We start from the raw sequence: 124,119 nt of genomic DNA on the forward strand, positions 1-124,119 counted from the left end.
AAGATGGCGTCGCTGCGATTAAATTTTAAACTGAACTTGTCTCACTCAATTATTCAGCTTCGACACAGTTCATACTGGTATTTGATTAATTAAGCCTGTTTAAATATCTGCTTTTTTCTCCCTATGGGTGATATCATTAGATACGAAGGGAGTAGTGGTGTTTGTTTTAATTAATTGATTACTCTAATGCACCTGAAATTTGTGATTGGCAGCACTATAAGGTCGGGCTATGACTGACCCTTTGAATACATCCGCCTCTTGAGAAAGCCGCCAGGTGCGGAGAATCGCGTTGAGGACACGGTTGTGTTATCCGGTGGCGTGACTCCATCCTTTACTGCATGCTGCAGTGCGAGACTCTTGCCTGTCCTTCCTCCCCCCCCCCCAGCGGCTGACACGCTGGTTGATATACAGCGGCTTGCCGGGATCCATGTGAGCAACGCAGGTGATCTGTATCATGGGATCAGTGCCTAGGAGGGGTCAGTCCCTGCTCCATTCACCTCTCAAGGAAGCCTTTACGGCTACGGACGCCGCAGACTGCTGACCGCCAGAGCGGTTAAGAGAGAGGGAGACCCTGTCGGACACTCGGTCCGGTTTTCCCTGGGCACTGGTGGTGGCCACGGAGGCTGCTTATCATTCATCACTACCGGAGTGGCCTGTTCTATTGGAGGAGTGTGAGTACTGTTGAGCCCTTATATACATCTATTACTGCTCCAGTACTGCTCGACCATCAGCATATACTCCACTTTGAAGTTTAGCTCACCCGCACTGTGCTTTGATACCAATGTTGCTATAATTATCAGTCTGTGGCCCGTTTGTTACACAGTGTCACAATTACTGGGAACATTATTTCTACCACTGGATGTGGAGTCAATACTGTGCACAGTTTTGTTATTTGATCTGGAAAGGGACTTTGGCACCCTGTACTACAGGGGATTGGAGATCATTATCCACCGGCTGCTATATTTATATTTCATTGTTATTTTGTGTATAATACATGTTTCTTATAATATATGTTTTTTAGGATTGTTCCTTTTAGTAATCCCATTTAGGGATCATTCACATATCATATGTGCATATTAATAAATATAAATTTTTTATATTGCATATCTTTTCTATCTGCTGTGATAAATTAGCGCCGTCTATCTATTGTTTTTAGGTTTATACTGGTATTTGTACCTATGCAGTTCATACTGGTATGTGTACCTATGCAGTTCATACTGGTATTTGTACCTATGGTTCATACTGGTATTTGTACCTATGCAGTTCATACTGGTATTTGTAACTATGCAGTTCATACTGGTATTTGTACCTATGCAGTTCATACTGGTATTTGTACCCATGCAGTTCATACTGGTATTTGTACCCATGCAGTTCATACTGGTATTTGTACCCATGCAGTTCATACTGGTATTTGTACCCATGCAGTTCATACTGGTATTTGTACCCATGCAGTTCATACTGGTATTTGTACCTATGCAGTTCATACTGGTATTTGTAGTACCCATGCAGTTCATACTGGTATTTGTAGTACCCATGCAGTTCATACTGGTATTTGTACCCATGCAGTTCAAACTGGTATTTGTACCTATGCAGTTCATACTGGTATTTGTACCTATGCAGTTCATACTGGTATTTGTACCTATGCAGTTCATACTGGTATTTGTACCTATGCAGTTCATACTGGTATTTGTACCTATGCAGTTCATACTGGTATTTGTACCTATGCAGTTCATACTTGTATTTGTTCCTCACATTAGTTTTGGAGGATACGGTCTATTTATTAAATGTGAATATTAGCAATGTTGGGGCTGGTAATTTATTACTTGCAATACTATGCATTTAATGTCACTGCAGGTTGGCTGTAAATAATTGTATTTATTACATGTGGATGTTAATAATTCGGGGCTGGTTGCACAGAGAATGGTCTAATTATTAAACGCTATAGATTTAATGTTGTGGCAAGCTGAGGCTTTTTTGGGGGGGACAGGGCTGGGTAGCACCGGATGTGTATGGCTTTTTGTGGGGAGCACAGGCTGGTGTAAGGCTTTTTGTGGGGAGCACAGGCTGGTGTAAGGATTTTTGTGGGGAGCACAGGCTGGTGTAAGGCTTTTTGTGGGGAGCACAGGCTGGTGTAAGGATTTTTGTGGGGAGCACAGGCTGGTGTAAGGATTTTTCTGGGGAGCACAGGCTGGTGTAAGGATTTTTGTAGGGGGCATAGGCTGGTGTAAGGCTTTTTTTGGGGAGCACAGGCTGGTGTAAGGCATTTTGTGGGGAGCACAGGTTGGTGTAAGGCTTTTTTTGGGGAGCACAGGCTGGTGTAAGGCTTTTTGTGGGGAGCACAGGCTGGTGTAAGGCTTTTTGTGGAGAGCACAGGCTGGTGTAAGGATTTTGTAGGGAGCACAGGCTGGTGTAAGGCTTTTTGTGGGGAGCACAGGATGTGTAAGGCTTTTTGTGGGGAGCACAGGCTGGTGTGAGGCTTTTTTTATGTGGAGGGCAGGCTGGTGTAAGGATTTTTTGTGGGGAGCACAGGCTGGTGTAAGGATTTTTGTGGGGAGCACAGGCTGGTGTAAGGCTTTTTTTATGTGGAGCACAGGCTGGTGTAAGGATTTTTTGTGGGGAGCACAGGCTGGTGTAAGGATTTTTTGTGGGGAGCACAGGCTGGTGTAAGGATTTTTGTGGGGAGCACAGGCTGGTGCAAGGATTTTTTTGGGGAGCACAGGCTGGTGTAAAACAAATCTTATTTATTACCTCGTAAAATTATCAAATGGGTTTAGCCCTTTTTGTTTATGTAAACAAATTAATGCAGTAACAGTTGTAATGGCTCCAACTCCCCTACTCACTGCGGGGGGTCAGTTTCTCCTTTAGGGATGACTCTCTGTATGATTTGTGCTCTTGGCAGCTATCATAAATGCCCCAGGAAAAACTGTTATACAGCCATCAGTGAGTGGTAAATTGGGGAGAAGGGAAAAGAGCAAGAATGTGGTTGCCCCTATTTTTACTTAACTGCAGGGTTCACGACTGATGGTTGTATTTACCAGGAACAGTCCAGTATATGGTTTTCTTCTGACCAATGATTTTCCTTTATTAGTTTTTGTAGCCAAACCTCATTTTCACTCTTCCATAGAATTCCCTTGGTTTACTCTGTTAAAAACCAAAGTTACCCCTTCTTTTGTCACATAATTCTTTAATGGTTAAAAACAAAGGCAACATATGGTAGGTTGCTTTAGGTGTTGGACACAGTGAATAGAATGGTAACTATATATATATATATATATATGGGATGTGCGCCAACCCTTGGGTTTTTGGTTTTGGATCTTCTTCGTGGTTTGAATCTGGATTTGGTTTTGACAAAACTGCCCTTGCGCGTTTTGGTTTGGATCTGTATTTTTATTTTTTTTAAATCATAAAAACAGCTAAAATCACACAATTTGGGCCTATTTTTGTTCCTACAGTATTATTAACCTCAATAACATTTATTTCCAGTCAATTTTGACCACCTCATAGCTCACAATATTGATCTCATCCAGTTTAGGCCAAAAGGTTGCATCAAGCTAGCTGGCTGACTAAGCTAAGCAACAGCAGTGGGCGGCACTAACATGTGGCAGTTCAGCTTCCAACATGGCAGAGTGGCACTACAGTGGTAGACAGGATGACAGTGTAATAAACTATACGACCCCATAGGAAGTTTAAAAAACAAGAATGTTTTCATTAATCAAGAACTAGGTCAGAGGCCCATGGGAGTTGGCATATGTTATGGACTCCTCCCTTTTGCCTCCAAACTCCTTGAGCGTATTGTTTACAACCGCCTCACCACATTTCTTTCCTCCCACTCCCTCCTTGATCCTTTTCAGTCTGGCTTCCGTTCTCTCCACTCCACTGAAACTGCCCTCACAAAAGTCAGCAACGACCTCCTTGCTGCCAAATCCAAGGGCCACTACTCCCTGCTCATTCTCCTTGATCTCTCTGCTGCTTTTGACACTGTGGACCACCCTCTACTACTGCATATACTTCACTCCCTTGGTCTACGTGACACTGCTCTCTCCTGGCTGTCCTCCTACCTCTCTGACCGTTCCTTCTCTGTTTCCTCTCATGGCGACTCCTCCCCCCCACAGCCTCTTACAGTAGGTGTTCCCCAAGGTTCTGTTCTTGGACCTCTCCTATTCTCTCTCTATACGTCTTCTCTAGGTAAACTGATCAGCTCTTTTGACCTCCATTATCATCTCTATGCTGATGATACTCAGATCTACCTTTCCTCACCTGACCTTTCCCCCTCTCTATAGACTCGTATCTCTAACTGTCTCTCTGCTATCTCTTCCTGGATGTCCCAGCGATTTCTCAAACTTAATATGTCTAAGACTGAGCTGATAGTCTTCCCACCCTCCCACATAACATCATGTCCCTCTCACAGTCCTGCCGTTTCCGTCTCAAGAATATTTCCAAGATCAGACCCTTTCTCACCCAAAATGCTACCAAAACCTTTGTACATTCACTGGTCATGTCCAGACTGGACTACTGTAACCTTCTCCTAGCTGGCCTCCCCAAATCCCATCTCTCTCCTCTCCAGACTGTACTCAATGCTGCTGCTCAGCTCATCTTCCTCTCCAAACGCCTCCCCTCTTTTGCAAGCCCTCCACTGGCTCCCATTCCCTTTCAGAACCCAATTCAAGGCTCTTACACTCACTTACAAAGCCCTCACCCATTCCTCTCCCATTTACATCTCTGATCTCATCTCCCTTCACTCTTCTGTCCGCCCTCTTCGTTCACTTAATACACGCCGCCTTTCATGCCAATTGATTACTTCCTCCCACTCCCGCCTCCAAGACTTTGCCCATGCTGCTCCTCACCTTTGGAACTCCCTCCCTCTCCCTATCAGACTCTGCACCTCTCTACCATCTTTCAAACGAGTTCTTAAGACCCACTACTTCATTAAAGCCTTCCAGCTCTCATCCTAACTTGCTGCTACATCTTCCTTTCTCCCGGCCCACCCCATTCTGTGTCACTCCTGTTTGTCTTCCCCTCCCTTAAAGAATGTAAGCTCTTTCGAGCAGGGCCCTCTACCCTCTTGTGCTTCTCCCTACTGTAATTTAATTTATCTCTTACTAGCCACTAGGGCAACTAACACTTGGCTGCTTATGCGGGCGTTAATGTCACTAATATAGCAATGTTTATCCATGTCCTGTATTGTATTGTATTATATTGTAAGTCAATGGTTACTCTTTTGTCTATGTACTTTGTAAGGCGCTGCGGAACACTTTTGGCGCCATATAAATAAATGATAATAATAATAATAATAATAATAATAATAATAATAATAATAGACTGAAGACAGGGAAAGGACGAAAGGATTGATTCGTTTTTCATTTATTTATTTTAATGTTTTGATTCTTAAGAAAATCTATGAGGGAAGATCAATGTAGGATCAAGTTCTTCAGTTCCTGAAAGACATCTTTGATCTGGAGGAGGTTTTTTATACATCTAATAGAAATGCGGTGGCCTTGCTTGCGGAGGTGCTGCTAAATAGTACACACTGTAAATAGACATTTACTTTGTGCTCAGGGAAGTTGTTAGGGGTAATGGGACCAAGTCTTGCTGTTTACATTAGAGGAAAACAGCCTGTAGCTCTCTGGCTGAACTACAATTCCCAGCATCCGCTCTGTTTGCCTCAGGTTACCTCAACCTGCTTTACGCACTGTATGTAACATGTTAATATGTATGTAATGTGACTAATACACACAAGTAATTTTTGTATTAAACGTATTTGCACTTTATTGCACACATCTTGGCAGGAATATGCTCTGTGCTGCTGCTCATATTTCTGGTCTCTCTCATGACACCCACCATCTACATTATCCAGTTATTCCGCTTAGAGTTACCTACATACAAAGGAGGCAGGTGTTTATTGAGCTGAACCGTTATTTATAATAGCCTATCAATTCACCAGGGTTCTGAGGCAACCAGTTGGGGTTGGGAGCAATTAAAAAATTCGGGTACATTTTAAAATCAACCATGTTTTACCCACCCCATCAATTTGGTGGTTCAGAATTTTTTTTTAAAATGAGAGGGGCATACAGGGGTTGCTGTCTGTGGCCATAAAAAATGTTGGTATTCAGCAACCGCATGTAGAAGATTTCAGCGACTGTGGCAGTTCAACTTCCAACATGGCACATCAGGAAACAAATGTTTTTTAATAATCAAGACTGAGGCTTGAGGGAGTTGGAGTATGTATGTAGTTGAAGGCAGGAAAAGGAAGGTTGATTCAGAGTAAATTTAATTTATGTTTTGGATTCCAAAGCAAATTTATGAGGGAGAGAGGAAGAGAGTAATTTACAAAGAAATTTGATTTATTCACATCAGTCCTTGCCCCAGTTGAGCTCTTTGCTGGTTCCGCATTTTTTTTTTTGCACCAAGCCTCATGATTTGGGGGCCACAGCCAAGGACCATTTGAGAGGTCATCTTGTGTTGTATATAGTAAACAGGACATGCACAGTTTAACAAACCAATCATTTCAGCGACAGGGACTGCCAATTGTGGCTGAAGCGATTGGTTTGTTTGGGACCCCACACAACAAGCTACCAACGGGCAGCTGACATTGCTGGCAATGATCTCTCCGTGCACAAACTGGCTTTACAGAGGCAAGATGTTGTCTCCATCATCATCTGATTCCTCACCCTCATCAATGTGTATATCATCTTCACACAATATTAATTCATCCCCGCTGGAATCCACCATTACAGCCTCAGGTGCCTCTGTAATTTTTGGCCGTAATTAGTGGTAAAAGTGTTCTTTGTGGAATTTGTAGTTCAATTTGATGAACATCATCCTTTCCAAATTTTGAGGAAATAGCCTCCTACGCCGATCGCTGACAAGGTTCCCAGCTGTGCTGAAAACTCTTTCTCAGTTTGTGCAAGGGTCTCCAGATTGCCTAATTTTCCTGCCAGTAGTCAAACACACTGTCTGACAAGCCTATGTTGGACGCTATCATTAAAATAGTCCTCATATGGAGTCATGATAGAGATCTGATTAATTGTAGTCAATTCTTTTAGACCTGACAAGATGTCAAAACTTGGTTGTGTTGACTCATCTGCATCACCAGTGGGTCTTTTTTGGGGAAAGTTTAGTTTTTTTTTGGAAGCCGCACTTGCTGGAGAAACTGAAGGAGGAGCCATCGCTGCATCACGTTCCACTTGAGATGACAATTTGATTACCAACAGCTCTTTGCATCTCTTCAGATCTGTGTCCGCTGTGAAGAAAGACTTAACCCTAGGATCGAGTATGGTCGCCAAAATTTATTGATCCGATTGTAAGATCCTGACAGCCCTTGGATTTTGGCAAAGCAAATAACGACTTGATCTACAAGTCCAACATACTTAGTGGAATTGCTTTGTTTAAGCTCCTCCTTCAGTTTCTCAAGCTGCTTTTCAAACAGTCTAATAAGGGGAATGACCTGACTCAAGCTGGCAGTATTTGAACTCACTTCACAAGTGGTTTCAGCACTTTGCACAACACAAAGTATTTTCCACTGAGCTTGAGTAAGGTACATTCCCTCTCTTCTTCCTATGTCATAGTTCATTGTGTAGCTTTGGATGGCTTTTTGCTGTTCCTCTATCCACTGAAGCATGTAACTACCTCTTGTTTCAGCTGGTGGCAGGGCAAATTCAACATTTCTTGCAGGTGCTGCAATCTTCTCCATGCACCTGCTGAATGGCGAAAATGTCCAGAAATTTCTCGGGCCACAGAGAGCATCTCCTGCACGGCCCTGTCATTTTAAAAAAAATTGATTGTGTGAGCAATCAACCAAGTTCATTGTGTGAGGAAAACATGGGACGTGTTGGAATTCATGCAGCTGTAATGCTCTCACAATATTGGTGGCATTGTCAGAAATCACAAATCCCAAGGAGATTCTAAGCGGGGTATGCCATTTTACAATGACTTCCTTTTTTTAAGAGGTTGCCAGCGGTATACCTCTTAGTGAAACTGGTGATACACAGAGTTGCCTATCTCTGAATGAGCTGCTGTTTCTTTGATGCTGCTGTTGCTGGTGCCACTGAAGGCAAAACACCCACCCAGTTGGCTGCTGTTACAGTCATGTAATCTTGCATTTGCCCTATTTCACTTGTTCACATATCTGTGGTTAAGTGAACAGTGGGTACAACGGCATTTTGGAGTACACTAGTTAAGTTGTTTTTAACGTCCCTGTACAGGCTGGGAATTGCTTTTCTAGTGAAGTAAAATCTAGATGGGATTTGGTAGCGGGGACACTGAACCTCAATTAACTGTCTAAAACCCACTGCACTAATGGCGGATATTGGAGGCACATCTAATACCAGCATAGATGTTATGACGTCAGTGATTCGCTGTGCAACTGGGTGACTGCTGTCATACTTGCTCCCCTTTGCAAAGAATTTTTTAACAGTCAGTTGTTTTTTTAACTATTCCTAGTAGTCTTCCTGGTTCTCTTCTGGGATGCAGATCCACTCCCAGCAGCAGCAGGTCTAGCGTTCAAGGATTCTTCTGAGGAATCCTAGTTAGGGGAGGACAGCGTTAGCCTTATCAAATTGGACGCAGGACTACTTCCGATCATGATTGAGGATATTGTTGATGAAGGTGTTGGTGGTGAAGTTGGCAGATTCTTTGGATCTAGCAGAGAGAATGGAGCTAGCTGACGCTGAACTGCTTGTTGTTACTTTTTACGCCAAATTTTTCTGAATTTTGCAAACACTTTTGATGGATGCGCTGCAGATGATGTAACAGGGAGGAGGTTCCTAGATGGTTATGGCCCCTACCTCTACTTACCCTGGCTTTACAATGGGTACAGATGGTTTGACAATTGTTGTCCGGATTTGGGTAGAAATGATTACACACATAAGTGGATTTTTTCGTCTTATGCACAGGCATGAGAATGGGCTTTTCCTTATCATGGGCAACAACTGTTTCTTCCACTGGTGCCTGTTTTGTACAAAAAACATTCTCATCAACAACATCCTCATCAGCAACATCCTTATTAGCGTCAGTTACACAAATATCCTTCTCATCCTGGTGCACTTCCACAGCAGCATACTCGATTTCTATGTTAGCATGTTCACTTGTGCTGCTCAACCCCACATTTGCAGAGGATGCACAAGTGGTGGAAGGAGGCTCCTCTTCGAGTACAGTATTGGAAAGGTCAGGCTCACAAATGGCACCCGCTGACACACTTAGACTCTCTTCAAGGATTTGTGACATTTCTGAGCACACAGTTGGTTCCTGTGCCTTAACGATTTAAATTTTTTAAAAAAATTCTACAGAGAGAAGGGCTTACATAATAATAAGAGGCAGAAGCACTAGTCATACATAAAAGCCAAGGCCTTAGCCTTTCCTTGCAAATTCTTGTGGTGAAAGGAATATTGCCAATTTTGTCTTTCTGCAGCTAACTTTCCCTTTGATGTCTTTTTCTTTACCACTGTAAAAGATTGCTTTTTTGATGTTAGATACCGTGACTTAAGCCCTGTATACCTTTGGGCATCGGCTTTAGTAGATGACGTAGGTGGACTAGTATCGTCATGAATGGTGGCACTGGCAGCAGCTCCAGCACTAGTATGTGGTTCCTGCTCTCCTCTCAACTGATCATTCTCCATATCAACAAACACGAACGAAGCGGCACAATATTTTTATGAATATTACACTGCAGTATTACTGGCCAGCAGTGTCACAATACTTGTATGAATAATATTACAGTGCGGTACCTCCTATAGTGTCACAATACGTGTATGGATATTACACTGCAGTACCACTTACAGTGTCACAATACTTGGATAACCACCTACAATGTCACAATGTGTATGACTCTTACACTGCGATACCACCTACAGTGTCACAATACGTGTATGAATATTACACTGCGGTACCACTTACAGTGTCACAATACTTGGATGAAATTGGAGAACCACCTACAGTGTCACAATACATGCAAGAATATTACATATGAATATTACACAGCATCACCGTAAAAAAATATTAAAAAATTATATATATATATACACACAGTATATATAGAACACTGGGGTACAGCACAATTTTTTTTTTTTTTAATTATATTAGCTTTTATTTTTTTTACACTGTGCACCCTTGGACGGACAGAGCACCCCTGGAGGACACAGCCACTTGATGGACGGACAGAGCACCCTTGATGGACGGACAGAGCACCCCTAGACTGACAGAACACCCCTGGAGGACACAGCAGCCCCTTGATGGATGGACAGAGCACCCCTAGACAGACAGAGCACCCCTGGAGGACACAGCAGCCCCTTGATGTATGGACAGAGCACCCCTGGTGAATAAAGGGTACTGCTGTGTCATAATGTGCAATAAGGGTACTGCTGTGTGGCATAATGTGAATAAAGTGTACTACTGTGTGGCATAATGTTCAATAAGGGTATTTCTGTGTAACATAATGTGAATAATGGGCATTATTGTGTGGCATAATGTGTATAAGGGGCCCTACTATGTGACGTAATGTGAAGAAGGGGCATTACTGTGTGGCATTGTGGGCACTACTGTGTGTAGTTATGTGGCATAATGTGAATAAGGGGTACTAATATGTGGCGTAATGTGAGTTGGGGCACTATTGTGGAGTGTCATGATGACACGCCTGCATTTCAAGTGACTACGCTCTTTGTGACGCGTAGCCACACCTACTTTTTGGCCGGGCGCATACACTGCCTCTTAAAAAAAAATTCTATTTGCAACACTGAAGGTGACATAAGTTCTGGTGAGGGGTTGGAACTGGGACCACCCATTACCAAATGTCTAGTTTTGCCTATGCCGGTAAGGGGTGGGAAGAGAGGTGCTTTGGGCCCGCGGTCATTTGAATAGGATAGGCTGCATAGCTGTCTGTGCAATGGGCACACAGTGACATTGGTGTGAGTGCTGGGTGAAGATGCTGCTGCCACCAGTCTGTATAGCGTTGCTGGGTCACGTGGTTCACTCCTGCGACAGGGCCCCTATGCAAAGCAATACAACTGGAACACCTCAAATAAAAAAAATGTTGGCAAAAGAGATTTCATCGTGGGCGAAGCCACAGGCAACAGCTAGTATAGTTGTATAATCCTATGTGATGGGACGCGTTAGGTGGCCTTCCACGCTCCGTCCTATGGTCACTGCCTTACTGAGAATTGTGTCGGTCTGATGTTGGAGATCCGTTTGGATTGATGCAGTATTTTACTGTTAAATGCTTATTTATTGTTATTATAATACGAGCAGTTTTAATTTGGCTTCATATTAAAAAGTGTTTTAGTAAGATTCATTGCACTATGGAAGCGATTTTATTATAGTAAATTTTTCAAAGTAGGGCAAGATAACACTACATGCCTGGCACCTGTCAGGAGATCCTAAAACATATATCAGATAAGAATACTGAACAGTAATTAAAGTTATGTATCCATTTGGCTGTGATATATTTCCACATTTCTATGTTGATATGGTGCACTATAGGTGCCTACCTGTCTCGTTTCTTTATGCTGATGATAGTTCTTAATGACATTGGCTGTATGTTTGGGGTCATTGTCCTGCTGCAGAATAAATTTGGAGCCAATCAGATGCCTCCCTGATGGTATTGCATGATGGATAGGTACCTGGCTGTATTTCTCAGCATTGAGGACACCATTAATCCTCACTATTAATCCTGACCAAATCTCCAACTTCATTTGCTGAAATGCAGCCCCAAACTTGCAAGGAACCTCCACCATGCTTCACTGTAGCCTGCAGACACTTATTATTGTACTACTCTCCAGCCTTTCGGGAAACAAACTGCCTTCTGTTACAGCCAAATATTTAAAATGTTGATTCATCAGTCCAGAGCACCTGCTGCCATTTTTCTGCACCCCATTTCCTAGGTTTTGTGCATAGTTGAGTCGCTTGGCCTGGTTTCCACGTCAAAGGTATGGCTTTTTAGCCGCAATTCTTCCATGAACACCACTTCTGGCCAAACTTTGACGAACAGTAGATGGATGTACCTGGGTCCCACTGGTTTCTGCCAGGTCTGAGCTGATGGCACTGCTGGATATCTTCCGATTTTGAAGCGAAGTAAGCATGATGTGTCTTTCATCTGATGTACTACGTTTCCTTGGCCGACCACTGCGTCTATGGTCTTTAACGTGGCACATTTTTGTTGTGCTTGTTCAAAAGAGCTGAACGGCACATCTTGATTCCCCAGTCTGCTTTACAATCTTTGCCTTGGGAGACCTTGCTGATGCAGTATAACTACCTTGTGTCTTGTTGCTGTGCTCAGTCTTGCCATGGTGTATGACCTGTGACATGAGACTCTTCTACAACCTCACCTTTGTAGTACAGTTTGGCTGTTCCTCAAGCCACATACACAGCTGTTTCTGTTTCAGTTAATGACTGTGTTTCAACTACATATGAAAATGACGATCATTATCACATGTTTGGTGTGTTCGGGTAATCATACACCTGGCTATAATCCTACAAAATCCCTGACTTTGTGCAAGTGTACCTAGAAGAATTGATGCTGTTTTGAAGGCAAACGGTGGTCACACCAAATATTACTTTGATTTAGATTTCTCTTCTGTTCATTCACTTTGCATTTTGGGTCTGATTCAGCTTCGGATAGAATTGCAAAGCTACTCGCAAGCAGCTTTGCAATTTCATCTGTGCACATATGCTAAAGCAGCAGGGGGCATCACGCCTCCTGCTGCATTACTTATCAGAGCTGTGTTATCCAACGCAGCATCGGATAATCTGTGAAACATTGGTCGGCTAAGGTAACCCATGGGGTCATACAGCTGGCCGCCGCAAATGAGAGGAAACCAGGATCTCTGGTGGCTGACAGAGATCCTGGCTTCTTCCCTCCCCCCCCCCCCCCCAACGGCGGCGACACGCCTCCATTTCAGAGAACTGAGGCCATCGCCGCCCCCTCCCCCCCCCACAAACGGCAGCAGACTGTCAATCACTGAGAGTTTGCTGCCAGTCTCCGTGCGGGATCACAGACCTGTTCTTCACATGCGCAGACCAGGTCAGGCGCCTGTGCAGATTCCCACTCCGACTGCAAGGATATAGCTGGGCATATCTGTATGTTCGCGATAAATTAGTGAACTACTGAGCCGAGATCCTCCGAGTAACATTGGCCCCGAGTTACTTTGAGTGACAGCAGCCAGGCGGCTCGTGCTTTGTCTCCCATCCCACCTTCTCATTGGCTGGCTGTAGCGCTGAAATGTCTGACCATTAATATAGGTACCAAATCATCTGGAACCTCTCCCCTTGCATTTGCATATGATTGGTAAATGTAGACAGAAACTCCACACAAGTGTTTGAGGGTTATTGTTTATACTATTTGCATGCAGCTGGGTGCCTTCATGTTTGTACAGTATGCAGCACAATTTTTTTTTATTCGGACACTAGGAGGGTAATGTAAATTTGTGTAATCTCAGAAAATAAGACAGTTTTAGAACTTGGTAAAGACTTTTTTTTCAATGGATCGTGGCTTTATTTACAAGCCATATGTTCAGTTTCCTTCCAAGCTTTCTAAAAAAGCCGGGCTGCCCAAGCCTACCTTTTGTTAATTTAACAGACGACAAATGGTGTATCCTTCAGACAGCTATCAAAACAGATGTGATATTTGTAGTTGATTATCAAAGCGTCTTGCAATGTGCATATTTTGCTCATCAAATAACAAGCCTTGAGTTATTTTAGCAGGGTAGTTTAAGTGATTATATGAAAGATGTTTTGCAGGGAGAAGGCTGCATCCCCCTGAGTGAGGACAGCTTTGTTCTCGGGAGCCTGTTACGTATGAGAAGAAGCAGGGGTCACCTCTTATTATACGTGCATGTCATTCATTATTGTGTGCTTGCTAAAGGAGTACTAAAAATTATGGTAAATTATATATATATATATTATTGTGTATATATATATATATATGTATACATACAGTGCTATTTTTCAGCAGGAGCCTCTCATTAACTATGACGTAATGTCCTGGGCCAAAAATGTAGTTTCCATGACATACATTTTATTTTAAAGGCTCTTTTGAGTGCCTTATTTTTTTAAATATATATATATATGCATACATAATATTTCTAAGTATATTTTATTTATATATATATATATATATATACACATACTATATATTATTGATTTTCTATAGCTCCACTCCCAGTAGCTCCACCCACAGTTCCTGAACCTATTTTTCCCGAAAAATATCCCTGGAGATAAATAGATAGATAGAAGATAAAACAGTTAGGGCCTGATTCAGAGCCGTTCGTAAGCGGCCGCTCGTTTGCTCCGAGCGATGTCCGCACATCTGCGCATGCGTATGGGTCGTAATGCGCATGCGCCAACCAGTCAGTGCGGTCGGAAATTGTGTGCTCACAAAATAGCGAATGCCTGCTAATTTGAGTGACAGGATGAGGCGTTTGTGGGTGGTAACAGGGGAAGGTGCTTGAAAACGGGGAGTGGAGATCCGAACGCAGGCGTGCCAAACGGTCAAAACGGGCGTTTTAAGGGTGTGCATAATTAACAAAGCAGCGTCATCGACCACGTCACTTGGTTGTCTTTTAGCCTGAACTGCTCGCATGATTGCGGTAGGAAAATGCTACCACAAGAATAGCGAGCAGTTCATATGCCTTTCGATGTACTCAATTAGTCTAATAAATAGCGGAGATGATGTATGATGCGAGCGGCCAGGGGGCGTCTTTACAAAACAGCGAGCGCATGTTTTGTTCGCTTGTTCAGACATAGAGGCGTCAACAGACCGCAAAGAGCGAGCGCTCTATTTAAATATCCGGCCCCTTTTTCAGAACGACCGTCCGCAAATAGCGTCCGGCTCTGAATCAGGCCCTTAGTGCGCTAATCAGGTTCTTTACCAAAGTCCCATGAGACCGAACTCCTATACGATTGCTATAATAATACAAACATAAGTCCCTAAGTTCCAATGAGACCATCCAATAAACGGGCCAAGTAAGGTTAATAGCCGGCGTCTTCTAAAAGGGGGCGCCACATCGTGCTTCAAACAGAATAACAGTTTATTGCAATCTGTACAACAACTCCAAATCAGCATGTGTACCAACACGGGCGGTAAGAACCACCGCAAGTATTACAAGTGTAAAACAGAACACTCCGGTTAGTCACCCAAACGTCTTCAGGTTTCTTCCTGTTAAATGGATCATCTGAGGAAGCAGTAGCGGCTCCAGGCACGGGCAAGCCGGTCCGTCGCCCAGAGCGCTACTGTTTCCGGAGGGCGCAGGAAACGCCCACCCCCCCCCCTCCCGGCGCTATAGCACATATGTAAGCTTAAAGGGAGGGAGCGGAGGAGGGAAGGGGCGGCAACACGGGACGGCGCTGGGCGCAGCACAGCCTAGCGCCGGCCCTGTGAGGAAGGTAACGCCAAGCCATGTCACAACACGTTTCGTCATCGGACTTCGTCTGGAAGCTGGCCGGCGTTGTCCATAGTACTCTTAAATAGCAGTGGTGAGCCAATCCACTGGTTCCTTCGCAGGTGTTACAACTATTGCAATTAGCTAATCCATGCAATATATCTCAGCGGATCTCACAGTTACATGTATTAATGCTGCAATTCACTTGATACAATGAATGTAAACATGCCACAGTGTTGCAAATTAGAAATAACAATTATACCAGTGTTAAAAACCATGGGACATATAAACACATGAAATCATGTATAAAATCATATTATTTGCCTGAACGGGCTTCCATTCAAGCCGTTGTAAAGAAACAATGAAGAGCGCTGGACATGGGGTAAATAATTTATTAATCACTATCACAAAACATATAATAAAATCTCAATATCATAAAATGACATGTGCAAAAAATGAATAAATAATGCCCAGACTAGATGAACGGGCTTCCATTCAAGCCACATTTTAAAACAGCTGTAAAAAAAACAAACAGATCTCATAATACGTAGCTCAACATACAAATACAGCTCTCAACATAATAAAAAAAAATATATATATATATATATAAGTGTCCAGGGTGTGCTGTCATGTAACAAGACAGGCCACAGCGCGTCACTCCAGGATTTAGAAGAAGAAACTGTTTAATCAACGTTTCAAGGCTCTACCGGCCCCGTCGTCAGGAATACAAACACAGAAATATACAAACCAGACACTTACCTAAATACCCCACCCAATCAGGAAAAAAGAGTGACGAGCTTCTCCACAGTCGCGTTCTCGTGTCCGGAGGGCGCGGGTCGCCCGGTGATGACATCACCCGTCTCACCTCGGGCGGTTGTCAAGGCAACCTAAGACGCTACTGCGGCCGGGCGCTGACAGTAGCGTCTTAGGTTGCCTTGACAACCGCCCGAGGTGAGACGGGTGATGTCATCACCGGGCGACCCGCGCCCTCCGGACACGAGAACGCGACTGTGGAGAAGCTCGTCACTCTTTTTTCCTGATTGGGTGGGGTATTTAGGTAAGTGTCTGGTTTGTATATTTCTGTGTTTGTATTCCTGACGACGGGGCCGGTAGAGCCTTGAAACGTTGATTAAACAGTTTCTTCTTCTAAATCCTGGAGTGACGCGCTGTGGCCTGTCTTGTTACATGACAGCACACCCTGGACACTTATACCCTTCTTTGTGCGAGCACCCAGGTGACATATCTTTTTTTGAAGAATATTGAGTGCCGAACCATACCCCATATATATATATATATATATATATATATATATATATATATATATATATATATATGGAAAGAAAAAACAAAAAACAATTCTAATCAAGCCTATGTATAACATCACATACTTAGTCATATCGATGTATTCCCTTAAAAAGAAAAAGACAATTTTACTGGTCGTAATATCGCAATCATGCTTAAATAAGCAAAAAAGATATCATCTTCAAAAAAATAAATCTCTCCCTTCTCTGTGAATAGACCTATTCACCGTCGGTGATCGCTACACCACAGTTTTCTCCACCCGCGGGTGGGGACAGCACCCGCAGGCTGTTTTAGTGGGGCACCTTCAAACAGGACAGGGTGCATTCTGCCCTTTTAAAAAATCAGGCAGGGAGTGGCGCCCCGCTAAAACAGCCTAGCGGGAACGCTATACATATTGTGACACAGTCAGATTAGGGGTTCCCTCTCCTGGGTAGAAGGACTCCTTTCTTACACACACCCACAGCAGCAGGGAAGCAGCACACCAGTCTGGATGCAAGTACAAGCTGGTCGGCGCCAGTCTTTATTGTACAATGTCAGAAATAACATAAAGAAAACATAAACATAAATCCTAGCCCTGTCGGGGCACTAACTTCACAGGTAGTTCCCTCACTACCAGAACCTGGCAGGGCCTAATGCCCTCACCAGCAACCAAGGCACAGCACAACACTTACAGATAGGTTTTCAAGTGTCTCTGAGCAAACTCCCTGCCTGCTCTCCCAGGTGAGACAATCAGCCCTCAACACACTAGGCTTATATTGGCCACTCTCAGGTGGAAACCCTAACAAGCCTGTTACCAGGCTGCGAGAACCAAAACCTGGAGTGGCCGTGGGTGGAGCCCTCCCTCTCTTCTCACCCACAACCCCCAGGTCCCAAACCGGCTTTTCAAAAAGCCGAGACTCAAGCCTGCTACACTGCAGACTTTCTCCTGGGGATTTAAAACACATAAGACAGGAATCTGGGATAAATGTCCCTGTCACAGACCACTTTACAGTGATCCTATCACATATCTCCCCCCTTTGTTTCGACCTATGGGGCGGAACAACTGAAGCCCCCAAACAATGAACGCGTGACAACGCGTCTGCATTAAACAACAGGCCCCCTGGCCTGTGTTCCACTGAAAATTTAAAAGTTTGTAACGCCAAGAACCATCTCGTAATTCTCGCCTTACTGTCCTTATTTTCGGACATCCACTTCAAAGTGGCATGGTCAGTGATCAATTTGAACTTTCTTCCAACCAAGTAGTACCTGAGAGCCTCTAACGCCAACTTTATGGCCAACGCCTCCTTCTCCACTGTGGCATCGGGTAGGCATCGAATTTTGAAACACTGTTCAACTTTCGGAAGTCATTGCAGAAACGCACACTCCCGTCGGGCTTTGGAATCAACCCAATGGGACTTGACCATTCACTATGTGATTCTTCAATAACCCCTAACTCTAGCATATTTTTAATTTCTTTCGACATCGATTCTCTTTGTGCTACTGGCAACCTATAGGGCTTTAGATTTACTGGAGGGGCTCGGTCGGCCGACAGTACCGTTCTATCTTTCCAGGGCTTTAACAGATTTATATGGTATATCTGTTCCGGCTTTCTTTTCCACGGCGGGTAAACTTTGTAATTGACCTGTCCCAGGTTTATTTTCCACAGTGGGAACCAACACTAACACTCTGTCCCCAGGAGCAAAGCTGCGTAACCGAGCATTGCGGTTGTATACCCTCTGCTGTGCCTGTTGAGCCTGTTCCAGGTGCTCTCTCACTATCGGCACCTCTATAATAGGCAATGGAACTAGTGGACCCTTAAAATGTGGTCTGGGAGCATGATACTGACACTCAGGGCAGGATGCACAAAAGTCAGATACCTCTTTATGAAGCCCGGGCCAGAAAAACCTCTGCATTATTCGCTCAGTGGTTTTCTCTACCCCTAGATGGCCTGCCGTTATATGACCATGGGCCAGATCCAACACTGTTCTTCTGTAGACTTTGGGAACTATTAGTTGTTCCACAACATCTTCCCCCTTCTTAGTCACCTGATATAACAAATCCTGACACATTGCCATGTGGGGATAGGACAAAGGACTATCAGGGTCTACGGGTTTACCATCAACTACTTTTACATTCTCCCTGGCTTTTACCAAAGTAGGGTCATTCAACTGCTCCACGGCAAAGACCTCTCTTCTGACCTCTAAATCAGGCAGACGATCCACTGGCCCAACAACACTTCCCACCTCAATGGGAGGCACATCAGTTGGCGGGCCACCGTCACGCTCCGCATTCTCTAGTTCGCCAATCATAGTAGAAAAAGGGAATAACTCTGACTCAGAAGAAACTCCCTCCTCCACTACATCGACAACCTTCTCAAATGGATCGGGGTTGTTCACTTCTGGAACAAAACGGCTTTCCCACAACTTCCAGAAGTAAGCAAAGTCTCTCCCCAATATTGCATCGCACATCAGTCCATGCACCAAACCCACAGAAACTATAGCCGAACCACATGGTGTCTCGATGTTCACCTCGGCAGTAACATAATATCGAGTATCCCCATGTATGCAGGTCACACCAACAGTTTTCCCCTTACACTTCAAGGGGTTCACCAGCTCAGCTTTCATAAGTGTCACCAAGCTACCAGAGTCTAACAGTGCCTCTACTCGGTTGCCATCTACAGTGAGTACACACATGTGCTTATCAGTCTCAGCCTGCCGGTCAGCCGTACAGGCTGTCTGTGCAAAGAAAGACGCCCTGCGGTAGACATGAGCAGTATCACATTGCATAGGTTCAGTTGTAAGTGAACAATTAGCGGAAATATGGCCGAAGTCACCACACCGGAAACACTGAATCATATTAATGTCTAGTCGTTTACGGGGCAAGAAACTTCCCGGCCTCGCAGGCCTGTCTCCAGGTTCTACACCCTCAGTCTTAGGTACATTCCACCACCCCGCACCCTTCTCCCCTGGAACAGTCTTATCAGTGTCTGTGGGAGTTCGCCGGTGCGCCATCGGGGCTCGGTGGGGCATACTCCTCAGCTCCTCAGCCGCCACGTACCTCTCCACCAGCTCGATCAACTGGTCCGCGGACTTAGGGTCTGCATGGCTCACCCACTTGCGCAGAGTCACAGGTAATGATCGCAGGTACCGGTCCATCACGACCCTTTCCACGATCTGTGGTCCCGTCAGCGTCTCGGGCTGTAGCCATTTTGAGGACAGATGGACGAGGTCATGCATCTGTGAACGTGGAGGCTTGTCCATATGGAATTCCCAGCGGTGGACCCGTTGGGCACGAACAAAGGTGGTGACTCCCAAGCGAGTTAGGATCTCCTGTTTTAGTTTTTTATAGTCCTTGGCATCAGCCAGGCATAAGTCGAAATAGGCCTTTTCTGGCTCCCCAGACAGAAAAGGTGCCACCAGACTTGCCCACTGCTCCTTGGGCCAACTCTCCCTTTCGGCCGTTCTTTCAAATGCGGCGAGATAGGCCTCCACATCATCGCCCGAAGTCATCTTTTGGAGGAAGTGACTGGCTCGTACGGAGTGAGTGGTGGGAGGACCAGTATTAACATCTCTGGGCTGGGCGACTAGGTGCTGTATCACCTCTTTTATGGCCTGGCTGTTTTCCGCTAAGGCCTGGCGGGTTTCCTCGATGGCGACCTGTTGTTGCCTCTGGGCTGTCTCCAAGGCCAACAGTTGCACCCTGGTGGGTTCCTGCTGAGCCCTGGTAGATTCCTGCTGAGCTGCTGTAGCTTCCTGCTGGGCCCTGGTAGATTCCTGCTGAGCTTTGTTCGTCTCCTGCTGAACTCCTGTAGCTTGGAGCAAGGCCTTAATAATTTCCTCCATTTTCTCCTGTGGGGTAGGTTGGAAGCTGAACCTTGCCTCTCTGAGCATTGGCTGACGCCTCCTCTATGGGACTCCAAGGACACAGCGTTATTTCCACACTCACAAATTGGGTGTCTGTCCCTTTAATTTTTAAACAGAAAGTTTTCCTCTCACTGCAACTTCGGTGTGTGTGGGTGCCCGCATTCTCCACCATATTGTGACACAGTCAGATTAGGGGTTCCCTCTCCTGGGTAGAAGAACTCCTTTCTTACACACACCCACAGCAGCAGGGAAGCAGCACACCAGTCTGGATGCAAGTACAAGCTGGTCGGCGCCAGTCTTTATTGTACAATGTAAGAAATAACATAAAGAAAACATAAACATAAATCCTAGCCCTGTCGGGGCACTAACTTCACAGGTAGTTCCCTCACTACCAGAGCCTGGCAGGGCCTAATGCCCTCACCAGCAACCAAGGCACAGCACAACACTTACAGATAGGTTTTCAAGTGTCTCTGACCAAACTCCCTGCCTGCTCTCCCAGGTGAGACAATCAGCCCTCAACACACTAGGCTTATATTGGCCACTCTCAGGTGGAAACCCTAACAAGCCTGTTACCAGGCTGCGAGAACCAAAACCTGGAGTGGCCGTGGGTGGAGCCCTCCCTCTCCTCTCACCCACAACCCCCAGGTCCCAAACCAGCTTTTCAAAAAGCCGAGACTCAAGCCTGCTACACTGCAGACTTTCTCCTGGGGATTTAAAACACATAAGACAGGAATCTGGGATAAATGTCCCTGTCACAGACCACTTTACCAGTGATCATATCACAATATATATATATATATATATATATATATTTATATTAAGTTGGTAACACACTTTTCATAAGAAGTAACAGTGACGCTCTTGGAGCCTTTAATCATGTTTTGGTTGCATTCTCCATACTCTTACATACCTGTGTGATGGTTGGCGTATAACAGCGTATATATGGAATTATAATTGTCCACCAGCTAGTGATTTTATTAGGCATCGCATAACGCTCAGCCTGTACGATTGTTGAGTTTGTGTAGAAATGGTGATATTTAGACTGTGCCATAGACAACCAAATGTATTCCTACTGTACAGTATGACACCTGAGACATAGCACACTTTTCAAATATTTATTTCATCCTATAAGGCACACTGGTACATGGGATACAGAGTCCCCTTTAGGAATCTTGCACTTTAAAAATATTCAACTTTACTGTGCTCTTCTTACCTAACAATTAACGAGACCAGCCAATTATGGCAGTGTTCATATTAGGGTGGAAAACTGGGAGATCATATATCTCAGGAGTGGTATGTCAACTGGGACCTCTCTCAGCAGAATGAGGACAGAAGGGGTCAGACAGACATCAACATAATGTCATGCCGGTTGATTCATAAGGTAGAATGTTTCTGCTCAAGGACATGGGATCTGCAGATTTTTCATGCAGGCTCCATGACAGGCCCAAGGATTTTCATCTGTTCCCACCGTTGGCAATGCTGCCTCGCGTTCCTATAAAGCTAAAAAGACGGTGTCCAGGTGCTCTTAAGTCAAAATTCTTGTAGTACACAGACATTCTCAAGATGTTGGTGGGTCTGTCATGGCTTCTTCTTCTAAGGAAGGATCTGCTAACCCTGGGGAAGCTTTATCATTCATGATTAGCATGGATGACTTTCTCTACAAGGGATTATCACGGATTCTGGAAGTCTTATGTTTCTTGGTGTGAAGATATGAAGTACCCAACTACTACTTTCTGTTGGAATTGGTTACTCCTCTATGGTTTGGATAAAGGATAAAACTGAGTTCCTTGAAGGTTCAGATCTTTGATTTTTCTGTCTTTATCTAGAAGAGGTTGATGTTCAGATGTTTCTATAAGTGTCATATATTTAGGGCCATCATACGGTAACCCGACTAGTACCATGGTGTTGGTGATGAAGGCTTTACAGCAACATCCCTTTGAACCACTTGATTCAACTGTTTCCACAGCCCAGATGGAGTCAGAACTGGAAGCGGTCTCTTGCATTATCTTATTTTTTAATGAGGGCTGCGGAAACCAAGTTTCCAGCCAAAGGTGGTTGCTACATTACACTTATATCTGGACTTTGTGATTAATTGTTTGGGTCAGAATCACTCTACGGAGGAAGTGCGGTGGCAGGGCATTGAAGCTGAATGTTAATAGGACACGTGTCAGGGAAACAGTCAATCTTTTGATTCTTTATGATGCCTACAAAAAAGTTGTAATGCCTCTAAGCAGACAATAGCAAGATGGATTAGTTTGGTGATTAAACAAGCTTTCATAGGAATGGGGAAACCTGTTACTTGCAATGTCTGGGCACATTCTACCAGACCAGTAAGCACTTGTGGGTATCAAAACACTGTGCTTCGTCTGAGCTGCTGTGCCAGGCAGCTATTTGGTATCCTGTGCTTTTACAAAGTTATACAAGTTTTAATGTTTTTGCAGACATGGATGCCAGTTTTTGTTGGAATGTGCTGTTTTTTCTGAATCCATTGGGGGACATTGGGATTCTGTTTATGCTCTTGAGCAATAAGAAGCTTTTGGTTTATAACAGTATGGTGGAAGACATAAATGGTTTTGCGCTGTTTTCAAGCTGCATTTAATTCCACCGCAGCTAGCTTTATTTCCAGATGCCATTTTTAAAAACCCAATAACATCCAAAATTGAAAGATTATATCAAAGCGCTTTGTTAATGAAAGTCAGTCAGTGTCTTTCATTCAGACGCCAAAATAACGAATCATACCATCATTTTAACACTGGTTCCAATTTTTCCTATTTCAATAAAAACGAAAAATCCAGGTCTATTTTTCACATGATACAACGTGGTTGTTATGCGAGGAGCTAAAAATTGCACCCGGAGGCGCCACGTGGGCAGGATGTGAACCGAAGTTATTTCTCTTGGAGTTCCACTAAACCTTTACGTTTTCGGACACGTTAGTGATTGTTAGCCGCCATTTGCCAAACCTGCCTACTTTATAAGCCCTGAGGGGAAGGTGTCACGTTCCCAAAGTGACAACTCAACACAACTTCAATAACAAACAGAAGCAGAGTGGAGGACTGAATAGCTGCAGAGCTTCACAGCCCAATAAGGAAGGACTCCTAATGAAGACAGGTCAGGACCCTACCTTAGATAGGCTGTTCAATAAAACGAAGACATCCTTTCAAGCACATGGTAGACACCATGTAACTTTGACTAAGGAAGTTAATACACTCGAAACGAAACGAAAAACATGTTGCTGGGACGAGTACAGTTGCTGCACAAATCAGATCTTACGGTGGAACAGGCTGTTTTGCGTAGTTAAACATTTCCCGCTGATATCATTGGGTTCCGCCTTCTCCATCCTGCGGAACGATCGTTCTAAGCAGTTTTTTTGCAAACTGCATATTTTACTGAATTTATAGTTTAAAGAAAGTTGCAAGAACAACGGTGTCAATGCATTATGCTGTGTTGTGTGGTTTGGGCTAATAGTGGGCATTCCAGGCAATACAAAAATGGTAGATTGAATTACATGCCCAACACTTAAGGCCAAATTCCATGCTCAAATAGGGCAAATGTTTTATAGGACACTTTTGAAAATGTAATTCATCTGTAACGAGCTTCGAGATCAGAATAGTGAAGTCAATAGGCGGTGCCGCTTGAGAACCTAAAAAAAATTATTTTGACCAAATACTTTGCAAAATATCCCTGAGGGCATTCAAGAGTTCCTGCTGAGGCTATTTTACCAGTAAGTGACAGAGACGCCTGGCTCAGTTCGATGTTATTTGGGCTCATTGGGTGCTACTCCCTAAACCTGTCCAAAATGAAAGGCCCAGACAAGTAATCACATGTTAACATCATTATTCTACCAAGGAACATATTCTGCAGGCTGCAAGTGCTTTGAAGCAATTCAAGTTGATAACAATGAAACGGTGGGGTTTTTTGCAGTTACGCTCCTGCCTCGTTACAAAGGCAAAAGCAATATAAAACCTGTTACAGAGGCCGTAAAAGCAGCAGGCCCCAGTACTTCGCTGTAAGTTTTCATTATGTTTTATGGTAATGAAAAATGGCATGCATTCCAAAAAGAATTACCTTGCAAATTGGGCATTGCTGTGAAGGGTGAGGATGTGGTACTATCTGGAGCTAAGATCTAACAGCCTGGTTCCATGAGCCTGCCGCCAGAAGAATCTTATATGGAGACAAAGCTCATCTTTATCCAGGAAGATTCACAGAGCGATGTCACCTGAGCGATAAAGGTTTTCACTTACATTTGGATCCAAATTCTACTTTACAGCTTGCTTTCCACTATGTATGGCGCCTCATTTTAGTTTTCTACTGTAACCCAAAATGAGCTGTTCCCCATGTCCTGCTTTTTTCTGGTATGCCATGTCTAAAATCATTCAGATTGTGAAGGGGAATTCAATTAGCTGCGGTAAATTGCTGCACACCATTTGATCCCCAGGGCTATCCAATTAGCCCCGAATCGAGGTCGCCTGCAGGACTTTTCAGGGATTTTTTTTGGGGGGGGGACCTCGGCAGGGTCAGAAAAAAAATCCCAGATAATCAGCCTGTTTTCGGGAACTCGCCAGCGAAAACACATAGGCCCCGATTCAAAGGAGCTCACAAAAAGATTTTTTTTTTCTAATCCGGCCTCCTGGACACTCGCTAAGCTGTGGGTGACCACCCACAGCTTTTGCGAGCGGCCAGGTGATGGTCGCGACCATCGGGCTTGCGACGAGACCCTTGTGGTAGGGTCTCGTTCCCGCAAGCCCCAATGAGCTTCCTGCTCACGAATGATGTCAGTAGTGCCGCCCTCAAACAGCAGGCGTTCCTTCGGGAACGCCTCCGTTTTTGGCCAGCCACCCCCCTCCCCGCCTACAAAATGGGGCGAGCTGTCGATCAACATTGATAGCCACCCTGTTTGTAGCGAGCCCTGGAGCGTGCGCAGTGCCCCACCATCGACCCGCTTGCGAGCGGGTCTGAATCAGGCCCATAGTCCCGTGAATTTAGCACGGATACTATGTGTATTCGCCTGAAAAACAGATCATTTTTCGGGGGCAAAAAGAAAGGGTCTCTAATTGAATTGCCCAAGGTAAATAAAAAAAATAAAAAATATGGGAAAATGTCCAGTTTTTCACCCCCAAAAAATTATCGGGGCTAATTGAATTCCCCCCTGTATTTCTTAATATGGTCATTAGGATTATTTTTGGGACTGAGATATAATGCCACCCATGTTCCTTTTATTAGTTATTGCTTAGTTACCCCGTATTAGAGGTATATTTGCTAATGGTCGATTGTGATCGATTTAAAATCTATAAAAATGTATCAACTTTGATGTTGTGTTTCTGGGACTCAATCACAACTAATAAATAATTTCTGATTATTTAATTTTTTTTTTTAGTATTATTAAAATGTGTGATATCTTATAGCCCCAGAGTCACAACATCAATGTTGATCGATTTTAAATTGATCAATATTGATTAAAATCGACCATTTGTAATTATACCCCTTCGTGTGAATTTGAGCTACAAGCGTGAAATTCACATTAAAATATCAACATTTTATTTTATTTTTATTACCCAAGAAAATGTGGACTAGACATGAAGTAATTGAAGTAAATGAATGGATTTCTCCTTATACTGATCAAAGGTGATCTAAGGCCCTACTTACTAGTTACAATGCAAAGCAGACAAGCGTGGGCGTCATCTTCAGAAATAAATGACCATTCAATGGCCCTGATTCAGCAAAGGAGGCAGTAGCTACAGTCTCTGCGTCTTTGTACTTAGCGGCTGTGTTAAAACTATGCAAAAGCCGCAGGAGGTGTCAAGTGAAAAGCCCCGCCCTGCGGGCTTCTCTGATTCGCTGCTGCGTCTGGAGACGCAGCCATAATAATCACCTGCGTGACCCTCAGAAATGAGAGTAACCCTCAAGTTACTCGGGATGTCCTGTGAAATCACGCTGCTGGTGAAGCTGGCTCCAGCACGCCCAGAAAATGGGGCAGACACGCCCCCCCACCTTTTATGGAGCACTGCCGTTGCCGCCCCCACACACCAACAGCATGCCAATCATGCAGCGGCTTTTAGGGCACTGCAAGCGACAACGCAGCCTCAGATCTGAACATGTGTGAAACGACTCAAAAAAGTATCTATCTCTGAATAAGCCGCTATGTTCAAAAGTGACCTGTCACCCTGACAGTAGGCGTATCTGCCTTTCAGGACAGAGTATAATAGTCACAACATTTCAGGGCCAACTCCAGAGGGAGACGCGCCCTGTGCAGATCAACTCTAGGCCGGGGGTGCGACCTAATTGCTATAGGCCACCCCCCCAAATGTCGTTATTTGGGTGCGTGCCCATACGCCAGCCTCCAGCGAACGTCAGGCTGGGGGCAAGCCCAGCACTACATCAGTAGCTGGGCTGCCCCCAGCCCTCTTCCTGCACTGAATGTATGCTGTGCACATGCGTGCGTCATCCATTCCTCTTTTCCGTGGCCCTCCTGACCGCACGCGGGACACTTTGCCCCGCGGGTGGAGCAACAGGGCAGTGCCCGAAAAATGGGACTGTCCCGCTGAAATCGGGAATGGTTGGGAGGGGTGCGCCCTATATGGGGTGGCGCCCCTGTTCGACTGTACTGGTCGAACGTGCCTCTAGCCGGCCCTGTAACATTTGTAAATATATAAAGTGTATAGGGAAGCCAATCCTGGGGCTTTTTTTTAACCCCAGGATTCCGGATTGAAAAAAACTCAATCCCAGGATTCTTGGGATACAAGGGATTGGCCTGGTTAAAAAAAAAAAAATGCCGGGATCAGGATTGGAGGCTTCCAATACCAGGATTTATTCCCGGCCATTTTTAGGCCAAAATCCCTGGATCCTGCCGATCCCGATCTCGGGATTGGCCTCCCTAAAAGTGTATATGCTTCTTACACTGGCCAAATGTATTTATTTTTTGCTCAAAGATTATAGCGTATCCTATAGGTCACTTTATATTATTAGGTGATTTTCATCATGGACCTCATTATGGGCAGATCTAACAAATTCTTGATACCCCTATGGCCATGAGTGCTATAAATGTCCTTTTATTACTTGGCAATACAACTTCTGCAAAGGTTGGAGAGTACACATGACATTTTATTTATCTGCAGCAATGCTCATCTAGAATATATTATATCTTTCTTCAAAACACATTAAAACTTAAGCTTGCTTTCTTCAAAATTCATTCTATTTTCCAATACCCCATGTGGTGGTCACACTACATCTAGCTGATGGGGAATCAGAAGATTACACCCGGAGACTCAATTATCAATGACCTCAAGTTGATCTTCTCATTCTATTATTAATCTTTTAGAGGATTACATTCTTGAAAATGTAACAGTAGATTTATCATTATCTATTGTCTGAGCCGCCTGTAAGGCAGCTAACATAGATGATTTCAGTGAAATTAACTGTAATAATAAAATATATTCTTACATCATATAATGGAGTTATCAGCAAGTTGTTTGAAATGAAGAAAGCTCCTAAACAGAAGACTTAATTCAGGACCTTTGTTGCAGGAGAGATGGACTATTAAGACTTATGGTTGCTCTTCATTGCAATTTAGAGTTGAACAAGCTATGTACAAAAGATGTAAACGATACTACAGATTATTTACGGATGCGCCTAGTGCTTTATTGGCCTATAAATGAAATCAGTACAACAGAGGCCCTACTGTTCGCAGAGTTAAACAGCAAACCAGGGATTTAAAGGCCTATCATCCAGAGACTTTGTTAGAGTATTGGTTGGGGGAGCACCCATTGTCCATCCCTGTTCTAAGCTATATTCTAGAAGTTATAATGCTATGTGTGATCATTCTGATTGCTCTTTCTCTTACCTCTAGATGTCCATGTTTGGCCACATAGGACTTAGATGTTCTTTTTGCAGAGGTTACCAGTGAGGAGGTAATGCAAGCGATTAAAAATTAAATTAAGCTGGGTACACAGCGCACCTTACAGATATATCTGCAGATGATGGTTGTTCAACCATCATCTGTCTTCTGGGCAGGGGGCGTGTTGCGTCCCCCCCCCCACCCCTGCGGCCTCTGCTGCAAGTGTATGGGCGGTTGGCAGATCTCCCGTACACACAGCAATATATCTGCAGATATATTGGGCATTGGCTGTGCAGCACAGTTAACGCATTATGTCTGTGATAGACGCCGTTCACAGACATACAGTATATCGCTGGTACACACTGGCCGGAGCACACAGGATATATTGGCCAATCAATTGATCAGCCAATATATCTGCCAGTGTGTACCCAGGTCAGCTTTAAAATCCATATGATAAAATACATTTTCAGTTTGCACCAGGCTTCATCCCCAATCTGGTATGCCTGCTTAATGACTTTTCAAAGGCACACGCCCTTCTCTCTGAAATGCCTGCCAAAAAACATTACTGCAAACCCTAAATGCAGAAAAGACAGTCCATTAGCCAATAATTATAGACCGATTTCAGCTATTAATACAGATATAAAATTACAGTAAAATATCTTGGCATCTTGCCTTACCCCACATCTCTCCTGGCTGATTCATCCAAACCATAAAGGCTTCATCTCAGGCTGTCCAACGTCTGATGGCATTAGATCGCTGCTAGCAATATAATTGATGCTTCATATTCACAGGCCTGACAAACTGCATTTCTCTGTATTTTACAACAGAAAAGTGTTACTATGCCTTCAAGGTGTTGGCCTACCAGGTGACCTCCATGTAGATAAAATAGAAATCTAAGGGAGCACTAATAACTTTTATAAATTAATATGTTTATTACTATAAATCACAGTCTAGAACTAATAATAATAGTAATGATAATAAAAATATATTATTGGTTTCTGAGCTGACAGTAGATGGATAGTAATAGCAATACTCAATACACTGCGACAACAGTTTAATATATCATAGTCAGTATAAAGCCATAGGAGGACAATTCAGTTGCAGGTGATGTGCCTTCCACATATCGCGTTGGGCGAATAGATAACTCAAAGGAGAAAAGAACAGAAAAAAATGCAATATTGCCAGGAAAATGGATTAAAATGTATTAATACATCACACTCACATATGAACAGAAAATATAAACAAAGACATATCACCACAACACATGGTTAATTGGGGTCCATCTATCCTCCCGTTCTTATCGATTACCCAGATGGTATTGGGACCAAGTTCCACGGGATCCTCAATCTCCAGAAGCTGGATATACGGAAAGCAGACAGCACCAATAAAATCAATGATTTGTGAGTGTGATGTATTAATCATTTTTATCCATTTTCCTTGCAATATTGCAGTATTTTTTCTGTTCTTTTCCCCCTTTGAGTGATCTACAGGAGTGATTTCTTAAATGAAAGAAAAGAACTAAAACAGCTGGGGACTTTTGGAAAGTGATTGACTTCATTACAAAAAGAAAGTACCTTTCATTTGCCTGACCAATCTCTATTAGACTGTTTGTAGTGCCAAATATGGGACAATCTCTGTATTTTGTATAATTGTTTTGCTGTGGAGCTGAAGCCTCCATTTTGTGTCCTGTTGGAAGCACCTTACAGTGTGGTCCGCAGTGTGTGATTCCTTTTATATTGTGTAACACCCCACGGAGGCAGGAGCAGTTTAAGAGAGGAGGGGGCCAGCACAGAGCCTGCAGCGCAGAAGACTCTGGCATCCGCGTCGTGTTCACGATCACTTCTCTACTGGGCATGTGCAAATCTCCGGGAAAATGGCCGCCACGCCATTTTCCCAGTGACTTCTGCTGCAAAGATAAAAATGGAAGAAGCGCTAACCAACAATTAGTATCCAATTTTTAATCAATGTAAAACACATTTTAAAATTTTTTATAAATGAAATAAATTAAACATAAAAAGGGTTTCAGCTGATTCTAATGGATAAAATTGACATGAGTACTTAAAACAATATTTGAGGTACCAATAGACAATAATACATTCTTTCTCCCATTCAAATAATCAATTCTGAGACCAATGAGTTTGAAGAAAATCTGCCACAATTCTTGGAAATTTAATGGGGGGTATCCACTTAGCGATATACAAACGAGAGCGCGATTGCGACATTGCAGTCGTGCTGTCGTCTGTATAGCTAGTGATGTGGCTAGACTGAATGTTCACTCGTTCAGTCCCGGCACATCCCTCATCCCCGCACATGCAGAACCTGACGAGATCGTCAGGTTGACCTGCATGTACGGGCGATGTCGGAAGCGACCCGCGGGCACGCGCATCGCGGGTCACTTCCGTCCAAAACATGCCCGCTGCATGCACGATTTGCAAACGATTGCACAATAACGACATCGTTATTGTGCAATTGCTTGTTTAAGTTGCTAAGTGGATAACCCCCATAAGTCCTCCAAATACTAGAGTGATAACAAAAATCCCTTAATATAGAAAAATAATATGTGTGCACACAATTGCTTTATTATTTGTAGATACTTCTCATGAAGGATAATTTTGTGCAGTTTCCTTTTTCTTAATGAGGTCTTGCAGCGCTGTGTTTGTAACAATGTAGTTATAATTAAGAAACAAGACATCTACTGTGTTTCCCCGATAATAAGCCCTACCCTTACTTTTGAAAAACAGTCCAAAATAAGCCCTAACAATAAAAAAAAAAAAAAGTAAAGAATTATAAAGCAGGACTGAAGCCATGATGGGTGTAAAAGCAGGACTTGAGGGCATGATGCTGTCAATGTTAATTAAAATAAGCCCTACCCCAAAAATAAGCCCTATGGAGTTTTTTTGACCCAAATAAAAAATAAGACAGTGTCTTATTATCGGGGAAACACGGTATAATGTTTCACTTCTGCTGCATCGGTGTGCAGTGTGAGCCGCCCTTTGGCCCCCGTGCATTGCACACCCTGCGACCATTATCGATACGTCAATGCATAGAGGTGTCAGAGGTACCATAACTGGCTGATATATGCACAGCTGAGCATTGCAGATAGGATTTATAAGAGTTTATATATACATCACTAGTGTACTATACTGTGGGCGCTGAGCCTGAGTAACCAGAGTGCCTCAGGGCTACATGGTGTCCTTGTAATTGTAAACAGAGAAATTGGCCTTTTATGTAGTGATTCTAATGTCATAGATTGAGCACCGCATTCCCCATTTGCATGTTGATGTCTCATCAGATTACCTAATGCAGTGGTTAGCATTGCTGCCTCAGAGCATTAGGGCCATGGGTTCAATCCCATCTAAGATTGTAAGCTTGCGAGCAGGGCCTTCCTACCTATATATCTGTCTGTTATTACCCGGTTTTGTTCTATGAGTGTTTCCAATTGTAAAGCACAACGGAATATGCTAATAAATAAATAATAAGGGGATGTAGCGGCTGCCGGGCTCAATCCCGACGCTGGAATCCCGACAAGGGAGTTAACATAGGCATCGAAATACCAACGCCTATCTTAATCCCGACGCCGGAATCCAGGAGGACGCATGCCCGCACTAAGGTAAGCCAGGGCACCCTTAGCGTTAGCCGCGGGGGAGGGGGGGGTTAGGTTTAGGTAAATTAGCGGGGTTAGCGTTAGGTTTTTTTTGGGGGAAGGTTAGGGTTAGGCACCCTTAGGGGGGAGGGTTAGGCACCCTTAGGGGGGAGGGTTAGGGTCAGGCACCATGGGGGGGGGGGTTTGGTTTAGGGGGGAAACTTCGGTTTAGGCACTAACGGGGAGGTTTAGGGTGCAGGGTGGGGAGAATTATGGTTAGGCTTCGAGAAGGGAGGGTTAGGAGAAGGGGGAGTGTAAGTGGGATACCAACCATCGGGATGCCGCTGTCGGTATTGTAACAGGAGGCATCCCAACAAACGGCATTACATAACCATTCCCATCCAAGGACTTATCTGTGCAGAGTTTGTACGTTCTCCCCATGTTTGTATGGGTTTTCTCCGAATACTCCTTTTAATACCAATGACCAAAAGCATACTGGTAGGGCAACTGGCTGCTGATGAAAAAAGACCCTAGTGTATATTTGTGTATGTGATGGGGAATTTAGATTGTAAGCTCCAGTGGAGCAGGAACTGATGGGGATGATGATATATTTTTTGTACAACACTACATAATATGGTGGCGCTATATTAATATACAGTAAATAAGAACCTGAAGCTTCAGCGATGAAAACTTCATGATGGTGTTCTGATCTGATCATTACATATAACCACCCAAATAAAGTCCCATCATTCCGTTACTGGCATAAAGGGGAAACGCTCCGTATTAGGGGGTATTTGATTTTCCTTTTTTTTTGCATTATTTTTATGTGTTTGTCCTTTTACCTGCGTTTTTTACTAGTGTAAATAAGATCATTGTAATCATACCCGATGCTTTTACCTGTGCTATATGCAAAAAAAAAATGCAACACAAATGTAATGCAAGTAGTAACATGGGTAAAAGCTCAAATTAAAGGCAAACCCATAAATAAATGGCGACACTAGTAAAAGTGATGTTTATTGACATGGGGTTTTACATGGGGAGCATTATCTGGTCTGCAAATGCTCACCATCGGCCTGTGTGTCCAGTCATTTGCCAACTGCATACCAATCACATCCCCTTGTCACTCGTATGTGGCTAGCATAGCGTGAGATTACTGCCTCACAGCACTAAGGTCGTGGGTTCGTTTCCCACTCTGGCCGTAATTGTGTGGAGTTTGTATGTTCTCCCTGTGCTTGCATGAGCTTCCTCTGGGTACTCTAGTTTCCTCCCACACTCCAAAAATATACAGGCAGGTTAATTGGCTCCTGTGTGTGAGCATGTGTTGGGGAATATAGAGTGTAAGCTCCACTGGGGCAGAGACTGATGTGAATGGCCAAATATTCTCTCTGTAAAGCTCTGCAGAACAGGTGTCCGCTATATAAATAACTGGTAATAAATAACTTAAATAATTTAACATGTCCGATTATTGTATGTGTGAGGGCTGCCTTGATTTTCCGATATGTGGTTAAGCACTACAGGTCACATGTTTAGGAAACATTCACTTAGAAACAATCAGAGTGTTATGTACTAAGGCAGCCTTAGCACAGACATAGAGTCAGCCTTGTATTAACATCCTGATTCCGCTTTCTTCTCCTGAAGTCCTAGTAATCTGCTGCTTTCCAGACCCTATTCAGTGAAATGGAACTTTAGGAAAACACTGAACAATTTGCTTCACTGGCGCTCGCCGTATTCCCACATTGTTTATCCCTTACTATCTTAGTGCTTGGTAAGTGTGAGTCACTGAAAACAGCTGTCTCAGCCTCTCCCATCTCCCTGGCGTCCGTAACTCTCCCATTGCTAGTGGATTCTGCAGTGCCAGAGATGGTGAGGGATGCTGAGAGCTGGAGGTGCGCTCATTTGCGCCTCGTGCCGTTCACCACAGAATAAACTTATGGAAGCTGGCCCCATCCTGGCACCCCTCAAAGCTGGGTACAATATACAGCTGTGTCTGGCCCTGATCGAGTTAACTGACTAAATATTACCAGCCAGGGTGATATCATCTGAACATTGTGGTAATGGCAAGACCTGGACATTGTTCTGGATAACATCTGAAATCTTTGTTTTTCCCTTTTAAATTTAAATAGCAGGATGTTAACACTTTACGGGCCCAGGGGTATTCAACATGCAGCCCCAGCTGTTGTGGAACTATACAAGCCAGCATGCCCTGCCACAGATTTAGTTTATCAAAACTGTAGCTGGGGCTGCTGGGTTGTGTAATGCCACAGCTGCTTGAGGGCTGCATGCAGATTACTGGCTGCGACTTTTCACGTCTAAAAGTAACTTTAGTGCATCATAGTTCAATGGTGACTTGTTTTTTTTTTTTCTGTAGATCATATATGTCACTTGCATGTTTATAACGTTTCACGGTTACCTGTGAGGATTGGGAAAGCTCGGTTTGCTGCACACTTGGAAAATGGTTTGATGACTAGATGAAACTGTTAGACCCACTATGGGGCCCATTTTTCATCGTATATTTGCGGCTTAATCCCCGAAAACAACCATTTTCGGGGGTTAACCGCAAATATTAAGTTGCCCTCAGATATATGAAGGAGGGACCGCAGCATATATATCCGATACCTTCTGCGATCCATCCATTCCCTCTGGCAGCCACTGGCAGCCCCCGCAGCTATCACCATCTGAGGAGGGCGTTAGCCGCTGTAGCCTACGGGCTACACCGCACATAATTAGCCAGGAGAAGGTTCCCCCAGAATCCTCCCCGGCAATGGCAGCCGGACCCGTGCATTCAAAGGGACTGCTCATACACAGTAACCCCGGCAACACTCCGGGCACAACGCAGGGACGGACTCCCTTCAGACACCCAGTCCCTGCGTGTGTCGGATGATACATCCCGATCATTCATAAATATAAGTTTGGGCAGCACAGACGGTGTAATGGTTAGCGTTACTGCCTCACAGCACTGAGGTCATAGGTTCAATTCCCACCACGGCCCTACCTGTGTGGAGTTTGTATATTCTCCCTGTGCTTGCGTGGGTTTCCTCCGGGTACTCCGGTTTCCTCCCACACTCCAAAAATATACAGCTAGGTTAATTGGCTCCCAACACAAATTAAACCTAGTGTGTATGTGTGTGTGTACATGTGATAGGGAGCATAGGGAAGGGAAGTCCCACTGGGGAAGGGACTTATGTGAATGGCCAAATATTCTCTGTAAAGCGCTACGGAATATGTGTGCGCTATATAAATAACTGATAATAAAAATAACTGATAATAAGTTATTGCGGTGGAACTGTTACGGCAACCTGCAGTGATTCTTTGCTTTTGTTAAAAAAAAAAAAAAAACAACAAAAAACAAACAAACAGTGTAAACTTAGATATTATAGACTGACTGGACCGGTATTATTCCCGGCATGGTTTACGTTCTTTAGAGAATAAAACGCATTGTACATCTAAATATTGTGGTCCGATGTGGGCCGGTTTCCGTCCCTGTCTGATTTACCGCACACACTGTGTGCGACCATTGGTGATGATGTTGAAAGATCTTAAGCAACATTTTGAGTTCAGCAACAAAGGGCCACAGTTCAAGGCAGGACGCTTTTAACGCACCCCAGGGAACAGGACGCCCTGTTATTGTGATATTGCTGATCTCCAGACAGGTGGCGGTCGTTGTATTACAAATACATTCCCTACTACAGGGTCACCCCAAGAATACAGGGGACCAGGAGCAGGGATGTGACCTTGAACAGAGCAGAGTCTGTAATGGGCACAGCTGCAGACCCCTCTCCCCCCTCCACACACAGCATACACCCCCCCCCTACACCCCTGTGATTCCCCCTCCCACCCCTCACAGTGGAGTAAAGTTACAGTTCACAACACTTGTGCTGTCAGTCACACAGGGAGAGGGACTGCGTGACACAGCCAGGAGCACACAGAACCTTATCCTTCTCCCACAGAGAGAACATCACTGCCGAGAGAATGGGGACCTGGACACCACTGGCCATGTGCTTTCTGATGCCTTTCTGCTGGCAGGTATGGGGCATCTTTTTGCCAATCCCCGATTAGGCTAATAGTCTGTTACCATGCGCCCCTTTCCGGGACAGTTCTGATATTTGTGAAACTTTGTTAGGAAGTCACTAAGTAATGGGGAAAAATCATTCTTTTTTAGTTCCCTATGACAATGCCGTTAATAATTTTCCACTTAGAAGTAGTGGATTCAAGGAACACAATCTAAGTATAGGATGTACAGGTGATACAGTAAATTGATGTTGCAGAGTTGAGTACCGTCGGGCATTATGAAACTTTCAAAGGATATGCCATGCGCTCCCAGTCATATGTAGTTGTTTGGATATCCGGCCAATGTTACTTACATAGCCCAGCATTTCTATGAATACATGACCCGCTTCGCCTTCTCCTTTAAATTGCTCCAAAAATTTACTTTATCTATTTCCAGTAATTGATAATACCATTGATACATTTTTCCGTTGCTCTGTGGTGAAATACAGGTTGATTCTCCCATATCCAAATATTCAGAATTACGGAATACTCCGAAACATGGGATTTTTTGAGCATGACTGAGATGGTGACCCCTTTACTTTCTGATGGCTCAATGTACACAAACTCTGTTTAAGGCACAAAATGATTACAAATATTGTACAAAATTACCTGCAGGCTGTGTGTATAAGGTGTATATGAAACATAAATGCATTGTGTGTGTATATTTGGGTCCCAATCCCAAGATATCTCATTATGATATGCAAATATTCCAAAATGCGGAAAAATCCGATATACAAAATACATCTGGTCCCAGGCATTTTGGATATGGGAGACTCAACCTGTAATAAGCATATAATATACTAGTGATGTAATATATGTGTAAATTTCTGCATAGAATAACTGTATAATAATCTTTCATACTCATTGTCATCTCCTATAATCAGTGATGTCATCACATATCCTTTGTGATGCCATTTGTTCAGTGTTCGTTAGGAAAACTTGTGTATTATAAGGAACAATACACTGCCTACTGCAAATCATTATACAACGTATTACAAGTGACCTCAGATTTCTATGATCTATGATAAAAGTACTTGGCCTCTAGCCTTATGCTGTTATATGGTCACAGGACTCCTCAGTGACTTCTATTATTCAGATCATTTACAGCAGGGTGTGCATTATCTTTATCCCGTATACAGGGGCGTTTCTAGAGAGGAGGGGCCCCATGTGCAGTCTCCGACACGAGCCCCCTCCTCTCCGCCCGGCAGCGCACTGAGCTGTGCACGGCCAGCGCCGGAGTTATAGACTCTGGACACTAGAGTGTGCCCAGAGTCAATAATATATGCATAGGTTACCGGAAAAATGGCTGCCGCGGCCATTTTCCAGTCGTTTTACAGTGCCGGACCCCCGCGCCGACATCAGACTCTGGAGAGGTAAGTAATATTATGGGTGCAGGGTGTGCGGTGCGGGGCCCCCCTGGACCCAGGGGCCCATGTTCCCTGCACACCCTGCACCCATTATAGATATGCCCCTGCTCATATATATATTAAAATGGCTTATAACAAATCTACTTTTTAGCTGGAGATTTCTGCTGACAGGCTTCAGTTCAGTAAGAAAAGATAGTTTGGATCCCTCTCCGTCGGCCCCTGGTGACGCATGTGACGGACAACGGCTGCACATGTGCACTACCCGCGGGGGACCCCAACCAGGAAGCAGAGTGGTAGCGTCAGTTATTGCTTTGCTTCCATCTTGTCACCAGGACGGGCTCTTCTCGGAGCCTGTCTCCCGGCAATAGGACAATGCTAAATTTGTGTCAAAATTCTAATTTCCACAATGCAAATTTAGACGAAAAAATGTATCACATCCGCATAAAAAATGCGGATTGTGATAAATACAGACCGTTGGCCCCCATTTATTAATGATCGCTATTGCAATGGCATCTGGGCATGACATTACCGCCCATGATCATGATCATAGTAGTGCCCGGATGTATCCGAAAGGAGCCCGTTCCTGCAATGTGCCCGGAGAGCTGCTGCGCATGTGCACATACACAGCCGCCATTGCTGGGGAGGGTTCCAGAGGAACCCTCTGCCGGCTAATTATGCGCAGTGTAGCCCATAGACTACAGCGGCAGATGGCGTTAGCTGTGGGAGCCAACATCCGGTATGCATCGCATTCCAAATGTTGGTAAATTTGGCAGCATCGCATCCCCCATAGATACCTATAAGGGATATGGCTATGGCAGCCGGGGGGGAAACTTAACATTCGCGGTTAACCTCCAAAAACAGGGGTGTTTACGGGGATTATACCTCAAATATACAATGATAAATGGGCCCCTTAGTGTTGTCAATCAACATCTTTCCCCCATAAGACAACAGAAAAGCTATTGCAGTGTTTGCAAATCCTCTTCTTCAGTTGGGGAATATTAGTCACTAAAAAATGAGTGGACTCTTCTTTTAATTAGTGGTCATGATGTGGAGGTATTGCAGTGTCTGATAGAGATACAATGACCCCCTCCCCCTGGAAGTGTGTATTACAGCTAGTCTCCTATAGAGGTGGTCAGTGTGTACCTGGGGCAGCTGGACATAGGGGTGAGTACGCTATGCACCATAAGGAATCAGGGTCATGCAGCGTATTGTACCATTTCCTCTGCCTCTTTTCCCACATAAATTATATCACATGGACATCTCGGCTGATTTACTACTGCAGTGGACTTAAAGTTAATAAATTCCCAAACTCCTACACTTACCCAGGGGAAAGGATATTTTTCCATAATCAGGCTGATCATACAACGTAGTTATGTACTAATTGATATCTAATGCTAGTGCTTCACCTGACCGTTGCAAATAGTCGTTTTATCTACTATATCAGATAGAGCCTGATACGACTGTCACCTGGGACTTTTTAACGTGTGCGGAGACATTAATAGAGGTTTAAGTAATAATGGCCCCGTGGAAGGCTAACTTACTGACATACATCTTATACTTGAGTCGGTAAATATGTAATTACCTATCTCCAGCCGTTCTGATTCTTCTTTATGGTAACGTTATTAGGGGCCTATTTATACAGGCGTAAAATGTCTTTGCATCATTTGCCCGTCGATATATTAACACATCTCTTATGGTTATTAAGACTACAGGGTGCATGTCATCAAGACTTCCCTAAGTCCCATCCATGGAATCCATCAGCCTATTCTCTCATCCTTCCCCTTATGCCTGCCATACATACCAGTGTCTCCACAGAAGCCCAGACCATCCTAGCCTGACCCTCTCTCTCTAATCCACAGTGCCGGATTAACAATAGGGCGGCAAGGGGCAGTCACCATGGGACCCACACACATGAGGAGGCTCCCACACATAGCTACATCACCAGCGTAAGGGGGCACTGTGTGGCAAATGTGAACTGGGGCTACTGTGTTACATAATGTGAACTGGGGGCACTACAGTGTATTCATCACATTTGAGGTGCTGGGGGAGTATTTACAGAGTACACTTTTTAATAACATCCCCAGTATATCATATTGACAATTTTATTGGTAGGGGCCCCCACAAGTTAAAAATAGGAAATAACAGTATTTACGTTCAGGCGCTAGCTGCGTTTTCCCAGCAGCTGTTTGTTACCAGGGGTAGTCAATCCCCAAAACACAATTAATACAATAGACACAGCGCTTTTGTGGAAAGAATGATTGTACACATATACCAGATGGAATAGATTTTCAACACCCGGATTTAATATATAAATTCATAGATTAAAAAGCAATTGCATGACAAAAGTAATTATAGAAATAAAAATGTATAAAAACAATTACATGAACACAAACGCCTTTCCAAACAATTCTCAGTTTTTCATCTTAATGGAGTTGCAGCGTATAGTCTAAAGTCCAGTCCCTATAGCAACCTCTAAGTTTTGTATAAAATGTTCTTTTAGGAAGTAACAATGTCCAGCAAGATCATATTTACCAAACTCAGGGTAGATGAGGGTCCTTAAAATTAGCGGACGGATTTTGCGCACAGATATCTGGGTCCCTTGGAGGAGGTGTAAGGTGGCTGCATACTCCTGGATGTCAGTGATTTCAGAAGTCTGCTTGTCGTAAAAGCTGCGAGGGACTAAGCGAAACGCGTTTGTGTGTCCACACCCCGAATCCCTCTGATCCATTGGGTTGTGCAGTGGATCTACCAAAGCCTGAACCAGACCTCCAACTGCTATTATTATGACAACCGCACTTCTGAAATCATTGTGACATCCCCATTAAGATGAAAACCTGAGAATATTGAGGAAAAGGGTTTGTGTTCATGTAATTGTTTTTATACAGTGTTTATACATTTTTATTCTGTGCCAGCCCTTACTGTGTACATGTCTATTCTTCTTACCTCCCTCCGGGGAGATGCGTGGGGCTGATGTAGAGAAAGCAGAGGTGGGTGGGGCATAATGACACAAATTGAGCCATTGGATGAGCGTGGCAATCATCAAGCACCTAAGTAAACACTGAGTGGCAGTAACATGGTGACTCCTCGGCCAGCTTGCAGGCAGGTAACCACTCTCCGCCTGATTTTGTGAGTCTCCCGGACATTCCACCAGCGTACTCAAATATGAGTAGAAGCAAATGTGCTGAATTGAGTACTTGTGCTGTTTGGTTACAGACATTTCATGGGCATTAGAGCTCATTTACTAACATTTAGCATTAAGGTGCATATTGTGCACTGTACCACAGCAGCCAATCAGCAATTGTCTTTTGCCTGTGCTAGAAGTTAGATATTGGAAGCAAGAGTCTGATTGGTTGTACGTTTTTGCATCTAAATGTTAGTAAATAGCTCTGATTACTGTTATTTGCTAAAATTGCACAAAGCTAGATGTCTGGTCTAAAACCATAGCCACCAATCAGACATTACCTTTCATTGTCTAACTGGTACTAGACAGATAAATGCTAGCTGGCTGCTGTTAGAGATAAATGTTCTGTAATGCTGATGCTATATAACCAGTTTGCTACCTCAGCTGAGTATGTCCAGATGTGCACCATAGTAAGTCGCCAGACTACATGTATTTATAATACGCCTTTAAAGAGACAGCAGCAGAGGTCTAAGTAACCCTCCCGGAAGTATCCGTTTGATCAATGGGAATATATATGATAATACTGGTGTATCTCACAGTGGCTTCAGAACTGAAACATGTGTGTGTCCCTGCTTTTATCTAGTAGATTAATGGTATCTCTTTATTATTGTTAAACCAACAGACCAAAAGGAAATTATAGAGGTGAAACGTTAAAATCGCTTTGCTGGTTAAAGGGCCACATAGCATTTATCATCATGATTAAATGCATATTATCTGAAAAAAATAGATCTATGTAAACTGAGCTCTGTGAATATGCAGAACCCAGACACACTGTACAGGCGGGGATTGCAGTACGTGCACCAGATACAGCAATCCCTGGGCCCAAGTTCTCTCCAAACATACAGTTGTGGAGACCTAAGTGCCTGAGCCATAGCTAATAGTCACATTAGACATCTATCCAACTTAAGTAATGGGCCAGACCGTGCCCAAGTCTGATCTTGCACTTTCCAAGACATTCCTGGGAATCCGAAAGCTGCATTGTTTTTGTAATTAATATCAGGTCATGTTTTAATTTATAAATAATCAATTTTAGAGGTTTAGTAAATCTGAAATATACAGTACATTATATAAAAGAACTACAACTAACATTCACAGTTCTATATTCCCAATTTCTTGGCAGAACTTAACATGTTTAGTTTCTGTTTACAGGTGCAATGCAGGCTACTATTTCATTAACGTAGAACCTGAAAAAGAACTCTCTTATTCCAAAGCTACTATATCAGCCATTACCTGCTAAATGATGGCTAAAGCTGGCCACACACTAGACCAACTTGCATCCAACCAGCCAACTAGTTGATTGGTTGGAATGAAAATCTGGTAAGGGATGAAAGCAAATGACAATCAGCAATATCCTCCCAAACACAGGAAAATGGACAAAAACTGTTGTTTGAACAAATTGTTTAGATCAAACATTTAACAAACTTGTCTGAACCACCATTTTCATCTGTTTTCTGGCATTTAGGAGCAAATTGCTGATCATCAGTTACTCCCATACATTACCAGATTTTCATTCCAACCAATCAACTAGTTGGCTGGTTGGATGTAAGTTGGTCTAGTGTGTGGCCAGCTTAAGAGATGCCTTGAGGACCCAGTTCAAGAACCTCTGCCTTAGTTAGAACTACTGTATATCAGACCACTGCACACCAATGAGATCATCACTGCACATTACATACAGCCACCAGTGCTGCTGCTTGATATGCTTCATGTAGGTTACTGCATTCCAGCATATAGTCATCAATAGTGCATGACAATGCTGTCAGATCACTACCTTATTTCACCTCATTGTACTTCGTTTGTATTATGATCCCCTCCATGTACAGCTCTGCATAATGTGTCAGCACTTTATGTATTAAAGATAATAATATAGATAACAGCACTATCGATTTTGCCCTTATAATGACACATTATTTTATGCATTGCTGTACATGGAGGGGGTCATAACTCATTATTTTACTCCCTGATAACAACACATCATTGTATACTTGTTTAAATTGTCAGGTCTCTGTCCCCATACTGTGTAAAGCTGTTCTGATAATGACTATTTAATATTTCCTATCACCGAGCACTGAGCAATAATGGCACATTATTATATGTCATATAACATCAGCCAGCTCTATGTAATATTATTCTAATAATGACACATTATGGTCTATATAGTATCAGCAAGCTTTGTTTAATATTGTACTAATAACAACTAATTAATGACATATGGAAGTACCCAGCGATGTGTGATACTGTCCTGATGTTGACAAATGATTGTATATATTTGGTATTACCCAGCATTGTAGTATATTATCCTGGTAATGACACATTATTGTATATTTGGTATGACCCAGCACTGTAGTATATTATCCTGGTAATAACACATTATTGTATATTTGGTATGACCCAGCACTGTAGTATATTATCCTGGTAATGACACATTATAGTATATTTGGTATGACCCAGCACTGTAGTATATTATCCTGGTAATAACACATTATTGTATATTTGGTATGACCCAGCACTGTACAATGTTATACTGGAAATGACACATTATAGTATGTTTGGTATGACCCAGCACTGTAGTATATTATCCTGGCAATAACACATTATTGTATATTTGGTATGACCCAGCACTGTAGTATGTTATCCTGGTAATGACACATTATAGTATGTTTGGTATGACCCAGCACTTTAGTATATTATCCTGGTAATAACACATTATTGTATGCTTGGTATGGACACAGCACTGTAGTATATTATACTGGTAATAACACATTATTGTATATTTGGTATGACCCAGCACTGTAGGGTATTGTGCTGGTAATAATAACACATTATTGTATATCAGTTTCACCCTCTACTGTGTAATATTATGCTGAGATTGCCTCTTAGAAGATGAAAGCATCCTCCCCACCATTGTGAGGCCTCTATGAAGCCATGGCAGACAATGCACAGGTGTAGCAGGTTCGGGTGTCTTATAGGACAGTACGACACAGTCTCCATTATAGCAGTCTATGTTCTGTAAGTAAGACACTAGTGGAATGGGATATACATATCCTCATTAACATTTGCGGGCAGGATGCAGGGCACAGTACAGCCATAGTATTGGCACCATATCTGGGTTATTTTGTATGCGTCATGTGTTTCGCTCCATCCCTCATGTTAGTGCTGAAAATCTAATGTCAGCAGCTGCATCCGTGTTGAAATTAAAGGTTGTCAGTAGGAACGAACGGTATTTTATGTATAAGGAACCAATGTGTAACAGGATATCATAATATGTGTTGTTTAGTTTAATTTAGTGATTGTCAGTCACTTTTACATATTGCTGCAAAGTGTATTTCAACTAATGTTCCCAAATAACATAGAGGTTAATGGCACAGCGTTGTAACAAGGTTACAGTATTATAGCGTCCTGCAACAAAGAGGAGTCTGGGAGCAGAAAGCTGGGTGATGTACCTGGTTGCTCTCCCAGGACAGCAGCCCTGTAACCCCCCACGGTATGGCACTGTAATTACAGTACATCACTTAGAAGATGTACTAATCTCTGGAAAGTGATAAAGTGGAGAGTGATAAACTGCCAGCCACTCAGCTCCTAACTGTCATGTTACAGGCTGTGTGTGAAAAATGACAGTTGGGAGCTGATTGGTTGGTGGTTTATCACTCTCTACTTTATCACTTTTCAGAGCTTAGTACACCTGCCCCAATGAGGCAGCAACTAAATGTGTCCCTTTTTTATCTATTATACAAACTATAGGTTTATTGGCTTCTGACAAAAAAAATGAACCCTAGTGTTTAAGTATGTGCGTGTACATTTAGTAAGGAATATAGATTGTAGGATCAACCAGGACTGATGTGAATGAACAAATAATCTCTGTAAAGTGCTGCTGAATATGTGTACACTATATAAATCACTGGTCATCAATGGCGTATGTAGAATGGGTTCAGCGTGTGTGGCGGACATGGGCCCCTGGGTTCAGGGGTCCCAATTAGTCCCAATTAGACAATTGTACCAAAGTGCATATATCCGCTGCAAGGTGGCAGGGACATGATGCACAGAAGTGAGGCACAAAAGCTAGTGCCCACTGTCGTAACGGCCTGAAATGTGCGCATGTGCGGGATCGCTATCAGGACTGTTCTGCTTGCATTGGGACCCGTTATCTGCTAGCTTAGCTAATATCTTAATGACTGGAAAGTAATTTTCTGCAACAGTTATCTATTGAAGTTTTCCAGTGGATGTGGCCACTAAGTTGTGAGAATGCAGACTATCATCTCACAATAAATGAATACCATCACTGAGGCCTAGAGTGCATTAGGGTTTAGTGATGTCATTACCTTAGTGCAGTCTTTCTTATATCCTGTCCCCATCGTCTCATGTTTCAGATATCTGTAATCATGCACCAATGGCTTAATCTCCTTAGCCAGGTCAGTCATTAATCTGTTTCCTAATATGGAAATCCACAACACATGAGCAGTCCAGGGTGCGTTAGGGATGGAGTTAAGAAACACTGTCCTAGTGAATTGATTTACTATGAGGCACATTTCAAAGCTGTCGTGCCTTTGTAGGTTTCCGACATTGGAGTTAAAAGGGCAATAATATTAAATGCAAAACCAGGCGTGTTTTATATATAATATTATTGCCCCATTAAATCCAGTAGCCAAAATCACCAAACATGTAGTGACTTTGAAAAGTGGCCCATACTACCATTACACTTTTGTGCCTCATGCCTCAGTGATATCCTGCATGTTATACCCCTTTTACACCAGAGCAAAAACCTGGGTTTTTGCTGGGTATACCCGGGTCGCAGCTCAGTGTAAAAGGGTCCCTGAAAAATAACCTGGGTCAAGTGACCAGCGTCGTAGCTAGACGGCAGTGCGCCCTGTGCAGCACTGCCGTCCCTCTCCGCCCCCTCCTCCCCCCCCCCCGGAGCTCTTACCCTAACTTCCGAGGGGAGGAGGGAGGGCGGGATCTTGCGCCGGACAGGCGCGCACCACTGCCGGAGGTCTCTATCTGCAGACCTCCGGCACAAAGAAGTATGTGGCCGGTGCCGCTGGAGGATGGCGCCCGGTGCACATGACCCCTCAGCCCCCCCCTAGTTACGGCCCTGAAGTGACCCTGCAATCCAACCCAGGTAGCTACCAGGGTTGGACCCAGGATGGACCCAGGTAATGGTGCAGTGTAAACGGCGCAACCCGGGTTATCTGACCTGGGTCATGCATAAAATGAGCGGATTGGTGGTTGTGGAGCATTCACCTCCCACTTTTTATGACCTCACAGGTTTAGCAGGGCAGACCTGAGTTCAGTGTGAACAGGGATGACCTGGGAGTAACCCAGATCAAAGGTGCAGTGTAAATGGGTCTGACCTGGGTCTGACCAGGGTTGGAACCATGGGCCTCATTCAGAGCCGCTCATAAGCGGCCGCTCGTTCGTTCCGAGAGATGTTTGCACAACTGCGCATGCGTACGGATCATAATACGCATGCGCGAACCAGTCAGTGCGGCCGAAAATCGTTTGTTCGCTAAATAGCGAATGCCTGCTATTTTGAGTGACAGGAGGAGGCGTATGTGGGTGGTAACAGGGGAAGGTGCTTGAAAACGGGGAGTGGAGATCCGAACGCAGGCGTGCTTAAAGGACAAAACGGGCGTTTTATGGGTGTGCATAATTAATACAGCAGCGTCATTGACCACGTCACTGGGTTATTTTATAGTCAGAACTGCTCGCAAGATTGCGGTAGAAAAAACCAACCACAAGAATAGCGAGCAGTTCATACGCTGGTCGATGTACTCGATTAATCTAATAAATAGCGGACATGGCGTAGGATGCGAGCGGCCAGGGGGGGTAGTTTTCCAAAAAACGACCGCAAGTTTTGTTCGCTGGTTCAGACAAAGAGGCGTGAACAAACCGCAAAGAGTGAACGGTTCATTTGAATAGCCACCCCTTTTTTCTGAACGAGCGAGCGCAAATAGCGTCCGGCTCTGAATCAGGCCCCATGTCCAAAAACCCAGGTCGGACCTGGGTTTTTGGTGGAACAGAGGTATAAGTGAGTTGATGGGGTGTATACACCTGTATTTTGGTTTATCCCACAAATTGACAGCCTGTAATGTGGGAGGGACACTTCAAAGTTGGGGTTTGTATAAAACCTTTGTCCACAACTTACTGAATACATGTATTGCAGCTCAAAAACTGGTGTAATAGGGAAGAGGGTTGGATCGCAGGGTCGAGTGACCCGGCAATCCAACCCAGGTAAATAGCAGGGTTTAACACTGGCTGAGCCCGTGAAACCCTGCTGTGAGAACAGCGCACTCCGGGTCACGATGACCCGATTGGTCTGGCTTCAGTGGCGCTTGGAGATGACATCACCTCCAAGCGTCCACTTTCACGCAGGGAAAGCTGGGTCTATGCAGACCCGACTGCGGCTAAATTCCGGGTCTGATCCGGATAGAAACTCTGTTCCAACTCTGGGTCAGATCCGGAATTTTGGTGGAAAAGGGGTATGAGATAATATTGCCTGGTGGTCTTTATACACTGAATTAATAAATGAGTTGTACGCCAGACAATCAGACTGTGAGTGAATACAATTTATGTAGATGGACAATTGTCTTATCACGCTACTGCGAGAACTATTATCATATAGGCCTTACATTAGGTGCTGATAGATCTCTGGATGAGTAGTACTCCTATTCAGCTCCCCCTGCTGTCCTTCTCCTGCCCCCCACAATTTGGGCAGAGAGGAATCCGTGACAGCCATGAAATGTCAGGAATGTTTTGTATTTGTGACTCAGCAAGGACAAAATGTGTCTCCATTTAGCCATGGTAATGGTATGGTACATCTGAGTCCAGTCTCTCTCACTCAGAGGTACAGTCTCCTGGGAGAGTTTATGGCTGGACAGTGTATAGGAAAACTGCTGAAATGTACCTTTACTGAGAGCAAAGTCTGTTCACCGTAACTTCTCACCTTCTGCACTATGTGTGACTGTGTTCTGTATTTTATCCAATTGCAATGCTTATATCACTAGAGCTATAGAAGGTGTGCATTTCAGGGTCCAGGCACACTACTAAGGGCTAATTTCTTTCTGTCTGGTTATCTGTACAACAAGAACAACAAATAAAGGCCATACTAGTAACTCCTAACTGCCTCAGTCCTAAATAGAACAAAACACCCTACAAATAAAACACTTATTATATTTTATTTTTGACATTAACCAAAGTTGCTTGATTAAACTAATACCCCTTTTCCACTGCCCAAAATACCCGGGTTATTGCCATGTCAACCTGGGTAGTGGTTTAGTGGAAAAGGCTCCTAGGAAAAAATCCCGGGTATCGAGCAGGGTTTTTAGCGTGTACAACCCTGGTCAAGCTCAGTGGAAATGGGTTACCCGGGTCTTCCGACCAGAGACCCGTTTCCAGCACGGTGATTGGGTGGTATTTGGAAGCTGTCTGTGTGACAGCTGTCACCGGGGCGGGAGAGATTACAGCCTCCCCATATGGTCCGGACCGTTCTGGTTTTTACCCCAGCCCCGCTTCATACGGATAGGCTGTAATCTCTCCCTTCACATCTCCTCGGTGACAGCTGTGACATCCCAGCCTCCCGAAAGGTTCGCTCCGGTCTGGCGTCCAGGGCAGAACTGGAGTTTTGGCGCTTGGTGATGACATCATCTCAAAGTGCTGGCACTGAACGCCGCCAATCCGGGATATTCCTGGGTCAGTGCCGCAGTGGAAAAGGGGTAAATCCTGGGTCTGACCGGCTTGGACCGGCTTTCAGACCCGGTCGCAAGGCTGCGTTCACATGCAGCCTGCCGATGTTTGCAAGCTGAGCACGCGTACAAGATGCAGTGCGCGTGCGCGAACCAGTCACTGCGATCAGACGCTCCCCAAGCATGAGTGACAGGACATGCCGTTTGTGGGTGGTGACAGGGTGTGGTCGATGGTAACGGGGGAGTGAAGCGAACGCAGGCTTGTCTGTGCTTCCGAACGCCATTTCAGTGGCGTGCATAATTAAGATGCATCGTCAGCATACACGTCACATGGCTGAATTAAACACAGCAGCACTCGTAGTGCTTGCGGTAGGGTATGGTCAGCCACAAGTGCTGCGTATAGGTCCGATGTCAGCCGATGTTACCGATTGTTTAATACACGTATGTTACTAAGGGAAAGTGGGCGTCTTGTGTCAGGCTGGTGGGCGTCTAATTTCATACTGCGATCGCAAGGCAAAACGTAGTGGGCGTGCTAATGTCTTGCTAGCGATCGCGGGATTTGCATACTTTTACTGCCGACGGCTGCGTGCGAACGCAACCTTGCGACCGGGTCTGAATCTGGCCCCGTGTTTCAAATCCCGGGTCAGACCAGGAATTTTGTTTTAAAAGGGGTATTAGATTATTCACATAAACTTTATTTAGATATATTTCCAAATAACATTTTATGTTCTGAAGAGCCTGATTACAAAGATGAGTGCATAATGTTTTTTGCCAAACAATCGGCTATTCTGAGCACCCACTGTATTTGCCATATGTACTGTATCAGTATGCCCCCCCCCAATCTGTACTAGTGTTCTATAGTGTATTGATATATAGCAGCCATAAAACAAACCACACCATTACAAGGATCACCTTATATAACCACATACATTACTTGTACATCTGAGCGCCCAAATCCAGTTTAAACCACAAACCTATGACCTGAAGTATTATACAGTGGTCAAGGGTCACCATATTACACAGGTTCTAGGCGATTTAAATGGGGTTCTTCATCTTAAATGCATGTCTGATGAACGGGCATTGAGCAGTGCTTTGGATCACCCCCACTTCTCCACATTCTTCCCACTCCCAGTTCTCGAACCCTCTGCCATCCATCCTACAAGGCGCTGTAAATATGTTAGGCAGACAGCTGGACATACTTGGAATAACCCAGGCGAGGGGGAGCTGGGAACCACATCCTCTGTCATATCAACAATGATGAAAGATCACTTCCATCTAATTCTCAGACAACGTCAATGTGCCATCACAGCTAGCCGGGCAGGCCAGACAATGTGCCATCACAGCTAGCCGGGCAGGCCAGACAATATGACAGCTAGCCAGGCAGGCCATGCAAAACCGAACAGCTAAAACACATTTATATAGTAGTAAAAGTGCAAAGTGCAATACTGTTTTCCCACATCAACCAATCAGATATCAGCTTGTGTTGTAAGACTAATAAAAGCTACTAACTAATCGGCTATATAAAATGATAGCTATGTATGAGCTGATTGGTTGCTATGGGTAACACATCCACTTGTCCTCTTTAGAAAGTTTGATACATCTCCCCCTTAATGTCAGGTTCTTTAAATGATCTGTATAATGTTAACACGCTGAACACATTCCCAGACACAGCACATAACACCATGAGCGGTGTATATCAGAAGTGACACTGTGCTGGGCCTGGACTCCTTGGCACCGGCCCTGGGAAAAATGTATTTAGCAGCTAATCAGATCACCAGTCCCGCCTCACTGTCCTGCCATGTGTGCCCCGGCTGGGGACAGTACAGGGGTGGGGGGATGTAATAATATTAGAATATGATGCAAATATTAAACAGATATAGTTTTCCCGTTGTCTAAACGCACAGCATGTGTGCCACTTCCGTGTAAGGAGTTGTGTATATTCCATATACACATTCCATTTACACAACTCGTCTCTCTCTTACTTAACTAAAACGGAACTTGTAAGAGGCTAAACTGTTCCCATGTCAAACTCGTGTACCCTCACCTGATACCTACATTGCCTTACCATCACACTCAAATCATAAGGGTCATCATAACCGTCATCTTGGATTTTGCCTCATCTTACACTGCAGACCTTTGAACATTGGAATGCACAGAAGTCCGCACAGTGGACCTCATTCAGAGCCGCTTGCAAAAACCGAGCGCTCACTCTGAATGAGGGCGGCCGCTTTTTTTTTTTAGCCGGCCTCCTGGCCGCTCACTAAACTGTGGGTGACCACCCACAGCTTTTGCGAGCGGCCAGGTGATGGTCGCGATGGTCGCGACCATCGGGCTTGCAACGAGACCCTTGTGGTAGGGTCTCATCTGCCTCAAGCCCCAGTGAGCTTCCTGCTCTAATAGAGCAGGAAGCTCACTACTGACATCAAGAGTGATGTCAGTAGGGCCACCCACAAACGGAACACCTCCGTTTGTCCAACCACCCCCCCTCCCCGCCTACAAAATGGGGCAAGCTGTCCATCAACATCGACAGCTGCCCCGTTTGTAGCAAGCCCCGGAGCGAGTTAATTTCTCACTCGCTCCGGGGCTTGCGTGTGCAGTGCCCCACCATCGACCGGGCCTGAATGAGGGCAAGTGGGTGCTGCATGCGACCTCCTTCCCACCTCCCTGCTAGGTCATGGAAAATCCCCTCCCTCAAGGACATAGACTACTCCCATTGTGGTACCCCCTGTGCTGGCACCTGCGCACGCCTATGCCTTTGAACACTGTCAGTCCCCTGTTGTCATCAGAATCAGCTATCATACTTCACGAAAGGATTCACAGGCTTCCTTTTGTTGGAGCAAATAACTCCATATGTAAGGCAAAGTGTGAGGTGATGGGTTCGAGTCCTGTGTATGACAGTAATTTGAAATGTGTTAAATTAAGGAGAATGTGACTATACAGTTAGAATTCACAGGCATCTGTTGCAGGAGCAAATAGCTCCATGTGTAATGTGTCTGACTGCAAAGTGTGAGGTGATGGGTTAGAGTCCTGGGTAAGACAGTATGTTTTATATACTGTAGTGCAACTTTGGTTCATTTTTGGGGCGTGGGTCCCCCTGGATTGCCTTTGTTGATCTGTTTCAGGGCACCGCATTATAACACCTTTTTCTTTTATAACACATTTTAACCCTTCACTTTATTTTCATTCTTTATATGCAGCAGTAGCTGCTCCAAACTATCTCTTTCACACTGCACTTTCTTACTATGGCGGTGCCCTGGGGCAGCTTAGCTGGGCTAGTTTGGGGGGGTCCTGGGCTACGGATTTGAACCCTAGTATGTTAGGGACCTACCCTACAGAGGTTACTTGGATATGGTGGGTAGGCCCATAACCTTGGCCATGATTATGCTAAAAACCTCTATTGATTGCAAAATTTTATTGCATTTATATATATTATCAATAATTTGGAGTTATGCACCTGAGATTTGTCTGTTTCTGTGCCTGCAATTAGTCTCATCAGGTAGCACCTCCCATTATATATATTCAGGGTGTGCAGTCCAGAAATCTTTCCCATATAAGACAGTATGTTGAAATGTGTTAAATTAAGGAGACAGGACATAGTATCTCTCTGTTGATGGCTATTTCTGCAAGTGGGAAAAAAGATAGTCAAATTTTGAGAAGCTCCAATTTTTATCAGCCAACTCCCTACAAAGAAAGGCTACACAGTAATAGATGAAGGAGCGCTTATGCACTTGACTAGATGCTACCGGTATAACAGTTTAGACCACCATAAGTTTGATATTATAAGTAGCAGATTTTTCCTGAATAAATCATATATATAAAATTGACATAAAATCCAACCTAAGACTCCTGGGGGTAGATTTCCTAAAGATTCTAAAACAAACAAGCAACCAATCAGAATGTAGCTATCATTTCTCTATTGCATCCTAGAAAATATTAGTCAGAATCTGGTTGCTATAGGCAACATCACCACTTGTCTGTTTTAATAAATCAACCCCCTGTGGTCAATAGGAAAATAACAGCACAAAATATATATATATTACATATAAATGCACTAGTTGGATTAATCTCTAATGTATAGTGGGTTATCCTTTTAGTTGTGTGAGTCTAGATTAAGTTCATACCATCTAAAAGCTACAATAATAGAACTTTTAATATCTGGAAGAGACATCAAATCCAATTTATAAAGTCAGTTTAACATTCTACACTCTGTTAATTAGCAACCCCTAAGCTCCATGCCAATCCACATGACATAACTCCTGATACAGAGTAACCGGCTGAATATATTGAAGCAGTTAATGAGCAAAGTGTGCATGAATGATATCCCCCCCCATAGGAGCACAGGGTCTCCCTGCACGTTGATTTCACTGAGCGGTGGTCAAATGGACTGGTCTGGGATCCACACACTAAAAATCAGTTGTGTCCAATTCACCTGATGATGAAATCTGTTCTATACGGAAGATGTGATGTGGCCAAGATCATCGGTGCCAGTACGCCCCTGCTGTACCCCTCCGATGGTGGCCTTGATGACAGCGGGACACTGATGCCCCAGGGGCCCTGGTTTGATGCACCTGCTGCATCACCAGTAGTTCCACCACTGACTTTAATGTGACTTTCATACAGGTCCCAGGCTGGGAGATAGTCATGGGGCTCAATTTATGGGGTCATCCCAAAACCACACACCCATAGATCACAGTCATAAGCTGGCTTTCTACATCATTGATCAAGATCTAGCCAATCCCAATATGATATTGATGTGAATTGGTGGCTATTTTGTGCCCACACAAAAGGTGCCTGGGAATATTTTAAACAGGGAATGTAATGAATAATTAATATATAACACACAGAACAAATGTGAAATGTATATCATGCAACTGCCTGCAAAATAAAAAAAAAGAAATCACATTGCACTGCAACGTAAAGTCAGTGCTGGAAATTGTAGTGCACCAGATTTATATTCATGTTTTCAAAACCCAACGGAGAAGCCTCTACCAGCGGAGAGCAGCTCATACTATTCCTGGGCACTGCACCTGCTATCTGCTGCCGGGTCCCAGCTGGTCTGGCAGGAGAGATGCACACTTATAGTGTTTGTGTAATGGTGCATACACGTGTAGCGATTTAAAAGGACAATTTGTATGATATCGATATCATTACCGTTATCTATCAAATCATCCTTTTAAATGGTCCCTACCAAATTACCTTCGACGAGCGATGCGCGGGCACGTATGGGCGATAGCGATATCGCCCATCGTCCCTGCATGCTGTACGCTGATCGTGGGTCGCTATAATTCCTGGCAAGTTGGTGGTGTGTTGGATTATCTATATAGATCATCCAACACACCAGGTGTGCAGTAGAATCTGCCAGCGATATCGTATCGCTGGCAGATCGCTACGTGCGTATGCACCATTACAGTTTTTCTCTATTGGCCGGGAGTCATTAGTAACTGTTACAGAAGACCCCCTGTACAAGTGTACCGCAAATGAATGAAGGGGGGATAAAAAGGATACAAAACCTTGTTATATGACTGGCATTTATTCACTGTGTATGTTGGTCACCTGCCATCTTACAAGTAAATGATAGTATTTGTACTCGCCATTAGAGACCATTTTTGGAAATTCTACTATTTTTAGTATTGTTTTGGAATGTCTGAGTAATGTCTGTACTGTAAATGTCAGAGGATTATAGATGTGTGTAAGGGAAATCATATATATTATTATTCCATCTTTGTCCCCTGCCCCATTCCTCCTTCATTTTATCCTCAGTCTACAGACAAGTAGATATAAGTTTCCCAGAGAGAGTTATTTATTTGATTTGTTGGCTTCTATATTACTTTTTCCACCATTTACTGAATAGCTTTCATTCAGCTGCTGTGTTTTTCAGCCTTGTCTACTTATCATCATTATAATCGTTTAGCTCTGTAGACATTTGAAATGACACTTGGGATACAACAGAGAAAAGAGCTGGGCTGTGGTGTATCTAAGGGCAGCACAAATTGCAGAACCCAGCCTGATGCTGTGCAGACATGACTGGAAAACAGGCGGAATAAACAAAAAAATACAACAAACATAATGTTGTGTGTGTGTATTTATATATATATATATATATATATATATATATATATATATAGCAAAAGCTGCAGGAGGCCATGTACTGTACAAGCCAATAAATATGTTTTCTGAAGATGAAGAATCCCTCACAAAGATAGCGCAACATTATAAGGGGGCGTTTCAATTCCGTGCGATGGCCGCAATGTGCGTTCTGGAATGGCGGACTGCAACCACCAACATCGCTGATTTTGCCTGGCACCCCATAGAAGTGCGCAGAAATATTGGTGATGTTTAGCTTCTGTGATATTTGGTAATGCACTCATATGTGTATTGAAATCTAAAGATGCGCGCCGACCCCGTGTTTTGGTTTTGGATCTTGATCTCCCCTGGTTTTGGATCTGGATTGGTTTTACCAAAACCTCACCTCCGTGTTTTGTTTTGGATATGGATTTTTTTCTTAAAAAACCATAAAAACAGCTAAAATCACATAAAATTGGCCTGTTTTTGTTCCTACAGTATAATTAACCTCAATAACATTTATTTCCAGGAATTTCCAATCAATTTTGACCACCTCACAATATTATTTGCTTCTTCTAGTTAAGGCCAAAAGGTTGCATCCAGCTAGCTGGCTGACTAAACCAAGTGACACAGTGAGCGGCACTAACATGTGGCAGTTCAGCTTCTAATTTCCAACCCATACAGTGTGGGTTGGATACACCAATACTGCACTTACTGTGACAGCAGTGTCGGCAGAGTGGGGTTGCTGACGGTGTCCTCAGTAAATGGAATGGCAGTGCTGCGGTGCTGGCAGAGTCCTCAGTGAAGGGTACCGGTGATGTCGGCAGTGCGGGGGTGCCAGCGGTGTCTTTAATGCAGGTTTGCTGGCTGTGTCGGGAGTGCGGGGGGTTCTGGCGCAGCGGTGTCCTCAGTACAGGTTTGCAGACTGTGTCGGCAGTGCAGGAGTGTTCTCAATGCAGGGTGTCCTCAGTGCATGTGTGCTGACAGTGTCGGAAGTGCAGGGGTGCTAGGTGTCCTTAGTGTGGGAGTGTCGGCAGTGTGCTGGTCGCTGAGGGTGTCCTCAGTACGTGGGGCGGGAGTGTCAGCAGCTGTGGTGTCGGCAGCGGGGGATGCTGCAAGTGGGGGTGCCGGCGGTGTCAGGCGGCGGGGATGGCGGTCGCCATCTTCTTTTTCTCTCTGTGCATTTTCAATGGGCTTAGCGCTTATTGCCAATCAGCGTTAAGCCCGCTCAAAACAAAACCTTGCAAACCGAAAGCGGGGTTGCAAGGTTTTGCCTCGGGTGAGGAATCCGGGGCAGGCAGGGAGATCCGAACGTCGCGAGGATCGCCCCGGATCCCCGAAATTTGGGTGGGTTTGGATTTCTGAGATCTGAACCCGCTCATCTCTAATTGAAACCAAACACTGCGGTGAATTGAATCTCATCTTAAACTCTTAATAAAATGGCTCTATCACCCCTTCTGTAGCATTTCAGCAGGGGGGGTGGGGGGTCGGGGGGGTTGTCTGATCTGCAGAACATGTTGGATTTCCTCTCCTGCAGAATGTGCTGAACATTCAATCATGGATTATGGCTGGGCAATTTGCAACCCAGGCAATTGCCAGAAAAATTTGAATTATTGGTGATATTGTAAAACGCCTCATTATTCTCTATAACAGCCTAATAACTAAGCATGCATGCATGCCAGCATTTTATCACAGGGCTCCTGGTCTGGTTTACAAGCCACCAGGCCACACCAGTTTATAAGCTGTAAGCATTTTAGGTGAGTTTATGTATAAATCCGTACAAATAAATGTCTCGGGAGACGGTGGGTGCAGTACATGCCCAAGACCTTGGGTCTTGTTTAGGAATGAGGTAAATTCCTTGGACGCCTGTAACATGATCATACCCAGAACAGCGATATTTTGGGGGGGAGGTCAGGGTGAGGAGGCAGCAACTGGTACATTTTGGTCCACTGGGGCCTGCTAAATTCAAATTAATCCCACACTCCTTTCCCCTCCCCCTCTGGGCAGCTGGACAATCAGTTACTGCACTCAGCAGGGATAAATGAAAGCTTTAACACCTGCCCATAACCACAGGCTGCTCTTTCCATGAAGAGTTAAATCAGATGCTGCACTGTAAAGCAGTAAAATGGTCTGATCTGTATTTTACTGCATAGGATATAAGTTACCTCTTCTCCACAATAGCAAATGATTCAAATGAAGACCATTATCCATAGATGTCCATATACAAATGACACATTTTCAGCTGTACTGACCTCTTGAGTATTACAGTATAATCCTTAGGTATGTAGTCATTATATGGAATCCAGAATGTCGTCATTCAGAAATGTCAACATGAACGTAGTGCTGACATAGTCATTATGTTTGCATTGTGAATGCTGACAGTCACAATGTCGACAGCACATTCCAGTGTTATGTTTAGAGTTAGGCGGCGGTTAGAATAAGGATAGAGCGCTTAACTACCGTAAAACAGCTATGTCGGCATGCCGACTGTCGGAAAGCAATGTCAACATGATGATCATGTTAACAATTTAAATGTTGACATTTTGTAACACACACTTCTTATTCTGTATATATATTCTGTTTATACCGAGCCCATGGTGTGCACGCAGCTTACAATGATGGAGTAGGTATTAAAGAATACAGATTGTGTTATTTAAAGTACTTTCCATAATTGCTCAGTGAAAAATATGTTACATGTTGTATGCGCTTTCTTTTAATACGTGTACAGTATGTACCGCCATATCGTCTGCATTGCCAGCAAAATATAATCGCTGTCATGGACAAGGCATAAAATAGCACAATTTGTTTGAATAAAATTCAAAATGAATAATATTAGCACCCCTGTCCCACTCTCTGCTTTATTCCATGGTGACTAAACTACAGGATTGATGGGTATTTACAATATTGCTGGTAGCTGTAAATGTGCACTCAACCCTAGGGACTACTATGCATTTGCTTTAATTGTCTAGACCAGAGGTTCCCAAACTCTGTCATCAAGGCACCCTAACAGCCCAAGTTTTAAGGATATCCATGCTTGACCATAGGTGACTTAACTAGCACCCAAGTCACCTGTGCTCAACCATGAATATCTCTAAAACCTGAACTGTTGAGGTGCCTTGAGGACTGAGTTTGGGAACCTCTGGTCTAGACAATGATATTTTTTGCTTTATATTTGGTAGCACTATACAATCAAGCAGGTTTATTCATGCTCATCAGTCGTTGAGCCAGTGGAGCTTACAAGCTTATATACCTACCACCACCAAATGCATTCATGCCCAACTGTACGTGGGCCTGTTGCTGATTCTAAGTCTAACACAATGCGGCAGCGCTTGTGTGATGTCCCGGAAGCTAGATTTACTACCTTGCGAGCTTGCGCAGTGCTAATGCGAGGATCCATGCGGCTTCAAGCAGGAAGGTGCACCACCCACTGTTTTCCCGTCCAGAGCCGCAATCATCATTAATATCAGCACGTGCACCAGCCCCATGCTAGGAATAAGAGATCTGTCTGACACAGGCTTCCCTTCTGTGTCCGCACCACCCATAATAGAATAGCACGGAACTTATAAGCTACACGCCATGACACTAACTAAAGACAGAACATACGCCATTTCATGCAAAAGCAGATTTAGCCGATGAGCCGTCCAACTCAGAATAGGTTGGAGAGATGTAATAACATGTAAATTTGCATCTGCACATACACTGCACACTAAAACTCCCTATTTGTGTCCATGCAGAATCAGCCCCTCTATGTGTTTGGACCACGGCAGGAAGACCATGCATTTACAAGAACACAAATTCAGTATAGATAGCAAATTGCTAATAGTGAATCTATGGTGGCAGCACTGTTAGGCAGCATTGAAAACTGTGCCATCAGCTGGACCCTTTTTTTTTGTATGTTTTTGAAACATGCTTTTATTATTTTTTTGTAACAGCCATTTACCGTGTTTCCCCGATAATAAGACACTGTCTTATTTTTTTTTTTGTTCAAAAAAACACCATAGGGCTTATTTTCGGGGTAGGTCTTATATTAATTAACATTGACAGCAGTGCCCCTTATGCAGGCCCCCTTGTAGAAGTGCCCCTTATGCAGGCCACCCCCTTGCAGGCCCCCTTGTAGAAGTGCCCCTTATGCAGGCCCCCTTGTAGAAGTGCCCCTTATGCAGGCCCCCTTGTAGAAGTGCCGCTAATGCAGGCTCCCCCCTGTAGCAGTGTCCCTTATTGCAGTGCACTTACCTGACTCGCCGCCGTCCGGGATGTCGCTCTCACTTGCGCTCTGACTGGATCTAACGTGATCCAGCAGGCGCGGCCGCACAGGATCCTCAGTGCGCGGGTGACGTCATGACGTCACCCGCGCACTGCATGACTGGGAACGCTGGTCTCTGCAGCATTCCCAGCTCAAAATGAGTTTCAGGTAGGTCTTATTTTCGGGGTAGGGCTTAATTTGGACCGAGTTACAAAATTAAGGGTAGGGCTTATTTTCGGGGTAGGTCTTATTATCGGGGAAACACGGTAGTAAATAAGAGAGAGCATCAAACATAGTATCTGTCTAAATCTAAATAAGCAGAAACGTAAGTGAGTATGGAGGCAAATACATATAAATGACAACATACAAATAACGGGAGTGAGCATCTGGACACTTACTTGTGAAACAGCAATCAGAAAAAAACAAAAACTAAACAAAACAAAACAAAAAACACTAGACCAGAGGCAGAAATATTGGTGCCCTGAGCATGACAACTGGTACATACACTTCTATTTTGGTGAGTGGAAGAAAGTAAATACAAAGCAGCACTTTACTTTTGCCAGGAAGTGAACTAACCAATAGCCCCCTGAGGTAGAGAGAGAAGGCTGCCAGGAAGCTGGGGTTTGTATTGTATTAACACAATCAAGATTTTAAAAAGACCAGAAATGTAGGTATATGTTTTATAGTGGTCACTAATATATTCAATTAGTCTCTGGAATAGTGTAGCTAAAATATTCACTGTATTGTATAATGGTCACTAACATGCTCTCTATATTGTATAGTGGTCACTACCATGCTCTCTATATTGTATAGTGGTCATAAGATAATCTATGTATTATATAGTGGTCAATATGATCTCTGTACAGTGGTCACTATTATGCTCTCTGCATTGTATGGTGGTCACTGAGATGCTATCTGTATTGCATAGTGGTCTAAAAGATGTTATCTCTTTTGTATGATGGTCACTAAGATGCTCTCTGTAATGTATAATGGTCAATAAGATGCTCTCTGTAATGTATAGTGACCACTAAAATGCTGACCGTATTGTATGGTGGTCACCAAATTGCCCTTTGTATTGTATAGTGGTCACTAAAATGTTTTCTGTATTGTAGGGTTGTCAATAAAATGCTCTCTATTGTATGGTGGACACTAAGATACTCTTTTTTTTTCTAATCAAGTATATTTGATTGATTTTCAATATAACAAAAAAAAAAAATTACAGACCAAAAACACATAATGAAAATTCAATCAGACAGAAAATGGACAATACAGATAAAACTCTGTAAAAGAAATATACAGAAGAACACAAAAAGTGTGAAGTAAACAACAGTTACAGAGGTGCAACATGTGCAGAAAGACATTGCATCAAAAACAAATAGATCGTGTGCTAGTGCACGGGCAGCCCCCCTAAAATTACACGGCTCTGAATGATGGAAGAGCTCTACTTCTCCGACCATAGTGAGACGTGTACCATGGATACCATGGTTTATGGAATTTGGGCTAAGCCCCCTTAGCCGTATACAAGTATCTCTCATGGTTGACCGTATTATACCCAATCATGAAAATCAGGTGGATCAACCCCCAACCTCTTCCATGCTATAATAACCTTAGCTAAGGACAGCAACTGGAAAACATAAAACATAAAATATTGAATGTTTCCTCGAGGGAAAAAACAAATAGGCATATAAGTGGATCTAGAGCAGGTAATACAAGTATAGTAGGATGGGCACAATCCACTAAGATACTGACAACTATGATGCTTTTGTATTGTGGTAACTATGATGCTAGCTGTAATATTTATTGGTCATTAAGATTATGGCCCTGATTCAGAGCCGGACGCTCTGACCAGAGCGCTCGCTCTGAATCAGGGCCCACCTCCATAATTATGGAGCGTCCTCCTGGACGCTCGTATAGCTGTGGGTCACCACCCACAGCATATACGAGCGTGCCGGATGATGGTCGCGATGGTCTTGACCATCGCGACCATCGCCACTGCGAGCCGAAGCCTGCGGTTGAGTTTCTCAACCGCAAGGCCCGGAGTGATTTTGGCTCTATCAGAGCCAAAATCACTCCCACTGACATCACTAGTGATGTCAGTGGGGCCGGCTTCTGACGGTAGGCGTTCCCTTGGGAACGCCCCCGTCTGGGAGGCACGCCCCCGGCACGCCCACCAAAGGGGGCGTGCTGTCAATCAACATCGACAGCATGCCCCCTTTGATCAGACACAACGAGCGAAGGAAAGTCCTTTGCTTGTCGCGTCTCGCGCTTGCGCACGACGGAGCTCCCTCCGTCGTGCGCATGCACAGTGCAGACCATCGACCCACTTGCGAGCGGACAGCCGCTCACGAGTGGGTCTGAATCAGGCCCTATGTCTGTATTACATATTGGTCATTAAGATGCTCTCTGTATTGTATGGTAGTTACTAAGATACACTCTGTACTATATATTGGCAATTAGAAAGCAACCCTAGCACTAGTGTTCTAGTAAGGCATATACAGTTATACAACCAGGGACATAACTAGATATAGGGGGGCCCCATAGCAAGATGTTCATGGCCCCCCTTGGTCCATGCCCCCCCCCCCCCGCACTCTCCTCACCCCTGCTCACCCTCCTCATTCCCCTCTCCTCAACTTACCTGCTCCATGGTTGCGCTGCGCAGGGCAGGCACACCTCCTCTCTGGGTCGGCTTCATCTCACCTCACTGACTGATGCTGGGAGATTGCGGCTATGCCTCCTTTCAGTATCTGTCAATGAGGGGAGGCAGAGCCGGCTGGATGCGACCATTAGAGGGAGAGGACACGAAGCAGGTGAGTCGAGGAGAGGGGAGTTAGGAGGTTGGGGGGGGGGTGTTGAGCGGGGTGCACGGACTGAGGCCTGGCGCCGTAGGTGCAGGATGAGGGCCGTGCCTCGGGTTGGTCAGGGCCCCATAGCAGCTGCACCTACGGTAGTTACGCCACTGTATACAGTACAACAATACACTTGTGTTACGTTTTGGTACAAGTGATACAAGGAAAGCTATGAGGCAGAGCAAGGCTCACGGCCCTGCTGCGCCATTTCCACCCGAACCTGTGGCGTCAGGGTGACAGCAGACAGCGAGAGGGTGACAGCAGGAGAAAGCGTACAGCTACCGGATGCTCCGGACAGCTCTACACAATGCAGGCTACGTGCCTGGAGCGTCATTTGGATGCTCTGAGCAGCACCGAAGCAGAGCTACTGACCATAGGGTGCCGTTCTAGGCAAACTGCTAGCCAGATGCAGGTACCATGGGGCAGTGATGGTGCAGCCCCCCGGGGCCCTGCATCCTGGCTGACGGCATCTCCGCTCGCACACCCTGCTGTTAGAGTCTTGTAGTATTATTAATAGTTACATGATTGTGCGTCTCTTATCTTCTACTGCCACTGATTTGGATTTTGGCACTGGCGCCCTCTATTCCTGGGCCTGCCAGGCATACATTATATTACAGTGTACATTACATAACACTGTAATGTAATGTATGTCTTAGGCAACCTAGTATGCTTTTGCTTTCCCGTGCAGCACCAAATGTATTTTAATCTCAAAACTTGTGCAATGAACAAACTCTTGAACACTGATTGATTTAAATAAATAATTAGCTTTTGGTGATGTTATTGAGTGACCATTGACAATTAGGGTGGATAACCTCAGCAGATGTTTTTGTCATGCATTACTGACCTGCTGCCAGACACCATTTGGCTTTAATGGCAGACAGCAGCTAGAGGACAACTTGAATAGTTCTAAATGAGGGACAAATAACTTTTTCTGCCACTGTCATTTAAAATAGTTATCTGTTATCTATCTAGTTCAGGTTACATAATGGTAGCAAACATCTGATTGGTTGCTATGGGATTAGTGCAGATCTGCATCTTCATTATCATCATCATTGCCTCTATGTAGGGGGCCGGAAAAGTGCAGAGCTGGGCAGTGGGTATAACTAATCGTGCATGTAATGAACCATAGGTAATATCAGAATATGCACATCTGAGGCTGACCATGAAGGGGCGACATGAGGGTGTAGACTGTAGAGGGTCAGTTCATCCGCTGACGATATTGTCCATCAGACTTGCATGCAGGTCCAACGGGCGATGTCACTGACGACACGCGGGAGTGCGTATCGTCAGCGACATAGCAGGTACACACTGGCCGATGTGCCCGATATGTTGTCCGAACCACCGGATCGGATCGTCTAGTGTGTAGACGGCATTAGGCTGTGGGATGTGGGAAGGTTAGGGTTAGGCAATAGAGAGAGGATAGGGTTAGGCTACAGGGGGAAGTTAGGGTTAGGCTAAGGGGGGTAGTTAGGGTTAGGTTACGGGGGGAGGTTAGGGTTAGGCTACGGGAGGGAGATTAGGGTTAGGCTACAGTGGGGAAGGTTAGGGTTAGGCTACAGTGGATAAGGTTAGAGTTAGGCTACAAGTGGGTAAGGTTAGGGTTAGGCTATGGGAGGAAGTTAGGGTTAGGCTACAGTGGGGAAGGTTAAGGTTAAATTACATTGGGTAAGATTAGGGTTAGGCTACAGTGGGGAAGGTTAGGGTTAGGCTACAGTGGGGAAGGTTAGGGTTAGGATTTGGTGGGAAAGGTAAGGCATAGGCTACGGTGGGGAATGTTAGAGATATGCTTCAGAGGGGGAGGTTAGTGTTAGTCTGTAGAAGGAGATTAAGGGGAAGGGAATAGGGATGGGCCAGTGTATTCACCAAAACTCACACTGCCGGGACCCAGAAGATGCTGCTGCATCCGCCGGAAGCAGGTAAGTCACCACTGGGCCAACAGGGATGATATGTTGACATTTCAACAGTGTCTACATGATGAATGTCAATATGGTCAATGTCGACGTCTCATACCCCCCCATCCTTACCGCTGCTTATATGAACTTACTGCTTAAACCCTCTGCCCACATGTGTGACATTGCTTATTTTGAAAGTGATCACCAGTAGACTGGTCCAAGGCTCATCTCCATTACATTAGAGGACTAAGGGGCCTATTTATCAAACAATATTTGCGGAATATTCCCTGAAAACACCAGTATTTCGGGGATATCCGCAAATATTAAGGATCCCCCAAATGTACCATGGAGGGACTACAGCAGATATCTCCGATTTGCGGTGCCTCCATTTTCATCCACAAATGCAGTGCCATAGGTTTCCATGGGGGCTGCTGTGCTTCCAAATTCCGGGGCTTGGCCTCCATAGGATGACGCCCTCTTTAGATGACATTACCCTATAGTAGCCTTTGGGCTACTAATATGCAAATTTTTCCGGAGAGGGAGAGGTGATGCATGGGCCAGGCCAACGGCTGCTCTAGCGCATTGGCTGCTGGGACCTGAAGCAGGAAGAAGTGAGATAGGGTTACACTAATACACTGCTCCTAGCTCTTAGCCAGGATGGGTTCTTATCACAGCCCATCTCCCGGCAAGGGGATTTTAGTACATTTTCATGATTTTTTTTTTTAAATTGGAGATATTTATCACATATGCATTAAAAATGTGGATTGTGGTAGATATGCCCCTGAGAAACAAAATCCTACTGAAAATGCAGAAATACCCGATAAATGGGCCACTAAGGCGTCTCTGGATGATAAGGGGTATATTTACTAAAGTGCGGGTTTTTAGAAGTGGAGATGTTGCCTGTAACAACCAATCAGACTCTAGCTATTATTTTCCAGAAGGAGCTAGATAAATGATAAGGAGAATCTGATCTACACTTCTAAAAACCTGCACTTTAGTAAATACACCCCTAAGAGTGCTGTTGATCAGAGGTCACCTTCTGTTTTACTCATCTACTATATTACAATTATAATGAGCGTGAATGGACCCCAGAAAGACACATTTATATAAGGATAGTGTGCTGATCTGGTTTTTCAACTACTTCTCCGATTTCTGGAAGCAGAGATTAATGTGGTCATTATTTGATGTAACTCACATTACTGCAACAGAGTAAATGGGAAAGGGTGAAAATGAACCAAATAAATATACAGTATGTACTGAGTACCTAATAGCCTGCATAGGCCATTTATAGGGCAGTAAGTATTGGGGAGGGGGCGCAGACAGAATACCTGCAGGTTATGGAGTTTCATTTAGCATTTAGCATTTTTAGGCGGCAGGTTTAGGCACCCACTGACCGGTCAGCTTGGTCTTCCACCTGATGGCTAGTATGTCATGCTGGGATTTGTAGTTCCATAACAGCTGGCAAGCCACAGGTTGCCTTAGCTTTAGAGTAAAGGTGCCCATCCACTAGCCGATTACACTGTACGATTGCACGATTACAACATCGTAATCGTGCAGTCGCTCAGTAATCGGCCGCAAATCGTGCATCCGAATGTGGGAAACGACCAGCGATGCGCGCTCCCGCTGGTCGTTTCCGACATCAATCATCGGCCGAACATGCATGCCAATCTGCCAATAACGACAGATTGGCCATGTTCGGGGATGATTGATGAACCTACACTGATCGATCAATCGTCCAGTGTAGGCACTGCACCCCCTAGTGGATGGGCACCTTTAGATGTTGAGGTTAGAGAATCTATCAGTACGTATTGTGCTCTCTTGTATATCAGAGCTGTTGGACAAATCCTATCACCGTGCAATCACTAGTGTAGTAATAGTATAGCTGATAAGGTCCATTTCACGTCAGTCTGAAGACTAGCAGTCTGCACCTGTTCATTGCCAGTTGTCTTTGTTAGGATTATAGGAAATCAGCCCTGCTCTGTATACCTCTAGGGACACGGCCTGTAAACACCTGGTAAGGAGCTCACGTACAGGCTCCTTGGTACCAATGTTTGTGCAGCTGTCGCACCTGCCAGGTCCTGCCAGCTGGTCTCTAAGCCAGATTAGAGTGGCAGTGACTCTGTTCATGTGTTCAGGTAACCCAAGATGGGGTCTTTCTAAAACTCAGAGACATATTGACACATTCCAGTCACGTGGTGATGGACAAACATATTCTGTTCCTGGTAAGGAGGAACAGTAATAATAACAACTCACATTTCATTTACACTTTAATTGAGGACAATGAATCTATTGTCATTTGTAGGACTATTTTAAATATCTTGAACTGTTTAGACCAATGACAAAGAGATACTGTACATATGATCTAGTCACCAAACCAATGTCCTCCAGAATGTGTAGCCGATAGTCCTGTGTCCACTGCCGGGACACAGAAATAGCCTCAAACTGAATATGGTGCTTCAAAGAATTCGGGAGAACAGATAGATAGGTCATAAATATACTATGCATATATAATTGGATTCAGTATGATTAACCGGTGGCCGGCGGTTGAAATTCCGACAGCGGCATCCCGGCTGCACTGAAATTTCCAATCGTCCCCAGGTAAGTATTCTCTAACCTATTCTACTCCCTAACCCTAACCTCCCCCTTCCCCTAGCCTAAACGTAACCTCCCGGGGGGGGTGCCTAACCCTAAATCCCCCCCCCGGGAACCCTAAACCCCCCCCGCATCTGTCTGCAGCTGTCGCCCGGCTTACTTTCAATCCGTAAGCCGGGTGTCGGGCTCCCGGCATAGGGAAAATGACAGGCATCGGGATTTCGACATCTGTCATTTAACCCTTGCCAGGATTATACAGTCGGGAAGCCGGCAGTCGGGATTCCGTCCATCGGCTTCCCGACTGTTTCCCATATATATATCTATACCAGGATGTAGTCAGCATCCCAGCGTGCGCGATGCCGACGGTCTGAATACCGGCGCCGAAATCGCAACAGGACGGGATCCCAGCACCAGTATCCCGACCGCCGGAATCCTGAAGGTAAGTATTGGGGTGTTAGGGGGAGATTAGGTTTTCGGTGCGGGATTAGTGTTAGGCACTAGGGGGAGGGTTAGGCATTGGGGAGGGAGTGTTAGGTTTAGGGTGCATGGAGGGGGAGGTTAGGTTTAGGATCTAGGCGGGGAGGTTAGGTTTAGGCACCGGGGAGGGGGGGTTAGGGTAGGGGTTAGAAAAACACCTGTCTTCCCTATGGGTGTCGCGATTCTGGCATGTCGCTACGCCGCTGTCGGTATTCTGACCAGCGGCATCCCCGACAGCCGGGATTTCATACCCAATCCATCTGTACCATGTAACATTCAAACACAGTGAAAGTGACGTTTTAGAAAACGTATGTACAACAGGTGCTCACATCACATGACAGTATATGATGACGTTCCTATATGATGTGTTTTGTCCAATATGTACTGTACGCAATAATAATGATAAAAAGAGAAACAGAACCAAATACATTTATGTACATAATAACTCAAGTTCTGCCTCTAAATAAATCCTACTCATCAGATAAAGGTGAAAAGCTTTCAATGTGTCCTTTGTGATTTCCCAATTTCCCCGATCATGGAGCCATTGGACAAGATGTGCTCAGAAAGAAATAGTGTAAATTACATAATGGAAAAAGTATGTGCAAGTGAGATAAAGGGATTATACCCACCTAAAACAGATTCTGAAATGCCCTTCTAATAAAAGAAATTCCATTATCCATTGCTTACCAAACATGGTTCTTTATTTTACAGTAGACAATAACGTCCTGGTAATGTAACTTATTACAATATACAGTAGATTACTAAGGAAGACTTCACTCACATTCTGTAAGATAAAATATGATGTGGGTTTAGGAAAAGTTTATCAACCTATAGAAATGATCCTTTTAATTCCAGAAACAGCTGAATTCTTACAAACGCTACATCAACGCGTTTCGCAGGATCTTCACCTGCTTCATCAGGAAGTAAAACTTTGCAAGAATTTGTTTATAGCTATTAATTAAAACTGCAGAGAGGATGTTCACAATAAATAAAACATCCTGTACTCAGTTACACTTTCCTATCTCCTCACTCCCCTCCCCTGCTCAGCCTCTGCAGGTATAAGGAGGATCAACTTAGAGATGTAGAAAATGTTAATATGGTGCAGGTATGTATATTTTTGGTGTGTATGTGTTTACAAAGTTTGTTGTTACTACAAGTTTCTGAATTTTAGGTGTATTTTGTATAACAACTGACCTTTGTTAAAAAAATTGTGGGTCCCAAAGACCCCTCACTTTAAAAATGGGGGTCCTACTCCACCACTCTTAGGGCCTCATCACTTATTATGGGAGGGGGAGGGCAGGCAGCAGTTGGGACAGTGGTGGGGGCAGGTAGCAGTTGGGATAGAGGGAGTTAATGGCAAGCAGCTGTTGGTGTAGAGCTGGGGGGAAGGCTGGGAGAAGTTGGGGTAGAGCTTGGGGGTAGAGGGGAGTAGAGCTTGGGATAGAGGAGAGGAAGGGTAGGCAGTGCTGGGGTAGGAAGGAGGTAAGGGTAGATAGCAGCTGGGTCAGTACTTGGGGCAAGAAGGATTAGGGGCAGGCTGTGCTGGGGGTAGGGAGGGGGCAAGGTGGAGTTTAGAGGCTGGCAGTGCTGGGGGTAGGGAGGGGAAAGGGTAGATAGCAGCTTAAAGTAGTAATAGTAGCAACTGTAATAGTAGCAGCTTTTATTTATTTCAAATACTCCAGGACAGCCATGTCATATGGGGATAACTCCCTTGTACCAACACATGTTTTGTATGATGTATGTTGTTTTGCCAAGTGACTTTTAGCTATGCTTCCATGATATCTGAGATATTATACATTCAGGGTAATCTTTGGTATCTGCAATATAAAGGTTTATACGGTCTTCTAACCCCAAGTGGGCACTACGTCCCCGATCATATGTAAACATGCTGCTATGTGAGGGTACACGTGCTCTAATGATGACAGCTGGTGACAGCTGGTGAGAGCTGAGAGCACCAGGCTGCAGATAGCGCCATCTCTGGTGAAATGTGATTCAAACTATATTACAAAAAGCTTATTACTGGAAAATGATTGGGCTTTGATGGACATACAGTAGCGATAACATTGATCGTGCTCCAATTCCTAATGTTTAGGCCAAACATTATTCCTTGGTAATGTTACACTAGTGTTCTGCCAAGTTATATTTTTTTTAATGATAAATTGGCCTCTTGATGGCACTATACCATGTCTGCGGATTACAGTAGGTTCCTTATTGTTATTCTAGCAGAGCTTCCACTTATATAGCCAAATACATGTATTTAGAAATGTAATTGTCTTGAATAAGTCATGCCCATAGGATTTACGGAGTATTTATTAAAGTATACGCCAACACCTGCTGTAGATGTTTCATGGATGATTATACGGGAGTATATAAATTGTACAGAAAACCGGCTATGTTACTGAGTGCAGTGTTCCACGCCTCAGTTGTTTACTCCAATAAAATGACTTCCCTCCTATTTTCCCCACAGGTCATCAGTGTGACATCACAGGACGAGCTTGCACAAGATGTCCGCACGTTGTATCCTTGGCGACCACGGGACATATTGGCTAGTAAGATGCAAAGGTTTAAAAGAGCCTGGGTGATTCCGACAATATCCGTCTCTGAGAATTTAAGAAACATCCCCTCACAAGTGGTGCAGGTAAGGAACATGAGGTTTGTCAAGCTCTAATATGAGGAGAGGAGAGGAATCTCGTATGACAAAGAGTTCAAATGTAATAGCCCATGAAACGGCACTATTCCAGCCACATGGTCACTAGATTTAAAGCGGCAATTACTTTAAAGGCAAAACCAGCTTTGTTTTGCCTTTAAAGTAATTGCCACTTTAATTCTAGTCACTATCTCGCCATAATTTTGCCGGCCCCAGCGAATCACAGGCTATTAAAGTGTTTAGAGCTGATATCATTTAAAAAAAAATCTATAAATAATTTATCTACTTTGCATTTTACTGAATGTCAGAACAGCTGAAAAATAATTGAGAAGGGTCAGACTGCACACTTCCATACAAATGGGAAAGTCTTGCCTGCATACTTACCAATCATTGTACATGGGTCATTCCATGTCAAGTGGAGCAATTTTGAAGATCATCCCCCACCTGCTCAGTCGGTGACAGTTGCACCCACCCCCACTTTGAGGGCAATAGTTTTGCTACATATTGTGAACTAAAATTTCCCCAATGTTATTCTGACGACATATATGGAGATGGGCAGGTGGGGACCCCTGGACATGGAATGACCCGCATTGAGGTCTATAAGACACACTGGACCATCCACATCACCTACATTATAGGAGGATATGAAAATACAAGTATACATTGTTACCTTCATCGTCTGCATGCTATAGCCAGTTGTATAATGCAGACTATATATCAATAAAGGTTAATAAATAAATAGCATATATCAGAGCTATAACTAGACTTTTTGGTGCTCTGTGCCAGAGAAAGCATTGGCGCCCCCCCTTCCTCCCTCTCCATTTTTTAAATAAGGACATAAGATAGTGCACCTGAAAAAAGGCCATGGCCTCATGGGGAAGGGCCAGGGAAGAGATAGGGGAGACCAGGAGATGCTGGGGATAAAAGAAGAGGAAGCTACAAGTGAGAATGATAATAAACAGGAAAATTCACAGGTCCAAACAGAGCCACCTGCCCTGCGGTGCCCTGTGCCATGGCACTGGTCGCACTACCCTAGTTACGGCCCTGGCATATATCAGTAACATAAATATTCATACAACCCAGTACTGTTGCATGCCAATATCAAATACCCATTTATATCTTTAACAGATTATTCCTTTTTTCATTTTTTTTTTTAAATATTGCTTTAATTTGTTTAGTTCAAGCTCAGAATGATGTGGTTTTATGAAAATCATAATATATCTAGGACATGATTTACTTGAGATGTTTGTATAGTGAGATCACAACCATTGTTCTGAGACCCCACAAGTGGTGGCAAACAATCAATTGTATTGCATATACAATAACCATAGGACCCCAACAGAACTATTCTGTGCCCACATGTTGGGTTCCTGCGCACAGACTGTGCACCTCTAATATAGACTGTATCTATACATATGAAAAGTTGCCTGATACAATAGTCGTCTGCTGCCACCTAGTGGACTTAGCTGATGTAACATGTGATGATAGATTAAAATAAAGTCACTTTTCTGAATATTGTGTTGTTTGTGCTCTTCTTCCAGATTAAGTCAGACAAGAAGCACCTAGGTAGCATTATATACAGCATCAAGGGCCCAGGTGTTGATGAGGAACCCAAAGGAATATTTTCCATTAATAAAACAACTGGAATCGTGTACCTGAACGCAGTGCTGGATCGCGAGACCACTGAGCGCTTTAAGGTAGTACATATATGTATATCCTGCGGCAGTCACTGCTAGTATGTGAATCAAGCTTTATATTACATGTAGATCAATGGTGACTGGACAGAAGCAATTCCAAACACACTGATTGTACTGCTTCCGGTCCCAAACCCCGTTATTCCCTATAGTGGCAGATTGTGATGTTGATTCTGAGTAGGGAGCAAAGCAAAAAACAGCACCTGGACAAACAATGCTGCACTGCAGGTGGGGGTGATATAAAATGTGCAGAGTGATTAGATGTGGGAGGAGTGTGTCCATACTCAGATCTAAATTGCAGTGTAACAATAAAGCTGCCCAGTATTTGTGGGCTACATGCAAAACCAGCCAGTATTTACCCCACATGCAGAAATTATTTATTTATTTATTAACAGTTTCTTATATAGCGCAGCATATTCCGTTGCGATTTACAATTGGAAACATAAATAGAACAGAACTGGGTAATAAAACACAGATATATAGGTAGGAAGGCCCTGCTCATAAGCTTACAATCTATAGAGAAATAGGCATTGATACACAAGGATAGGTGCTATATATTGCAATTTTGGTCCAGCCAGAATGCACAGTTTCTTGGTGGGCTGCATGATCCAATCACACAGGAATGTCGGCCAAATGTCAGGAGTATGTGAAAGAAATACAATGTGTGAGGTTATGTGTGGACTGTGAAAGGGGATGTAATTAGATATGGAAGCTATGAAGGTTATGTGGGTGGTTCTGGAATCTGATAAGCTTGCCTGAAGAGGTGAGTTTTCAGGGAACGTTTGAAGGATTGGAGACTAGAGGAAAGTCTTATTGTGCGTGGTAAGGCATTCCATAGAGTTGGTGCAGCCCTAAGAAAGTCCTGTAACCATGAATGGGAGCAAGTAATGCATGGGGATGAGAGACGCAGATCTTGTGCTGAGCGGAGAGGTCGGGTTAGGAGATATTTTGATATGAGTGAAGAGATGTATGTTGGTGTGGTTTGGTTAATAGCCTTATGTGTAAGTAAAAGTATTTTATATTGAATACGGTAGAAAACCGGCAGCCAATGGAGAGACTGACAGAGCGGGGCAGCAGACGATGAACATTTGGCAAGGAAGATAAGCCTCGCAGCTGCATTCATAGTGGATTGTAATGGCGATAGCCTGTTTTTGGGAAGACCACTAAGGAGACTATTGCAATAGTCAATGCGGGAAATAATGAGTGCATCGATTAGAGTTTTACCAGTGTCTTGTGTGAGATATGGTCGAATTTTAGGATATGTTTTTTAGATGTATGTAACATGATTTTGAGACAGATTGAATGTGGGAAACAAAGGACAGTTCAGAGTAAAGTATGACACCAAGGCAGCGAGTTTGTGGGGCAGGGTGGATTATCGAGTTATCAACAGAGAAATAATATATGTATTCGCACCCCTTGCAGTGCAGCATGGTTTGTTCCAGGTGCAAAGTGACTTGCTCAGCCCCCAACTCAGAAGCAGCTCCTGTGTGTGTTTGCAAAGGATAGAGAATTCCAAGCACATAACATATTCCCTCTCGTCTTCCTCAGCTTTGTGCATTTGCATTGGACAGTGATGGAGTCCCCCTTGAGGACCCTACTGACTTACAGATCGTCGTTCTTGATCAAAATGACAATCGCCCAGTGTTTTTACAGACAGTGTTCAAAGGATATGTGCTGGAGAATGCAATACCTGGTAACTTGGGGCTACATACTGGGAGCTGTTGATATTTGGGGATGGGGGTTCCTCCTGTAAGTCATTACCTAGTGCTCTGGTGCTGCATTGTGTTTTGGACATGAGTAATTGGGGAGGGTAGTGAGTCCATATCAAATCAAGGGGTGTTATGAACTGTCCCATGTGATGGTGGTCTCTCCTCTCTGAGGGGTCAATTTACTAAAGATCGATATTAATCGATTTTTGCTGATTTAAAATTGTCCAACATCGATGTTGCGTTTCTGGGGCTAAATTACACATTTACTAATACTTAAACAAAACAAAAACTTTTAAAAACTGTCAGTAAATGTGTGATTTAGCCCCATAAATACAACATCGATGTTAATCAATTTTTATCAAATTTAAATTGATCAAAATCGAATAAAATTATAAGTCGGGTATAAGACACCATTTTTGGGTCTGTCCATTAATTCAATGGGAGAAAAGTCTTTAAAATTCCAATAGAAATAAGTATTAGAAAATGGGACTGCACAGACATTTAGAACTGAGGGCCCGATTCAGATCTGCTCGCTAGGCTGCGTTCGTTCTTAGCTGGCGAAGTTTTGCAATGTGCGCATGCGCGAACTAGTCCATGCGATCGGGAAGCGTTCGCTTGCTGCACATAGATATCTCGCTAGACTGAGTGACAGGACGAGCCGTTTGTGGGTGGTAACGGGTTGGTCGATGGAAAGGGGGAAGTGGTGGTGCGAACACAGGCATGTCTGAGCGTCTCAACGCTGTTTCAGAGGAATTGATTTACCGCCGGACGCATGTTGGAATCCCGACACCAGCATCCCGGCAGCAGTGGAAATCCTGATTGTCCTCAGGTAATTATTAGCTAAACTAATTCTACCCCCTAACCCTCCCTTAGGGGTACCTAACCCACCCTAATCCCCCTCTAAGAGCTTAAACCTAACCCCCCTTCCCTGCTGCCTAAACCTAACCTCCCAGGGGGGGGTGCCTAACCCTAAGTCCCCCCCGGGAACCCTAAACCTAACCCTCCCCTCCCCCCGCGGCTATCTGTGCTCGGCGTCCCTTCAATTGGGCGTCAGGCTCTCGGCGTATGTCTAATGACAGGCGTCGGCATATCGACGCCTGTCTTTCGACCCTTGCCGGGATATGACAGTCAGGAAGCCGGCTGTCGGCATCAGGTACGCCGACTTCCCGGCTGCACGTCATTTCAGAGGCGTGCATAATTAAGACACAGCGTCATAGTACACGTCACATGGTTGAATTTAACACTGAATCACTCGCAGTGCTTGCGGTAAGGTATGGTCAACCGCAAGAGCTGTGTTCGCTTCCGATGGTTGCATACACATCCTGGAGATGACATGCATAAGTGGGCATCTTAAGACAGGCTGGTGGGCTTCTGCATACACACCGCGATCGCACTCCAAGGCATAGTGGGCGTGCTAATTCCTTGCCGTGCGATCGCCTGCCTTTGCCGGATTTGCATACGCTGGGTGCGTACGAACGCATCTACCGAGCGGGTCTGAATCAAGCCCTGAATCTGCTCTTCTGAGAGGCATCATCTATAACAGAGGAGGCATATAGGTTTTGCCTTTGTACTCTGCATTGTATAATGTTACAGTATGTAGCTGGTTTCACACTACTGCTGCCATTTACGCTAATGAATGCAGCGCGGGTGTGCGTCATATTACACGGGTAGAAAATGATTCCTGTATGAAGAGAATAGCACCCCCCTAGATACTCTTTCTTATGGGAACACAGGGAAATTATATTTATTATATTTTTTCTTTTACTAGAAAAAGAACCGAACTGACCTTTTTTTCTTAAACCCTGAAGAAAAGAATTTAGCAGATTATGGGGGGCCCTTATATATTTGTTCCATCAAAGACATTTTAAGAACATTTTCGGATTCCCCAACTTTTAAAGAATATCCTAAAGAGTATTGTTGCACTAGTGATTCTTAAATTGCCCTTATCCAAAGTTTATTTTCAGGAGTTATGAAACTGTAAATAATAGGGTTATTTCTTAAAGCAATCTTGAGATTTCACGTGTAAATAAATCACCTTCAAACTGTTGCTTAGCAGTGTAAATACGCTCCATTTGCCAAGTAATTGTCACATACCATTTACATTGCTAGGACTGATTGTCCAGTAACACTTTATATGCTGAATTATGTCCCTATGTGCAGTGGTTGGTGGCAAATCGCTACAGGAAAATAACGACTGTGACACCCTGGTTATTAGGGTGATAGGGGAGGAGCTTAGTATAAGCTGTAATAACGCCGTGTCTGACGTTCCCCAGGAACCCTGGTTATGAGGGTGACAGGGGAGGAGTTTAGTATAAGCTGTAATAACGCTGTGTCTGACGTTCCCCAGGAACCCTGGTTATGAGGGTGATAGGGGAGGAGCTTAGTATAAGCTGTAATAACGCCGTGTCTGACGTTCCCCAGGAACGCTGGTTATGAGGGTGACAGGGGAGGAGCTTAGTATAAGCTGTAATAACGCCGTGTCTGACGTTCCCCAGGAACCCTGGTTATTAGGGTGATAAGGGAGGAGTTTAGTATAAGCTGTAATAACGCTGTGTCTGACGTTCCCCAGGAACCCTGGTTATGAGGGTGATAGGGGAGGAGCTTAGTATAAGCTGTAATAACACCATGTCTGACGTTCCCCAGGAACCCTGGTTATGAGGGTGACAGGGGAGGAGTTTAGTATAAGCTGTAATAACGCTGTGTCTGACGTTCCCCAGGAACCCTGGTTATGAGGGTGACAGGGGAGGAGCTTAGTATAAGCTGTAATAACGCCATGTCTGACGTTCCCCAGGAACCCTGGTTATGAGGGTGATAAGGGAGGAGTTTAGTATAAGCTGTAATAACGCCGTGTCTGACGTTCCCCAGGAACCCTGGTTATGAGGGTGACAGGGGAGGAGCTTAGTATAAGCTGTAATAACGCCGTGTCTGACGTTCCCCAGGAACCCTGGTTATGAGGGTGATAGGGGAGGAGCTTAGTATAAGCTGTAATAACGCCGTGTCTGACGTTCCCCAGGAACCCTGGTTATGAGGGTGACAGGGGAGGAGCTTAGTATAAGCTGTAATAACGCTGTGTCTGACGTTCCCCAGGAACCCTGGTTATGAGGGTGATAGGGGAGGAGCTTAGTATAAGCTGTAATAACGCCGTGTCTGACGTTCCCCAGGAACCCTGGTTATGAGGGTGACAGGGGAGGAGCTTAGTATAAGCTGTAATAACGCCGTGTCTGACGTTCCCCAGGAACCCTGGTTATGAGGGTGACAGGGGAGGAGCTTAGTATAAGCTGTAATAACGCTGTGTCTGACGTTCCCCAGGAACCCTGGTTATGAGGGTGATAGGGGAGGAGCTTAGTATAAGCTGTAATAACGCCGTGTCTGACGTTCCCCAGGAACCCTGGTTATGAGGGTGACAGGGGAGGAGCTTAGTATAAGCTGTAATAACGCTGTGTCTGACGTTCCCCAGGAACCCTGGTTATGAGGGTGATAGGGGAGGAGCTTAGTATAAGCTGTAATAACGCCGTGTCTGACGTTCCCCAGGAACCCTGGTTATGAGGGTGACAGGGGAGGAGTTTAGTATAAGCTGTAATAACGCTGTGTCTGACGTTCCCCAGGAACCCTGGTTATGAGGGTGACAGGGGAGGAGCTTAGTATAAGCTGTAATAACGCCATGTCTGACGTTCCCCAGGAACCCTGGTTATGAGGGTGATAAGGGAGGAGTTTAGTATAAGCTGTAATAACGCCGTGTCTGACGTTCCCCAGGAACCCTGGTTATGAGGGTGATAGGGGAGGAGCTTAGTATAAGCTGTAATAACACCATGTCTGACATCCCCCAGGAACCCTGGTTATGAGGGTGACAGGGGAGGAGCTTAGTATAAGCTGTAATAACGCTGTGTCTGACGTTCCCCAGGAACCCTGGTTATGAGGGTGACAGGGGAGGAGCTTAGTATAAGCTGTAATAACACCATGTCTGACGTTCCCCAGGAACCCTGGTTATGAGGGTGATAAGGGAGGAGTTTAGTATAAGCTGTAATAACGCCATGTCTGACGTTCCCCAGGAACCCTGGTTATGAGGGTGATAGGGGAGGAGCTTAGTATAAGCTGTAATAACGCTGTGTCTGACGTTCCCCAGGAACCCTGGTTATGAGGGTGATAGGGGAGGAGCTTAGTATAAGCTGTAATAACGCCGTGTCTGACGTTCCCCAGGAACCCTGGTTATTAGGGTGATAGGGGAGGAGCTTAGTATAAGCTGTAATAACGCCATGTCTGACATCCCCCAGGAACCCTGGTTATTAGGGTGACAGGGGAGGAGCTTAGTATAAGCTGTAATAACGCCGTGTCTGACGTTCCCCAGGAACCCTGGTTATGAGGGTGACAGGGGAGGAGCTTAGTATAAGCTGTAATAACACCATGTCTGACGTTCCCCCAGGAACCCTGGTTATGAGGGTGATAGGGGAGGAGCTTAGTATAAGCTGTAATAACGCCATGTCTGACGTTCCCCAGGAACCCTGGTTATTAGGGTGATAGGGGAGGAGTTTAGTATAAGCTGTAATAACGCTGTGTCTGACGTTCCCCAGGAACCCTGGTTATGAGGGTGACAGGGGAGGAGCTTAGTATAAGCTGTAATAACGCCATGTCTGACATCCCCCAGGAACCCTGGTTATTAGGGTGATAGGGGAGGAGTTTAGTATAAGCTGTAATAACGCCATGTCTGACGTTCCCCAGGAACCCTGGTTATGAGGGTGACAGGGGAGGAGTTTAGTATAAGCTGTAATAACGCTGTGTCTGACGTTCCCCAGGAACTCTGGTTATGAGGGTGACAGGGGAGGAGCTTAGTATAAGCTGTAATAACACCATGTCTGACGTTCCCCAGGAACCCTGGTTATGAGAGTGATAAGGGAGGAGTTTAGTATAAGCTGTAATAACGCCGTGTCTGACGTTCCCCAGGAACCCTGGTTATGAGGGTGATAGGGGAGGAGCTTAGTATAAGCTGTAATAACGCCGTGTCTGACGTTCCCCAGGAACCCGGGTTATGAGGGTGATAGGGGAGGAGCTTAGTATAAGCTGTAATAACACCATGTCTGACATCCCCCAGGAACCCTGGTTATGAGGGTGACAGGGGAGGAGCTTAGTATAAGCTGTAATAACGCTGTGTCTGACGTTCCCCAGGAACCCTGGTTATGAGGGTGACAGGGGAGGAGCTTAGTATAAGCTGTAATAACACCATGTCTGACGTTCCCCAGGAACCCTGGTTATGAGGGTGATAAGGGAGGAGTTTAGTATAAGCTGTAATAACACCATGTCTGACGTTCCCCAGGAACCCTGGTTATGAGGGTGATAAGGGAGGAGTTTAGTATAAGCTGTAATAACGCCATGTCTGACGTTCCCCAGGAACCCTGGTTATGAGGGTGATAGGGGAGGAGCTTAGTATAAGCTGTAATAACGCTGTGTCTGACGTTCCCCAGGAACCCTGGTTATGAGGGTGATAGGGGAGGAGCTTAGTATAAGCTGTAATAACACCATGTCTGACATCCCCCAGGAACCCTGGTTATTAGGGTGACAGGGGAGGAGCTTAGTATAAGCTGTAATAACGCCATGTCTGACGTTCCCCAGGAACCCTGGTTATGAGGGTGACAGGGGAGGAGCTTAGTATAAGCTGTAATAACACCATGTCTGACGTTCCCCCAGGAACCCTGGTTATGAGGGTGATAGGGGAGGAGCTTAGTATAAGCTGTAATAACGCCATGTCTGACGTTCCCCAGGAACCCTGGTTATTAGGGTGATAGGGGAGGAGTTTAGTATAAGCTGTAATAACGCTGTGTCTGACGTTCTCCAGGAACCCTGGTTATGAGGGTGACAGGGGAGGAGCTTAGTATAAGCTGTAATAACGCCATGTCTGACATCCCCCAGGAACCCTGGTTATTAGGGTGATAGGGGAGGAGTTTAGTATAAGCTGTAATAACGCTGTGTCTGACGTTCCCCAGGAACCCTGGTTATGAGGGTGATAGGGGAGGAGCTTAGTATAAGCTGTAATAACACCATGTCTGACGTTCCCCAGGAACCCTGGTTATGAGGGTGATAAGGGAGGAGTTTAGTATAAGCTGTAATAACGCCATGTCTGATGTTCCCCAGGAACCCTGGTTATGAGGGTGATAGGGGAGGAGCTTAGTATAAGCTGTAATAACGCCGTGTCTGACGTTCCCCAGGAACCCTGGTTATTAGGGTGATAGGGGAGGAGTTTAGTATAAGCTGTAATAACGCTGTGTCTGACGTTCCCCAGGAACCCTGGTTATGAGGGTGACAGGGGAGGAGCTTAGTATAAGCTGTAATAACGCCATGTCTGACATCCCCCAGGAACCCTGGTTATTAGGGTGATAGGGGAGGAGTTTAGTATAAGCTGTAATAACGCTGTGTCTGACATCCCCCAGGAACCCTGGTTATGAGGGTGATAGGGGAGGAGTTTAGTATAAGCTGTAATAACGCCATGTCTGACGTTCCCCAGGAACCCTGGTTATGAGGGTGACAGGGGAGGAGCTTAGTATAAGCTGTAATAACGCCGTGTCTGACGTTCCCCAGGAACCCTGGTTATGAGGGTGATAAGGGAGGAGTTTAGTATAAGCTGTAATAACGCCGTGTCTGACGTTCCCCAGGAACCCTGGTTATGAGGGTGACAGGGGAGGAGTTTAGTATAAGCTGTAATAACGCTGTGTCTGACGTTCCCCAGGAACCCTGGTTATGAGGGTGACAGGGGAGGAGCTTAGTATAAGCTGTAATAACACCATGTCTGACGTTCCCCAGGAACCCTGGTTATGAGGGTGATAAGGGAGGAGTTTAGTATAAGCTGTAATAACGCCGTGTCTGACGTTCCCCAGGAACCCTGGTTATGAGGGTGATAGGGGAGGAGCTTAGTATAAGCTGTAATAACGCCGTGTCTGACGTTCCCCAGGAACCCTGGTTATGAGGGTGATAGGGGAGGAGCTTAGTATAAGCTGTAATAACACCATGTCTGACATCCCCCAGGAACCCTGGTTATGAGGGTGACAGGGGAGGAGCTTAGTATAAGCTGTAATAACGCTGTGTCTGACGTTCCCCAGGAACCCTGGTTATGAGGGTGACAGGGGAGGAGCTTAGTATAAGCTGTAATAACACCATGTCTGACGTTCCCCAGGAACCCTGGTTATGAGGGTGATAAGGGAGGAGTTTAGTATAAGCTGTAATAACACCATGTCTGACGTTCCCCAGGAACCCTGGTTATGAGGGTGATAAGGGAGGAGTTTAGTATAAGCTGTAATAACGCCATGTCTGACGTTCCCCAGGAACCCTGGTTATGAGGGTGATAGGGGAGGAGCTTAGTATAAGCTGTAATAACGCTGTGTCTGACGTTCCCCAGGAACCCTGGTTATGAGGGTGATAGGGGAGGAGCTTAGTATAAGCTGTAATAACGCCGTGTCTGACGTTCCCCAGGAACCCTGGTTATTAGGGTGATAGGGGAGGAGCTTAGTATAAGCTGTAATAACACCATGTCTGACATCCCCCAGGAACCCTGGTTATGAGGGTGACAGGGGAGGAGCTTAGTATAAGCTGTAATAACGCTGTGTCTGACGTTCCCCAGGAACCCTGGTTATGAGGGTGACAGGGGAGGAGCTTAGTATAAGCTGTAATAACACCATGTCTGACGTTCCCCAGGAACCCTGGTTATGAGGGTGATAAGGGAGGAGTTTAGTATAAGCTGTAATAACACCATGTCTGACGTTCCCCAGGAACCCTGGTTATGAGGGTGATAAGGGAGGAGTTTAGTATAAGCTGTAATAACGCCATGTCTGACGTTCCCCAGGAACCCTGGTTTTGAGGGTGATAGGGGAGGAGCTTAGTATAAGCTGTAATAACACCATGTCTGACGTTCCCCAGGAACCCTGGTTATGAGGGTGATAAGGGAGGAGTTTAGTATAAGCTGTAATAACGCCATGTCTGACGTTCCCCAGGAACCCTGGTTATGAGGGTGATAGGGGAGGAGCTTAGTATAAGCTGTAATAACGCCGTGTCTGACGTTCCCCAGGAACCCTGGTTATTAGGGTGATAGGGGAGGAGCTTAGTATAAGCTGTAATAACACCATGTCTGACATCCCCCAGGAACCCTGGTTATTAGGGTGACAGGGGAGGAGCTTAGTATAAGCTGTAATAACGCCGTGTCTGACGTTCCCCAGGAACCCTGGTTATGAGGGTGACAGGGGAGGAGCTTAGTATAAGCTGTAATAACACCATGTCTGACGTTCCCCCAGGAACCCTGGTTATGAGGGTGATAGGGGAGGAGCTTAGTATAAGCTGTAATAACGCCATGTCTGACGTTCCCCAGGAACCCTGGTTATTAGGGTGATAGGGGAGGAGTTTAGTATAAGCTGTAATAACGCTGTGTCTGACGTTCCCCAGGAACCCTGGTTATGAGGGTGACAGGGGAGGAGCTTAGTATAAGCTGTAATAACGCCATGTCTGACATCCCCCAGGAACCCTGGTTATTAGGGTGATAGGGGAGGAGTTTAGTATAAGCTGTAATAACGCTGTGTCTGACGTTCCCCAGGAACCCTGGTTATGAGGGTGATAGGGGAGGAGCTTAGTATAAGCTGTAATAACACCATGTCTGACGTTCCCCAGGAACCCTGGTTATTAGGGTGATAGGGGAGGAGTTTAGTATAAGCTGTAATAACGCCGTGTCTGACGTTCCCCAGGAACCCTGGTTATGAGGGTGACAGGGGAGGAGCTTAGTATAAGCTGTAATAACGCCATGTCTGACATCCCCCAGGAACCCTGGTTATGAGGGTGACAGGGGAGGAGCTTAGTATAAGCTGTAATAACACCATGTCTGACGTTCCCCAGGAACCCTGGTTATGAGGGTGATAAGGGAGGAGTTTAGTATAAGCTGTAATAACACCATGTCTGACGTTCCCCAGGAACCCTGGTTATGAGGGTGATAAGGGAGGAGTTTAGTATAAGCTGTAATAACGCCATGTCTGACGTTCCCCAGGAACCCTGGTTATGAGGGTGATAAGGGAGGAGTTTAGTATAAGCTGTAATAACGCCATGTCTGACGTTCCCCAGGAACCCTGGTTATGAGGGTGATAGGGGAGGAGCTTAGTATAAGCTGTAATAACTCTGTGTCTGACGTTCCCCAGGAACCCTGGTTATGAGGGTGATAGGGGAGGAGCTTAGTATAAGCTGTAATAACGCCGTGTCTGACGTTCCCCAGGAACCCTGGTTATTAGGGTGATAGGGGAGGAGCTTAGTATAAGCTGTAATAACACCATGTCTGACATCCCCCAGGAACCCTGGTTATTAGGGTGACAGGGGAGGAGCTTAGTATAAGCTGTAATAACGCCGTGTCTGACGTTCCCCAGGAACCCTGGTTATGAGGGTGACAGGGGAGGAGCTTAGTATAAGCTGTAATAACACCATGTCTGACGTTCCCCAGGAACCCTGGTTATGAGGGTGATAGGGGAGGAGCTTAGTATAAGCTGTAATAACGCCATGTCTGACGTTCCCCAGGAACCCTGGTTATTAGGGTGATAGGGGAGGAGTTTAGTATAAGCTGTAATAACGCTGTGTCTGACGTTCCCCAGGAACCCTGGTTATGAGGGTGATAGGGGAGGAGCTTAGTATAAGCTGTAATAACACCATGTCTGACGTTCCCCAGGAACCCTGGTTATGAGGGTGATAAGGGAGGAGTTTAGTATAAGCTGTAATAACGCCATGTCTGACGTTCCCCAGGAACCCTGGTTATGAGGGTGACAGGGGAGGAGCTTAGTATAAGCTGTAATAACACCATGTCTGACATCCCCCAGGAACCCGGGTTATTAGGGTGACAGGGGAGGAGCTTAGTATAAGCTGTAATAACGCCGTGTCTGACGTTCCCCAGGAACCCTGGTTATTAGGGTGATAGGGGAGGAGTTTAGTATAAGCTGTAATAACGCTGTGTCTGACGTTCCCCAGGAACCCTGGTTATGAGGGTGACAGGGGAGGAGCTTAGTATAAGCTGTAATAACGCCATGTCTGACATCCCCCAGGAACCCTGGTTATTAGGGTGATAGGGGAGGAGTTTAGTATAAGCTGTAATAACGCTGTGTCTGACATCCCCCAGGAACCCTGGTTATGAGGGTGATAGGGGAGGAGTTTAGTATAAGCTGTAATAACGCCATGTCTGACGTTCCCCAGGAACCCTGGTTATGAGGGTGACAGGGGAGGAGCTTAGTATAAGCTGTAATAACGCCGTGTCTGACGTTCCCCAGGAACCCTGGTTATGAGGGTGATAAGGGAGGAGTTTAGTATAAGCTGTAATAACGCCGTGTCTGACGTTCCCCAGGAACCCTGGTTATGAGGGTGACAGGGGAGGAGTTTAGTATAAGCTGTAATAACGCTGTGTCTGACGTTCCCCAGGAACCCTGGTTATGAGGGTGACAGGGGAGGAGCTTAGTATAAGCTGTAATAACACCATGTCTGACGTTCCCCAGGAACCCTGGTTATGAGGGTGATAGGGGAGGAGTTTAGTATAAGCTGTAATAACGCCGTGTCTGACGTTCCCCAGGAACCCTGGTTATGAGGGTGATAGGGGAGGAGCTTAGTATAAGCTGTAATAACGCCGTGTCTGACGTTCCCCAGGAACCCTGGTTATGAGGGTGATAGGGGAGGAGCTTAGTATAAGCTGTAATAACACCATGTCTGACATCCCCCAGGAACCCTGGTTATGAGGGTGACAGGGGAGGAGCTTAGTATAAGCTGTAATAACGCTGTATCTGACGTTCCCCAGGAACCCTGGTTATGAGGGTGACAGGGGAGGAGCTTAGTATAAGCTGTAATAACACCATGTCTGACGTTCCCCAGGAACCCTGGTTATGAGGGTGATAAGGGAGGAGTTTAGTATAAGCTGTAATAACGCCATGTCTGACGTTCCCCAGGAACCCTGGTTATGAGGGTGATAAGGGAGGAGTTTAGTATAAGCTGTAATAACGCCATGTCTGACGTTCCCCAGGAACCCTGGTTATGAGGGTGATAGTGGAGGAGCTTAGTATAAGCTGTAATAACGCTGTGTCTGACGTTCCCCAGGAACCCTGGTTATGAGGGTGATAGGGGAGGAGCTTAGTATAAGCTGTAATAACGCCGTGTCTGACGTTCCCCAGGAACCCTGGTTATTAGGGTGATAGGGGAGGAGCTTAGTATAAGCTGTAATAACACCATGTCTGACATCCCCCAGGAACCCTGGTTATTAGGGTGACAGGGGAGGAGCTTAGTATAAGCTGTAATAACGCCGTGTCTGACGTTCCCCAGGAACCCTGGTTATGAGGGTGACAGGGGAGGAGCTTAGTATAAGCTGTAATAACACCAGGTCTGACGTTCCCCCAGGAACCCTGGTTATGAGGGTGATAGGGGAGGAGCTTAGTATAAGCTGTAATAACGCCATGTCTGACGTTCCCCAGGAACCCTGGTTATTAGGGTGACAGGGGAGGAGCTTAATATAAGCTGTAATAACGCCGTGTCTGACGTTCCCCAGGAACCCTGGTTATGAGGGTGATAAGGGAGGAGTTTAGTATAAGCTGTAATAACGCCATGTCTGACGTTCCCCAGGAACCCTGGTTATGAGGGTGACAGGGGAGGAGTTTAGTATAAGCTGTAATAACGCTGTGTCTGACGTTCCCCAGGAACCCTGGTTATGAGGGTGACAGGGGAGGAGCTTAGTATAAGCTGTAATAACACCATGTCTGACGTTCCCCAGGAACCCTGGTTATGAGGGTGATAAGGGAGGAGTTTAGTATAAGCTGTAATAACGCCGTGTCTGACGTTCCCCAGGAACCCTGGTTATGAGGGTGATAGGGGAGGAGCTTAGTATAAGCTGTAATAACGCCGTGTCTGACGTTCCCCAGGAACCCTGGTTATGAGGGTGATAGGGGAGGAGCTTAGTATAAGCTGTAATAACACCATGTCTGACATCCCCCAGGAACCCTGGTTATGAGGGTGACAGGGGAGGAGCTTAGTATAAGCTGTAATAACGCTGTGTCTGACGTTCCCCAGGAACCCTGGTTATGAGGGTGACAGGGGAGGAGCTTAGTATAAGCTGTAATAACACCATGTCTGACGTTCCCCAGGAACCCTGGTTATGAGGGTGATAAGGGAGGAGTTTAGTATAAGCTGTAATAACACCATGTCTGACGTTCCCCAGGAACCCTGGTTATGAGGGTGATAAGGGAGGAGTTTAGTATAAGCTGTAATAACGCCATGTCTGACGTTCCCCAGGAACCCTGGTTATGAGGGTGATAGGGGAGGAGCTTAGTATAAGCTGTAATAACGCTGTGTCTGACGTTCCCCAGGAACCCTGGTTATGAGGGTGATAGGGGAGGAGCTTAGTATAAGCTGTAATAACGCCGTGTCTGACGTTCCCCAGGAACCCTGGTTATTAGGGTGATAGGGGAGGAGCTTAGTATAAGCTGTAATAACACCATGTCTGACATCCCCCAGGAACCCTGGTTATTAGGGTGACAGGGGAGGAGCTTAGTATAAGCTGTAATAACGCCGTGTCTGACGTTCCCCAGGAACCCTGGTTATGAGGGTGATAGGGGAGGAGCTTAGTATAAGCTGTAATAACGCCATGTCTGACGTTCCCCAGGAACCCTGGTTATTAGGGTGATAGGGGAGGAGTTTAGTATAAGCTGTAATAACGCTGTGTCTGACGTTCCCCAGGAACCCTGGTTATGAGGGTGACAGGGGAGGAGCTTAGTATAAGCTGTAATAACGCCATGTCTGACATCCCCCAGGAACCCTGGTTATTAGGGTGATAGGGGAGGAGTTTAGTATAAGCTGTAATAACGCTGTGTCTGACGTTCCCCAGGAACCCTGGTTATGAGGGTGATAGGGGAGGAGCTTAGTATAAGCTGTAATAACACCATGTCTGACGTTCCCCAGGAACCCTGGTTATGAGGGTGATAAGGGAGGAGTTTAGTATAAGCTGTAATAACGCCATGTCTGACGTTCCCCAGGAACCCTGGTTATGAGGGTGACAGGGGAGGAGCTTAGTATAAGCTGTAATAACGCCGTGTCTGACGTTCCCCAGGAACCCTGGTTATGAGGGTGACAGGGGAGGAGTTTAGTATAAGCTGTAATAACGCTGTGTCTGACGTTCCCCAGGAACCCTGGTTATGAGGGTGACAGGGGAGGAGCTTAGTATAAGCTGTAATAACACCATGTCTGAAGTTCCCCAGGAACCCTGGTTATGAGGGTGATAAGGGAGGAGTTTAGTATAAGCTGTAACAACGCCGTGTCTGACGTTCCCCAGGAACCCTGGTTATGAGGGTGATAGGGGAGGAGCTTAGTATAAGCTGTAATAACGCCGTGTCTGACGTTCCCCAGGAACCCTGGTTATGAGGGTGATAGGGGAGGAGCTTAGTATAAGCTGTAATAACACCATGTCTGACATCCCCCAGGAACCCTGGTTATGAGGGTGACAGGGGAGGAGCTTAGTATAAGCTGTAATAACGCTGTGTCTGACGTTCCCCAGGAACCCTGGTTATGAGGGTGACAGGGGAGGAGTTTAGTATAAGCTGTAATAACACCATGTCTGACGTTCCCCAGGAACCCTGGTTATGAGGGTGATAAGGGAGGAGTTTAGTATAAGCTGTAATAACGCCATGTCTGACGTTCCCCAGGAACCCTGGTTATGAGGGTGATAGGGGAGGAGCTTAGTATAAGCTGTAATAACGCTGTGTCTGACGTTCCCCAGGAACCCTGGTTATGAGGGTGATAGGGGAGGAGCTTAGTATAAGCTGTAATAACGCCATGTCTGACATTCCCCAGGAACCCTGGTTATGAGGGTGATAGGGGAGGAGCTTAGTATAAGCTGTAATAACACCATGTCTGACGTTCCCCCAGGAACCCTGGTTATGAGGGTGATAGGGGAGGAGCTTAGTATAAGCTGTAATAACGCCGTGTCTGACGTTCCCCAGGAACCCTGGTTATGAGGGTGATAAGGGAGGAGTTTAGTATAAGCTGTAATAACACCATGTCTGACGTTCCCCAGGAACCCTGGTTATGAGGGTGATAAGGGAGGAGTTTAGTATAAGCTGTAATAACGCCATGTCTGACGTTCCCCAGGAACCCTGGTTATGAGGGTGACAGGGGAGGAGCTTAGTATAAGCTGTAATAACACCATGTCTGACGTTCCCCAGGAACCCTGGTTATGAGGGTGATAAGGGAGGAGTTTAGTATAAGCTGTAATAACACCATGTCTGACGTTCCCCAGGAACCCTGGTTATGAGGGTGATAAGGGAGGAGTTTAGTATAAGCTGTAATAACGCCATGTCTGACGTTCCCCAGGAACCCTGGTTATGAGGGTGATAGGGGAGGAGCTTAGTATAAGCTGTAATAACGCCCTGTGTGACGTTCCCCAGGAACCCTGGTTATGAGGGTGATAGCAACAGATGCGGATGATGTAAACACAGACAACGCTCAGCTGAAATATTCCATCATCGAACAGGAGAGACCGGAAATATTCAGCATTAACCAGGACACGGGTGAAATCAGGACTGTCCAAGTCGGGCTGGATAGAGAGGTAACGCAGCATGCAGATTCAGCTCATACAGTAGAGGTACTAGTGTTAAGCTTATCGGAACAGAACACATATACCTATTCCATACATACAGGTGGTGGGATCATACAACCTTACTGTACAGGTGGCTGATATGCATGGGAAGGGCCTATCCAGCACAGCTAGAGCAATTATCGCCATTGGTGACCTCAATGATAACCCACCTGAGTTTACACAAGACGAGGTACCATTGTTTTGTTTTATTGTCTGGTTGCATATTACATTATGAGCTGTGCCTGGAGCTGCAGTTCCATCAGCTCCCGTGTATGCTACGTTGTATACTTTTATATACCCAAGTTTTCAGAGTGAATCTCATATCTTGCTATCTCTTATGTGGCTTTAGTTCCTCATGGAGGTGCCTGAGCAGAGCAATGGTTTGGATATTGGGAGAGTGAGCGTAACGGACAGAGACCTTCGTGGCTCCCCCAATTGGTTGGTGCAATACTCTATCATCAGTGGAGATCCCCAGGGAGCATTCTCGATTCGCACAGAGCCCCAGACCAATGAGGGAGTTCTTTCCGTTGTCAAGGTAACCATATGGCGTACACACGGGGTAATTCTGTCATGTAAGGGAAGTTTTCCTGAACTGGTCTTTGGGATTGTTTTCCTTTGTACTCCATATTTTATAACTATAAATGGCATTATTTCCTATTTCAGTCTCTGTGGGCATAGCTTACTTATTGCGACAGTACAATTGTAGCTTTTATATAAGACGCGTTATGTGGTTATTCTTTACATGTTTATTCCCTGACTGAAACAGAAACCTAAATAAGAAAGCACAGAAAAAAATAAAAACTTAAGGACACATTTACATCCTAAATAAATAATTTGAACAGGTTCCGCTTAAAGTGGTATCGTTGTTACAGCAAAAATAAATTTTAGGACATTTTCCAATTTCTATACTTTCTCAAAAATACCCCTATGATAGATCAGTCGCAGGACACACTATATAACATGAGTGTTTATTAATCCAATGACTGTCATGATTTATTTCTATGTACGATTTATTATACCAACGTTCCGGTGCTGCAGAGCTTCTGGTGCCTTGAAATTAGATGATGACAATGATTACTAATGATACGGGAACCTGAGGGTTTTTTCTGCGTCCAGTGCTCTTGTACTGCCATTAGGGGGTGCTGTGTTCTTTATGGTCAATCAGAAATGCATTATTCAGCAAGTCCGGTGCAATCAAACTTAGTCATTACTGTCCACAACTTTGTATCTGCAAGCCTCTAGACCACGAGACAAAGGGCATACATAACCTGACAGTGACTGCACAGAACGAGGTCCAGCTCATCGCCTCCGTCCCCCACACATTCCGCTCCCAAGCGCTGGTCAAGGTCATTGTAAAGAACCTAAATGAACCACCCGTTTTCTCGGAGAACCCCATGGTGTTGAGGGTGAAAGAGAGGATTATCCCGGGAAGTGTCATTGGTGTTTATACCGCAGTAGAGCCAGACATCAGCCTGGTCCAGGAGATCCGGTGAGACATCTCCGCCATTTATCATAACATCATTTGTGGATGTTGCTTCATTTATGTCTTGTTTTCCTGGTAGATTAGGTTAAGACGGTGATGGGGCTAAGGGGTATATTTACATAAGGTTGATTTTAAAATCGATCAACATCGTTGTGTGATTTAGTCCCAGAAACACAACATTGATGTTGTTCGATTTTAAATTGATCAAAATCGACCTTTAGTAAATATACCCCTTATCCCCATCACCGTGTGCTTTTTTACCCGCTGTTGTACTTTGCTGATGATTATTTCCTTGTCGTTCCATGCTGGTATCACCGTAGGCAGCGTTACCCATGAAACATTTGCAAGTTGAGAAGTCTTGGTTACTGATGCTCCTGCCAAGCGTTTGCCAACAATCACTTTCCCTTCCACAGAGGTCTCCTCTTGCAACCGTTCTAGTCACAACATAGGCACCCGGCACAGTCCAGCATTACCATACATGATGCCGGGATGTTATATTCTAATTCACACACGAGCGACACCTTTATGGAAGCCCTTGCCTTCTGTATACTTGGTACCCCTCATTTACCCAGGTGTTACCATGTTTGTATGCCAGCTGACTGTAGTTCTCAAAGATGCAGCCACTAAAATATTGAATCTTGTGCATATGACTTGGGGTTTGCTCAGGCCATAAGGTCACCATATGCTTCCTAACTATAGGGGTCAACCCCCATTATCATCATAATTCAGCCCTGGACGGATTAAGAATGATCTTGGACGCCCATATTGAAACGCCAAAATGCAGGCTGCGGCCCCAGCGTCCTACTCGCTCCCAAGTGACTTCCTGTAATATCGCAGCTTCCCTGCCTGAGGGACACAGAGAGAGATTTACTAAGCCTTGGATGGATATAAAGTGTATGGAGATAAAGTACCAGCCACCTAGCTCCGAACTGTCATTTTTCAAACACAGCCTGTGACATGGCAGTTAGGAGCTGATTGGCTGGGACTTGATCTCCATCCAAGGCTTAGTAAATAGACCCCACAGAGCTATACGGGGAGACTAGACTGGGAGCCATCAGGAGTCATTTTCTGCAGCCGAGATATTGCATTTGCATAGAACGCCAGAGATATTCCATGCTCTAATAGTAATAGTAGTAATTCTCGCCCATTAGTGGAGGAATTAGCCCGGGACTGTCGTCTTTTAGGGGTAGACAATGAAAGCATTTAATTTATGGTTTTTGATGATACATGTCACACAAAGAGGTTATGATGCAGCCTTTTATTTTCAGTTATTTGCATGATTCCTGGGTGTTCGTCCTCTCAATGGTTACTCCTGTTTTCCAGATACTCGCTTATTTCTGATCCGGCAAACTGGCTGCTGTTGGATGCACAGTCCGGCCAGATAGGAACCAGATTCACCATGGAGCGGAAGTCCCCGTTCCTACAGAGAGGGTGGTACACGGCTCTGATCGCTGCCAGCGACAATGGTGAGAACCGCAACTGGGCAGAAACACACTGGATGATGCGTTATAGTTACCATGGTTACTGTGTCATCTAATCCTGCCCAGATATTTCTCCAAATGTATGTTGTCATGATATCACCTACTGCCCAGCAGCATTGTCCGGCATCCATAATGTTCCCTTCTTGCAGCCGTACCGCCACTGACCGCTACAGGGACACTGTCCGTAGAAGTGCTGGAACTAAATGACCACGCCCCAGTGCTACAGCAGCATTCCGAAGAGCTGTGCAGTAGCCCACACCACGGCCACGGCATCCTGCTGAGTGCCACGGATGAGGACCTGCCCCCCCAATCCTACCCGTTCCACTTTCAGCTGGATCAGACTTCCACAGCGTTAACACATAACTGGAGCGTCAGTGATGTCAATGGTAAGGAACAAATTGATCCGACGCATATATGCTACCTTGCAAAAGTATTCACACCCTTATGTGCTCTAATTTGATTTTATTTTTTTTACCGTTTTTATTAAAATTCCTATAATTTATATCTTCTCCAGAAATAACTAGCAGTGTTATATTTCAAAAGCTAAGAAATATAATGCGTGCATAAGTATTGACTTTTGATGGATGCATGCTTTGCAGCAACAAGTTTTAGGCCTTAAGGTATGGTTCTATATACAGCTTTAAGTTCAGGAAAGTATTACAATTTATCTGGGAATGAAGATAATTGCAGGGCATTACAGATGGATGAGAAATGTTAGCTCTCAGGACGGCCTAACCTTAACTTTCTCACTAGAAATCCTTAAAGTTTACAGAGTGAATATTTCTGGAGTGATTTATAATCGGGAGTTGGCAGGACATCTACCACTTCAAAGCTCAGCGCACTAGAACATTGAGTTCTGTAACGTAACTTGCTTCCCCATCCCATTCCTGTCCTCCCCAGGTACCCATGCAATGCTGGAACTACTGAGCCAGGTGCGAGAAGGGGTTTACATCCTGCCCCTGCTGGTGTCGGACTCTGGCGACCCACCACTGGCGCAACTGCACCTGCTGAACGTGACCGTGTGCCGCTGTGATGCGGTGGGCGTCTGTAGTGGCAGTGCGGCGGCTCTCTTCAGCTCTGGGGCGGGTATTAGTCTGAGTGCCCTCATCATTATCCTGAGCAGCGTGGCCCTCTTATTGGGTGAGTATAAATAGAAATAAAAAAAAATAAATTTATGTGTATTTATGTATATGTGTGTATGTATACCCCGATTATTTTCAGCTAACAAGGGGTAACTTATGCGATTATTATGGGCATGATCTAAGTGTATGAAGGTCATGGTTCACCTTGTCCCAATATTTTATTAAGTATTGTGACAATATTTAAAATCTGAACTAAAGGGCATCATGTAAACATCATCTATATTTATTTCCCAGCCACTACATCTATAACCCATCTCCCTACTATATTGGAAAAATGTCACTGACAGTGGGAAAGAATGACGGCTCTAAAGACTTTGCCCAAACTCACTTTGCCATTTCTATGGGGGCCCTCACATGCGAGTGCGGCTGCTGGTCGCGGCAGTGACTGGGTCTCCCCCAGAAGCAATCCCACATTGGCTTGAGGTAGTACCAGCTGCAGTCCCTCCACTGCCCACTCCTGCCACCCCATCGGCCGCTGCAGCTGTGTGGATGCTGCTCAAAAGTGGACAATAAGTAAATCAAATAAATCAAATGTCTAAAAAATATATAATGGCTGCCAATAGGCTACAGTGGGGAACGTGTGTGCAAACTCCTATACTGCATCTTTATACCCCTTGTTCCCCATAGATCAGAACCTGACGAAGATCCCAATGGGGCTCTAGGCAACGTAGTCGTTTAGGCCGCCTTCTCCCCATTGATTTGTCAAAAGAACCCGCCCCCTCAGCCCACTCCCCCCACCCCATATTAGGATAGGCTTGAGGCATTTATGAGGTATACACATATGCAGTGCCATGACCCCCTATCCTCCCCTTCTCACACATTATACCCCCTCACGTGATTCCCAGTGATTTTTTTTTCAATTAAAATATATATTTGCCATTGGAAAATCAGCAGCCACAGCCAAGATTTAACCAGGTACAATAAAATAAGTTTATTTCATAACTTAATATGAGACATTTAATGTTACACTGCCATATTTTATTCTTCAAGCCACCGGTACAATTTCATATATACACATCTGTCATTTATACAAGGAATGCGGACAGCAGCTAATGAACCAATAGGAGGTTCTGCATCATTCCCGAATTCCCCAGCTGCACCCATCTCCTGTACACCGTGGCGGCAGGCGTTATGTATACTAGCTCAGGCCACATAAGAGAGCAGCCAGTCCGATCAGTGGGGACCAGTAACTCATATATAATGGTCGGGCAGTGATGTCTGTGTGACCTAGCTGTGCGATAATCTGCAGCCACCGTGTGCAGGTAACAGGTGCCCCTTACAGGAGGATAGTAATATATGGATTAGAACATGCGTACAAGTAAATACACTTATTATTTCATAGTACTTTAAGGCATAGGTAGACAACATGTAGTTCTCCTGCTTGTAGGAACTGCGATGTTTAACACACTTGCTGGAACTTGTAAGTTGCACAACAGCTAGCAAGCCTGGCGTTACTGAAGTAGTGTTTAAAGGAAAGCTATAGATCAGTTGTGCACATTTTACCTTATGCGATAAGAGAATTTTAGCACAATCACACATATACTCTATAATGCAAAGGTTTGCTCCCCCAGTTCCTACATGTGGAGTTTGGCATATACACACCTCCGATTCGTGCTCTTATGGATGGGAACATATCACAGATATGATCTAAAGGAATACCAATATGAACGTGTGCATAATATAGAGGTTTGCCGAAACACAACCATATAGTTAGTTCTAGTAATCTCTATGCCAAGCTACAGATGCCGGCTGGCCACGCAAGCCACAATGGTCACTTCTGGGCAGCATATATTGCAGGGCATAAGACCAATACATCCATAACTACATGGATTATACCATCAGTATACCTCTGTAAGATGCAACACAAGTCGTTTCTGAATAGGCGCTCGTCTAGACATCCCTTATTGTTGGGGCTGTACCTGTTCTATTTTGCAGTGGTTTCTCTCTCTCAGTCTCAGTGGCCAATCACCTCTCACTGTGGTACAAACTACAGACACAAGTCCATTGACAGTATTGTCTGTAGTGTGACCTGGGTAGGAGGCTTCCTCCCAACCCTTGTAGAATTACAGTGCATACGTACAAAGTGGATTACAATCAAACAGAAATATATTAACTAGAAATTTTAAGGTTGTAACACTAATGAGGATGTGTACTGTGGGCCTGATTCAGAGCCGGACGCTATTTGCGCTCGCTCGTTCAGAAAAAGGGGCCGGCTATTTAAATTGAGCGCTCGCTCTTTGCGGTCTGTTGACGCCTCTATGTCTGAGCGAGCGAACGAAACATGCGCTCGCTATTTTGTAAAAACGCCCCCTGGCCGCTCGAATCCTACGTCATCTCCGCTATTTATTAGATTAATTGAGTACATCGAAAGGCGTCTGAACTGCTCGCAGTGCTTGTGGTTGGGTTTTCCTACCGCAATCATGCGAACAGTTCAGGCTAAGAAACAACCAAGTGACGTGGTCGATGACGCTGCTTTGTCAATTATGCACACCCTTAAAACGCCCGTTTTGACCGTTTGGCACGCCTGCGTTCGGATCACCACTCCCCATTTTCAAGCACCTTCCCCTGTTACCACCCACAAACGCCTCATCCTGTCACTCAAATTAGCAGGCACTCGCTATTTTGCGAGTGCTCGATTTCCGACCGCACTGACTGGTTGGCGCATGCGCATTACGACCCATACGCATGCGCAGTTGTGCGAACATCGCTCGGAGCGAACGAGCGGCTCTGAATCAGGCCCTGTATTCACTGTGTTTTGCTTTTAATAGTAGTATAGGGAGACACAGATTTAGCCCCCAACATGGTTGGTACGTTCTCCCAGCTCAATCAGAAGTAGGAATGACCATTGATGATTCATAATCATCGATGGTTCATGGCCGATGTTGAATGCTTCTACCATCAATGGGGAGTACCAGATGGTTTCCGTCCATCAATAGTATAGTATAACCAAATGTGTTTTTTTTTTGCAAGGTGCTGGGACACGGGGCATAGCTCCGCCCCTGGCCCCCAACAAGCCCTGACCCCCGGTTCTGATTGGCCCACGAGCCAGCCAGTTAAAGAACAGGGATGACCATCGGTTGGTGAAACAATCGATGGTCATCCACTGCATCGTTGGTTGGGGGAGGGGGTTGCTACATGGTACTATAGACTGTTTACTGTAGGCAGGAGTCATAAACCGAGCACAGAACCTTGTTCTCCCTGCAGTTTGTTAGTATCTTAGAAGAAATATTATTTGTTCTGCCAAGAACTTTTACTGTCCAGGTCACGGTGACTCTTGCTCTGTGTCACTGCCCGTGGCTGGCAGTGATCAGGGCACAAGGGCTCACCTGTGATCAGTAGGATCAGTGAGGCATAGTCATGGAGCCGCCCAGCTGCTTCCAAAATGATAAAGAATCTGTAACCTCTCTAGACTAGAACATTTTTTTTTTTTTAACATAATAGAAAAACATGTGAAATATGAATAAAAGCAATAGCCATAAGTGCCTGATAATGTGTCATGGCTCATGTGACAACTCTCTAACTTTTGGTGCTTGGTTCCTGCAGTGCTGGCTCTGTTACTCCTTCTATTTCGTTGTACCTCTGGTCACCCCTCACACAAGGGTTTGCTGTCTGAGTCTGAGGACGACGTGCGGGACAATATATTCAACTACAATGAGCAGGGAGGAGGAGAAGAGGATCAGGTACCAGAATATATATCCATCATCGCCTTGCCCATAATCCCTATCTGGACAGTAAGTAACAATATTGTGTCTGTGTCACCCAGGACGCCTATGATATGAATCGCCTCAGGAACCCTGCCATGCCAGTGCCGCCATCACCACGCCTAAAGCCCCCAATCCGGAGAGATGCCCCCTACAGCCAGACAATTCCCCGCTACCCCCGAAGACCCGCCGACCGTCCTTCTGATATTGGAGACTTCATACAAGACGTGAGTTCTTGAGCTTTAGATCTCGCCTTTCTGGGGTGCCAGTGACTGGCTGATAACCATCTTTTCTTTGTCTGCTCACAGGGGTTACAAGCCGCAGATGCTGATCCCAGTGTCCCCCCCTACGACACAGCACTAATTTATGATTACGAAGGAGAGGGGTCCGTGGCTGGGACCCTGAGTTCCATCCTGTCTAGCGAGGGCGACATTGAACAGGATTATGACTATTTGCAAGACTGGGGACCACGCTTCCGCCGGCTAGCAGACATGTACGGCCACCAGTGACTTTACTAGGACCAGCCCAAAGATTCCCATGACAAGACTTTAAACCTCCGTCTTACTCTTAAAACTGGAGACTCGACATACGTTTATCTATTGGGGAACAATGAATGCTAGAAGCCTTGGGGAAGATTTTCCGCAACAGCCTCTGAGTGTATATATATTCATGCCGGGTTCAGTAATGTTCTATTTTCATGTATTGCTGAGATAGCGACAGCACAATCAGAAAGAGACGGCTGGTGGGAGAGATACTGTACACCTGCATGGTCCCCGGCAAGAGGACCAATCCACGTATTTAAAGAAAAAAAAATTTGTTTACAGTAGATGCGAGACATAATAATGTTTTTCAAATTTGTAAGATGAGGCGTTAGCGTGGGAGTGGGACCATCTTGTGTAGACAAGAAGGAAACGATAGAACGTGATGTACACAGCTGGATTTGCAAGTGAAGGAAAGGTTGTGTGACCGACTTGCTGTAGAAGGGTTGGGATGTTATGGTTCTGACTTGGGTGGACAAAACGAAGTGAGAGGGGCAGAGAGTTGGAGACACTGGTAAGCAATGGAGTTGTCTTTAGTGGACTGGTTTCAGGATTGAATGACTCATCATGTAGGATTAAAGTGGAACTGGAGTGGATTATTGAGCATGTAGATCCAGGGACATACCTTCATAAATACAGAATGAGACTTAATAGAAAAGGTCCAGAGTCACGGAAGTCTCTCTGAAAATTTCCACATTTTATACATGTTATTAAAATAGTCTTTGAGTCAAAAGGTTATTTTGGTCGGCTAATTTTCCATCACCACACCAGAAGCCGAGAGCAAGGCTTGGGGGGGTTCCCTTTAGATCACCTTGTAACCATCACCAGGTACATTATTGACTCTGGCAGCTGTTGCCCATTTACTCAACGGTGAGAGCTTTGTTCTCTTCCCCAGTTTTGGAACCTGTTCTGATCATCTTCTTGGTGGAGCTGGCTAGTCGGGCATAGCTGTCCGGGTTGTAATCAGCACGGGGTTTGCCATGGTAAAGCAATGGCATTGAATCCTGGGTCGGTTGCAGGAGAAGAGGCGGCCGGCGCAGGCCGTCTCCTTGTCTCAGAGTGTCTGGAAGACTCTTTCTCTTGGTCTCGGGAAGAAGGAGGAGGCTGAGGACTGATAGGATGCAGAAGGAGGAAAGGACAACATGGTGGAGGAAGAAGCCAGACCTCTGCTGCAGGACAATAATTGGGAGGGCGGCGCGGCCGATCATACTGATTCCCAGAATTGTGCCCAGGCCGGAACCCCTAGAAGAGTGAAAGATGGTGAGATGATAGAGCTTACACACATCATCACAGAGGTGAGAGGGAATAGGTCTGGTAATGAGATAAATACCATCAATAAAGTCTAATATCACCTTGTAACAGAACATCATGCACAGAAGCAGCATTAAAGACCAGGGGGTGCATTTACTAAACGTTGGGTCCTAAAACCTGGCGCTTCCGATCGTGTTTATACACAAAATTTAAAAGGGCAATGATTTTACTAGCAAAACACAGCTAGTAAAAGCATTGCCCTTATAAATTTTGGGCATAAACACGACCAGAAGCATCAGATTTTAGAACCCAACGTTTAGTAAATAACCCCCACATGTCACACACACACACACACACACAGCGGAGGCAGCTATTCCGTGGAATGGCCATAGAATGCTGCCTATTAGTCAGGAATGACTGACGTCACTTCTACCTAGTATGGTGAGGCTGTAGTCTGAGGAACCTCCGCTCTGTTTGAGATCACCAATTCCTAGCGCACCCTGCCTCCACCGTATGTGTAAGTTGCACCAACTGGTAACTGTCTATAGAGGGGTGTATCATTTTCCAATATTAAATCAAAATAATAATAATTCAAATATAAAATAAAAAAAAAAGTACAAAATACAAGAACCCAAAATGCATTTTTCTTTCTAATTAGGTAAATGTGAGCAGATAGTGGTCTATCTGGATATAAATTATATTATATTAAGAGGTATCACTTATTGGGATGGTAAAACCTACTCACCGGATCACCGTTGGCAACACCTCGCTTGCATAGAAGATGCTCAGCATCACCATAGCATGGGAACAGAAGGAACCCAGCACAGAAATGGCAATAGAGGCTCCATTAAAGAGATCTGAAGGGGAGAGAGAGGTCTGTTATTGGGGAAGAGATTAGGGAAAGAACATGGGACAGTGGAGGTGAACAAGTCATACACTGTGTGAGGGCCAGGAGCAGAAGAGAACAGAACCCAGTCAGTATGGTGCAGATCAGAAGGACCGTGCGGCGGCCCCAGTGGTTCACAGTGATGCAGAGGAAGATACATGCGAGGAATTCGCTACCAATCTGCAGGAAATATGGGATGGAGCCACCTAGAACCATGAGGTTCTGAGCAAAGCACGGTCTGATCCCGCAGCCGATGAACCTGCATTTAAGAAAGCAACGTGAGAAACCAAATTAAGAGACCAGTGTCAATATATATATATATATATATATATATAAAAATATAGGATAATATTACACGTAGATTACACGGATAGCAGAATCACTAAAACACTATAAAACAATGATGACAGCACCGAGCTGCTTTGACCACACACCCATGTGGACCTGGGCAGACAACTACTTTGATGAAGGAGAAACTGAACAGGAGATGTTTGAGATCTGTCAGGAAGAACTTACGTAGTAAATCCAAGGATCAACGCATTTCGCCAAATAAGACGCGTTCCAAAGATACTGCATAGGCTGTAATAACGAGGACGGGGGAAAACCTCCCAAAACGAGTCTATTTCTGTAAGAAAGAGAATAGGGTAGGGAACATTGGATGTCCCTGTGTTAAATAAAGAACCACCATAGCCAAACATTGCAGAGTAAGAACTTTGCAGCGATGACTAAAGCATTAAATGATGGAAACTAGACGTATTGTAAATCTCTTCGGCAGAATAAAAGACGTGCGCCCACGCCTGAGTAACCTACATACCATCTAACTGATAATCTAGCTACCATTTGGCTCCTTTCTATCGCCTCAAAGAAAAAAAAAAACCTAGTGGTTTTCTGCATTCTTCTGTACAGATGGTTTGTTCTTTAAAGAGGCTCGAGACAGAAAAGGGAGAGCAATAAATTATGACAGTGCCAGTTAGGGCAATAATTAGCACGGTGCCAGTTAGGGCAATAATTAGCTTTTCTGCGACTTGTCGGGATCTGAGAGTTTTCTGAAGGGTCTGTCCAATGTTTTAAAGGGGCAATAATTTAAAAGGCTATTGCCTTTTTAAATGATTGCCCCTTTAAAACATTGTGCAGATTAGCTGGGATCTCGCAGACGCAGGCTATTCCATTCCTTTCCCCTCAATATCTCCTTGCTCCTGTGGACCCTACAGAGTCATCGGGAGTAGAGAAATGCGTAATTAAACCTGAGCCCAGATAACAAAATGTTTTGGACGAGTCGTAACTATTGATATTTATATATTGCACATTAGTTGCTGTAGTACATCCTGCATGCTGTAAGCTATGATGGTCTATATACAACCGCCAAAGGCACTTACCTGTAAACAGACTGTCTCGATCAGTGATATTCTCACCCAAGTCTATGCCGTTTGCTTTAGAGAACAGGCACAGCTCAGACTTACAGCGACTTAACTGCTGAGTGGCCAGGAGCCAGCGAGGAGATTCTGGGAAGAGCAACCTGCTACTGCATGAGGAATAGAAGTGATCATTTACAGCGTTATCAATCTGATATAATAAAGAGTGTAAACTGCCAATCACAAAAATAGACACAATATATAACAATCCTCACTATAGGAGCAATCACCTTAACCCTGTAACCATTCTGGCAAAGCTTCCAACTGTAATTTAATATCAGGCTTGAAGTACATTGCATGAGTGTACGATAAGGTTTGTCTTCAGTCTGGTGTTATGTTTGCGGAAGGAATAAAAGGCTACCAGATAGGGGACTCTAAAGCTGGGTACACAAACGATGTGTGTACCCAGTGACGCGACGGACAACCGCACTGTGGACGGGCCGACATATCAGGCGACCGGTACACATTACACGATCCAGTGCCCGTCCGTCCGATCACCAGCCACATTCCGCTGCATGGGGTCATCAAATTCAGCTACATGTAGGGCCAATCGGACGATGCGACTGATGACCAAACGGGAGATCGCTTGTCCGTTAGCAGTGCGTACACATTGGCCGAATCGGATGTGTACTCCGCTTAAGGATAACTGGTATACAGAGGTGGATATATTTAAATACCGTAGCGATATTGTTAAGGTAAAATTACTGTCACTTACCACCAATAGCCTCCTAGTAATAACAAAACTCCAGTTATTGCCCCCTGTAGGATCTTCCAGTCCAAGCACAGAACAGCCAAACCTGGAAGCAGCAGCTCTCCTCCCAACCAGAAAAATCCCCCGATCATTGTTATCATCAGTCGGCGACCAGGGGGGCAAAGTTCCAACCCTGAGAGAGGAAGAAAGTAATTTTCAATGGGTTATATAGTGTGGTAATGGCTGAGTACAGGCAGAGGGCGCCAGTGATACCTACCCGAGACTTACATCTAGGTCCAGCTTGTAATAAGAAAGAGAGTTGGATATGACAGACAAATGATAGCAGGTTAGAGGATATCTGGGAGAAGGAGCCTATGAGGGTAATTAATAAAGACTACACCGTATATAGATAGGTTTATGGTCCTTATAGCTGAAAACCAAGAAACTCTTTTGCTGTGCGCACAAAATGCTTTGGTTTAGTATTTGGCTAACGCCTCGTGCGGGGCGCACACAGGCTCCGCTCTTGGGAACTAGAAGTGTCCCTAGCTGGGCAGAGAGGCAGGGTATATGCAGGGCCTATCCAATCCCAGTCAGGGAACTGTGAGGTTCCCTAACACAAAGGTGTCAGCCTATACCAAGAAGGTTCCCCACAAAACAGAGGTTCTCTGACAACTACAGGAACATCAGACACCGCTACTCACTCTATAATATGTATTACCTGGCTTGGTTGCCCTTTATCATTAGGTGTAAACCATATATAGGGGGCCATTTATGAATGATCACATTTGCAATGTGATCTGTGCAGGACATTAACGCCCATGATCGCTTTGCAAGATGTGATCACAGCGCTGGGATGTATCATCCGTGACACGCAGGGACAGGGACTGCAAAAGGAGCCCGTCCCTGTGATGTGCCCGGAGAGCTGTCAGGGATACTGCGCATTCCCAGTCCCGCTGACTGCACATGCACGGTCGCCACGGGCCGCGGAGGGTTCCTACGGAACCCTCTCCCAGTAAGTTTTGCTATGTGTAGCCCGATGGTTACAATGGGCTAACGCCATCTTCAGATGGCATTAGCTGCGGGGGCCAATACCCGGAACGCATCCCATTCTGGATGTTGGTAAATCTGGCAGCATCGCATTCCCCTATAGAAACCTATGGGGGATGCGGCTGTGTGCAGGAATATAGGGATCGCAGCAGGTATCAGAGATATCTGCTGCTGTCCCTCCTTCATACATGGGAGGGGGGATACTAAATATTTGCGGGTGTTTTCGGGGGTAAAGCCGCAAATATTGAATGATAAATTGGCCCCAGAGAAAAAGATGGACAGGTGAACAATGACTTGAAGAGTTATTAATTCTAAAATAATACACACTGCACTAAGCTGGGTACACACCATAAGATATATCGTACAATATATCGTTCGAACGGGGATCGGTAAAATATACCGTGCGAATCGTATAGTGTCTACGCCCGAGTGTGTGTGCACGTAGGTCGTTCATTGCATCACCCCATTTCCTATGCTGTACAGCAAATGGGACGATGCAAGGAACAATGCCATGGAGCAGGGGCGTAACTAGGTATTTGAAGGCCCCATAGCACCACCCAGTGGTGACAAATGTATAGAACACATGTAACTTTGACAAGGAAGATGGGGCCCCCCACCAGCTCCGGGCGCCAGAGCAGCTGCACCTCTAGCACCTATGGTAGTTACGCCCATGCCATGGAGCTACATGCAGCATGTAACGATATATATTGCGCCATCATACAGCGGATCGTGTAGTGTGTCTACGGCGCGTGCAATATATCGTTACATCGCCTGGTTCCATCGCTGGGTACGCACATCGTATAGTATGTACCCAGCTTTAGAGAAGCTATTATTAACATTCACAGATATATATGTAATAGTTCTCATTCCTGGGCGGAACATGAGATATTTCACACGGTATCAATATTTGATGTTGATGAGTACTCTCTACTGCTCTCTGTTATCAGATCAGGCTGCGTAGAAGCTGGTTGTAGTATACCGACAGGAAGACTGCGGTGTGTAGGGGAATAATATCTCAGCCCTGTTAATCTAACTATATATAAATGTCTGTGACTGATATCAGTAGCTCTTTTAGATTAACCAACATGTATTCCAGGTCTAGTGTGGTTTACTATGTAGTGATTCCTGGTCAGCGCTGGCTCCTACCCCACCCTCCACCTTCACATCTCAGTCACAAAGTGTCAGCAAACACAGCAACCACCCAGAGCAAACAACAGGAGACAACCAGGGGAGGGGAAGGGAGGCCGTGATCCAAATCCTGCTGGAAGTCTGGATTAGGTCTCTCCTGCCCTATCGCACTCACTTGCTACGTAGAAAGACAGGAAGATTCCCGCCAGTGCTGCTCCGAAGCCGACACGGATGGCCAGGAAGATCAGGTACCCGGGAGAGAAGCTCAGGGCCAGGCCGAGAGGCAGCGCCACGACCAGCGCCGAAATAAACCCACTGCGGCGCCCAAATCTGCAAAGGCACAGACAGTCCTGTGAGGGCTTAAACCTTGCTCACACAATTCAAACACTTTTTCTAAAAGTCATCTGTTCATACATGTGAGCGTGATACATGTATGTGTTGTTCGGACACAAATCACTTTTACACATTTGTTTTTTGCTGAATAGGAGCCGCCGGGATTTCTACAAAGTGGGTGATAATGTCCTGGCCGCGTCCGAAATTAACTATTTCTACTTAATGGAAGTCTGTGGTGTTGGTGTCTAGAAGTGTGATAAATAAGCACAGGTCTGATCTCCTATGTACAATAATGCTGGGCATACACTATACAATTATCTGTCAGACATCTGCCCAATCTGGCTGGTTGGAATGAAAACCTGGTAATGTATGGGAGCAAATGACATTCGACCATATGATTCCAAACACTGGAAAACGGACCAAAACGACTGTTCACATTGGTTACATTTATTTGATTAGATTGTTTTATCTATTTTCCAGTGTTTGTGAGCAAATGGTCAATTGTCATTTGCTCCCATACATTACCAGGTATTTCGGAGACCTGGAAAACATGCCCTGTTAGTGCTCCCTGAGGACTGAGTTGGGGAAGCACTGGATTAAAGTCATGGACTAGGAATGTGGGACAGACTCTCACAGACATATGGCAGGGTTCGGTGTATCTCAGTAAATAAGAGTAGGCCCCAGCAATAGGAGCATTTTTCTTTTGGCTTACCTGTCGCATATACACCCGTATATGATGAAGCCAAGCAGCCAGCCAGTCAGGTTGCAGATCTGCTCAAGAGGCACCTTCCACTCATTGCCACAGACCAGGTCCCACTGGTTAGGAGAACAACAGCTCATTAATAAGCGTATAATGCAGTATGGAAATGAACAAAGTTGAACTGTTGCACTGGCCACAGTGGCCCCAGTCACTTGGTACAAGAGCTTACAATCGGCAACAGAAGTAGGCACAAGCCTACTTCCCGTTTGTTTGGGAATTACAAGTCTCAGCATACTCTAATATAGCCACTGGTATTACGGGCACATAATTCGCTGGGTCGTTAGTGGCCAGCATTGCTGTTTTCTCGTACTCTGGGCCCAATCACAGCCCTAGTGAGGTGTATGGGTTATAATCTTTATGAAGACCTAAGAAAGATCCAAGAGAGCAGGCACTCATTCTTCCTGCATGGGGCCGTGACAGGACGTCCAACTCACCTAATGACACATTGGCTTCATCAAGTCACTCAGCATATTCCATTCATACGCCCCCTCCCCCCTCCATACCACCCTGCCATGGAAAGCCGGCTGGGAAGCGCTTAGAAAGGCTCCCTGTAGTGCGTCCAGTAGGTCTGCAATGCTTAGGAACATACCTCACTCAGATGACACCTTTATCTCATACAACCTCAGCACTTATAGGTATTCCTGAATCATATCCGTATATTATACTGAGCGTCTTATACAGTGCATCCAGAAAGTATTCACAACGCTTCACTTTTTCATCATTTTATGTTACAGACTTATTCCAAAATGGAATAAATTCATTTTTGGTCCTCAAAATTCTACACACAGTACCCCATACTGACAACGTGTAAAAAAGTTTTTTTGCGATTTTTGCAAATTTAATAATAAAAAAAAAAAAAAAAACACTAAAAGGTGCATACACACACAACGATTTTTTGAATGATTATCGATAATGATATCGTTTATCGTTCAATCATTGAAAATATTGTTCACTTTCTAAGTTAAAACGATGAACGATTATCGTTCATGCGCGTTCACGTTTGTAGTTTGTAGTTCAGTCAGACTGACCAACTCAATGATTTTCATTAAGGGATTAAGCAAAAATCGTTTGCAGTTCCAAAAAATCTTTCATTACATTTAGTAAATAAACGATTTTAGTAAACGATTTGCGTTCATTTTTCCCTTGAAAAAAATGTACGAAAATCGTTTACTAAAATCGTTCATTTACAAAATCGTTGCGTGTGTATGCAGCTTTAGAAATCACAAGTACACAAGTATTCACGGCCTTTGCCATAAAGATCAAAATTGAGCTCAGGTGCATCCTGTTTCCACTAATCATCCTTGAGATGTTCCTACAACTTAATTGGAGTCCACCTGTGGTAAATTCAGTTGACTGGACATGATTTTGAAAGGCATACACCCGTCTATATAAGGTCCCACACTTGACAGTGCAAGTCAGAGCACAAACCAAGCATGAAGTCCAAGGAATTGTCTGTAGACCTCCGAGACAGGATTGTCTCGAGGCACAAATCTGGGGAAGGGTACAGAAAAATATCTGCTTCTTTGAAGGTCCCAATGAGCACAGTGGCCTCCATCATCCGTAAATGGAGGAAGTTCGGAACCACCAGGACTCTTCCTAGAGTTGGCCGGCCGTCTAAACTGAGCAATCGGGGGAGAAGGGCCCTAGTCAGGGAGGTGACCAAGAACTCGATGGTCACTCTGTCAGAGCTACAGCATTCCTCTGTGGAGAGAGGAGAACCTTCCAGAATGACAACCATCTCTGCAGCAATCCATCAATCAGGTCTGTATAGTAGAGTGGCCAGACGGAAGCCACTCCTTAGTAAAAAAAGCGCATGGCAGCGGAGTTTGCCAAAATGCACCCGAAGGACTATCAGACCACGAGAGACAAAGATTGTACTCTTTGGCGTGAATGCCAAGCGTTATGTTTGAAGGAAACCAGGCACTGCTCATCACCAGGCCAATACCATCCCTACAGTGAAGCATGGTGGTGGCAGCATCATGCTGTGGGGATGTTTTTCAGCTGCAGGAACTGGGAGACTAGTCAGGATAGAGGGAAAGATGAATGCAGCAATGTACAGAGACATTCTGGATGAAATCCTGGAGAGCGCTCTTGACCTCAGACTGGGGTGACGGTTCATCTTTCAGCAGGACAACGACCCTAAGCACACAGCCAAGATATCAAAGGAGTGGCTTCAGGACAACTCTGTGAATGTCCGTGAGTGGCCCAGTCAGAGCCCAGACTTGAATCCGATTGAACATCTCTGGAGAGATCTGAAAATGTGCTGTGCTTCCCATCCAATCTTATGGAGCTTGAGAGGTGCTGCAAAGAGGAATGGGCGAAACTACCCAAAGATAAGTGTTCCAAGCTTGTGGCATCATATTCTAAAAGACTTGAGGCTGTAATTGCTGCCAAAGGTGCATCAACAAAGTATTGAGCAAAGGCTGTGAATACTTATGTACATGTGATTTCTTCGTTATTTTTTTTTCTCAAACTTGCAAAAATCTCGAAAAAAACCTTTTTACACATTGTCATTATGGGGAAATGTGTGTAGAATTTTGAGGACAAAAATGAATTTATTAAATTTTGGAATAAGGCTGGTATATAACAAAATGTGGAAAAAGTGAAGCGTTGTGAATGCTTTCCAGATGCACTGTATAACAACATGCATTCTGGGATTAGTGACCCCTTGAAGCCAGAGTTTTATCTGATTTACAAACGCCCTATTTCCCCATTAGGGAACATCACATGGAATAGGAGTCTGCGAGCAGGTACACAGACAGCTCTGCAACACGTGGCAATACGTACACCGTACACACCTAATAAGCCTCAGGCCGTCTCCTCTCAACACAGGAGAAAACAAACATCAACTGATCTCTTTGCCAGCTATGGCAGGAAGTTGGAGCATAATATATGCACATACACACTCACACCGTATATACACAAGGGCACATACACAATCACACGTATATATATATATATATATATATATACAAGGGAGCATACACACTCACACCGTATATATACAAGGACACATACACACTCACACCGTATATACACAAGGGCACATACACACTCACACCGTATATACACAAGGGCACCTACACAATCACACCGTATATATATATACAAGGGAGCATACACACTCACACCGTATATATACAAGGACACATACACACTCACACCGTATATACACAAGGGCACATACACACTCACACCGTATATACACAAGGGCACATACACAATCACACCGTATATATATATATACAAGGGAGCATACACACTCACACCGTATATATACAAGGGCACGTACACACTCACACCGTATATACACAAGGGCACATACACGCTCACTCCGTATATATATAAGGGCACATACACACTCACACCGTATATACACAAGGGCACATACACACTCACACCGTATATACACAAGGGCACATACACAATCACACCGTATATATATATATATATATATACACAAGGGAGCATACACACTCACACCGTATATATACAAGGGCACATACACAATCACACCGTATATACACAAGGGAGCATGCACACTCACACCGTATATATACAAGGGCACATACACAATCACACCGTATATATACACAAGGGCACATACACACTCACACCGTATATACACAAGGGCACATACACACTCACACTGTATATACACAATCACACCGTATATACACAAGGGCACATACACACTCACACCGTATATACACAAGGGCACATACACACTCACACCGTATATACACAAGGGCACATACACACTCACACCATCTATATACACAAGGGCACATACACAATCACACCGTATATACACAAGGGCACATACACACTCACACCGTATATACACAAGGGCACATACACACACTGTATATACACAAGGGCACGTACACACTCATATACACAAGGGCACGTACACACTCACACCGTATAGACACAAGGGCACATACACACTCACACCGTATATACACAAGGGCACATACACACTCACACCGTATATGCCCAAGGGCACATACACAATCACACCGTATATACACAAGGGCACATACACAATCACACCGTATATATACAAGGGCACATACAGACTCACACCGTATATATACAAGAGCACATACACACTCACACCGTATATACACACAAGGGCACATACACACTCACACCGTATATACACACAAGGGCACATACACACTCACACCGTATATACACAAGGGCACATACACACACCGTATATACACAAGGGCACGTACACACTCACACCATATATACACAAGGGCACGTACACACTCACACCGTATAGACACAAGGGCACGTACACACTCACACCGTATAGACACAAGGGCACGTACACACTCACACCGTATAGACACAAGGGCACGTACACACTCACACCGTATATACACAAGGGCACATACACAATCACACCGTATATATACAAGGGCACATACACACTCACACCGTATATATACAAGAGCACATACACACTCACACCGTATATACACACAAGGGCATAGACTTTATTTTATTATGATCCAGTTTCATTCCTGGCAATAGATACTTCTCTGTCTGTTTTCCTCTCTTGCAGTGTATGTAATACATCAGACATATACAGGGCCAGCGATCACAGTAACATGTTATATGCGGCAGTAGGACCAGCCATACATAGTGCAGTGTATGTAATACATCAGACATATACAGGACCAGTGATCACAGTACATGTTATATGCGGCAGTAGGACCAGCCATACATAGTGCAGTGTATGTAATACATCAGACATATACAGGACCAGTGATCACAGTACATGTTATATGCGGCAGTAGGGCCAGCCATACATAGTGCAGTGTATGTAATACATCAGACATATACAGGACCAGTGATCACAGTAACCTGTTATATGCGGCAGTAGGACCAGCCATACATAGTGCAGTGTATGTAATACATCAGACATATACAGGACCAGTGATCAGAGTACATGTTATATGCGGCAGTAGGACCAGCCATACATAGTGCAGTGTATGTAATACATCAGACATATACAGGACCAGTGATCACAGTAACCTGTTATATGTGGCAGTAGGACCAGCCATACATAGTGCAGTGTATGTAATACATCAGACATATACAGGACCAGTGATCACAGTACATGTTATATGCGGCAGTAGGGCCAGCCATACATAGTGCAGTGTATGTAATACATCAGACATATACAGGACCAGTGATCACAGTAACCTGTTATATGCGGCAGTAGGACCAGCCATACATAGTGCAGTGTATGTAATACATCAGACATATACAGGACCAGTGATCAGAGTACATGTTATATGCGGCAGTAGGACCAGCCATACATAGTGCAGTGTATGTAATACATCAGACATATACAGGACCAGTGATCACAGTAACAGGTTATATGCGGCAGTAGGACCAGCCATACATAGTGCAGTGTATGTAATACATCAGACATATACAGGACCAGTGATCACAGTACATGTTATATGTGGCAGTAGGACCAGCTATACATAGTGCAGTGTATGTAATACATCAGACATATACAGGACCAGTGATCACAGTACATGTTATATGCGGCAGTAGGACCAGCCATACATAGTGCAGTGTATGTAATACATCAGACATATACAGGGCCAGTGATCACAGTAACATGTTATATGTGGCAGTAGGACCAGCCATACATAGTGCAGTGTATGTAATACATCAGACATATACAGGGCCAGTGATCACAGTAACCTGTTATATGCGGCAGTAGGACCAGCCATACATAGTGCAGTGTATGTAATACATCAGACATATACAGGACCAGTGATCACAGTAACAGGTTATATGCGGCAGTAGGACCAGCCATACATAGTGCAGTGTATGTAATACATCAGACATATACAGGACCAGTGATCACAGTAACATGTTATATGTGGCAGTAGGACCAGCCATACATAGTGCAGTGTATGTAATACATCAGACATATACAGGACCAGTGATCACAGTACATGTTATATGTGACAGTAGGACCAGCTATACATAGTGCAGTGTATGTAATACATCAGACATATACAGGACCAGTGATCACAGTAACATGTTATATGCGACAGTAGGACCAGCCATACATAGTGCAGTGTATGTAATACATCAGATATATACAGGACCAGTGATCACAGTAACAGGTTATATGCGACAGTAAGACCAGCCATACATAGTGCAGTGTATGTAATACATCAGACATATACAGGACCAGTGATCACAGTAACATGTTATATGTGGCAGTAGGGCCAGCTATACATAGTGCAGTGTATGTAATACATCAGACATAAACAGGACCAGTGATCACAGTAACATGTTATATGCGGCAGTAGGGCCAGCCATACATAGTGCAGTGTATGTAATACATCAGACATATACAGGACCAGTGATCACAGTAACATGTTATATGCGACAGTAAGACCAGCCATACATAGTGCAGTGTATGTAATACATCAGACATATACAGGACCAGTGATCACAGTAACATGTTATATGTGGCAGTAGGGCCAGCCATACATAGTGCAGTGTATGTAATACATCAGACATATACAGGACCAGTGATCACAGTACATGTTATATGCGGCAGTAGGACCAGCCATACATAGTACAGTGTATGTAATACATCAGACATATACAGGGCCAGTGATCACAGTAACATGTTATATGCGACAGTAGGACCAGCCATACATAGTGCAGTGTATGTAATACATCAGACATAAACAGGACCAGTGATCACAGTAACATGTTATATGCGGCAGTAGGGCCAGCCATACATAGTGCAGTGTATGTAATACATCAGACATATACAGGACCAGTGATCACAGTAACATGTTATATGTGACAGTAAGACCAGCCATACATAGTGCAGTGTATGTAATACATCAGACATATACAGGACCAGTGATCACAGTAACACGTTATATGTGACAGTAGGACCAGCCATACATAGTGCAGTGTATGTAATACATCAGACATATACAGGGCCAGTGATCACAGTACATGTTATATGTGGCAGTAGGACCAGCCATACATAGTGCAGTGTATGTAATACATCAGACATATACAGGGCCAGTGATCACAGTAACACGTTATATGTGGCAGTAGGACCAGCTATACATAGTGCAGTGTATGTAATACATCAAACATATACAGGACCAGTGATCACAGTACATGTTATATGTGGCAGTAGGACCAGCTATACATAGTGCAGTGTATGTAATACATCAGACATATACAGGGTCAGTGATCACAGTAACCTGTTATATGTGGCAGTAAGACCAGCCATACATAGTGCAGTGTATGTAATACATCAGACATATACAGGGCCAGCCATACATAGTGCAGTGTATGTAATACATCAGACATATACAGGGCCAGCCATACATAGTGCAGTGTATGTAATACATCAGACATATACAGGGCCAGTGATCACAGTAACCTGTTATTTCCCCGTCAGAGGATAACCTTGTCCATTGGCCAGGCGGTAGGAGATACCAATAACCGCTACACCTCTTCAGGATATACAGGTGGATTATATGTGTGCTTCGAATTAGCATGGAGTCCCTGTTTCCTAAATAACATTGTATTGTTTACACCTTTGGAAAACATTCCAGCGCTACCCCTTGTCAAAACCCGAAGGTAAAATCAAAGGGGTTATTAGGACTCTCATATGTGGACTTTGATCGGGTGAGAACTGTCAGATTCACACATTGCTCACAGTTTACATGCAATATACATTTTTTTTATATTTTTATGTTTTCTTTAGTAAACCTGTCAGTTATGCAGGTTTCTATTAGGAATCAAGAGGTTCCATGGTAATATATGAGTCTGTACAGACTTTTACAATATTAAGGTGATTGTTATATGTCATTTGTATACCATTACTGATATGCTTATTGTGTATTTATTAAATTCATGGTATATTTATTTGGTGTCTTGAATTCATTTCTGCCACGTTAAGTATTTATTTGTAATTACAAATCCAATTAGCGCAACACCATCATCAGTGTATTATCTGTGCTGTATTACAGCAAGGCCAGGAGTCTGGGGGAGAGGTATAAGAACCTAGCACCAGCACTGAGCATACAGTATATGTACATATTGGTCTCCTTATACACAGGATAGTGTATGCGATAGTGTCACTAATTAATATCATACTACAGTCTATACTGGGCATAAGCAGCAGCTCCGCTCCACCCCTTATACTGCATGTTGTGGCTGACGTACTAGTAATCGTATTATATATTACTGCTATTATGGTCATGATTTGAGCTGCTGACGGGCCAGGGAGAGGGATAGCGGTTTCCAGGCATTATGAGTCGAACAGAACTTGGTTGGATCCGTCCTATCATGGAGTACTAGACTGGAGTACAATCAGTGGGCAGCGCGGCTTTACGCTTGCAGATGCAATAAACCCTGCATTAGCCCTACGGAATCTCACATTAGCGTTAGGTAGTAAATGTGGCTCCCACGCAACTACAGTTATTTAGGTGCGATCTAGAATCAGCCCCTAAGCTTTGTAGACCACATGATGATTGACTTTAATGTATATCACACACAATACCAATTAGTTCAACTGCCTCTAACAATTAAAAATACTCCCCTGATTCATGCAAATAGCTTTGATCTCAGTTTGCCTTCAACTTGGTCCAAATAAATATTATTCTAAATGTTCCCTGGTCCTTTATTAGAAGGAAATAGGCCTGACTCACTCCAGGTAACGGTTATTTGCTGCAGTAGTTTAGATGAAGTTATATTCAATGTGCATCACGTCATGTTCTGAAAATTGTGTGAGGAAAAACCTAACAGACAGCAGCAAGTCAATACGAATTGTAATCTAATATAAAACTAAATTTTTCCTAACTAAACAAGTTACTCAGTAATCAGTATGAATCTATGTCTGGGCCAAATCCATGCGGACTTTTCGCCGTCATCGGATGTTTTGCCTGTGATAAAGTATCGCGCTCGTCCCCGTGTATCCCCATATTCAATTCTAAATTCATCTAAAAGGGGACCCGGAGAAAAGGTAATCAGCGAAAAGTGCTGTCATTTTTGGGGAAATCAGCCTGTCACCCCCCAAAAGATGCTCTGACATGGGGGTTCACTATGGGTACCCCGGAATAGCCCTGCTAAAGGTATTTGGGGGTCTTTAAATGGTCTCAATAGGCGCTATTTAGAGTCTTTGGGAAAGTGGTGAAGAATAGCATTTAGCAACTTAAAAAAAAAAATAAAAAAAAGGATTCCCATCACATTTGGGGTACGTGATAATGGGTTCTGGCATATTTAAAACTTGCTAATGTGAAGATTTTAAAAAAGTGAAAAATCCACCTGCCGCAAGAACCTGCAAACTAAAAAAACACGTGGGGCACACTTAGGGACCCCCCCTGAGTCTATTTCGCTAGTATAGAAGTTTGTCCACAATTATAATTTTTTTCGCCCCCTTTTTTGGGGTGTCCTGTGGCACTTTTTTTTTTTTTTTCTTTTTTTTTTTTTTCTTTTATATTTTGACACATCATACTGTTGGGGGACTGTCCAAGGGGTGCAGGGTGATTTTTGGAAGTTTGTACCCCAAAACACCAATTCTGCACTTATTTTCCACACATATTCATAGGTGATACTTTATCGCTGGATTTGATGCACTGACTTTTCACACGGGGCGAAAAGTCGGGAAAATTGAATACGGGGATAAGCGAGAAATGCGAAAATGACGTCATCGCCGATAAAGTATCGCCAATAACGGCTTTCCGCAGCCTAATTGAATACGGCCCATAGTGTAGATCAATAACCAGTTTGATGCACAATAGAAATCAGACAACAATCTGCATGGAGAATACACCTGGTCCCCATGCACAAGTCCTTACCCCACCCACATCTAATATACTTTATCTAAAGGTAATGAGCACAATTGCTAACAAAAATATATATTTATAGAGCAAAATGTATTATGAAATTTGAATAAATGAAGGAGAATTCAACAGTGACGGACAGTGCTACAGACAGACCTCTGCTGTGGGTGTAGAGGCAGTGATGCCAAGTGATGTAAGGTTCTGGCATTATACAGAGACTGGCACCACAGGCACCGTCAGACACATAGCTGCCAATAATAATAAGAACCAAAAGGATATAATACTGATTCCAGATGCCCCTTCTCCATCATCTGCCCCTGAAATCATCTCCCCCTGGCATTGCCCCTTCTCCATCATCTACCCCTGGCATTGCACCTTCTCTGCCATCTGCCCCTGACATTGCCCCTTCTTTGATAGCTGTCCCTGGCATGTCCTCTTCTCTGCCATCTGCACCTGGCATTACCTCTTCTCTGCCATCTGCCCCTGACATTGCCCCTTCTCTGACATTGCCTCTTCTCTACCATCTGCCCCTGGCATTACCTCTTCTCTGCCATCTGCCCCTGACATTGCCTCTTCTCTACCATCTGCCCCTGACATTGCCTCTTCTCTACCATCTGCCCCTTGCATTGCACTTTTCTTCCAGCTACCCCTGGCATTGCCCCTTCTCTGCCAGCTGTCTCTGGCATTGTCCCCTTCTCTGACAGCTGTATCTGGCATTGCCTCTTCTCTACAATCTGCCCCTTGTATTGCACTTTTCTTCCAGCTATCCCTGGCATCACCCCTTCTCTGCCAGCTCCTAACCCCCTCACCTGGGTAACGATGGTATTCTCCAGCCAGCCCCGAGACTGATACCCCCGGCCCCCGGGGCAGCTGCTGTTGTCCCCTGTGCTGTTGTCCCCACATGGGATCCCGGTGAGTGTGGAGTCCCCGGGGCACTGATGCTCTGGGATGCGGGTGTACAGGTTGTCCGAGAAGAACCCCAGAGCCACGAAGACATTGGGCAGCCAGGCGGCAGCGGCCACCAGCCGGGTGTAACGACCGAAGCCGCCCGCCAAGGGCCACACTCGCCCGTCAAAGTCCATATGGATAAGCGGCCCCAGGAATGGAGGAGACGGGGGGGACGAATCGGGGGAGGACTGGGAGAGAGGCCGGCGGCGAGGGGAGGAGTCCGGGGGAGGAGAGAGGGTGGGACGGGGACATCACTGCTGCTGTCACCGTGCACCGGCTGCAGCCCCCGGGGGTTGCTGAGGACATATCCGGGTAACGGGCAGGGCCCCCTGATCGGTGGCCCCAGGCAGGGCCGGATTAAGGTATGTGGCAACTAATGTACGGGAGCCCCTACCAATAATAAGAAGGTATTAAACAAAAAAGGTATAAATTAATGTTTAAACACTGCAAGCAGCACAATTGTGTTAAACACACTGTAGTGACCCCAGTTCACATTATGGGGGGCATTTATCAGAAATGGCATTTCCACTGCTTTCTGGGCGCAATGTTATCACCCAAGATCTCATTGGCATGTATTAACTGGCACCCAAAACCACAGGGACCAGGGTCTGCGAAAGATGCCCGTCCCTGCGATGTGCTCTCAGTGCTGCGTATGCGCAGTCCCACTGACCGCACATGTATGGCCACCATTGCCGGGGAGGGAAACCTCTGGTGGCTAAATCTGCGATGTGTAGCCCATAGGCTACAGTGGGCTACGCCAATCTCCGGAATGCATCGCATACCTCATAGAAACTTATGGGGCAGGGGCGTATCTATAATGGGTGCAGGGTGTGTGGGGAACACGGGCCCCGCACCGCACACCCTGCACCCATAATATTACTTACCTCTCCGGAGTCCCACATCGGCGCTGGGGTACGGCGCTGTAAAACGACTGGAAAATGTCCACTTTCCCGTCGTTTGCGCACGCGCAATACAGGGACAATGGCAGTCGCGGCCATTTTCCCGGTGATCTGTGCATACACTATAGACTCTGGGCACATTCTAGTGCCCAGAGTCTATAACTCCAGCGCTGGCCGTGCACAGCTCAGTGCACTGCCGGGCAGAGAGGAGGGGGCCTGTGTCGGAGACTGCACACGGGCCCCCTCCTCTCTAGAAACTCCCCTGCTATGGGGGTTGTGGCTGAGGCAGGGGTGGAGGGAGCACAGCAGGTATTAATAATTGTTGTAGTCCCTCTCAGTCATACATTCGGGGGATACTAAGTATTTGCGATTATGCCCTGAAAACAGGTGTTGTCAGGGAATAAGCCCAAATATTTATTGATTAATGGGCCCCTATGCCACACAGTGCCCCAACACTGGCAAGGTAGCTATGTGTGGGGGCACCTGTGCAATTGCCCCACCTGCCCAGGTAACAAACTGGGACTCCCTGGGGATGTGAGGACATATTGGGGTAATGAGCTGTGGCCCCCGAGGTCTCTGAGCACATATTGGGGTAATATGCTGGGACTCCTGGGCCCTGCTGCGGAAATATAGGGGTAACTGGCTGTGGCCAGATGGGCCCCGTGGAGGAGACTGCATAGACCGGGGACAAGCTCCACAACCTACGTGACACCCCTGACAGTGAACCATATACCTGATGCTCTGTGTGGCAGTGCTGAAGGGTAAAGGTGGGTACACACTGGACGATTTTTTGAACGATTTGCCCTATTCCGACGCATTGGAACGACAAATCGTTCAAATCAACAAATGTGTATGCACTATGCGCGCTCCCGTGGCGGCGTCCCTTCAATTTCTAGGTCGCCCCATAAATGCACCTCAATCTGACAATCTCGTTAACGATTTACAGCAATCGTGCAGTGTGTACGCACTACCGGACTACCAGGAGATATGTTTAACATTATATAGTTAATGAAACGACTGAATGACGCACGTTATTTCGTTTGGTAGATTGCACAGTGTGTATGCACTATATCGTTTGTCTGGGAGTTCAAAGGAAATCTGGACGACCGTCGCGTCGTTTGCAAGCTGGGACCTCAGAGCTCACCTGCCCGTTCCGTTACCTGTCCTACCCAGTCTGTGGAGTAATAGTAATGTTTGGTACTTATGCTGTGGTATGCCTTTGTGTTTTGTACCTATGCTCTGATACCCTGTAACTGTTGTCTATGGTTACCCTGTACAATACTGCACACTTTGTGGTGTCTTATAAATAAAAAATCATAATAATATAGCAGTACTGAGAATTCCAAATGGCCGAACTGTATCTATAGGGCTAAAGGATAGATATCGCCCCATGTGTCTGACACAAAGCTTATTTGCCCTCATTCAGGCAATTGCTGTATCAGAAGTACAGGAATAAGGGGGGATAGTATTACATAACTGCTTTACCTTGTTTGGCACCTAAAAGTCAGCTTGTGGGGGATTGATTGGCCTGATGGGTGTCCTCATATCAAAATGGCGGGAATCCTATATTGAAACCATGTTGGGATGTGGGTAAAAGCCAGATTCAGATTAAATTCTCCCACAAAGCCAGATCCACACTATGGCGCTGATTCACAGATGGACGCGGTGTGAGTTGGTGCTGCGTCTTCGGTTGCAGCATTATGCTAATGGAGTCCTTTGTAAAAAGACACTCACTGCTGGCTACTGAGATCCGCTGGCTGCATCCAAAGATGCAGCATTGGATCCACAGCTCTGATATCGCTGGCCCATCGGACATCTGAGTAACCCTCTTGTTACCGAGGATGTCCAGCAAAATGGCCCTGCTGGGGGCCAGTGATAAGGTGTCCAAGGAAACAGCCACTGGCTCTGGCACACATAGAAAATGGAATCCTCGTTATCTGGAACACTTCCTGTTCCCGGCCCTAAATGAGCTCTTCCCTCACTGTGAATAGATGCTGTGCGCATGAATCTATTCACAGACGGTGAGCACTGCATGGTAATCCCCCGCATTCTGACCATTTGAAATCTGGCGTGGCGCGGCGCCCAGCTAAAACAGCCTAGCGGGAATGCGTGTAGAGATTATCATTATAGGCATTGTAGAGAAGAAAATATTTTTCAATAATAATAATTCAACTATTGCTTAAATAATAACTGTATATATGAACTGTTGTTTTTTTTATGTGTCTGTTTTTTTTTCATTAGCATGTAAATCACTGAAGTAGTTTAATTAAAATGTACATGCCTTATGGTGTCCTGTGAGCAGGAAAGGCAATTAACTGGAGAAGAAACTGGTCAACAAGGCCTTTTGTCTACGTCTGCATACAGATGACTAGAGAATGCTTACCTAGCACCCAACGCAGCATAGGGTATTCAAACAGCCATCTAATCAAAAGATGTGACTGCACATAGACAGAGATCATAGGCCTCACCATATTTTATCTGTCGTTGACTACAAATTTAGATTTCCACCACAGCTAAGAGCTTCCAAAATCATAGAAGTATAGCTGAAGTCAGTACGCTGGTCTGATGTGATTTCGGATTCACTAGGGTGTATGGATTGAGAGAGTATCTAACCAATCACACATCCCCGAGCAGTCTTGCTTACACTCTTAAATAAGAGATTAATATGATCATACCATATTTCATGTAGCTATTACACTGGGGAAATTCTATACAGTTATTTGTACTTAAGGTTAAAAGTTATGTGGATATTCCTGGTATGGATCCTGGGTTAATTAAAAACAGACAGTCACCGGGGACTGGGTCATGACATCTTTATAGGGGGGAGGGGATAACAGATCATAAAAGGTATGGGAGCCTTCTGTTCTATGTCAAACTTAGAGTAGGGATGGACTTTGGAAGCCCGGCATTGAATGGTTGTTGGGCTTCCGACATTAAAACATGCAATGTGATGGCTACTAGCCATCACATGATAACCATACATTGGTATAGCCATCGATGGTCATAATATGTGCATGCACACATAAGAGGAGTTGCGGACACTACTTCCGGGTGTTTGCAGCTGAATTTAAACAGTCAGCCATCGGATGGGCATCGGATTCAGCATCAGTGCCAAATCAGAGATACCTATTGGGGACCCTGACAATGTGTGTGAATTCAGTGTCAGTGTGAATCCAACTACCGTATATCCGTGTGCAAATTCAGTGTGGTTCAAGCTTGTACCCATTACCCAGGCACTCTGCTAAGAATGGGTCCTGGGTACCAGTTTCTTGATCTGAAAATGGGGTAAGCACAGTGGTCTAAGCTCTTGTGAAAGAAATCTGGGATGAGGAATCGGGATACCTGTGTGACTGGTATCTGCTGGGGTCTTAAAATCAACCCCATGCTTCCTACACGATGGCAGCTAAAGTGAATCAGTTACAGGAGCCTGTTCCCACTCATCTCATTTACAATCAGGGGTCACCAGTAATGGGAATAATGGACGACTTCTAGTGAAGGAGCAGGGCCTCGGGGGCTCTGGGTGAATAATGATGCCCCAGTCAGGTCTCAGGCACCTCATGCAGTATATTGCTCATTAGTCCCAGGTGTACAAGGCAGAGTGGCATATAGCTGGGATTAAGCTCCCTGCCCGGCACCTGGCCTCACATTCCCGGCCCTTCTCTCTCCAGCCCTCTCAGAGCCACCTGTGAAAGCTGCTGGTACGGAGTGTAAACTCCATTGTTTGTGCTAATTGCTGGAACAGACAGGCACATGCTATGTATGGCAGAGGGTTGTATGCACAGTGTAGGTCGTGCCGCCCGAGGCTACTTCATATGTCAAATTGGCATTAAAATGAAACAAAGGAAAAAAATGAAAATATGCCACTAACAAATGTAACGCTCCTTGTATGAGGGACCTGTGCCTATAGTTCTGCTGCAGCCTTCGGGGTAAGTATCTGCTCAGTCTGTGGTAAATTACTATATATCTATATATATATATATATATATATATATATATATGTATATATATAGTCACTTGAGTGTCTGCCCACTGCTCCATCCCGCCCCCATACTTCCTGTGATCCTGTCTCTCCTGCTAGGCTAAGGGCTGTCCCGTCTCTGCAGCTGTGGGAGCCGTAGGGTGCCCACATGTTGGGGATGGGACAGACCATAGCAAATTATTATATACTAGTATAACGGACCTGGCATATTCCAGGTCACCTCAGCCTCCGGCCCCCACTCTGGCCCTCTCTACTGTCCCCTTCCCCAGGGCGCGGCTCCCTCCCGACTGCCCCCAACTACACTCACCAGCAGATGACTGATGCCCTTCTAGCTACCTCAGGGACTGGTTGGGCAACTAGCACAAAAGTCTCTTTCCCTTATGCCAGTCCTACACTAAGAAGTAATCATGATTTATTGTCATTGCTATGCTATCTGACAGAGTATGATCTGCTGACAGCAAGTACTCCCCATAACAATGTCAGGCATTAGACACCTGGGGAATAACTGTGGAACAGGGAGTGGTGCCACAATAAGGGGATGGCCACAAAATCCATTATTAACAAAAACGAAAGTATTGTGCTCCACCACAAGTATATTAATGAATACAGGGGTCTGATTCAGAGATGGATGCAGTACACACAGCAGCCGCGCCTTTGGGCGCTAATGCTGCAGCGGGCATCGTGTGTAAATACACGCCTCCTGCGTGCTTGTCTGAGGACCCAGCATCGGATCGTCTGCGTAGAAAATCGGTCTTCGATGGAAGCTGCAGCCAGTGTCCTTGACACGCCATGAGAATTGGGACGTCACACCCCCATTTTCATGTTATATATCAGTGGATAGAGACAGGAGGGATAGATTTTTTTTTTTTGGGGGGGGGGGGGGCAGATATGATGGGAGGGCAGAGGTGAGTTAGACATAGGTGCGGGTAGGCAGGCCATAGATGAGATGGAGAGGAAGACTGGGTACAGTGATGGACTGAGGCTGTTTCGCGGGCCGGGCATTGAAAAAAGGGGTATGTGGCATGGCCAAGCCTCACAGGGCATGCTGTAGGCACGGGGGCTCGGCCTTATGACATGCCCCGTCTCTCTGTGCACACACACACACCTTTTCCAGTAAGGGTTGCACACTTAAGTGTTGAAGGAGACCATAAATTGAAAGCGTTATATCCCTGTAGAGCATTCGAGTACTGTTGCTACATTTAGTATTCGCACAAAAGGACTGGATTGCACAAGTGTACACAGAGCAAATCACAAGTGTACTTATATTGTCATGTTGTTTAAATATTTAAATTGTATCACCTGTAGTGCTTGTGGCTGATTCTACAAACTCTTCACTTTTTGGGTGTTTCTGTGACACAAGTAGGATAACCAAACAGAATTAAAAGCATCAACATGTTAATTTTCTTCTAAAGCACCAAGATTAATAGGAGTCTCATAGAAATACATGCAGCTCCATGTAAGAATTCATCCTCCGATGCACAGATCTGTAACATTACTTCCACCTAATCATTTTCTTTTTCCTTGTTATACTAATTTAACAGTTAATTTTGTATGTGGGATACACAGCAGGAGGATGGTCCACACCAATCCAATGACCAACTGATATGTCTGGCCGCAGGAACCATTTGTGATGTCATTGTTGCTGGGTCCTGCGACAGGCATATGCGTCGGTCGCCCGTACACACAGGCAGACGTGCACAATATATCTGTCCAATATATGGCTCCTGCCGTGCTGTATGGCCACGTGATATATCTGTCCAATATATATCACGTGCCGTGCTGTATGGTCACGTGATATATCTGTCCAATATATGGCACCTGCCGTGCTGTATGGTCACGTGATATATCTGTCCAATATATGGCATCTGCCGTTCTGTATGGTCACGTGATATATCTGTCCAATATATGGCACGTGCCGTGCTGTATGGTCACGTGATATATCTGTCCAATTTATGGCACGTGTCGTGCTGTATGACCACGTGATATATCTGTCCAATTTATGGCACGTGCCGTGCTGTATGGTCACGTGATATATCTGTCCAATATATGGCATCTGCCGTGCTGTATGGTCACGTGATATATCTGTCCAATATATGGCACGTGCCGCGCTGTATGGTCATGTGATATATCTGTCCAATATATGGCATCTGCCGTTCTGTATGGTCACGTGATAGATCTGTCCAATATATGGCATGTGCCGTGCTGTATGGTCACGTGATATATCTGTCCAATATATGCACGTGCCGTGCTGTATGGTCACGTGATATATCTGTCCAATATATGGCATCTGCCGTGCTGTATGGCCACGTGATATATCTGTCCAATTTCTGGCATGTGCCGTGCTGTATGGTCACGTGATATATCTGTCCAATATATGGCACGTGCAGTGCTGTATGGTCACGTGATATATCTGTCCAATATATGGCACGTGATGTGATATATCTGTCCAATATATGGCATGTGCCGTGCTGTATGGTCACGTGATATATCTGTCCAATATATGGCACGTGCCGTGCTGTATGGTCACGTGATATATCTGTCCAATATATGGCACGTGTCGTGCTGTATGGTCACGTGATACATCTGTCCAATATATGGCACGTGCCGTGCTGTATGGTCATGTGATATATCTGTCCAATATTTGGCGCGTGCCGTGCTGTATGGTCATGTGATATATCTGTCCAATATATGGCATTTGCCGTGCTGTATGGTCATGTGATATATCTGTCCAATATATGGCATTTGCCGTGCTGTATGGTCACGTGATATATCTGTCCAATATATGGCACCTGCCGTGCTGTATGGTCACGTGATATATCTGTCCAATATATGGCACGTGCCGTGCTGTATGACCACGTGATATATCTGTCCAATATATGGCACGTGCCGTGCTGTATGACCACGTGATATATCTGTCTAATATATGGCATGTGCCGTGCTGTATGACCACGTGATATATCTGTCCAATATATGGCATGTGCCATGCTGTATGACCACGTGATATATCTGTCCAATATATGGCACGTGCCGTGCTGTATGGTCACGTGATATATCTGTCCAATTTATGGCATGTGCCGTGCTGTATGGTCACGTGATATATCTGTCCAATATATGGCATCTGCCGTGCTGTATGGCCACGTGATATATCGGTCGAATATATGGCACCTGCCGTGCTGTATGGCCACATGATATATCTGTCCAATATATGGCACCTGCCGTGCTGTATGGCCACGTGATATACAGTCAGGTCCATAAATATTGGGACATTGACAGAATTTTCATATTTTGGCCACTATTCACCACCACAATGGCTTTGAAATGAAACAAACAAGATGTGCTTTAACTGCAGACTTTCAGATTTAATTTGAGAGTATTTACATCCAAATCAGGTGAACGGTGTAGGAATTACAACGGTTTCTATATGTGCCCACTTTTTAAGGGGCCAAAAGTAATGGGACAAACTAAACAATCCTAAATCTAACTTTCACTTTTTATTACTTTGTTGCAAATCCTTTGCAGGCAATTACAGCCTGAAGTCTGGAACGCATAGACATCACCAGATGCTGGGTTTCATCCCTGGTGATGCTCTGCCAGGCCTCTACTGCAAATGTCTTCAGTTCCTGCTTGTTCTTGGGGCATTTTCCCTTCAGTTTTGTCTTCATCAAGTGAAATGCATGCTCAATCGGATTCAGGTCAGGGGATTGACTTGGCCATTGCATAACATTCCACTTTTTAGCCTTAAAAAACTCTTTGGTTGCTTTTGCAGTATGCTTCGGGTCATTGCCCATCTGCACTGTGAAGCGCTGTTCAATGAGTTCTGAAGCATTTGACTGAATATGAGCATATAATATTGCCCGAAACACTTCAGAATTCATTCTGCTGCTTTTGTCAGCAGTCACATCATCAATAAATACAAGGGAACCAGTTTCATTGGCAGCCATACATGCCCACGCCATGACACTACCACCACCATGCTTCACTGATGAGGTGGTATGTTTTGGATCTTGAGCAGTTCCTTTCCTTCTCTTCTCATCACTCTGGTACAAGTTGATCTTTGTCTCCTCTGTCCATAGGATGTTGTTCCAAAACGGTAATGGCTTTTTTAGATGTTGTTTGGCAAACTCTAATCTGGTCTTCCTGTTTTTGTGGCTCACCAATGGTTTGCATCTTGTGGTGAACCCTCTATATTCACTCTTGTGAAGTCTTCTCTTGACTGTTGACTTTGACACATATACACCTACCTCCTGGAGAGTGTTCTTGATTTGGCCAACTGTTGTGAAGGGGTTTTACTTCAACAGGGAAATAATTCTTTTGTCATCCACCACAGTTGTTTTCCGTGGTCTTCCGGGTCTTTTGGTGTTGCTGAGCTCTCCGGTGCGTTCTTTCTTTTTAAGAATGTTCCAAACAGTTGATTTGGCCACACCTAATGTTTTTGCTTCCTCTCTGATGGGTTTGTTTTGATTTTTCAGCCTAATGATGGCTTGCTTCACTGATCGTGACAGCTCTTTGGATCTCATATTGAGAGTCGACAGCAACTGATTCCAAATGCAAATGTCACACCTAGAATCAACTCCAGACCTTTTACCTGCTTAATTGATAATGAAATAACGATGGAATAGCCCACACCTGTCCATGAAATAGCTTTTGAGTTGATAGTCCCATTACTTTTGGCCCCTTAAAAAGTGGGAGGCACATATTGAAACTTTTGTAATTCCTACACCGTTCACCCGATTTGGATGTAATTACCCTCAAATTAAATCTGAAAGTCTGCAGTTAAAGCACATCTTGTTTGTTTCATTTCAAAACCATTGTGGTGGTGAATAGAGGCCAAAATCTGAAAATTCTGTCAATGTCCCAATATTTATGGACCTGACTGTATCTGTCCAATATATGGCATCTGCTGTGCTGTATGACCACGTGATATATCTGTCCAATTTATGGCATGTGCTGTGCTGTATGGTCACGTGATATATCTGTCCAATATATGGCACCTGCCGTGCTATATGGTCACGTGATATATCTGTCCAATATATGGCATCTGCCGTGCTGTATGACCACGTGATATATCTGTCCAATTTATGGCATGTGCTGTGCTGTATGGTCACGTGATATATCTGTCCAATTTATGGCATGTGCTGTGCTGTATGACCACGTGATATATCTGTCCAATTTATGGCATGTGCCGTGCTGTATGACCACGTGATATATCTGTCCAATTTATGGCATGTGCTGTGCTGTATGACCACGTGATATATCTGTGAACAAAGTGGGTCACAGATACATTGTGTGTACACACCGGGCAGCAGTCAGGATGCTGTACCAACGATATATATTGTCCAGAGTGTACCCAGCTTTAGATGTCAGACCTCTGATTTTCTTTATCTGCCACAAACCCTAAAGTCACAAGTATACAAACTCTGCTAGTCTCTGAGCTTACAAACAAGGTCGTCCATAGTATAAACTATGTAATAGAACAATTTAAATTCTGATAATCAATGAAGACAGCAAATGGAAAATATAGAATCATTAACACTCACATTGGTTGTTCTCATGCTAACACTCTACTGTTTGGGTGAGGATGGGGGATTTCAAAAACAAATTGAAAGAA

General features: G+C 44.9%; 2 protein-coding genes across 3 annotated transcripts; one reads left to right on the top strand and one right to left on the bottom strand.

Moving 5' to 3' along the window:
• The first annotated feature begins 35,814 nt into the window (after positions 1-35,814).
• Positions 35,815-96,041, top strand: CDH15 (cadherin 15). 2 transcript variants are annotated; one of them, XM_088447354.1, is made up of 14 exons: positions 35,815-35,946; positions 68,775-68,945; positions 70,496-70,651; positions 72,197-72,341; positions 86,772-86,932; positions 87,024-87,152; positions 87,312-87,497; positions 88,198-88,451; positions 89,769-89,911; positions 90,076-90,312; positions 90,827-91,066; positions 94,612-94,748; positions 94,832-94,996; positions 95,078-96,041. In XM_088447354.1, the coding sequence occupies exons 1-14, from the start codon at positions 35,893-35,895 to the stop codon at positions 95,276-95,278; spliced, it is 2,379 nt and encodes a 792-aa protein (XP_088303480.1). In that variant the 5' UTR covers positions 35,815-35,892; the 3' UTR covers positions 95,279-96,041. The 2 variants fall into 2 exon arrangements, with proteins under 2 accessions (XP_088303480.1, XP_088303481.1); XM_088447355.1 differs by lacking the exon at positions 87,024-87,152.
• On the bottom strand, positions 91,975-113,834 carry SLC22A31 (solute carrier family 22 member 31). The gene is made up of 9 exons (XM_088447356.1): positions 113,495-113,834; positions 102,769-102,872; positions 101,899-102,053; positions 99,573-99,741; positions 98,822-98,967; positions 97,962-98,070; positions 97,496-97,704; positions 97,305-97,416; positions 91,975-96,550 (listed from the first exon to the last, which is right to left on the bottom strand). Exons 1-9 carry the CDS (start codon positions 113,765-113,767, stop codon positions 96,169-96,171), a joined length of 1,659 nt encoding a protein of 552 aa, XP_088303482.1. The 5' UTR covers positions 113,768-113,834; the 3' UTR covers positions 91,975-96,168.
• Positions 113,835-124,119: the final 10,285 nt, after the last annotated feature.

The sequence above is a fragment of the Taudactylus pleione genome, unplaced genomic scaffold, assembly GCF_031769625.1.
Source record: "Taudactylus pleione unplaced genomic scaffold, aTauple2 ptg000430l, whole genome shotgun sequence".
NCBI classification, from domain to species: domain Eukaryota; kingdom Metazoa; phylum Chordata; class Amphibia; order Anura; family Myobatrachidae; genus Taudactylus; species Taudactylus pleione.

What these genes read in the sequence shown, in the direction of transcription:
- CDH15 (XM_088447354.1), top strand. Translation starts at nt 35,893, where the DNA reads ATGGGGACCTGGACACCACTGGCCATGTGCTTTCTGATGCCTTTCTGC. An exon ending in AGACCACTGAGCGCTTTAAG is followed by an intron (nt 70,652 to 72,196) that starts GTAGTACATATA and finishes CGTCTTCCTCAG; the next exon opens with CTTTGTGCATTTGCATTGGA. An exon ending in GAGGAGGAGAAGAGGATCAG is followed by an intron (nt 94,749 to 94,831) that starts GTACCAGAATAT and finishes TGTGTCACCCAG; the next exon opens with GACGCCTATGATATGAATCG.
- SLC22A31 (XM_088447356.1), bottom strand. Translation starts at nt 113,767, where the DNA reads ATGGACTTTGACGGGCGAGTGTGGCCCTTGGCGGGCGGCTTCGGTCGT. An exon ending in TACGGGTGTATATGCGACAG is followed by an intron (nt 102,054 to 102,768) that starts GTAAGCCAAAAG and finishes GTGCCTTTGCAG; the next exon opens with ATTTGGGCGCCGCAGTGGGT. An exon ending in TTGATCCTTGGATTTACTAC is followed by an intron (nt 97,705 to 97,961) that starts GTAAGTTCTTCC and finishes TCTTAAATGCAG; the next exon opens with GTTCATCGGCTGCGGGATCA.